Genomic DNA, 144,179 nt, shown 5'->3' with positions numbered 1-144,179 from the left:
CAGAATCTGCTCCAAAGAGTTGCGAGGACTAAGTCAATTAATATACGTAATGTCCTTAGTACAGCACCTTGTGATCAATAGATGTACATGCTCTTTTAAATACAAAACATATTTCTTTTCTACTTTAATGCATCTGACTCGAAAACTCAGAATAGAAACTATTGCACATATGAAATCACTGACTTTATTTTAAATGTATACATTACCCTTCCTTGCCTAATAGTTGGCAGGAACCAAGCAAGAATGAGTCAACTTTGAACCTCCTCTGAGGCTGTTTGCAGGTGCCCGTAACCAGGATCATACCTAATTATGTCATATGTAAGATTCAGACTTGTTCTCCATTTTAGTAACTGTGCCTCTATCTTTACTCCCCCAAAACTGAATTTGTGCCTTCATTTATGTCCAGAACATTCCTAACCCTGCAGGCCTCACGCAATGTGAACCTTATTGCTAATCAGTCCTAGTTCAGCTTTAAGTTATTCTGATACTCTCTGCTTATTTCTCCTAGCATCAATTCATGGGTTCAACCACCAAATATTTATTTAGCATTTATTATGTTAAAGGGACTGGTTTAGACTCAGTGGTGTGAAAAGGAAGAAGCCAATGCATGGAGTCAAGTCTCTTCCTGGAGGGATTTGCCCTCCTAATTAGATAGCAACCAGGCACTAACCCTAGATGCTCCCAATCTGACTGGCTATCCAGAACCCAATCCTTGCTTGCTTATGTGATCTGTCTTAATCTGTCAAACTAACTTGTTGCAATTCCTCCAAGAAGTCAAAGTCCCCTTCGATGCCCTCGAAGACAGTCAATGGACTCACATGGGAAATCAACGTACACAAGGGGACAAATGTGGCTTTCTACTCTGCATCTAGACTACTCAGGCTTCCTGGAGTTTGGGACCAGGGCACTGACTGCTTAAACATGAGTGGAATCTGCCCACTGGCCTGCTGACACCAAATCACTCCAAACCTCTGAATGTATCCACTGTTCCTCCACTGCTACGAAGCACTGGGCACTGCTCGTAATGGCACCTTCACCCACCTGCATTCCCCTGAATCCCAAGCCCAATGAACCATCTTGATTCAAAGGCTATCATTATCACCTAGGATCATGGGTTCCCACAAAGATGAGTCTGATGAAGTTGAAGACCTCTGCCCTGAGCCCAACTCTTTAGAAACACAGGGATTCTTAGGAAGGGGTCCAGATAGAATGAAACACAGTAGCTTTGCCATAGTCACTCCAGGGAAGGAGCCTTTCCTTTTGGGAGCTCCTGTTGCCCAAGGCATATATAATTCAGGAAAGAAACACTGTCCATCACAGAGAGTGAGCATGTGAGAGGCAGTGTAGCATGAGGGAAAGCAGGTTTATGTGGACACATCCCAATGTGCACGGACTTGTAATTGATGTGATTCATATTAAAACTCACTTAATCCTCACAACACCTTGAATTATATAGATCAAGCCACATTTTTATTGAAGGAAGAGACTCAGAGACATAAGCAGTTTGGTCAAGGCCACGTAGATCCTGAGTAGCACAGCTGGGATTCTCTTTCCTCAATGTAAGACCACCTCCTGGGAAGAGTACAATCTCCAGAGGGCAATGTTTTATTGCAAAGATGAGCCAGCGATTAACTCCAGGGGCTGAATGAAGCCAAAGGGAGTTCGGATAGCTGCATTATAAAAATAACTTGGAGCTTCTGGGTAACAGAGACATTCCAGAGTCATTATCAGTTTTTGCCTGAGCCTGCCAATAAGCATGACCCAGACTGGTCCTATCTGATCAGTAAGAAAAGAAATAAGAGGAGCTGGTTAACAATCAGGTTCAGTTGTGCTCCTCCAAGAATGCACACAAGTCTTAGAACTGTTTCCCCTACATCCCCTGAGCAGCACTGGCCCCCAATTCATATTTCAAACATTGTACTTCTACAACTTTATTTGTGCATTGAACAATTTAACAACCAGCAGGCATTTTAAGCCATGATGGAGGCTCTTGGGCTTTAGAGATGAGATAAACAAGACTACAGCATCCCCAAAATGTTGATGTTCTAGTGATGGAAACAAGCAACTGAATAGCTAAGCAAGGTATCACTTGAGAGGTGTCACAGAAAAGGCATGAGCTATTTCTGTGGAATCAGAGAAGAGTTGGTTTGGGGAAGGCTACAGTAAAAAGTAACATCCAAGCTCTATGCTGAGGAAGAGTTGAGGCATGTGATCATTAATTTGGGTCTTCTGATAGCGTTTACAATCTCAGGGATCCAAGATAAATCCCAAGCAGGGTGGAAGTTTTCTTCAGGAACATTTTTCTTTTTTTTTTTTTTTTTAAGGAACATTTTAACATACTTCTTATCTTGAATTGAATGGAGCTGCAAGTACTCAATCCATTTTTATCCCAAACTCTACAGCACACTCACCAAACTCTAACTCCGGCTAAGGTAGCACTTGGAATATCAGCCTCAACAGCCCACACAAATTTAATCTAGGATCCAGCTTGACACACTACTCCTTAACTCCAGAGCATATTTATTTCCATAGAGTTTCCAACTTAAAAAAAATAAAAAAGAAAGAAAGGAAGAAAGGGAAAAAAAATAGTTCAGGACACTTTTATGTAACATACTCAAATAAAAATTGTCTTTTATCTTGGTTTAAAACTTTAAAACAGACTGGCAAATATTTCCTGGCTAAAAGATAAATATTTCAAGTGTTAGAACAACAAATGCAAAAGCTTTAACATTAAAACCTATCTGATTGATGCTGAGAACTTAAGAGGTTCTTGACATGGCAGCTGTAGGGTCTGTACTATCTGTAGGGCCTGGAGGTACCAGCCAGATCTCAGAGTTCTAAAGACTGAAAGATAACACTTTCAAATCACCATGGAACCTTCCTGGAAGGCAAGGTAAATTCTCCCATGAAGAGAATATATGCAGATTTAGCTGGTTTCCGAATGGAAAGATGAGCTACAGAGCTTTATACCATTGGAGGTTATATTTGCCCACTGGGAAGACCAGTTAAAGGAGAATTACAGGAGTGTAAGCTTGAAAAAAAGAAAAAAAAAAGGAAAGCAATGAATCAACACCCTTAGATTTTGAGCAGTGCTTTTAGGCTAAATGTTACAGTGCATTATTTTTCCCCCAGAGGAAAAGAAATATTTTAAATTATATCATTACTGTGATTCATAAATAAGAATAAGGCACTGGGTTATTTTAATCTGACACTGATGCTACCAGCAACTACTATTTCCCACTGCAGCAGAAGGGTGCTACTATAAGAGGTAAGAAAAGCTGCCACGAATTGTGTCAAATTATTTGTATTTTGATTGTCTTTTTTTTTTAAGATTTATTTATTTATTTTAGAGAAACAGAGTACAAGGTGGAGAGGGCAGACAGAGAAGGAGAGTCTTAAGGAGGCTCAATGCTGAGCACAGAGTCTCACGACCCTGAGATCATGACCTGAGCAAAACCAAGAGTTGGGTGTTTAACCGACTGCTCCACCCAGGTGCCCCTGATTCAGTCTGTTTTAAAAAGGAATTAATAAGAAAAAAAATAAATCTAGTCATTAAGGATCCTGATGTTCTACATAATGTTCTATGTAACTAAAGACAACAATATTAACGCTATTTGATGTATATGCTATATGGTGTATCATGTTCTCATTATCAGATTAAAAGCACCCTAGGGTCAGCATGGTCTTGATTTTATTGTTGTTGTTGGGTCTGTCTGCTTGCTTGTTGTTTCTATTCTTACTTGACTGAGTTGGTAAGGGAACAAATAAAAAAGGGAAATGATTATGGTCTTGACAAAGTTCAAAGTTAGTACCTTCAGGGTCTGACTTGACATTGGGGACAAAGGTTCTAATTAAGCCAGAAATTTCCAAGTAAAGCCAAATTCAGTTCAGTTCTTCAAGTTTTAAGGACTGCTTTTGTCCCTTTGCTTAGCATCCTAGTTGCCTGATTGTCAAGTGGGTAACCAATTTTTATAGACATTGAAGATGCTGACATAAAGCCAAAATGAACTCTTATCATCAAATCTATTCCACACGGATCAGGTAGTTTGGCTTTCAAGATTTGTGCAAAGTTAACACTACAGTATTTTTGAGTATCCTCTGTCACTACTCTGTTCAGAATCCAGAAACTTCCATATCTGGATCTCTCAATGTGCCTTTGTGGATTCTCTTTATCAATTCTCCAAAGAACTAAATGTTATCAGCTATCAATGGGTGATTCATCATCCATAATATAAATTTGATCAATGTATGAATCTTTTTCAATAATTGGAAGATTCAAAATACACAGTTCATCACTTTTCTCAGCATGAGGGATACTATTTCAAGGAAGCGGGGTGATAATGCAGGCCTGCCCATACTCACTCCTGTCAGAGTAGAATGAGAAGAGAGGAGAGTGTTCAAAGTCAGATTAGAAGAGTTTTCTCTTATGGCGATGATGACTGCTACATTGCTGATGTTGCTACATTAGAAGTAGATTATCCAGATGTACATGTGTCACCAAAAAAGCACTATCTTTGCCCAAACAGGCCCCTGCTTTAGTACTAGCCCTGGGTTTCAAGTAGTTCCTTCTTTCTGGCCCCTTCCCTTTTAACTCCACATGAGGAAAGAAATTGCAAGGACTGGATACCTACCTGAAAAAGCAGGAGAGAGAAATGTAAGGAGATAATAAACAAACAAACCAACAAATATCTCAGTAACTATCACAGCGTATCTACCTCTATCATCTCTAAACAATGCCCAAACCCATGACCACCAAAATTACCCTTCCACTTATTCAACAAGAATGAACCAAGTTCTTCCTGTGGACTCAGCATGGCTGAGGTTCCTGCTCTCAGAGACTTCACTGTCTAATGACAGCGAAACAAGTCAGTAAGAGACAGAAGACAATATAAAAGTGCTGTGATGGGAAATATATGGGGAATTCTGAGAGCCCTGGAAGGGACAGTGAAGCCCAGACATAGCGACATCTAAATAGAGTGACATCTAAAACACCCCTGGACAAAGAACCCACCACAAAAAGGAGGAAAGGAAAAGATAAGAGAGAAGGAAAGGAAATGAATAAACAAGGATTTCAGGCTTGAAAAATAGCCTGTGTGCAACAAGTTCAGAAGTAAAGAAAAAAGAAAACCAAGAAATAGCCTTTAGCCAGGTAAAACAGTTTGGGCTTCCTACTAAGAGCAATGGGAGCTCTTAAGCAAAAAGAGCATCCTAGTCATGTGTGGAGAATGCCTTGGCAGAGGCAAAAGTAGAATCAAGGAGTCCAGCATGGAGGGCAGTGACAGCTGTCCCAGAGAGGGATGATGGGGCATAAACTAAAAGAGTGACAGTGCAGATGGCAGAGAGGGGAGGGATTCAAGAGATACAGCAGAGTAAAGTGACCAAACCAGGATCCTGCAAGTTTCCACAAAGAGGTGAGGGGTTCAGATTAATCCACCCACTTAAGAAATATTTACTGAGTTGGCATGCTTGGGTGGCTCAGTCTGTTAAGTGTCCAACTCTTGATTTCACCTCAGGTCATAAGCTCAGAGTCATGAGATAGATCCCTGCATGGGGCTCTACACCAAGCGTGGAACCTGCTTAAGATTCTCGCTGTCTCTTCCTCTGCCCCTCCCCCACTCTGCTCATGTGTGTGCACGTGCTCGCTCTCTCTCTCTCTCTCTCTCTTAAAAAAATTTACTGAGCACCCACTCTATGCCAAGCACTGGTCCATGTGCCAAGAATACAAGGGTAACCAGAGTCACACTTCTAACATAAAAGTGTTAATAGAGTCACATACTAAATCTATGACCATAAATAAATGTACCATTAAAATTCATATCAAGGGGCACCTAGATGGCTCAGTCGATTGAGCATCTGCCCTCAGCTCAGGTTGTGTGGTCCTGGGGTCCTGGGATTGAGCCCCGCATTGGGCTCCCTGATTAGTAGTGAGTCTGCTTCTCCCTCTCCCTGCCCTCCATGTTTTCTCTTGCTATCTCTCTCACTCTCAAATAAATAAAATCTTTAAGAATAAATAAATAAAACTCATGTCAAGAGCTATAAAAGAAAACTAAAGAATATGGTAAGAGATCATAACAAGGAGCCAGTTTAGATTAGAGATTTGGCTGAAGGGGTAACTGTTAAGCTGAGTCCTGAAGAATTGGGCCAAGTGACAAGAAGAAGAATGCCCAAGGCAGAAGAAATAATGTGAGAGAAGCAACAGCACTGAGATTTATTCAAGAGGAGAATCAATCTACCTGGTGATAGACTGGATGTGGAAGCAAGGGAGAAGAAAGCCTAAGGGATGACTCCCAGCTTTCAGCTATGAACAGCAATCGGATGGTGATGAGCCCTCTCCACACATACTCCTTCTTCATAACGAATGCCAATCACCAGGCACTGCTTCTTCTTGAGGCCATTCTCTGCCCTATGATGCAGCCCCTTGTCTTCATAAGGTTGGCCAAACTAAGAGTCAGGGAAACATGGGTACAAGATCTTTTCATCCTCCTATGGGGAGCTCAGCCCTGTCCTGGCAGCTTTCCTCCTAAGTCTGACCATGTTACCTTCCTTAAGTCTCTACACATACAAGGACCAAGGCCTTCAACCCAGCTCTAGACACTTCCAAGCCCTATTTGGGAAGGGTCTGACTAACTGGTAACAGCCAATAAGGTATTAGTCTTCCAGGATAAATAATTTACACTTTACTGGAATAGTCTATGCCTTAACCTACTAATTTTCCCACATTTTAAACAGTAGAATCCTTTTATCAAACATACAAACTTATTCTTACAAAGACGCCCAACCTAGAGAACAGATGAAAAGGGAGGTAAAACCTGCAGTGAAACGTCCTGAGCCTCATCCACTCTGCTCTTTACCCCCCCAACACCCCCAGATCCCCCGAAGTTATACCTTTGGAACATTGAGGCTTTGCCTCCATTCAAAATTAAGTTTGAGAGTTTGTGCAAAACAGAGTTTTCCAAATCCTAACACGACAGTTAGAAAGAAATAGAAGTAAACCAATGATTTCTACGGTCCTTTTCTCATTAAGAAAATATTTTAAATTAATATTTTATTAATTTTTATTAATATTTTAAATACGCATTGTATTTTTATGTGCTAAAAGACAAAGTAGAATATCATATGTGCTAAAAGACAAAGTAGAATATCAATCCGGGTCTTGGCAAAAGGTAGATGGGATTCAGACAGGTAATCTGAGGGAAGTTTAATAAATGTGTACAAAGGTGTGAGAGACCACAAGAGATAACAGGGAATCCCATTAGAACAGGCATGAGTGCCATCCCCAGGCGGTGAGGAGGGGGCCCTCCAGGAGCAGCATCCTTAGTTGGGGAGCAGCCAGCATAGGGAGCCGCTCAGGATAAAAATACCCCCATCCCACTCAGATTCCCTTCTGCCCTTCTGTGTCCAGAAGCCAGGAGACAAGGAACCCTGAGACAGACCCTCAGAGAGGAATGAGGAAGAGTGGAAGGAAAATCTGGAACAACAAACAGGAAAAATGCAGCACAGACAGTCCACCTGATTTGTAGGCAAGTGGATATTTCAGTGCGATTTTCATCCTTGGATTACAGTAAAATATAACATCACTTAGCATGTGACATAATATAAGATGGCGATTTATATGGTGTTAAGTTCAGGAAAATGATGTAAGCCCCTAAGTGCTCCAAATAATATCTTTGACATCACAGAACAATGATTCGGGTTTTTAAATATTTCTCCCTGGGGTGTCTAGGAAAATTTTGTTTGACCTTTGGTGAAAGACTGTCTCAGGCAGACAATTGATTGTATCTGCCCTGAAAGGCGAGGAGCCTCAAGACTGTTTTGTGGCCCAATGGCTACAAAGAAGGTTCATCTTCAGGTTTTTTCCTTCAAGTAATGTGGTTAAAAATGCAGGTGACAGCAACATCGCCAAACACCTCCAAAAAATCCCCCCTCCAAACTTTGAGGGCCTGAGGACTTCAGTTGCTTTGTAAATGGTGCCAGCATGCACGCACACATGCCACATGCACACACATACGTGCCACTGCCATGCTGACCTGGCACGTAGTAGACGCAAGTAACATACAACTGATTTTTTTTCTTTCCCAACGTTCCTCTGGATTTGCTAAGTGGGGTGATCCTCCCCAGCCCAGGCTCAAAAACTCTGGGGGGCCAGGACTCTTGCTGCTCCCTCGGCCAGGAGCCAGCACCCCCACACCGGTCCTGCGGAGGCAGAGAGCAGGCGTGTGCTCCTGCACTGTCCCCCTGCTCATCTCCTCCCCACTTGCAGGGTTGAGACTGGGAATGGGGGGAACGTGGAGGGAATGGCCAGGAGGGCCTCTCCGGCTGAGAAGTGCTGCAGCAGGAAACAGACACCGAGCCCTCTGCCCCCCATAGCCTCGTGGGGCCCACTTGTCCTCCCTTGGGAGCTTCCTAGGCTTCTCAAGATAATCCCAGCCAGAGCCCTGTGACCAAGGCCCTTCTGTCCTGGCACCTGGTCTGCTTTGTGAACAGGCTCTGGCTGCTGGGGGCCCCAACCCACGGCACTCTTGGTTAGGGCCAGAGGGGCATCTGCAGGCAGCTCTTCTCCCACACACCCATGGGAGTCTTTGGGGAACCCTTCCCATGGGAGGTGGTTATCCTCCCACCTCTCTCTCTCTCTTGTTCCCTCCTCTCATTTTCTGCCCTCCTCTCTCTCTCTCTCTCTCTCTCACACACACACACACACACATACCACTGTGTTGCTTTTGCTTTCTCACATGCAAGTCCAGCACCAGACCCCAAAGTCCCATCCCCAGGAAGCTGGGCTTCTCCAGCTTACAAGAGGAGGCAGCACTGTCACAGGATGGTCACGGAGCTCTCCAAAGAGATCTAGTTGGGAACCCCATTCCCCACTGTCTCCGCCCATCCCACCAGCTCTCACTGAAGCTGAAATTCCCACGTGGAACTTGGCACTCCATTTTCAAATCTCACATCTTTTTTCTTTTTTGAAGATTTTATTTATTCATTTGTGAGAGACACAGAGAGAGAGAGGCAGAGACACAGGCAGAGGGAGAAGTAGGCTCCCCGTGGGGATCCTGATGCGGAACTCGATCCCAGGACTCTGTGATCAAAACTTGAGCAGAAGGCAGATGCTCAACCACTGAGCCCCCCAGGTGCCCCTCAAACCTCACATCTATTCTATCTTGGTGCCATGACCCAAACTTAAAGATGCATTCACACATACATCTGTGTTCCATTTTACACTCTATACTTATACAGCTTTAGGGTTTAAGTAGTTCAACTGTGGAACTCCTCAAATGACAAAAAATCACTGTCCAGTGGAGGCTTTTGTAAAGTAAATAGGAGCAAAACAGAAACCTGCCTGCCTATTTATCCACGATTTCCTACCAAAGGAATTTAAAGAAGGCTGCAAATAATGCAATAACACGTTTTTCATGGGTGAAATTAGGAGAAAGTAAGCAGGAAGTGATTTCATATAATCCTCTGAGTTTGGGTTGCATTATATTTAATGACTTGAACAGAAATAATTAAATAGGTGATTATTCTGTACCATTGGTTCTTTTGCATATAATAAGAATCACATGGAGGCCATTAAAATTAAGATTTCAGGGGATCTTTCCAAACATCTAGATTTCAATAAGGTGATTCTGTTGCATGAGTTCAAAGAACACATTTGAGAATGTCTGCTGTGTCTCTGGTGAAGGACAAAAATAGAATTGTAGGTACCTGTGGGCATGACATGTGAACACCTATGTGCTTCCATACACCTAAAAGAAGCCCTCGTACCTGCCTCAATCACTATCCTGACTCAAGAAAATCATTTAAAGCTTAAATCACAAGAATCATTTTAAAAATCTACAGTTTAATTTGAAATATGATATTTATTTCTTTACCGGTCTTTCATTATGGGTGAAGCCTCTTTTTTGAGTATGGTTCTTCCAAAGATGTTCTAAAAGACCATTCTTTCCTGAACCATATCCCTAATGCATTCTCTGCAATTCCCAGTTCTGGCTTCTTTAAAGTCAAGTCTTAATCTAAATACAAAATTAATGTAAAATCCTTCTGGATTTTTAGGATTTCCTTCCAGGACTTTATGGTTATATTGGACATGCCCACTTTCATGCCAATATGTTCCAGCCACTCACCCCACAACTCTACAAAATATTCAAGTTTGTCTTCAGGAAGACAAAATTCCAAATCCTTATTTCTTTATTGAATTCACAATAGTGGTTGATACGCACACAATTAGGTTAAATGATTGCAATAACAAGAACAGCTGGCATAAACAAGTTTGGGAAGGAAAACCACTGACGCTTGATAAGGACATAACTCACTGTAGGGGGAACGAGCACAGAGTTGGACTAGAGCAAGGTTGGCAGACCATCACTTACAGGGCTACACAGTAAGTATTTTGGACCATCTCAACTACTCAATTCTGCCTGTGGCACAAAAGTTATAAGTAAACAAGTAAGTGTGGCTGGATCTCATAAAACTTTATTCGTAAAAACAAGCAGCTGTCCCTCAGACAATAGTCTGTCAATCTCTGGACTAGAGCAGTGATTCTCAAACATTAGTGAGCTTCAAAATCAACTAGAATTTTTGATTCGGTATGAATAGCAAGGCTCCTAATGCCTAAGAGGTGGCATCTCTAACAAATCCTTAGGATATCTGGATACTTTTGATCCAAGGACCACACTTTGAGAAGCACCGTATTATAGTTGACCATAGTGGGTGTTCAGTGTGCTGGGTGTTCAGTGTGCTGTGAGCAATGGTCAGTATACTTAATGAAGGTGTTTTAGCTCAGACTCCCTTGAAATTTGAGCTCCAGAAGAAACTTATTAGCTAATACTTTGGGGAATGAAGAGGGGAACCCCATAGAGGCAAAAACAAGGGAAAAAGAGAAGTGATGGAGGAGAAGAGAGAGAGCAAAAACACAGGGATGTGTTACTGCCCTGGCCACAGCTTCACAGCAAACACAGTGCTTGCTCAATCTCTCCAGTTGTCTCCGCAGAGCCTGTGAAACTGTTCCCTGAAAGAGTCCTTGATGGAAAGGAAGGGCAAGAAATAGATCTGCTGGCTCTCTCCTCCTTCCATGTCTTACTGGTTGAAGTCCACAGTACGTCCAGTTTGTGTTGTCTTGGCCCTCTATGCAGCTGCAGAGGTAGCTATAGCCTCCCAGGTCCTCCCCTGCCACTGTTCAGGGACAGTGGACACCATTGTGATGCCTATACCAGCCTCTCAGCCTATACCTTAAAACCTCTGTCTCTCCTCACCCATTATGTGTAGCAATTCCTAAAGATTATGTACACACTTTAAATTCATTCTTTCAGTGATGCTATCCATTCTCATGACTTCAAGTAACATGGCTCCGGGACTTATTCAGATGACTGCCTATAGCCCTGATAACCTGATACTTTCCCAAGTATATTAGCCAGTGCAAGCCTCAGCATTTTGTCAGGCCCGGAGCAATTCTAAGGGAACCTGTTCTTGATGTTCAGAAGGTTATACTTTGTATCACGTGATCCTGCCACCTCTGGTCAGAGCTCATCAGACCAAAGGATGGCACCTGACCCAAAGCAATCACTCCATAGGCTGGCGGTGGCCGCTGCCTTGTCCTGATGAGAAAAGATAGGATGACCAAGCAGATTCCTCCAGGGAATGTGATTATTCAATGCCCAGAGGCTAAGCAGTGGGCGTCAGGGGTTGAAGCTGACAGGATCCAAAGAGATAAAGTCAGGATACATGAACTCAAAAGCAAGTTGAAGTGAGAAAGGGAAAAGAAATGACGAGCAGAAAGGAAACCTGATGATGCAGAGCACAGAAAAGCGGGGAGCAGTCTGGGGCCCACGGCTCCCGGTGGTTTCTGCACCTGGGACCCATGAAGGCCGGTCATACCCTAATCCACATACCCTAACCACCCCCTACGCTCCAGCAGGGCCCCATTAGAATGCATCACTCCCTTAATACAAATTGCCTCATGCTTTTGCCTACATGGTTTTCCTCTTCCACTGGCCGCTTCCACCAAAACGCAAAGGCCACCAATTAAAAGTCTCCTCACCCTGCTTACGATCCTTCCTTGTTAAACCAACATAAAGCAACTCCTGTTTCCCTCCTCTATGCTTTCAAAAAAACCCGCTCATTGGGATGCCTGGGTGGTTCAGCGGTTGAGTGTCTGCCTTCAGCTCAGGGAGTGATCTCGGGCTTCCCACAGGGAGCCTGCTTCTCCCCCTGCCTGTGTCTCTGCCTCTCTTTCTGTGTCTCTCATGAATAAATAAATAAAATCTAAAACAAAAACAAAAACAAAAAACCTGCTCTTTAGTACTCCATATGTATTATCTTACTTAGACCCCACAGTAGCCCTGTGAGGTACTATTACTGTACTACCCTCATTTTGTTGGCAAGGCAAGTGAGAGGCTAAAACTTTAAAATAACCTGCACGACATCACATGGGGCAGTGGGATTTGAGCCCAGGTTGTCAGGTATCCGAGTCTGTACCTGTGGCCCCTATGCCATCCTGCTAGGCAGGGGCTTAGGCTGCAACGATCAAAGTGTGGTCACTTGAAGATGGGCACTGATGGGAAACAAGACACGTTGGTAACAGAGAGAAGATCCACAAGGCTATATCAGATAAAATCGTTCACATTCCAGCCAGGTGCCAATAACCTGGGTGATACAAGCATGATATAGAAAGCAAAGACACAGATAATAATGGGCCCTGGGTCAAAATCCTCCCCTTCAGTATGCGGGGGCCCCACTGACCAGCTGCCCTAAAACTCAATTCATTTGGGGCTAGAGCAGTAGGAAACAATGTCTGAGCAGAGTAGATAACCCCAATGTATTTACTCTCTTTTCTTGTCAATAAAGATCAGAATATTATATCCAAATTCCCAACATCTTTGCATGTTTCCTTGGAAACAGTCCAGCCTGGGGAGGGGGGCACTCAGGAGCAGCTGCTGACAATAAATCACCTGGCACAGCATTGTATGCATGTAAATCCCTCCCACACATCCCCACAAGCACTTCATCCTGGAGGAAGGATGGATACCCACACTGTTTTGACTATGGGCTCTTGTTTCATCGCTCCAGCACCCTTCCTGTTGGAGGGGGTGGACTTACACGAGTCAAATCATGCATTTTGTGGATCTCTTATCTGGGCTAGAAGAAGCTTACTTAATACATGATAGCTTGTTATCAAGCATCTAAAATGTTCTAGCTACTTCTGCCTGTGTAAATTTGAGAAAACATGTTTAACCTCTCAAACTTAGATTATTTATCTATAAAATAGAGATAATATCCACTGCTTATGGTGTGAAAAAGCATTAAATGAAATAACATAAGTAAAACTATATTTCTTGTTAGTTGGTAGGCATAAGGTAAGGTCAACCAACCCTAAATTCTTCCAGGTATTGGTTCATAGACGAGACCTCGGTGAAATTAGTCTACTCCTACCAGTCCTTATGCAAATCCTCCAGTTTATTATGGGGGGGTGGGAAGCATTTTGAATGCGTTTTCTTATTCTTGAGAAGCCTGCCAAAACAATTATTATAATGAATGCAATAGGCTGGTTCAAAAAAATCTGTCGGTCACTAATTCTCTATAAATGTTTTGAGTCATCTTCTGAATAACTAAGTGCTACTGAAACTTTTTTAATATCAGCAAATCAAGCATTTGATTAGATATTTACTCTTATGTATTAATTTCAAACAAAGAACTTAGAACAAAAGCTTTGAGACAAAAGACACTGAACAAACAGCTAACAACCAGTGCCTTGAAAACGAAGGAGAAAAAAAAAATCAGTGTTTGCTAACCAGGCGATACATCATTCTGCACAAAACTTCAGTTTGTCCTCAGAATATAAGGAAAAGAATTATCACAGTATTAGATGTTTAGACTTTGTTCGTATTTAAACAAGCCCCATAATGCCCATTGATCTGCATTTAGACAAGTTCTGCATTTAGACAAGGGCCAGCATCTGGGCGGAAATGAAGAATCGTGAAACAGTAAATTAGATCCCCAAATTGCATAACCTCTGTTCTTTGGGGCTCCAGAGGAAGACAATGAGCAATTACATGCCTATCAGATGTTCAAGATAAAGGCAGATTACCAGAAATCAGGGAGATTGACTATTTTGTTGAGTAAGATCAGACACAGAAATTTACAAATGAAGAAGGATAAAGATCAAGGCTTCAAAAGAATAAAAGACTACCACAAAAATCCTAAGCCATTTAAAATATTTACTAATTTTTAGCTCTCTCTACAGGCACTTCAAGGTCATCTGAACAAAAAATAAAATCATGAAACCACGCTCACAATGTGAGAGCTTTCTAGTATAAAGCAGGATTTTAAAACAGCAATCCCAACACAGGAGGGTGATACATACAAACCCCATGGAAGAGACAGCAGGGAAGTTATGAGAAGAGAAAGGGGTGCTACAGGCGGGAATTAATAGCTATGCTTTTTCTCAGCCCCAAACACTCTGGTCTCAAAGCTCAATTAATTAGAAGATATAAAAATGTTTTCTTTATGTCCATAACATAGGGAGGTGAGATTAAAACCTTCCATGGCTCAGAAAAAAAAAATCCTTACAAACTCAATTTTTGGTTCAGGGTGGCCCCTGTCTTCCCAGCACAGACCCTTCTGATTCGGGACGCCTGGGTGGCTCCATGGTTGAGCGTCTACCTTTGGCTCAGGTGTGATCCTGGGGTCCCGGGATCGAGTCCCGCATCAGGCTCCCCATAGGGAGCCTGCTTCTGCCTCTGCCTATGTCTCTGCCTCCCTGTGTGTGTCTCACGAGTAAATAAATAAAATCTTTTAAAAAAACAAAAACAAACAAAAAAACAACCTCCTGACTCTGCCCAAGCCATTGGGCTCCAATTTGAATATTCCCTTCAGGTGGCTTGCTCTCCTTTTCACCTTGGCTTCTGTGTCTGAGCAGGAACTTGGTTCAAAACTCAGAGCCAATGATTATTTTGCAATAACTTGAGAAGCCAATACCTGCATTGATCAAAATGGCCTTAACTTGCCCTCAGCTTGACAAACTTCTTCCTAACTATAGGCCTCCCACATTTATTTTAGAAAACCTGTAATTGCAAATTCTTTCTCTGCCCCTTTGAAATGGAGATAAATCTTGTCCCAGCCTCTCCGGTTTCACAAACCAGGAATTTCTTTCTCAAGGACGTGGGAGCGATCCCTTTGAAATGTAATCATCAGGAAAGATAGTGCCCCAATCTCTGTGGGAGAGCAGCCTAATTTAAACAAGACAATTTGCCAATGGGAATGAACCAATTGCATTAAACAACCCCTCCAAACATCCTCCAGTACTTTGCCAGGAGCTCCCCCCAGAGCTTAAAAACCATCCCATCTTTTGTTTCTGCAGAGATCAGTTCAATTTCTCTCCTTTATTGCAATATTTTTTTTTTACTATTGCAATATTCTTGGGAAAAAAGTCTTCCTTGCCTGTTTAACTCCATCCAGTGCAATTCTCTTTGACAACATAACGATTTCTAACGAGTTGCTTTGAGGTCTTTTGCCCTGTTCAAAGATTCCATAATTGAATAAAACAAAAAAATATTTAAAAGGTATCTGCAGTAATACATTTCATACCAAAATTTTAACAGACAAAAATAACTAATATATATTGAGTAGTTTTGTAACAATCAAAGTATAAGAAATGGTTAGTTGTCTATCAAAGAACAGAAAATTGGAGGCACCTACGTGGCACAATCAGTTAAGCATCCAACTCTTGATTTTGCCTCAGGTCATGATCTCAGGTCATGGGATCGATTCCTTAACCGGCTCCACCCTCAGCATGGAGTTTGCTTGAGATTCTCTCTCCCTACCCCCAGCCCCCATTGCTTAAGCACACACACTCTCTCTCAAATAATAAATAAATAAAATCTTTTTTTAAAAACACCAAACAACAGAAAAGTGTTCTGTCTGGAAAGCCAAGAGGGTAGAGAAATTTTAGAAATGTGGAGAGATCAACAGACTGATATCCACAGAACCATCCAGTAAGATAAGGCAGAAAGTGACTGCTGGGATGACCTGTGCAAAAGCAATTCCAGTTAAATGATGCCACTGAATGGAAGACAGAGGAGGAGAGAAAGGAAAAAAAGGAATAAGCCAACTTCCTATGAAAACTACTGAATTAAGGATGGATCTAGTGTTTTTGTCCTGGGTCTGGAGTGAATGATAGCACCCAGAATATGACCCTCACATGGATAAGCATGGCCCATATTTCCAAACAAAGCAACTAATAATCAAAGTGAGATACTTTGCACTTTTCTTTCCAAGCCAGACAACAGAGGTAACAAAACAATTGGTAAAATAATTGAGTGGGATGGAACTGGACACACCCAGAAAGGAATAGAAGCTTGGGCAGATAGTGAAATTTTAACAAATAACAGAGGGAAAAAGAAACTGGTCGATTCTGTTGCTTACAATTTTTCCACAAAAGAGACTGATCTTCAGAGTGATACCACCAAACAAACACTGGTAAGACAGAAGTGAAGAGATTGTTGGAGAATAGCTGAGAGTTCTAATTCTCTCCACTGAACAACCCAACAGGGACCGAGTGCAAAAAACCATTCTTGAAAAGCCACAAAAAGGGCACCTGAGTGGCTCAGTCAGTTAAGCATATGCCTTCAGCTCAGGTTATGATCCCAGGGTCCTGGAATCAGTCCCATATAGGGACCTCTGCTCAGCAGGGAGTCTGCTTCTGCCTCACCTTCTGCCCCTCCCCCATTCACTCTTCCCTCTCTCTCTCTCAAATAAATAAATAAATGAAATCTTAAAAAAAAAAAAAAAGAAAAGAGCAGACCTCAAAATATTGCTCCATAGAATAGATTTTAAGTACAAACGAAAAGATACCTTCACAGGGACAAACCAGGTAGAAACCACCTTACCAAGAGATGAAATTAAAATCACCAATCATTAGATAAACATGCCTGTCCAGCCATGTAAGGACACGTTACCTATGCAGCATTTCTGCCAAAAATGTTTAACCAAAATCTGACCATGCGGAAATAATCAGACCAATACAAATTAAGGAACATTTTGAAGAACAATGGGATTGATCCCTTCATAAATATCCAGTGTCATGAAAGATGTAAAAGGCAGGGGAACTTCTAGACCAAAGAGGTATGACAACTTAATGCAACATACCAGGTTATTTGGATCCTATTCCAAAGAACATCACTGTGGTGATGGGTGAAATTTGAATATGAACCATATATTAAATAATATACTAATGATAAACTTCTTGAGAATAATAACCAGTGTTATATAAAAAAAAAATCTTCTTTGTGACTGTCTTCCTCATTCTCAACAGTTCTGCAAAATTATATAGATGTATTGTTTAAAAAAAAAAAAAAAAAAGAAGTAACAGGCCCAAAATGGAGTTACTTGTGCTAAGCCCCACATCAGCAAGCCAAAACTTAATATCTAATCTAATACTGTTTTGAGCCTTTCCCAGAAATGTCACTTTTAGCCAGTCAGCCAAAATATCACTACATAGAATACTTTTTAAAATATTTTATTTATTTGAGCGAGAGAGACAGCACAAGCAGGGGCACTGGCAGATGTAAAGGGAGCAGGAAGCCCAACTTGGGGCTCAACCCCTGGACCCTGGGACCATGACCTGAGCCAAAGGCAGCCGCTTAACTGACTGAGCCACCCAGGTGCCCCTATATGGAGTACTTTCTAAGTACAAATGAGCAAAGGTAGTTTTTCTGGTTAGTATTGATGAGGTAATTGACCTGATAGACCCTTGCCTTCCCCATAAGGAAGGTGACTTTGCCTAAAATAATCCTTTCTTTTGTTTATGACTTCCTTGTCTCACCCCTTTAAACACCTTCCATTTTGTGCAGCTCCTTCGAGCTCCTTTCTACTTGCTAGATAGGATGCTGCCCGACTCATGAATTATGGAATAAAGCCAATTAGAACTTCAAATTTACTCAGTTGAATTTTGTTTTTTAATGGTACATTATGCATTGTAATCTTAAGCAAAGTTCTATTTTAAAACTAGTTAGCAAGAACTTATAAGAAATCATGTTTACTAGAATCCAGCTCCATGTTTACTAAATTAAGTTAGGACTAATTTTTCAGAGCTTAGAAGACAAGATATTTCAGGGAAATGGAATAGAATTTAGTGGGTTTTTTTTTTCCAAAGGCAATTAACGTCTATCTTAATATCATGTAGACAACCTAAAGAAATATGAGTTGAATGGTCATATGACAAAGTGAATTCAATCTTATCTGCATGGACATAATTCAAAGGATTGACATTCACCTGGAGAGAGCTCCTACTATTAAGATACAGGATTCTAGCCATCAATTGGATAAGAACATGAATGGCATGGTAATAAAACCTGTTAGTGACAATGGGAAATACTCTCAGTGACACAGTTATGAATCCCAAAGATCCTGATGGGCTAAATGGGTCAAAACCAACAACATGGTATTTGAAGTCCCATTATTATCAATTAGTTGTTAATACATGCATTTTGAACATGTTCCAGAAACTGGAAATAAAAAAGTAAATGAGGGATCCCTGGGTGGCGCAGCGGTTTGGCGCCTGCCTTTGGCCCAGGGCGCGATCCTGGAGACCCGGGATCGAGTCCCACGTCGGGCTCCCGGTGCACGGAGCCTGCTTCTCCCTCTGCCTGTGTCTCTGAGCCTCTCTCTCTCTCTGTGACTATCATGAATAAATAAATAAAATCTTTAAAAAAAAAAAAAAAAAGTAAATGAAAAGGTCATAAAACTCTTAATCTTGCTTGAAAATTTACATTTAAAAAAGTTACAAGTGATGGGTACCTGGGTGGCTCAGTCAGTTAAGTGGCTCAGGTTGATCTCTGGATCCTGGGATAGAGCGCCACCTCAGGCTCCATGCTCAGCAGGGAGTCTAGTCTGCTTGAGGATTCTCTCTCTCTCCCTCTGCCCCTCCCCTTGCACATGCTATCTCGTTTTCTCTCTCAAATAAATAAATAAACAAATCTTAAAAAAAAAAAAACAGAAGTGAGATAAGTTCATGAAAATGGAAGCACGGAGCCTTGGAAGTGTGTATTAGAGAGACCTAACAGAAACAGAAACTTAATAAATCCTGCCCATTGGAGACAATGCATGCATGGAAAATCTTAGACTGCTCTGGGAATAACCAATCAAATGAGAAGGCATCACAACAGAGGGGTAGGGGAATCTGAGCTGGAAAATGAAGCATATACCAGCCTATGAGAGGGAGTACATGTGCAAAGGCCCTAAGCAGAACTGGCCCTGGCATAGTAACCAGCTGAGAGTAATCCAGTATACTTAGAGCAGAGGGAGCAAGAGGAGACAACCTCAAAGAAATATAGTATATAAGAGACGATCCTAATGGCTGCATAAGTCAAAAAGGGTTATAGATTTAACTGACTCTAATTTCAGTATGATTCAATAATGTAATGTAGTTCTTCAAAGGACACAATATCCCAGACAAGGACAATGAGGTCTTGTTCTGCTCATTGCTAATCACATCGAACTCTAAATCTGTACTTAGTTCAAATACATCCAGAGCAATCTGTATGTTGAAGCCAACTGAAATCCTGATAAAGTATTCAAGAAATTGGAAGTAGGTCATCTAAGGAGAAGAAGAGGGAAGATTCCAGGAGGCATGATAACTATCTCCAAATATCTGAAGGGCCATCGTGTGAAATAGAAATAACAGCTGGTATGTATTTACCAAGAGTTAATGAATGGGGGTCCTAACAATGCACATTTAGCTCAATCTTAGGAAGTCTCCTAATAGATCCTGGCTGAAGATGGAATGGCTGTCTGGGGAAATGCTGAATCTCCGAGGCTGACTGATAAATAGACAAGGCATTTATAGAGAGAATTCAAGTCCTTGAACTAGATAATTAATAGGCTTTCTTCCAATCCTGATAATCCATAATTCTACGACAGTACCATTTCCATTACATTGGCAACATACTAAAGAGCTATTCAGAATATTCTAGTAGGAAGAATTTGAATAGGGCCAAACTGATTAATCTGTAAGAATAAAGCTTAAAACTAACATCTGTACCACAAAGTTAAGACTGAATCTTAAGAGATGCCTGGGTGGCTCAGCCGGTTAAACATCTACCTTTGGCTCAGGTTGTGATCCCAGGTCCTGGGATCAGGCTCCCTGCTCAGCAAGGAGTCTGCTTCTCCCTCTGCCCCACTCCCTGCTAGATCTCTCTCTCTCTCTCTCTCTCTCTCTCCTATCTCTCTCTCTCTTCTCTCCTCTCCTCTTCTCTCTCTCTCTCTCTCTCTCTCTCTCTCTCTCTCAAATAAATAAAATCTTTTTAAAAAAGAGAGAGAGAGAGAGACTGCATCTTAAAAGTAACTTCAAGGCACTCCTGTGATTCAATGGTTGAGTATCTGCCTTTGGTTCAGGTCGTGGTCCTAGGATCCTGGGATCGAGTCTCACATTGGGATCCCTGCAGGGAGCCTGTTTCTCCCTCTGCCTGTGTCTCTGACTCTCTCTCTCTCTGTCTCTCATGAATAAATAAATAAAATCTTCTTTAAAAAGTAACTTCAAAAAATAAAACCTGAAAATGTAAAATAAAGGCAAACCTCATTTTTGAGATGATGGTAGCCTAACCATTAAGAACACAGACTTTAGAACAGAGTGTGGCTCTGAACAAATTTCTCAGCCTTTATGTGTCTTGGTTCTTTACCTGTGTAATGAAGATAATTTTCTAAAGTACCTGGCTTATGGGATTATTGTGGGAATTAGTGAGTTGACAAATTTAAAGTGCTCAGAACAGTCCCTGGCACATAATAAACACTATAGAATTATCTGAGATCTGTGATCAATCACAGTAGTTAGATGAGAGATTCTGGAGTCAGACAAACTGGGAGTAAATCCAAGTTCCACTGCTAACTAGTTGGGTGACCTCTCCCTCCCTATAAAATGGGGATGAAATTATCCACCAGTCAAGACAGTTCCAAATATCAGAAACTATCCTGGTCAGCATAAGCAGATGCAGACTTTGTGCGGGGAATTAGGAGGTTACAGAAGTTTCTGAGGGAAGGCTGGAGGAGCAGGACCCTGACTGAGCTTTCAGGCCAATACCACACCACTGGTCCTCTAATGGAGCTGCTGCCTCTGGCATAATTTGAGATCAAGAGAATGTGGAACCCACTGTCCCAACTGCTAAATCTATACTTCTTCTGCTAGGATCTGGAAATTCAAAACTTCTACCATGACTGTAGACTTCCAGAACATATCACCAGAAAATGGGTGCCTACACTCCACGTCTCTACAACAACCCTGTTGTCATTGTTGCAAAGCCACAGATGCTCTACCAAAGGACTCACAGAGGCAACAGAGTGTAGACTTCACTTCATGTTTGGATTCCAAACTGCATGGGGGACCATCAGTTCACACACAAGCCTGAGTTGTAAGAAAGTCTGAAAAATGCAGACTAACTTTTCTGCTATAGCAGCAACCTAACATTCTGAAAGTGGAGATGAAAGGGATGATCTGCAATATCTATCATCCTATCTCTTATCACTAGGGTAACTTGCCATCAGATATGATATAAGCGACAGCATTTAGCCCTCTGGTTGGCAGACAGGAATCATACAATCAGTTACTAATTGACTTCTAATATAAACCTGGCTGAGTAAGAATTACCTTTCCATTTCTTAACCCAAAAGTCAAAGAAAAAAAAATGAATACAACTTAAAACTCCATCTTCAGTAAAACTAAGAGAAATACACAATGCACTGACTCATAAACACTAATAAAGACTTCCAAAATTAGCAGAAATAAAACAAAAGCCACAGAGGAAGTTGGACAGACAGGAAACGTTGGGAGTGCTGACAGGGCCTAGTGACCCCAATCACATCAAGTGCTGGAAGTGAAACCTCACACCAAAGTGCAAAAGGATATACCTGGTTTGTGAAAATGGGTGCAGAAATGGAAGTGAGAAAGCTGACAAAAGGAACACTCCTTGGTTGACTTTCATTTTATTTTGAGAAACAGGGAGAAAGGCACCCCAATGATTCACTTCCAGGAGCACAGCTGCAAAAAACAGGCCCTCTCTGTGGCAGGAGAGGGCTTTTAGATTGAGAAGCCAGTAAGGCTGCCATGAACACCACACACACACACATATACACACACACACCACATGCACATGCACACATACAAGTACAGGTCTATATAAAGAGATGAGGAAAATTCAAATCATTCAATGAGTAATATAAGAAATTCCCACAGAATATGAAAATATGATAAGCAAACAATCTGGGGGGGAACCAATAAATTTTATCATTAGATGAAGAACACTTACCAAACAATGAGGAGATAAAAACAACTAAATAATAATGTGAGAAAAATTTTAAAAATAAGAATTCCATAAAGTTGTGGGCTGAATTGTGTCCTCCACCAAAATTTCTATGTTGAAGTCCTACTCCCTAGGACCTCAGGATGTGGCTGTATTTGGAGATAGGCCCTTTAAAGAGGTAAAGCTCAATGAGGTCACTGGGGTGGGCCCTAATCAGTATGACCAGTGGCCTTATGAGAAAAGGACATAAGGACACAGACACACACAAAGGAAGACCCAGGTGAAGACAAAGGAGGAAGATGACCATCTGGAAGCCAAGGAGAGAAGCCTCAGAAGAAATCAACCCTATTAACAGTTTGACCTTGGACTTCAAGCGTCCAGAACTGTGAGAAAGTGAATTTCCATTGGTTAAGCCACTCAGCCTGTGACACTTTGTTCTGACAGCCCTAGCAAACCAAAACTCCACCTCCAGGAAGAAAAATCACAAGGGAGAAACACAAAACTCAGTAAGAGACGGTGAGACAATAGAAGAAAACAAAATGTGTGCTGACAGAACTTATCAGGTAAGTAAAAGGGAGGGGAAAGGCAACCGTGGAATAACCAAAAAACAATGAACAAACAAAACCTACAGAAAACACTGTTAGGGACACATAGGACAGAAATAATAAGATGAACAAAGTTCAGAGGAAATAAGGAAAAGATTTTAAAAAGGGTGAGAGGGAAGATGATTATGAAAAGCAGCCAAGGCAAATCTAACGTGTGCATCATCAGAGGCCAAGGACCACCAAGACAATTCAACAGAATAAAGATTCAAGCACACAATTCGAGAGAAGTTTCCCGACTCTCTCTACCAAAGCGCTCACTATGTGTCTGTCAGTTCGGTTAGCAAGATACATCCCTGCGAAGTTACTGGAGTATAAAGATAAAGATAGACTCTTTGGGCAGTCAGGCAAAAAGATTAAGTTGTTCACAAAGGGAAAAGCTGCAGAGTGATCTCAGATTTCTCTACAGCAACACACAATACCAGAAGTGGGGCAGCACCAACAAATCGGAAAAAGGGTGTGAATGGAGGATTACGTGTGCATCTACTCATGGAAGCTTTGCGTACACAGCTGCAGACAAACAACGGAACATGCAAGTGTACAAGGAGTATGACACTCACAGGTTCTTCTTGGGCACTTGACCAGAAAACCAATGTCAATCAACCAAGAAATGCCTAGGAAAGAAAAAAGAAAAATAGCAGCTGGCCATGAGAACCAAATACACTTAACTGTAAATTTCAGGCTAAAATGAAAGTGAAAATTAAGGTGATAAAAGAAAATGTAAATATTACATCACCCCACAATGTAGTAATCATACAACTATTTGGAGAGAAAAAGAGGTTAAAAGGTAGAATGTATGGGAATTTCATTGTTTCACCTGCATAGTTAACAGTCAAAGGATTTCATTCAATAATGCCACTAACATGATAAAATATAAGCATGGTTAACAATACAATGTAAACACTAAGAAAATACTAATAATTAAAATTGAGTTGTAAAAAAAGAACATGGGAAAGGAAACATGACTGTACATTGAAGAAATCAATAATATTGACTAAAGAAACACAAGACTAAGACTGTTATTATATAAAGATTTAATTATAAAGATAACCACTAAAACAAAAATACAAACTTCTCTAAACTCTGTAAGAAAAAATCTTACACACATACAAACTAATAGGCCAATAGGGAACATAGTTAAGACTTTAAAAACTTACAAAACAGAAAATATTACATAAAGTAACATGACAAAACTAAGATCAAATATAACTTCTGTGTCAAATTCAGTAAAATGTAAGTTTAATTTGCATATCAGAAAGGAAAAAAATAATGATTTTTTAAAAGATTGTATTTATTTATTTGAGCTCATGCAAGAGAGACAAAGAACAAGGGAGGTGGAGGGGCAGGGGAAGAAGCAGACTCTCCAAAGGGCAGGGAGCCCGACATGGGGCTCCATCCCAGCACCCTGAGATCATGACCTGAGCCGAAGGCAGATGCTTAACTGACTAACCACTCAGGTGCCCTGAAAAAAATAACTTTTAATACTAGATCATAGGGTGCCTGAGTGGCTCTGTTGGTTAAGCATCTGCCTTTGGCTCAGGTCATGATCCTGGGACCCTGAGATCAAGCCCCACATTAGGCTCCTTGCTCAGCAGGGAGCTTGCTTTTCCCTTTGGCTGCCACTCTCCCTGCTTGTGCTCTCTCTGTCATATAAATAAATAAAAAATCTTTTAAAAATAAAAAAAACCACTAGATCACAAAAGAAACCCCAATTCCTGATTTTTATAAAAGATAAATTAAAACAAAATGAGACAGAAAGATTGAAAATGAAACAATGGGCAGAAGTATACTGGAGATGAATGTCCAGCTGCAGCAAGGTGAAGAGTTCAGCAAATATTCTTCACACACACACACAAATCATAACTGGTCAAAATCATCAAAAATAACTACTCCAGGGCTCTGGAAATAGACCTAAAGCAAACAACACATTGGAAGAGTACTTGATCTTGAAAAACTACTATAGCTTCAGGTAAGAACAGTCTACGGCCTCATTGCCTGGGGTTGGTTGCATACCCAATCCCCATTCAACAGACAAGAGAGTGATCTTACGACATTGAGGTTGCTGGAAAACCAGCCACTCTGATCTGAGAAGGGGCAATCTTTATTTGGGTTGGGGGTAAGGAGGTGAGAGTAGGGAACTCATGGCTTTCTCCCTAAAAATTATGGGCCTCAAATAGAAAGCATTAAGGAAAAAACTATCTCTTTTCTAGCTTGAGTTTGTGCTCACAGATGGAGTAAATGCTGGAAATGAGAAAGTTACAGAAGGGGTCAATAAGCTTTCCTTCCACACATCCTTGGATTGGAAGACACAAGGATGTGCAGGGGAAACCCAAGAAAGTCCAGTGGCAAACAAACACCAAAGAGATTTAAAAATGGCTGAGCTCTGCATTTCCAACCTCAGCAGAGGGTTGAAGTCTTACTGGCTCAAAGTGTTTGAGCACAGCCTTTGCTAAGTCATTGGCTTATCAATAAATTATGCAGACACAGGTGTCACCACTCTAAAGTCTGGCTAACGGGATGCCTGGGTGGCTCAGTGGTTGAGCATCTGCCTTTAGCTCAGGGTGTGATCCCGGGGTCCGGGGATTGAGTCCCACATCAGGCTCCCTGCATGGAGCCTGCTTCTTCCTGTGTCTCTGTCTCTCTCTGTGTCTCTCATGAATAAATAAATAAAATCTTACAAAATAATAAAGTCTGGCTAACAAGTGAAAAAGAGAATAAATAAGCTGACCAAAGATAAAAGTGTCTGCATGCAATGGAGGAAATAAAATTCTACAGATTAAGTTCAGGTAATTTATTTAAAGAAAAGAAAAACAAAACCAAAACCAACCAAACAAAATAAATCAGCATCCTGAGTTGCTACACAATGTTAATTAAACTGTCCAGGATTCATTCAATCAAAAATTACAAACATGAAAGAAACAAAAAAGTGTGACCCATACTGAGGGAAAAAAATCATTAAAAAAAAAAAAAGAAGAAAAATTGACTCCAGGTAGATGGAGACATTGGATTTATTAGACATTAAATTTCAAGGCATTTATTATAAACATCTTAAAGAATTTTTAAAAATATGACAACAGTAACTCAACAAATAGGAAACTTCAATAGAGAAATATAACCCATATCTTAAAAATGGAAACTCTAGCATTAGAAAGTAGAATAGCCAAGGGGCACCTGGGTGCTCAGCATGCAACTCTTGGTTTCAGCTCTGGTCAGTGATCTTGGAGTCCTGGGACCAAACCCCACATTGGGATTTGCACTCAGCATTGGGTCTGCCGGAGATTCTCTCCCTCTCCCTGCATTTCCACCCCTCCTTGGCTCTCTCTAAATAAATAATAAAATCTAAGGGGGAAAAAAAAAAAGTAGAATAGCCAAAATGGAAAATTCACTACATGGGATCAACAGCAGATTGGAGATGAGAGAATAAAGTATGAATGAACAACAAGACAATAAAAATTATCCAATCCAAAGAACAGAAAGGAAAAAACACTGAAGAAAAAATGAACAAAACCTCAGAGACCTTAGAGTCAAGATTGAGCATGCCAATTTACATGCAACGGGAATCCCAGAAAAAGGCAGATACAAGCCCAGAAAAAAAGAGACAACGGTTTCAACCTCAAATTTGCTAGAAAACATTAATCTACATATCTGAGAAGCTCTACAAAGTCCAGATAAACACAGAGATGTCCACACCTAGACACACCATAACCAAACTTGTGAAAGCCAAAGACTGGGGGGGCGGGGGGGGGGGGAATAGCAAGAAAGAAATCTTGAAAGTAGGAAGAGAAAATAACTTATCATTTAAAGGGAATATAATATGAATAATGGTGAATTTTGGCTGACTTCCCATCAGAAAGTATGGGAGCAAGAATTCAGAAGAATCACCTAATCAAAATGCTGAAGAAGAAAAACTGCCACTAAGAATTCTAACTCCAGCAAAACCAGCCTTCAAAAATGAATGTGAAATAGTGACACTCCCAGAATAAAATAAAAATAATATGAAGTCTGTTGCAAGCAGACCTGCCCTACAAGATATATTAAAAGAAACCCATCAGGCTAAAGGGAAATTACCCTAGATGGTAACTCATGTCCACAGGAAAGAATAAAGAGCACTAGAAATGGCAGATATGTGAGTAAATATAAAAGAACCACCATCCAGGAGAAACCTTAGCATACTGACTATCCTGGACTTGCATTAGCTTCTTCAGAAGCTACTCAAAACAGCCAGCAATTCAACCCAGAAATGCAAGAAAGTTAATGTCCCCAATAACATACTCCAACCAATGGAAAATCAGACCAAAAGAAGCAGGAAGATAAACTGGTCATCTGTCTACCTCACGCCCACCCTTCCTTTGCAGAGGACTGCTCTGAGAGAAGAGTTGTAAATGCCATCTGTTTCCAGCTGTGTTCTTGGGAAGCTATAGCTTCCTTAGTAGCACACCCCCTTGTAATTCTTCTGCTTTCTTCATCAGTTCACTCCCCTTTCTCCTTCATTGTCACTTCTCTAGGATGACAACGCCTTCCCAAGAAGCTCTCTTTTTTCACGAAACCAAGTTAAGACAGCTATTACCAAGAGTGGGCCTAGAACTCAACACTCAACAGATTTTGGATTCTGGAGTTAAATTAGCAACCTTTCTGGAAATAATAGGAAGTCTCTCTCCAGTGGTCAATGTGGTAGTAACAACAATTATTATTATTACTATTTTCTATTATTCTGCACAATAATAGCATGATCTTTCACTTAACAGTGTATTTTTTATATTTTCAATATTAATGTATAATGAACTTTCTCATTCTGTTTTTTTACAGTAATGTTCTTTTTTATTTAAATGCAATTAGCAATATAGAGTACATCATTAGTTTCAGATGGAAAGTTGAGTAATTCATCAGATGCATATCATATCCAGTTCTCATCACATCACCTACTCTCCTTAATGCTTGTCACCCAGTTACTCCATCCCCCTACCCACCTCCCCTCCAGCAATCCTGTTTCTTTGCCATAGTTAAGAGTCTTTCATAGTTTGTCTCCCTCTCTGATATCTTCCCATTCCATTTTCCTTCCCTTCCCCTACAATCTTCTGTGCTGTTTCTTATATTCCTCATATGAGTGAAACCATATGATAATTGTCTTTCTCTGATTAACTTATTTCACACAGCATAATACCCTCCAATTTCATCCACACAGATGTAAATGGAAAGAGTTCAGCCATTCTGATGGTTGAGTAATACTCCACTATAGATATACACACCACATCTTCTTTATCCATTCATCTGTTGGTGGAAATCTCTGCTCTTTCCATAGTTTGGCTATTGTGGACATTGCTGCTATAAATACAGGAAGAAACAGAAAACCTGAATAGACTCATAACCAGCAAGGAAATTGGAGCAGTCAGCAAAAATCTCCCAACAAACAAAAGTCCAAGACCAGAAGGCTTCCCAGGGGAATTCTACCAAACATTTAAGGAAGAACTAATACCTATTTTCCAAATCTGTTTCAAAAAATAGAAATGGAAGGACAACTTCCAAATTCATTCTATGAAGCCAGCATCACCTTGATCCCTAAGCCACACAAAGATCCCACCAAAAAGGAGAATTACAGACCAATATCTCTGATGAACACAGATGCAAAAATTCTTATCAAGATACTAGCCAATAGGATACAACATTACATTATAAGGATTATTCACCACAACCAAGTCGGATTTATTCCTGGGCTGCAAGGATGGGTCAACATTTTCAAATCAACCACTGTGATACATCACATTAATAAAAGAAAGGACAAGAACCATATGATCCTCTCAATAGACTCAGAAAAAACCTTTGACAAAATAAGCATCTTTCTTAATTAAAACTCTCCACAATGCAGGATAGAGAGAACATACCTCAATATCATAAAAGCCATATATGAAAAGCCCATAGCAAATATCATTCTCAATGGGGAAGAACTGAGAGCTTTTCCCCTAAGGTCAGGAACATGACTGGGGTGCCCATTCTAACCATTGTTGTTTACCATAGTACTAGAAGTCCTAGCCTCAGCAGTCAACACAAAGAAACAAAAGGCATTCAAATTGGCAAAGAAGAAGTCAAACTCTCACTCCTCTTAGATGACATGATACTTTACATTCAAAACCCCAGACTCCTCCCCAAAATTGCTAGAACTCATACAGGAATTCAGCAACATGGCAGGATATAAAATCATTGCACAGAAATCAGTTACGTCTCTATACACTAACAAGGAGACAGAAGAACGAGAAGTTAAGGAATCAATCCCATTTATAATTGCACCCAAAACCATAAGATACCTAGGAATGAACCTAAACAAAGAGGTAAAGGATCTGTACTCTAAAAACTAAAGAACACTCATTAAAAAAAAAAAATGGGGAAGAAATGGAAAAACATTCCATGCTCATGGGTTAGAAGAATAAATATTGTTAATATGTCTACACTACCTAGAGCAATCTACACATTCAATGCAATCCCTACCAAAATACCATCCAACATTTTTTACAGAGCTGGAACACATACTCCTAAAATTTGTATGGAACCAGAAAACACCTCAAATATCCAGGGAAATGTTGAAAAAGAAAACCTGATGGCATCACAATGCCGGACTTCAAGCTCTATTACAAAGCTTGATCATCAAGACAGTGTGGCACTGGCACAAAAACAGACACACACATCAATGGAACAGAACAGAGAACCCAGAAATGGACCCTCAACTCTATGGTCAACTAATCTTCAACAAAGCAGGAAAGAATAGTCAAAGGAAAAAAGTCTCTTCAAAAAATGGTGTTGGGAAAATTGGAGAGACACATATAGAAGAATGAAACTAGACCCTTTTCTTACACCATACACAAAGATAAACTCAAAATGGATGAAAGACCTCAGTAGAGACAGGAGTCCATCAAAATCCTGGAGGAGAACACAGGCAGCAACCTCCTTGACCTCAGCCGCAGCAACTTCCTGCTAGACACGTCTCCAAAGGCAAGGAAAACAAAAGCAGAAATGAACTATTGGGACTTCATCAAGATAAAAACCTTTTGCACAGCAAAGGAAACAGTCAACAAAACCAAGAAAGCCTACAGAACAGGAGAAGATATTTGCAAATGTCTTATCAGATAAAGGGCTAGTATCCAAGATCTATAAAGAACTGAACTCAAAAAACACCCCAAAAACAAATAATCCAGTCAAGAAATGGACAGAAGACATGAACAGACATTTCCCCAAAGAAGACATACAAGTGGCCAACAGACAGGAAAAAATGCTCCACATCACTAGGCATCAGTGAAATACAAATCAAAATCACAATGAGATACCTGTCAGAATGGCTAAAATTAGCAATTCAGGAAACAGCAAATGTTGGCAACGATGCAGAGAAAGGGGGGAACCCTCTTACACTGGTGGTGGGAATGCAAACTGGGGCAGCCACTCTGGAAAACAGTATGGAGTTTCCTCAAGAAGTTAAAACTACAGCTACCCCATGACCCAGCAATGCACTAATGGGTATTTACCCCAAAGATACAGATCTTAATCTTAAGGGGCACCTGCACCCCAATGTTCATGCTAGCCTTTGTTTCATTTTATTACAAGAGTTAGTTTCAAAGTTACCAGGATATTTATTTATTTATTTATTTATTTATTTATTTATTTATTTTTATTCATCATCCGACAAATATTTATTTATTGATTCCTTCATGCTCAACACTGGAACTACCTGAAGGGGAAACAGACAACCACCTCCTCAGGAAAAAACGTCCTTATCCCCAAGTAGCTAACAGCTTATAAGAGAGCAATGTTTAAGCAGACTCTTAGTCTGTGAAATGAAAGTGAAATGATGAAAGCAATGGTTTTGATTACTGACATGCAATGGCATCACGATGTCTAAAACTTTCACCTGTGGTTAATCGGGATGATATGCAGGTGGGAGGTGAGGCACTGGGCTACCAAGGGGCTGCTACATATAATAGGTATGGGGCTAGGATGATGACAGGGATTGTGGAGAGGGTTGTCTGCTTTTTAAGGAATTGAAACACTTGCAAAACAAACAAACAAACAAACTGATATGGTCAGCAGTGCAAATAGCATAGACAGTAAAAATAGAAGAAGTACAACATCAGAAATAAAAGTTCTTTCAACATACACACACATACACCCCACATGCACACAACGGGGTTAGCTGATTCCAACAGCAGGCAGCGTCTTAGTGCAAGGAGAGAGGAAGACTCAAATAGATCACACTTTCCACCTCAGATTCCCATAACCTGCCACGAAGGTTAGAAAAGATTATCTAAAGTATTCAGTACAAATACAGCCTGTCCTGGCCTTCCAGAACCATGCAGAAGAGATGAGGTTTTATACTGGATGGAAGTCTGGACCAACACGCACGCAAGCACGCACACATATACACTGGAAGTTCACTTGGAATTACGAGGGTGATGGTGAGTATATTACAATGTGTTCTACAACAGGTGTAGCCGTCAAAACTGTCACCAGCGATAAACAACTAGAAAGACTAAACCAGGGCTTACCAGATGAAAATGAACTTCATTCACTGCTAATGTATTTCCTGCCTCAAGTGAACTTGTGAAAAATCTCAAGGTTCCCAGTAGTTGAACCTAGAGAAACTGCCCAGTCAGAAGAAATGGGCTGAGAAGCAGGGGCAGGGACAGGAGCAGGGGAGGGGAGGGGACGGGGAGGGGGGCGGGGCTGGGGCAGGACCGACAGGGGAAGAAAGGGAAGTGCAAGGCCAGGCCTCCCTGCTCCCCGTGAGGACTGGTGGTAGCCACCCTCCTCCTCGGGTCCCTCACACTCAACAGACTGCAGCCCAGTTGCCTGCATTCCTCCCTCCTCCCCCAGCTGCTCATCTTTCCTCCTTAAGCCCCACACCTTCTAAGGGCCCTGCTTTCTCTCTGTGCTCCTTCTCTCCTTCAGCTTCATGTACCATCCGTTTTCAGGTGATGACCTCAGTCCTCACTTCACATTGGCTTCCCTCCTTCATTTCTGAGCACCTGCAGTCTTGGATAAAGAGTATTGCCTGCAGAAAGTTCCCCAGCCACATCGCCCTGGACTTGAGGATGGACTCCAGATATAAGTATGCCAATTGAATTATGAGCAGAGAAGTAAAGGACAAAATGGCTTTGGCCTAGAGCAGCAGAAAACAGATCCAGGAATTCTGCAAGGGTGGTTTTTGCACAGATTTAAGAGCTAGATTTATGTGAACCCAAAAGTTATTTCCTAAATAGTTCTACAGATCATAACAACTTCTCTAAAAAATGAAGTAGCTGTCTTATTCATAGTAGAGCTATAACTTCCCAATATGCCCTGGCTTCAGCTACTTATATATTTAACCAGGGCTCTCAATAAATATTTGTTGAATGGTGAATAAATGGGTGAATGCTTGTGGTTCTGATTAGACAGATGATAGCAGTTGGTCCTTTCGTGGAAGTTGAAAGAGATAAGAATGTCATGTGGCATTATTTTGAGACTACATCTCTGGAATTACAGACAAGGGAGGCCTCAGACCTGATGTGCCAAAAGACTCCATCAAAAAATTGGATCCTTTGGAGCTGATGACTTCTACACCAACACATCCACTCTGGGGATCACAAAATCAGAAAAGTAGCAATGTGGATGATTCCTAGCCCTACTTTAGCCTGTCACTACAATTCATATGTAAACCTTCCTCCTGGCTCCCCACACAGACACAGGCTGTCTTATTCCTCAGCCTCCTGGACTTACCATTTCTTTCTTTCTTTCTTTCTTTTTTTCAATTTTCCCTCCTCTACTCCCTATTTTAGTTATTTCCATAAAGACTGAATCTTCTCTACCTTCTCTGTCCTTTGCTCTGCCCTCCAACAAGATCTTTGCTCTGCTCTGCAACAGCCAGTCATCTGTCCATCCTAATGGGGTTTTCTTTTAACGAGGTATTAATTGCATTACTGGCCCATAGCTATGGGTTTTTGCTTAGGCCTCTGGCAGCTAGTCCTTCCCAAGGACTCCCTGGTGTGATTCTATAGTCAACAGGACCATTGGCAAGCCAGACATCCCTCTAAAACAATGCAGAGGGCAATAACTATATGGCATGTGAACCCAAATGTGGCTTCATTCTAAATGTGACAATTCTGAGGAAAACACATACATCTAACCAATAATTAAGAATGAATTATAAAGCCTCTTGTGACAGTATAAAGCTTTACTTGGTAGGAAAATATCTGTTGATTAAGTATCTGTTGACAAGAGACCCTGCCTTGGAAAACTGTCAAAAATCTACCAAAGATCTCTTTTTTTTTTTTTTTCTAGTTAACATCCAAAGTCATACAGTTACCAAAATTTTTTTTCTTATGATGAGAACTTTTTAGATCTACTCTCTTAGCAACTTTCAAATATGCAATATGGTAATATATTTTTTTAAGATTTTATTTATTTGTTCATGAGAGACACAGGCAGAGGGAGAAGAAGGCTCCCTGTGGGAAGCCTGATGTGGGACTCGATCCCAGGACCCCAGGATCACATCCTGAGCTGAAGGCAGATGCTCCACCACTGAGCCACCCAGGTGCCCCACAATACAGTATTATTAGCTATGGTCACCATGATGTACATTATATTCCCCTGACTTGTTTATTTTATAAGTGAAGTTTGTACCTTTTAACCCCCTTCACCCAGGCACACTAGGAAGATACATCTCTATATTTCCAATGTCAGAAGAGTGCTAGATTAGTACAGTGGTTAAGTGTGCAAGCTCTACACCCAGAACCTGGATTTGAGCTCCAGCTCTGTTGCTTCCTTGGTGAAGTTGCATAATTCTCTTTGCCTTAGTTTCCCTAGCCATAATAAAATGGAGATAATAGTAGCACCTACTTAAAAGTGTTTTTGTGACATGTAGATGAGTTAATACATACAGAGCACTCAGAATATAGCTTAGCACTTTTTAAAAATATGGGGATCTGATACCATCCAGCAAATATTTATTAAGTATGTACTACAAACATGGCACTGTGTGTTAGGAAATGGAAATATAATAGAAAACAAGACACAATGTCTGTTCTCCAAAAGCCTGTAGTCTAATGGCTTCACAGGAGATTATTTTCTTATATTAAAATAATATCTAAGCACCCAGCAATCTGTCACAAACACTACAACTATTTCTAGGACACTCTGACCATGAAAAAGATGAGCTATTTTTCATAAGAAATCTTGAAAGCAAATGGAAGAATTGCAGTTATTATTTTTGCCCATCAATGAAGTACAGAATATTTCATTTAGACCCAAATGCTTTTCACCTTAGTTACTTGGAGAATTTTCTGAGTCCCTACTTCCTAGGGCATGTATGAACCAAGTTCAGGAATTCAAATGCTAATTCTTTATACTGTTGCCGATTTCCCACTAAACTTAAACTTGTAAGAAACAGAATAAGATTGGTATGTCAACCCAAAATTTGTGCAGGTATTGAAAAGAAAGATAAAATTTCACATAATCCAGCTTCAATGGGAGAAATCCCTAGATTCAGACATAGAGCTCTGATTAACATAGTTATAGAAAGAAAGTTGCTAAGTTAAATTAGGGAAGATGACATGATTGAAACCTCTAAATCCAGCACTTCCCTCCTTGAAATAATAAAATTGTAATTACAAAAATGAAAATGACTAAAATCCACTTATCTTCAGGGTTTGGTTTACAGATTATTCCATAACAGGCATACCAAATGATCTCAGCAACGGAAGCTGTGACAAGGTCTTAGTAAATAGGCCTCCTACCTGAAATCTCCAAAGACGTAAGAAATGATTTCTTTCAAATATAATAATGCACAAATGTGCTAAATTGTTATAAATGTTAGTATCTGAGAACCAAGTTAAACACAGAATTTTGTTCCTCAGCAACCTTTCCCTGCCTACAGATAAACAAATTTGCTGTAAGAGATGTTATGATACCTCTTTCATGGGAACTGTCCTGTAAAAGCACAATTCTCCTGTAGGACTAAGTGTTGGGATGTTGTAACTGTGGTGCTGCCAGTTCCAACCTGCTTAAGAATTCCCTTTGGTAATTTGCTCAGCAACAGAAACAGCAAGTCTATGGCTTAAAGGGAGAGTGCGGTGGCCTTGAGAGGAGGAAGGATGGTGCACCTACCTCTCTAAGACAAAGGAGCAGGGATCAAAAGAAACACTCCAGGAGACTGGGTGTGAAAGAGGGACACTGACTTGTCACTCTCAAACTGCACACTTGGAGAAGTACAGAGGGCCTCCCAGCCCTGTCATCAGAGCAGAAAGCAGCAACAGGGTTCTTGAGCAAACTTGACATGGATACTCTGGAGTTTGGGCATATATGAGCATAGAGACTCATGGGTCTCCTTGTCTGGCAAATTTTGAAGGGACCCCTAACAACATAACAGAAAGAGAGGGCAACAGTGGGTCAGTCTGAACTGCTACTATGGAGTACAGCAAGGATGATCTTGTTTACCTTGGGTCAAGTAAGTACTTAGAAGGTAGCAGGGCGGGGCCCCCACTGTAGATATCTCATCCATGAGGGTGGGGGTGAGGAGACCTCACAGTTCGAGGTTACAGAACACATTCCAAGGGGCATAAAGCAACAGGGTTTGCAGATTAGTCAACCAGAGAGTGTGAAGCCAGTATACTGGAAGTGTGCAATGTGGTGGTCTTTGGAAGGACTTCCAAATTATCCAATGAATTACCCTGTCCATGTAGTTGCCCACAAAACAGCCTACCATACAAAAAGTCACAATTACAGAAAAGGGAAATTCTATAATTTCCTCATTATAGAAATGAGATCAGAACATTATATAATCTGCCTAAGATGTGATCAAGAGGTGAAGAACATCTTAGATGGGTTGAAAAAATAATAAAGCCATTTTCTACTAGTTGTCTAAATCTCTCTCATAATCAATCAATCAATCAGGAAGTTTTTATTGAGCACAAACAATGTGAAAGATAGCGTGCTCCCACACAAATAACTTACAGTGCCTTTACCTTATTTGGCGAAATTGGGGTAGACAGTGAATAGAGCTATACTGCCTAAAGGTAGAGCTACCCCACTAATTCTGTACCTGCATAACCCTATCCTATATAAATGAAGATCTGCTAAGCCGGAGGCACTTGCTAGACTGATATTCCTGAGGACTGTCTGCACCAGTACAGTGCCTGAAATGAATGTGCCTTCTAAAGATGGGAAACTTTAGGTCAAAATTGATGACAAATGTAGAGGGGAAAAAATAGTAACTGAGGGTAAAGGAATGAATAAGTGGATATGAAACAAGGGAGATCCAATTTTACATTGGTGGCCTGATAAAGATTCAGAGCAGGAGAATGATATTGTCTCATAGCACAATTATACCAGATGCCCAAAACAATGAAGCCATATGGTTGCCAAGACCACCCCTGCTTTTGGAATCTGACAAGGTCTAATGGCAGCCTAGAAACCTGAATGGCATCACTCTGGGAAACATTCTGCTCATACAAAATGATGATTAACTGGACAAATTATCGATGAGGTTGGAACTCCAGTAATGTGCCAATATCTTTTGACTCCCATTTTTCAGGTAACATATACTACAATTGATATCACTTGGGAAGAAATTTCCAGTCACTATGTAGTCTACAGCTTCTGGCAGACTGATCACTGTGCAACTATAAACCTTGCACATGCTTAGAAAGGCCCCTGGTCATAATGGAGGAAACAGAGCAGCTGCATGCCTGACATGCCACCATGTACTATGTAAAAGTACATATTGTTCTCATTTTTGTGGGTGAAAAACTATTAACCAAAATAGAAGAACCAATGGGTTTCTGATGAGAATTAAGCAGTAGGCTTCATGCTTTGGGTTCAAAATCCCCTGCGGAGCAGCCCAATTCTGAGATGAGGAAAGCTATGGGAAGCCATACAGCATATTCAAACTACCTCATATCTAGGCATGACTACCACTCATTTAACCCAGCATTTGAGAGACTCAAATTTTGGGGCACAAAACATGCATCCTACCAGCACTCAGGCCATCAGTACACAATGGCAACAAAAAGCGTAGTAGGTTAAACAACACTGGCCCACAAGACAGAAGTGTTTTAGAGGAGATGGGTGCCAGTCTAGACATCACAGAACAAGATGAATTCACTTTTAGTGAGGAACAATATTCAAATGAAAAAGATGAATCTACTAGAATAAGCAGATTGGAGGGTATTCTCTTCCAGGAGGAAGGTAAGGATTGGGAGCCAGCCTGAAAAGATGACAAGGATTTAGTGAAGTTAGTTAGACCAACTCAACAAATAATGCTAGATAATGCTAGGACCTGGCATTGAGAAAAGTATTCCTTGTATCCCAACCCACCAGCACTTCTTGACTATTTCTTTAAGATTTTATTTATTATTTGAGGGGAGAAGGGAAGAAGGAGAGGAGAACATCCTCAAGCAGACTCCCCAATGAACACGGGGACCAATCTGGGCCTCAGTCTCATGACCTCAAGATCAGGACTTGAATCAAAACCAGGAGTCGGATGCCCAACCAACTGAGCCAGCCAGGTGCCCCTCTTGACTATTTTAATACAGATTAGGGCTAAAGTAACTATGTGGCAATGGCCTTCCACTCTGCTACAGAGGCTTAAGAAGTGCACTGATGGGATGTTATGGATCTCCAAACCTAGGAAATTTCTCTGTGGCAATTTAATTTACACAGATGCACCTGACTGCTTTCACTTCAAGGATAGATCAGAATAAAATATAACCTGTAGTATGGCTAGCAGGAATCAGAACTATTCCAAGTAACACTTGTGTCCTCTCCACAGAAGGAAGTGGGCTTGGCTATAAAAGAGCACACAATGGACACCTCTCTTGATACAAAACTTTTTAAATGAAGGTGAGGTAACTAGCTCTGTCCCTAACTGACTTAGAACTCAGAAATAGTCAAACCATGGCCAATTTTAAGGATTCCTGTCCACAATAATATCTGCTATATGGACAAGAACCAGTTCTATTGGGAAGACATTACAAATACCAATATACTTCTAACTGACTTGTTTTGTAATAAAACTGAATTGTATCATGACTATATTCAATATAATGTAACACTGGCATTGCCAGTAAGATTCAAGCACTTTGTATCAATAAGTTATATAATAATACTCATATTAATGACCAAATGTTTCAGAAGTTAGAGATAAGGCCTCTTCAGGATATAGTACTGATGAAAAGTGACCAGCCAGAAGAACTGGATTTAGCTAACCATCAGTTAATCACTATGCTAAGTGGTACTGCATACGTTTATCACAAGGTACAAATAACAATAGATCAAGGGGGATAGCAAGTAATCAAATTAGCACAAATATATGAAAATTACATATAATGCCTTCACAGGATGGATTGGTTGTTCCTTTAAGTTCATCCCTACCCCTCACTAGATCCTTGAGGTGTTAGGTATATTCATGCTGACATGATTGCTGAGTTATGTAAACACTATACTAAATGTAGATGCTCATAAAAGTGTGATTCATTTTAGGAAGAGAGCCTAAGCCAAGGGCCAGGAGTGTAGGCTTTGTGGGAAAGAGATAACTCAGTAGGCTTGGGTTGCTCAAACCCTGCACATGCCCAAGTACCTGCCTACTTCAGGACTGGTCCTTGGCTGGCTCCTAGAAGACAAGCTTCAAGCCCTTGGAATACTCTGCCTGGTAAGAGTGTCTGTATGCCTCAAGCCTTGGGTCACCCAGTACCAGTTTGATCAGATAGCTTATGTTAACAATGTGATTTATGGTGATGCCCATTTTTGCTCTGGGATGCCGGAAGCTGAGTGGTTGGGGTCAGCTGCTTAAGTGACTAAACCCCAATAAAAACTCTGGAACACCAAGGCTCAGCCCTTCCTCTGTTAGCCACATTGCATGTGTCATCACACATGATTGCTGAGAGAATTAAGCACATCCATGGGATTCTCCTGGAAGAGGACACCTGCAAGCTTGTGTATGGTTTCTTCTGAACTTGGCCCCTTGTGCCTTTTTCTCTTTGCTTATTTTAATCTGCATCTTTTCACTGTAATAAACTGTAACCATGAGTATAAGTTTTTTCTGTTCTCCATTAAGTCTTTCTAGTCAAGCATAAAGCTTAAGAGTGATCTTGGGGCTCCCCAACCTATGGAGCAATCAGACTATGTGATCTAGTCAGTAAGATGTGACTGAGACTCGAAGGGTGGGTAGATATCCAAAGGAAAGATAGATCGTTCAAGGCAAGAGGGAGGTTAGACATGTAAAAAACAGTTCTATCCCACAACAAAGAATCTTGAAAGGGAATAAAGAATTCCACTCACCAGAAGCCGTTGGACTGCCTACTGCTTCCTGGATATCTCTTTATGACTACTTTCTAACCCTGGCAAAAATAATAATAACAAAAACTACACTTTTTTATTTTCTATATTATGTTTCCTAAGCTTAGAAGCTCATCAGGAACAATTCTCCACTTCATTCATCTTCCCTAAAGCAGAACTGAAACTTTTTTCTATTTTGAATGTTGATAAGTTGTGAATTTTATTTTTCACGGAACCTAGATCTTTTATTTTTACAGATAAAACCCACAAACACAGGCCTCCGTTGACTGTCACTTTTTTTGAGAAAATTCACAAATTGTGCCACATGATAGAACATGTACTATAAAAAGTTATTCCACGTCAGCTGTCACCAAAAACATCTGAATCCTTTTTGTTTGACCGAGGCTTTTTGCCAAGCAGCTAAAAATGTTCTATCGTGGACACTTGATTTCCTAATAAAACTTCCAGTTCATATCTATGAAAAAGCTCTATAAGTTATTTGTATGATCCAAATTTGCCTGATGTTCTAATCATGCCAAGGTCTGCACCACAAAAGTCTTCCTCTGGATATTTCTTATCATTGTTGCTAGTGGTCTTCTCTCTGACCAACTCCTAGTTTGAAGAAATTCTTTCTTGGTTCTCTAGCTCCCAAATTTTGACTTGAAGCTGTCAAAACAAACACCATCCACAGATATGTCAGAAGTTTTATTCTCTGAAACACCATGAAAACTCTGGCTAACTTCTCATAAAAGTTTTTCTCTGCATTATATCTGGAAAAGTATAAAACAGGAGTGAAGAAAGGAAGTAAATCTATAGTAGGCAGGCAACTGCAGAATATTTCTCTTGAAAAAGCATGGAGCTCAAATGATTCCTCTGATTTGCTTCCTATTTAAGACGTACCTTTCAAGAACCTAACAATTCTCTCGAGTTCATACAAATAACATGACTTACAGGAGCATAAGCCAGCTGGCTAAACAACAGATTGGAAACTCCAGGCTATTAGTTCTCATTCTTGTATTAAAATATTATAATTTGGTTCAAGTCCAATGCTCTCTTTCTGCTTTTGTATACTCAGGTGTGAGACAGTGCCAGGAGTCCTAACTTATCTCACTGGATTGCTTGAAAGATTATTAATGATGAAAATTTCAAAGAGTTTTCCTAGGATAAAGCATCATACCAATGCTAAGAAAAAAAAAAAACACATGAATGATTTTAAAATAGCATGGTGAAAAGTATGGTGTAGTAGAGACTCTAACAGCCTCTCATATTTTGTGTTTACACTGGCAAGAATAATAATGTTGGCATATAATCTTTGTGAAAATAACAATAGTCATCCAAGGGCTTGCCTTGAATCTTGAATCAAAGCGGAATGTCTTAGGTTCTTCTGAAGCTGGCACTCTCAATCCACAATCCATCCCTAAGCCCAGCAGATATATCTAACATGTGTGAATTAGTTGAAATGGAGGGCATTTTACCTGAGACTTTGCCTAGCAGTGTGATTTGTTCTGTTCCTTAGGCACCTGGCACCTGACAGATTCTAATTTCAATATTTTAAAATCATTAGTAAGATTGCACTAAGCTTTAATTTCAAATGCCTTTAATCACTTGGTAAAATCTGTCTCTATAAAATTTTTCTATTTTTAATACCTTTTGGACTATAAGGAATGAGTAAGAAGCAGCTTCTCTGCCCAACATTTATCCAGAGCATTTTTTCATGAGAAAGATAAGAAACCTGAAATTAAGCAAGCATAAACAATAACAGAAAACAACACTATTTGTGTCAAAAAAAATTTGAAAATCTAGGATCAGATCATCTCTCCACAAGTCAAATTCTCTTCTAATGCCTCCTTTAGTTTCCCAAACTTGCAAATGCAGAAAGCATTTGATTCTGAGCTCTACCTGTACAGAACATACTTACTGAGAATGAAGCTCTTTTCAATCACATGAGGATCCCTACAGTGACTCCATTACTCCAATGGCCAATTTCCAAACTGTGTCACTGAGGAACTCAGCCTTAGTAGGGAAGACTTAGTAGATTGACACACCAATAATGTAAATGTAGAAAAAGTGGCCAAGTGCACCTGCGCTCCCACAGCTCTTCCTGCAGTCCCACTTCCTCAAGCATGGGAGATGTTCTGCTCATCTATCATTTACAACTTGCTGCCGTGGTTCTGCAAAGTCAATACACACTCCTAACCCAAAGAGGAAGAAAAGGAAATTGAATTCTCTGTAATCTATACACACATATACATAGTACAAACATATTTGCTTGAACATGAATGTATATAAGCAGGAATCCCAACTTAGCAAGAGAAGCAAGTGTCTGAGCCAAAAGTTTAAGATAACTATTACATTTCTGCTGAGAGTGAGGTACAGGAAGGATCTTACAGGGACGAGAAGGGTAGCAAGAAGTAAAAGGGAAGCAATTAGTGAGAGGTCTCTGAGCTCTTCATCCTGGGTGCAGTGCACATGCCCAGAATGGTTTGATTTTACCTAAAAGCACAACTTAACACTATATTAAAGTCTTTGGCTCCAGCTTTTATATTTGACTGCTGACGGCTTTCACATTCCACCAGTCCTTCTTCTCTTTCTGCTCTACATCCGAGCAAGCTGCTAAGAAAGCCTGAGTGCACCCTGCTTTAGTGCCAGCAAGAAGTTCAAATGTGTAAACTCCAGCCCATGTGAGCAAACCTTCATCCCAGCCCCAACCCACAACCACAATAAAAGCCAAACCAATCTCCTCTCCTAGCTCTCTCATCGCATTTTCAGCTCTGCCTGGACACTTGCCCTGCTCTCTTCAGAAAGCCTCAGTGCATAATAAACCTTTACATAACCTCTTGGTGCATGTGTGGCATCAATCAGTTTCAACATCAGAACCAAATTTTGAGTGAATGGAAGAGCACAGCCTGTTTTTGTGCAGAAGACCAGAAGAGGCTCCATCTAAGCTAAGCAGCTAAGCATGGTCATTATTAATTGGATGAACTATTAATAGGGTGAACTAGGAGAAGAGTAACTTCTACTCCCACTATTCAGTCCAACATTTTTGTCAGCAGAAAAACTGGTAACAACTATTTTATAGCATTATCCATGTAAAACTAGTTGTAGCCTTTTCATCAGAAGTGACTAAGGGAATAAGTGCCCCAATCTGTCCATGGATATGTCACAAGTACTTCAAGTCTCTGCCCAGATATCTAGAGAAACTTTATTGGGCAGCCCAGAATTTTTACATCTGCATTGCAAAATACACAAAGAACAATGCATAAGATGGAAGCTTTTGGTGAAATAAAATCTAAAACTAGTATTATATCATCTCATCTCATATCACAACCTAGCATATAACATTTTCTATACTAATTATTAAATTACTTCCAAAGCATAGACAGGCCTTGATAAATATAGAGATTATCTAGAGCTATTGGCAATCAAAGAAAATGGGCTTTTATGATATCTCAATCTATTTGTATCTTAATAAAAGCAGAAATATCCAGAAAGACACAATAGGAGATACCTAAGGACACAGGGCAGCTCCTCCTGCGCCCCCATGCTAAGTGTTTACAGAAAAGGGTGAATAAAAAGGCTGAGAGAAATTTGAAAAGCTAACTCCAATACTACCCCCTTGTAGGGCTGCAGAAGTGCCCCTCTTCATTGAAAACCTGAGGCAAGAGTGGTATTGGGTACACAAATCAGAACAGTGACAAATAGCTTGCAGAGTATGAGCATCATCCAACTTTAGGTATTCAAAGTGCCTCCTGAACCTGGGCACTGCTTAATTAGAAGTTAGTTGCGACTGGGTCCATCTTTCCTACATCCAACTCAAGCTCTTAAGAAGTCGTGATAATTCAAGTCATAAAGAAAGTTTGGCTTGGTATAACTTTTTTATTACCCTTTCATTTGTCTTCTTGAATACCTTTGCATGTTTGCAACAAGCAGATGTTGTATATTTGTTAAAGAGAACTAAAAACAATAAATACAAGTTTAAAGGGGTCTATTTTGTCAAGCTATGAGAAAGGATTTTCTAATTAGAGCTGCTCTTCAAAGAAATGGGCTTTCTCAACAAAAGATCGAGCTTCTAAATCCTGGAAATGCTCAAGTAGAAGCCATCTGTCATGGGGTTGTACACAGTATTTCTGCATTGGGAAAAAGATTGGAATGCATGATCTGTAAGGCCCCCTTCCACTTCCAAAATGTGATGTGGACAGGAAAAACAAATTGTGAATCTGAGAATGATTTGGTCCTCTTAAGAAAAAAATGTCTTAATCTCTTTTTCAAAATGGTGTCCTAAGGAATGTGACATTGATGGTCTTCTAGAGGAGAGTAAAGACAACTATCTCACCCTGATTTCTCTTCTCTAAAACATAATTTCTTATTAAAAGCTGGGACTAGATCCAACCTGCCTGTCTCATTTGGTTAACACAGTTTTAAAAATTATTCATTTAGGCACTTAGGCAGGATATATACCTCTCCATTCCCCATGCCACCACTCCTCATATTATACCAGCCCAATTCACATATTTACATCAAACACCTGACATTTTTGGCAGTGGCATTTTTGAGATCCTAATCTATAATATAAAAGGTTAATAGCAACAATAACAGCATAAGTAGGTATATGGTTACTTTTAAACAAATATCACAAACAAGAAATACTACAGGGGTTTTGAAGAGGGAAAGATCAGTATGAGCTGAGTCTTCTTTAAGACTTTATGGAGAAGAATTTAAGTCATCTTTACACCCAACATGGAGCTTGAACTTACAACCTCGACATCAAGAGTCACATGCTCTAATGACTGAGCCAGCCAGTTGTCCCCTAGGAAGGAAAACTTCATCTGAGTTTTAAAGAACAGAAAGGACTTACGCAGAAAAAAGGAGAAGCCATCCCACACATGATAATGACAGGAAATCAGTCAAGAGTGAGAAAGCACAACCACAGCTGGGAAGAGGTGCTGAGAACAGTGGAAAGTAGAAGAAAAAGGTGGAGGTCAGAAGTAAGATTTGATGAAATTGTGGAAGGTTTGAAAGCCAAATCATAGTAATCAAAAATCTTGACAGAAAATGACAGAAACCCAAGCCAAAGCAGTCTATTCAAAAATAGGAATTTATTGGCTCCCCCAATTGATAAATAAATTCAGACACAGCTGGGTCCAGGCACTCAAATGATATTATCAGCATTTTCCCTCTTCTCACTCTTGCAATTACTTCTAATTTCTTCCATGTGTTCGTTGTTGTTTTTTTTTTTTTTTTCTGTCTCATTGCAGATGGGCTACCACTATGAGACCAGGGATCTTGGCCTTCAAGAGCCTCAGCTTCTCCAGCTTCATAACCCAGCAGAAAGAAAGGCCACTTTTCTCTGAATATTCATTTATGAGCTCAAGGGAAGGATTCTGAGTCCAGCATATGCTAACCACTACGGTCAGGGGAAAGTGGACTTATTAACAGTAATGATATATGTGCGCTGAGCAGTCACAATAAAGGAAGGTATCGAGATGGCTCACCCAGGTGCCTCCAGGTTATGGAGATCCACTGAAGGTTTTAAAACATGAAACTCACATCCAAATCACTGTCTTCAGTTTACATGATGAATTGGAGGAATAGGCAAAGGAATACAGCGGGCCAGTTAGAAGGTGCATCCAGAAGCCTAGGACAGAAGACATAAAGTTCAGACTAAAATGGAGAAGGATAATGAAAATTAGATGCAAGAAATATTTAGGAGGAAAAAATCAAGAGAATATGGAAACTGGATACAGGAAAGGGAGCTTTCACTGATACTTCATTCAATAAAGCATTCCTTCTGTTGCAGCTACCATTCCAGGTACTGGTGAATATGGTAGACAAGATGTCTGCATCATGGAGCTCATGCTCCTCTGGGGAATATGAAAGAGGGCACATAACTAAAAAACAAGTCACATCATTTCAGTTCCTAATAAATATTCTGAAGAAAAAAAATGTGTCCATGGCATAAAAAGTGATGAGTGGAAGGTGCTATTTAGATGAGGAAGTCTGAGAAGGCCTTTTAGAGAGGTGACACTTGAGCTAAGAACTGGACAGTAAGAAGGAATCAGCCACATGAGGCTGTAGGGAAGAAGCTGTTCAGGGAGCAGGACCTGCAAGTGAAGATTCTAAGCCAGGAACAGGCTTGGCAGAGGAGCAAGACAGAAGATCACCGGGTAGGAGGAAAGTGGACTGGGGGACAGGAGAGGAGATGAGTGCTGGACAGCGCCAGATCTGGCGGGGCTGCCAAAGTCATGGAAAGGAGATCGGATTTTATTCAACTGCCAGAAAAATTCAGTGGAGGACGCAGAGCAGGGAAGAGACATGATCTCATTTGGGCTCTCCCCAGACCACCCAGGCTTCAGTGTAGAGGATGGACCACAGACAAGAACGAAGCAAGAAGAATTATTATCAAGTCTCTACAGTGGTCCAGACGAGAGAATATGGGGCTTAGGCTAGGGTGTTAGCAGTGGAGAAGACATCAGATGGCCAAGGAAATACAAGGTTTTGTGCCAAGTGAAATATGGTTTTATCATGAAGGGAAAAACAGAAGTGGTTAAAGATTTTTCGTACTTTAAACCTGAATACATGGGATCCCTGGGTGGCGCAGCGGTTTGGCGCCTGTCTTTGGCCCAGGGCGCGATCCTGGAGACCCGGGATCGAGTCCCACATCGGGCTCCCAGTGCATGGAGCCTGCTCCTCCCTCTGCCTGTGTCTCTGCCTCTCTCTCTCTCTCTCTCTCTGTGTGACTATCGTAAATAAATAAAAAAAAAAAAAAATAAATAAACCTGAATACATCTAGTACTCAGGAGATGTCTAAACTGTTGGAGGATACTCCCTATTCAAGAGCAAAGGTCCACAAGTGCTTCCTTCCAACTATGCAGAGAGGGAGAAACATGTGAGCAGGTGCCTTAGAACTGCTTCTGACTGAAAGTTTTAACCAAGAGTGGAAAACTGTTGACAACAGCTATTTCTGACAGGAAAAGCCCTAAAGAATGCCCCCAAAGAAAAAGGAAGGACGAGAAAGGAATATAAAAAATGAATCAAAATGGAATTTTTAAAAGAAAAATTATTTCACACAGGAATTCTTGAAAACTTCACAGAAGAGAAAAAAACAAGTTCCTTTGGCCTCTGGCTTTTACGAATTTTGTACAACAAAAAACACATGATTCCCTCCCACTTCTTTGCTTTCTTCTTTCTATTGAAATGTTGGTGATTTTTCAGAACAAAAAATAGTACAGAGACATTTCTGTACATTCGTGTTTAAAGAGTTAAGTATCTACAGATTTTCTGAAGGGGGTTTGGGCAGAATGTATGAGTAAAACATATTTATATCCTTTATTTGTTCTTCCAGTTAGTTACAGAAATGTATCCTAAAGAAACTCAAATATCAAAAATATTTATTAAAGTTATTAATTACAGATATTTTAAAAGGTTTTATTTATTTATTTATTTATGAGACAGAGAGAGAGAGAGAGAGGAATAGACACAGGCAGAGGGAGAAGCAGGCTCCATGCAGGGAGCCCAATGTGGGACTCATCCCAGATCTTCAGGATCACGCCCTGGGCTGAAGGTGGCGCTAAACTGCTGAGCCACCTGGGCTGCCCCAGATTGTTGTATATATAGTCTATATATATAAGAATATACAGACTAGGGGCATCTAGGTGGCTCAGTGGTTGAGCGTCTGCCTTTGGCTCAGGTTTCTATGTTTCTCATGAATAAATAAATAAAACCTTTAAAAAATGTACATAGACTATAGAGACTATATATAGACTGCATTTGTGTGTACATGTGTGTATCAATTAAAAGTGTGAAATAATCTAAGTGAACAATACAGTACTGACATGGACACATAGATAACTTTTCTGTATCCTTTTGTGTTATATTATAAACCCACAGGAGGGAAACCTGGAGAAAACCAAGAGAAAGACCCTTCCCACATTTCACTGGGTAAGTAAACCCTTCATGTGGTACATGGTTCATGATCCTACAGTAGCACTAAGAATGTAAAATACTGGCTTTGCAAAAAAAAAAAAAAAAACAACAACAACAAAAAACTTGTATCTTTGTTATTTCAGACATCAAATTCCAGTTTGGGAAGCAAAATAACCAATAAAAAAGATAAGACAAAAAAAATAAATTAAAAAATCCTGTGAACCCTGGGTCATGATGATTTGAGGATCGAAGACAGCAGATCAGCACCTCAAGGCTAAAGATGTAGAAGCTCTGTTGCACTTTTTTCCTGGAATCATCTACGTTTCCCAATGTTGCTCTCCTCACTCATTGTTTGGCTCCATCAAATTCCTATCACTATCTTGTTCCTTTAAATGTCTAAAAATCTTTAGTATCATCTTGTTTAAAGAATGGACCCAAAAAGCCACAATGAAGAGGACACAAAGAACTAGTTGTCCCTGCCTGCTTGGGTTTCATACTGAGAGAGACAGAGAGACAGAGGAGACACAGGCATGAGAAAATGAACAAAATCATTCTGCAACTATGTCAACAACAGCACCCATCTCCTTTGACCACCTCAGAATTATTTTTCACAAATTAATGGGAGATCTGAAAAAATAAATGGCAGAAAATTTCATTGCAGGTGCTAACCCTGAATACAATACATAAGGCAGAGAAATTTGTGTGATGGCTTCATATTCTGAACCAAAAAAAGAAAGAAAACACCATGTGTTTATATTTTGACATTTTCATTTTTAATTAGGGACTTCAAAGATTTTTAACAAGACCACGTTTGGCCCCTCAAATATCATATAATTTTAATCAGCTTCCAGATTCCTCCAATAGTTTAAAGAATGTGTTCAGGGTTTATTTTGTGTTTTGAGTGACAAACATCTAAATACACTGTGACACAACCCACTTTAGAGCTTTTAAAAAGATAAATGCGTTGTAAAGTAAGAGTTACATTTTGGTGACTCTGGCTTTAGATTTATTGAGAAGATAACCACATGCCCTCGGTTATAGTGACATTTATACCACATTCATTTGGCAAAATTCTCCAGAGAGATCATTTATGTTTAAAAAAACACGCTTGGTACAATCAAGGCTGTATTTTAATGTCCTCATTTGTGGCATTGTCTCAAAACGCCAGCCTCTGCTTCGGACACACACACAAAAGAAACAAATAATCCAGATCCCACTTTTTTCTTCTGTTTCCTCTGACATTGAGCAGTTTGCCATGATTGCAAAACATGACTTTTTGTTTCTTTAGATACGATGATGCAGGCTCTGGGCCTGGAGACTTTTTACATCGGCCCGTTTCCTGCTCCAGAAACAGTGAAAGGATGCTAACGCTGCCATGGGAGTGGATTCTGGGTCCTTCTAGGTGTTTGAGGGGACATTTCCAACTTGATGACAGAAATGCATCTAATTCTTACATTAAAAGGAAGTGAGCAAGGATAAACCAAGTTCAGCAAGAAAAATAATAATCATTTAAGCTGTGTGGGCAATTCTCATCAATGTCACAGAAACACTAACGACTTCATTGGTTGAAGCAGCAATGACCCAAAGGTCACAGTGCTCCTACAGAAACAAGATAGCCAAAGAAATAAAAGCAACAGCCAGATATGATAACAGCTTGACACTGGCTAAAAAATCTGAAACCTCCCTAGTATGGCTTGAGAGTATTTATTTGAGGAAATACACTGGTGACCGACTATGGCCATTAGCTTTTTCCTTGTTGTGATCCTCCTCCCCTCACCCCTTTTGTGTGAGATTAATTTGTGACTGAGATTTATTTGCCTAAAGGAGGCTGGGGTTGATGAGATTTTGCTGATATACTGTGTAGAACACACATCAAGTCAAAGGGAAAAGATGAAAAATTGAAATGATAGAGTTGCATTGCTAGCTTGTTGCTGAGGTAATTGAAGTGGCTTGTGTTGTGCTGTGCTGTGATGGGTAGAAATAAAATGTGTACGAATTTATCTAGATCATCCTTCTGAAGAAAAGGACTACAAAATACATTCCCTCTCTATTTATGTATTGAGGAAATCTCCCAATTCTTTCTTTGACAGTGATATTGAAGCAAAACAAAAATGAAACCCATTCAGAATGAGCTCCAAAAGTGAATCCTGCTCGAAGTTATCCATGGAAATAGGCATAAGGGTTAGCATAGATAATTGAAATATGAGCATAATGTAAAAACGGCATTTTGTCTATTAGGTGAAACCACAACTCCATATAATTTCTTTTCTAAAAGAACTGAAATAGCAAAATGAATTCCATTTTTTTAACCTGCCCAAATTTCCATCTGATGGGAAGATGCTAATTACCAGTGAAATGCCTAAAAAATACATACCAAAATATTTTAAAAGGAAGTTAAAAAAGCAAGGGCCATGGCATTCATAAAGCACTGGAATGTTGGTTTCACAAGAACAGGAATCTTTACCTCATTGATGTGTCCCACGTGTCTGGAGTCGTGCTTGGCACTGGAAGGTGCCCAGTGGGCCTTTGGGAATTAACAAAGTGCATAATCAATCCTTTACCATTGAGAACTGACTGGCTGGTGTGGGGAAGGCCACGTGTATTTCTTCCTTTTGAGAATTGTCTGGCAGATAAATGCATCACATGGAAATCTGGCGCTCTATAGCAATTCACCAGAATGTGACCCTAGAGAGTGGACCACAGCCCAAGTCTAGTGGGCGTGGGTTTTCCTGGAAGGTGGTATGAATGCAGAGGAGACATTCCCCCTATGTGTACCACCTGCACGTGGCAGAGATTTCAGAGCTAGAAGACTGGCCCTCTCCCTCCGAAGCCCATGATGATATGTCAGGACTGCTCTACGCCTTGACTCCCTAGCTCTTTAGTTCACTCAAGCATGTAACATCACCCAGGTATTACAGGTCCTTCACAGAGTAGGGCAAATGAGAGTCCCGGCATTGCTGTCCTCTCCAGCCCTTTTTCAACCTACAGTAGTTCAGACACAAGTAAAATAAAGTTTAAGTCCAGGGCGCCTGGGGGGCTCAGTCAGTTAAGCATCTGACTCTTGATTTCAGCTCAGGTCATGGTCTCAGGGTCTTGAGGTCTAGCCCTGCATCAGGCTCTGCACACAGCACAGAGTCTGCTTGTCCCTCTCCCTCTGCTCCTCCCCCCCGCTCATGCTCTCTCTCTCTCTCTCTTTCTCAAATAAATAAATAAAATCTTTTTAAAAAACAAAGTTTAGGGGGTGCCTGGGTATCTCAGTTGCTTAAGCATGTGACTTCGGCTCAGTTCATGATTCCAAGGTCCTGGGATCAAGACCCACATCAAGCTCCCCACTCAGTGGGGAGTCTGCTTCTCCCTCTGTCCCTTGCCCTGCTTCTGCTCTCTCTGTCTCTCTCTCAAAGAATATCTTTAAAAATAATTTTTAAAAATAAAAATAAAGTTTAAATCAGCAGAATGCCTCAAAGTAGGGGAAGGCACAAAAGAAAACTTGAGAGTGATTTGTAAAAGCTAATGTGCTTCACTTTGGTGGGGTGGGGGTGGGAGCTATAACAACTGATTGCATATATGAGACTCCAGATTTTACCACTGGGAACCATCTCCTTCCACTTCAGACTGCCCTCCACATCACCTTGACAGCAAACCAGGAGTCTCAGTAGAGACTTGCAGCACCCTAAGGAAAATTCTGACCTTAATCCCAAGAAGAATCCACCACTGTTTTAGTACCTATTTATTATGGTTCTCCTCACAGCACCTGTGCTCCAAAGAGCATCTGGAACATGCTTCACATTTTGCACGAAGGCTCAGGCGGCATCAAGGGACCCCGTTTATGGCCCTGTTCTCTCCAGAGACAGCACCAATGAAAATAGGGAATATCCAAGACACTCTTCTGCATCAGTCTTTGGAAGGGCATCAAAGTCTCAAACTGCCACAGACTAAAGAAACTTATCACCCACAGAAGAAGGGTGAAGAGCACTCACTTATTAGCTGGGTGACCTTGGGTAACTCACCCATTGTGAGGCTTATTCTGTTCATATATTAAATGGAGATACAACCTCCAAAGGCTGTTGTGGTAATTAGTTCTGTGTAAGATATTTAGCACAAATAAAGATACAAGCTACAACTTAGATGAGCCTTGAAAATCTCTTGCAGAGTGAAAGTCACCAATCACAAAGACCATATACTCTATGATTCCATGAGTGAATGTAAATAAGTGAATTATATCTTATTATATTTAAAAGATATTTAACACAGGGTCTGTCACATAATTAATATTTGAAAAATGCCATTATCATTTATTAATTCATTCAACAGATATTTACGATATTTATGAAGTTCCTATTATAAACTGCCACTGTTCTTATTCTAATTCTTCTTATTATTTGTATACCATTTTTACGTCTTAAGTTTGAATAATGCTGGAAAACTCCCTAGTGCTATTCAACTAAAATTCCTCACTTGAAAAGATCAAACTAATTTAGGTGAATAAAATGTTTTAGGTGTAAAGTTTTTACCTGAGAAAAAGTCACTGAAACCCTGAAACCACACAGGTGTCTTGAGAATACCAACAAAAAAAGTATTCATTTATTCAAAACCAGAGTTAATTTATTTATAGTCAACTTAGAAAGTTTTCCAAATGAGAAATACATAATTTAGTGACAGCAGAGCAGAGAGCAAGATTCCATGTTTCTGTGGATTGGAGCACTTCCCTTTTAAGAAACACAGACATGAAATTCTGCATTGAATGATTTAGGCCAAATAACAACATCTAAAAGCCATATTTGAATTTCAGAAGACATTACACAATTACCCTAAGTAGCTCTACAAATGCCATCATCCCTACTACACTTTCCATGACTTTTGCAAATTCCACTTCCTCTTGCCTTTCACTCTCAATCACCTTCATTTCCATCTTCCACCAAAGATTCCAGGTAATAGGTAAAATAATAGATGTGCAAGCAAAACATTATAGAAAAGAGAAGCAAAAAGAGGACTCTCAAAATCTATATCCAAATGGGAAATTCGTTTACAAAAAACATTTGGATCTGCTTCAGCAAGTGCAGAGATTTAAATGGTGTTGGGTTATGCCAAGCCGGCCTGTGTGCCAGCTCAAAGCGGGTTGTTTTAACCATAATTGGGACGAGACACTGAGCATGAGACAGAACAAAGAAGCAAACTAAAAGACAAAGCAGCCAGCAGCCAGACTTCCCCTGTGAAACCCAACTCCTTTTTTTTTTTTATTTCAGGTCAGATAACCTGCTCGGCAGAATGCTCCCTTGACTTTCTAGTAAATTCTCAGAAACCAGGGCTGAATAGAAAAGCATTGAAGGCACCTGTTATAGCCCGTTTCTCCTAGCGATCCGTTGATACCTTGGCTGCCAGAGCTCAAATGCAGGTCAGAAAAGTTAAGTCTGCGCCGGTGAAGGATTTTTTTTTTAAGATGTTATTTATTTATTCATGAGAGACACACACAGAGAGAGAGAGAGAGAGGCAGAGACACAGGCAGAGGGAGAAGCAGGCTCCACGCAGGGAGCCCGACGTGGGACTCGATCCCAGGACTCCAGGATCACATCCTGGGCCGAAGGCAGGCGCAGAACCGCTGAGCCACCCAGGCGTCCCCGGATTTTTGTTTTATTTTTTTATTTTTATTTGTTTTCGGATTTTTGTTTTAGATAATGCTCTGCCCACTGTCCTCCCTTTCTCCATAAACGCTCCATGGGTTTGTTCATCCGCACTATGTTCTAAACCACCAAAAGCCATTGAAAAGGGAGGGAAAATTGCCCTAAAAAATCAAGTATTCTAGGAAGTATCTTTCTTCCTTCCAGGCACATTCAGAATCCCTTCCCAAGCACACATTCTGAAGCAAACCGAAGGAAAGAAATTAGAAAAACACTGAAGGAGGAAGAATATACTGAAGGTCTCTAGGCAAATTTCCATGAGGATCACACTCATTTCTCTTCTCCTTAAACACATGGCTAACTTACTTAGCCTGCTATATTAATCACACAGTGAATCTAAATCAGTCAAGAAATTTAAATTCTTCATAGAAGAGAACTGTTGGTTTTATTTTTATAGATAGTCAATATAAAGCAAAGTAGTAATAATACAGTAATAATAATCACAAATGGTTTTTTTCTTCTATTAGGACATGAATTTTTTGATGAGTTAACTTTCCTGTATTACTGATATAACTATGTCCTTGAAAACAGAATTACATTACCTGAATACAGTTATTTGTCTGGGATTCTTTTTGCTGCTGTTGTTAAAATTTTATTTATTTATTCATGAGAGACACAGAGAGAGAGGCAGAGACACAGGCAGAGGGAGAAGCTGGCTCCCTGCAGGGAACCTGATGTGGGACTCGATCCCCAGATGCCAGGATCACAACCTGAGCCAAAGGCAGATGCTCAACCACTGAGCCACCCAGGTGTCCCATTGTCCAGGAGTCTTCACAAATGCCTTCCTCCTATGTCTTTAGCTTTATGATAGCTTGTGAGCTGAACGCAAGGTTTCTTGAGGAAAGTGACTATTTCTCCTTATTGACTTATTTTTATCCTTCTTACTTCACATGGTATCTGGCGCATAGTATGGATTTAGAAATTATTTGTGAAATAAGTGAATTACCACCTGAGTTACTAATGCGTACGTGGCATCATTTCGGAGATCTATAACCAATTAAGGCAATTTTTCTCATAAAAAATCAGCCTAAACCCTTACAAATTTTTATGGAATGATGCCCAAATTATCATTGAGAAGGGAACTTCACTATGCTTCCCCTGTTGGTAGGTTTCAATAGTTGATGGGAAAGAGAAAAGTCATTCATGGTCGTCTTATTCCATTTCAGCAAAATCTTTCCTGTTACCTTTGGGATTAAGATATGATGAGAATATCCTAGCTGGTCTATTAACTTCCCCCCAAATTGCACTTGCCTGCTATTTCCCGTTTGGCTCCCAGGTCCAGAACCCCATCGTCGAGGGCAACCAGATCAGAGGAGACAGATCTGGGGACACATAGGCTCCTTGATTACAAAGCCACTGACAGCGAGCCTGGGCTGGATGGAGTGCACACCCAGGGCTTCTGACAGTTGCTGGACCCATACCCTGTCTCTCTTTTTCTTCCACATGCTTCGTTCTTCGCTTTCTGTTAAAGATATGTATTGACTTTGTGGAACCACTGCAGTGAGCTGTAAATGATGCATTTAATGAAAAATCCTTGCCTAGTGCTCTGAGAGAGAGCACAAACAATGTAGGGCAATCATTGCCGGGCAGTGACGAGTGTTGTAATATCACATTCATCTGCTTCACCGGCAAGATAGATGTACCGTTGGCAGTATTTCAACAGTATGCATATAGTAAAAAATATTAACTAATATGTTAATCATATTCATTATTTGTTGTTTCTCCTGTCCCTATCACAGTAATCCCTTATTCTTAAAGATCGGTGACTCTTTTGTCTGAACATCCCAAATCCCGTATCATGAAAAGATGCACAAAAGGATTTTGAATGATTACTTTTTTGGAGGGAGTATATTAAATTTTGATTTCTGCAGAGCTCTGTAGTTATTGCTACCATCCTTGTATTTTAATACTGAACTTCAGGTTATTGAAAAGACTATTTTTCTTCCGGTTTTTCTCTTTGTCTCTATTTCTCTCTTAAAAAAAAAAAAAAAAAAGAAAAAGAAAAAACAAACAAAATAAGCAGGATTTAACCTTTTTCAACAATGCCCAGAAGTACAATTCAAGTGACAAAGTCTAATCGAAATAGGTGCCTATGATAACAGAGAATTTCATGGCAGGGCCTGGCTTGGAGGAGACTGGAGACGCTTCCCCAAGGGCCCCATGGCTCCTGCCCTGTAGTTCACACCAACGGTAAAGAAAATGCTGTCTCTGGATTCCACATTCTCCAGGATGACCACACACAATGGCCTCATATGCTGAGTGTGCATCTCCTGTCATAGCCTGACAGGCAGCCCACCAGCTGGTGTATTAAAGGAGGCCCCACATCGCCTGGGGTGGCTGGGTCAGTTAAGCATCCGACCCTTGATTTCTATTCAGGTCATGATCTCAGGGTCATAAGATCAAGCCCTGTGTCAGGCTCCGAGCTGGGCATAGAGCCTGCTTCAGATTCTCTCTCTCCCTCTGCCACAACCCCACCTTCTCTTTCTAAAAAAAATAAAATAAAATAAAAATAAAAGGGCTCCACACTGCTGAACAGCTCTGGGACCAGAGCAACACAGCACAGCCAACAACTGCCACTGCCACAGGGTAAGCAGCCCAGGACTCTTCCAGCTAGCTTTCATCCCCATCCTGCTGACGTGGAGCTCTGTGGGCTCAAGACAGAAGAGCTGGCTTAGTGATAACAGCCGGCAGGTGCATAAGCCTGCTCATCCTGTTGGAACAGGCTGTCTAGTTGTCCCCTGCGATTACCAGAAGTCACGAAGGTACCAGTCGACTTGTGTTCACATTACCTGAGGCCCATCCTCCCGAAGACAGTATCTTCCTGTGATGCTCTATTTTTCAACTACTTATTCCTATAAGAGACAGTCTGTCCAGACTGCAGTCCAGTGCTTTTTCTTTATTGGAATTGCTATGCCCTATACTCATTACAGAACAAACTCTGTAATGGGATTGAGGTTTTTGGTTTTTGTTTGTTTTTGCTTTTTTTTTTTTTTTTTTTTTGCATAATCCCACCATTAAAGCACATGTCCAAGTGAAGATAAAAATATTCTCTATATGATAAAGAATTGGCCAATTCTAATGGGGAAAAATTAGTCAACCGTGGTCTGGGTGTCATATAAATGAAATAACTTGTTGACAGGATTTGGTTGTTGTTCTTTTGGGTTGACACAGATACAGTTTGAGTTATAGAAATGGTCACTCATTTTTTTCCATTTATGTCTAATTTTGACAGGCTTCTTGGAGTCTCCAGAATGGCTTACTGCGTCTCCAGCCATCCTAGAGCATACCTGGGTCTTCAGAGAAGCCTAATTAAAACTGTGGTTAGAAAAATCCTACTTTTAAACATATCTAATCCTAGAAATGTTGTCATGTGAAGACCATACAGGATGCCTAGGATCCTATTAATTCCAAATATTAGAGAATTCTTCATGTTTTTACTTATTAAAATGACTCCCTTAGCAGTTCCTGGGTGGCTCAATCAGTTGATGATTCCAAGGTCATGATTTCAAGATCATGAAATAGCTCAGGTCATGATTCCAAGGTCCTGGGATCCAGCTCTGTGTGGTCAGGCTCCCTGCTCAGCAGGGAGTCTGGTTCTCCCTCTCCTTCTGCCCTTCCCCTCTGCTCATTTTCTCTCATAAATAAATAAATAATCTTTTTTTAAATAAATAATCTTTTAAAAAAATAAAATACTAAAAAAAAATGAGTCCCTTAATTTCCTACCACTGAATACAGTATCAAGACAATATATTTAATTTATAAATTTATATTTTCCCCAAACTATATTTCTAGAAATATGCCATATCAATGTCTTATAAAATCCATATGTTGGTATTCCATTTTATTTAAACTATCACTTGTTTTATCTTTATTTTTCTATTTGTTTCCACCCATCTTACTAGTACTTCTGGAGTCTAATAAATCTCTCATAGTTTCCCACATTTAAGCTACACCAGGCTAAAGAGATATTAACAACTCACATCTTGTTTCCATGGTCATTCCCTTGAAAATGAACCTTCTTCCATCACTTTTGTGTGCTTCCTCTTTCCCTGATAATCTTGTCTGCTTGAGTCCAAAAATATTTTGCTGCATGATATTGGGGGAGATGAGTTGTTTCATCATTTTCCCCACCACTGCTCCTGGATGAATGGGATCTCCTTGCGAACATTACATGGGCTTTACTCAGAAGCATCACACGTGACATCCCTAATTTTGCCCTACTCTTTCGATTTTCAAAAGCTTTTGAAGGATAATTTGAATGTTCTCCCTCTAAATCCCTCTATTCCTACCTTATAAGCACAAGCCTTCTTTGACACTTCTTTGGAAAACTTTGCTGGCTTCCCTTTAAGAAATTCAGCCTTGATCTCACTGTTCCATCATCTCCCTGGTCATATCCCTCCTGCCCTCCAACTCTTCCAGCTTTTCAAACATCTGTTCTCCTGCTGATATTCCTTCCATCATGCAGGTAAAACAAAAGGCTTGCCCCCCAGTTTTCATGTCCCGCTCTCCTCACGGAGAATCATACAAAATCCAGTAACAACTCACCACTACTCACAGCCTATAGCAAAACATTTCATTAAATTTGCCCCGATTTTCCATAAGGCTCAACATAAAATTTTCAACAAACAAAATTATGTGTTCTCTAATAATGGCTTGTGAATGCCTGATTTTTTACATTTCTACATCTTTATTTTCATTTCTATTTAATTTTGCCTCTTTTAATCACTCTAAATGCCATGCCCAAACTCTTACCATCCCTGCTCACATTGGATTATCTTCAAGATTTTCCATTTTCTTACATTTTTAGAATTTTTCCCTATGTTTGAGATCACACAGTCCGTTTTTCTGGCATAATTCTTACACCTCAAATACTGACTCTTTTTTCTCTTACTACCAGTGGGACACTCTCTGCATATGTTATAATATGGGATTTACGCTACTCTACTGTTTCTTTTCTATCTTTAAAATCTACCAGCCTTAAATAACAGTTATTGCCCTAGGAAAAAAAAAATCTGAAATCCACAATATAGCAAGAGCCATGACAGCCTCATATTGCTACAGGTTTTTTTCCTCTCCACCATTGAGAATAAAGATGAATGTCTTTCACGTTTGTATAGACTCTTCATACATTACAGTAACTTGGCTGGTACCTATAATTTGAATGATCTTAGAGAAAAACTGTGTTTGCTGATCCAAATGTTGTTCTCGGTCTAAACCTAATAAAATTCCCTCCTTTGGCACCTTCCGTTGTTTTTTCCCTAAGATCAACATCAGTCATCGGTCTTCCGTCGCACAAACAAGATCTGGGGAAGTGTTCAGAAACCTGTTTAACAGTCTTTGGCTTTGGCAAGCTTCTCGTAGGCAGAATTCTCCCATAAATTCTTTAATCAGCATTCAAAATATCAATGAAATCAAGTTGCAATACCTGCCTTCTCCTTCTCTGTACTGGTCATCTCACTTCTCTTCCATGTGCCATGAAGTGTTGTGAATGTTTGGCCACTTGGCCTTCAAAAATGCAGAGAGAGTGGGTGCCTGGGTGGCTCAGTGTTTGAGCGTCTGCGTTTGGCTCAGGTCATGATCCCGGGGTCCTGGGATGGAGTCTCGCATCAGGGTCCCCGCAGGGAGCCTGCTTCTCCCTCTGCCTGTCTCTGCCTCTCTCTGTGTGTCTCTCATGAATAAATAAATAAAATCTTTATTAAAAAATGCAGAAAGAAGCCACCTAAGTTGGAAATGTTTGTTATCCCTACAAGCTTGATCACATTGCTAACATAGGGCCATAAATGATATTTCAAAAGATACTGCCAATTACATTCTTTGTAGAACTGTTTCGTTGGCAGAAAACTAATTGGCTTTCTTCAAAACACACACACACACACACACACACACACACCTTACACAATCAGACACTCTTAGGTTATTCTCTCTTGTTGATAATGCCAGTCTTCTAAGTCTGCAGTATCCGGGCGTCACGTTATGAGGTGAGCTGGGTGTGGCCAGTGAAACCAGTGGGAGACCAGGAGAATCCCGAGGAGCAGGTGCTTCATAAGCTGAGTCAGGACAAGGCCCAGCTGGCCCTCCTCTCATGGAGAATCTATTCCCTCTGGCTCTCAGAGGTTGGAGGTTTCTTTGCCATTAAACACTTTACTTCTTTGGTCTTAACTCTGTCATTTTTCCACATCCTCTAATCTCAGGATATAGCTCTTCCCACTCTGGAAACAGTTCTTAAAAGTACTTTATTATTCACATTATCTCTTTCAGCACCATTTAATCTACTGGTGCTCTATAGTTGAGCACCCATTCTGTTCTTGCAAATCAGATGGATTTGCCATTGCTTGACTTCTTTTCTATCAACTCATCCTGTATATAAAGTCTTCTGTTATTTGTTCTTTGATTCCTGTTATTCATGCTCTGATTTCTTCACTGTTTTCCTATACAAATAAGTGTCTTTCTGAACACCTTTAGTCTCATCTCTTTGTCTTGAAAGCAGCCTCTCTCTTGCTTCATTACATGTCCCAGCCCTCTGCAATGGTTTTAGATGGAATTTTGGCTTACATTTTTTAATTCAACATATTCTAAAGTGAAATTAGTCCTCTACTATGGTGGAACTAACTAAATTTTCCAGATTCTGCAAATTAATTTGATATTCCCTTAAAATTATGAGGGAAAAGCAATTTTCATTCAGATGTTAGGAAATGTTTTTCAAACAATATTTACTTAATATCTCTGTCTAGAACATACTTGTTTCGTGCTGGTCTCAGCCTCTCAATTACCAGTGTTATGGTTGGACCAGCCCTTGCGGTTCATATTATAACTGCTGGATGCTCTTCAACAATAACCACTAGGAAACTTTGAGAAAATAAAGGTTTATTACTTACAGGACCTGGAAATTACACAGCACACCTGGGGCCACACAGTCAGGTTTCGAGTAGAGAGAGAGCACAAAGGCTGGGGTCCTGCTTTTACTAGGGTTGAGGGTGGGACCTAGGGTTTCTCAGGCTCACTCTTTATTGTTGAATTTAAGACATAAGAGTGGGAATTTAAAGTGCCAAAAGGAAAAAAAAAAGCAAAAACAAACAAACAAACAGTGGCCCAATGGTCAGTTAATCAAAATCAACCAAGATCTGTAAAACAAAAATGGTGGGGGGGTAGGGGGGGTGGAGGTGGACAGGTTGGGGGGTGGAGGTGGACAGGTTGGCGTGTGCAGCTGACCTGGCTCTTTCTCTGGTCAAGTGACTGACAGTAAGTTTATTCAAGATAGCCCTCTTTGAAGTGGATGCCTTCACAATCAAAGCCTAAGTCAGGCACTTGCGTTATAAAAAGAAAAGCCAGCGCCAGGGCTTACACTACAATTCTGTGCCAGACATTTGGGATATACAGACACTTCTCTCCACACTCACAAGTTCAACATCTACCTGTGGAGCTAAGTGTGCAAAGAAACAACTGCATCTAATGAAGCACATACCACCATGAGGGTAGGTCCAAGAGGTCTCCATTGGTAGGAAGTGATCAAAGAGATTCCAAGAGAAGAGAAACGGGAAGTGTTAAAGGAGGAGCCTGTTTGCCAATTGGCAAGCCATAGAGCTAGTGGGAAAGTGGAAAGGAGAGAGCGTTGCACGCAGAAGGAAAAAATCATATTCAAGTCAAAGATTAAAGAAAAATGTATTTAGAGAACTACATATGCTAATTGCCTTAACATAGTTAAAGCCAACTATGCAACCAGCCTATCAACAACAACCTCCGTTTGTGGAAAACCTGGCAGTCCATGTTATCTCATTTAATCCTAACAATTTTGCAGTTAAGACATCATGTCCATTTTATGGATGAAGAAACTGAGGCTTTGAGATTTTGAGATTTTTTTTTAATGTACCTAACCTCAATCAGTCATTAAATGATAGAGTCAGAAATGAATTCACCTGTGTCTGATTCCATTGCCCAGACTTCTTCCACTACACCAGTATCTCTTCCAAATTTCATTCTGTAGGTGCTGGAGAACCAGAATACAGTTTTATATAAAAAGAAGAACTTGATCAGATTTGCCTTTTGGAGAAAACTGGTTTGAGAAGGGATGAACTGTAGGTAGGGAGTCCTTTATTTATTTTTTTTTTAATTTTTATTTATTTATGATAGTCACAGAGAGAGAAAGAGAGAGAGGCAGAGACATAGGCAGAGGGAGAAGCAGGCTCCATGCACCGGGAGCCCGATGTGGGATTCGATCCCGGGTCTCCAGGATCGCGCCCTGGGCCAAAGGCAGGCGCCAAACCGCTGCGCCACCCAGGGATCCCTAGGGAGTCCTTTAAAAAGACTATTTTGGGGGCAGCCCAGGTGGCTCAGCGGTTTAGCGCCACCTTCAGCCCAGGGTGTGATCCTAGAGACCTGGGATCGAGTCCCACGTCAGGCTCCCTGCATGGAGCCTGCTTCTCCCTCTGCCTGTGTCTCTGCCTCTCTCTCTCTGTGTCTCTCATGAATAAATAAATAAAACCTTAAAAAAAAAAAAAGACTATTTTGATAACCCGGGGAAGAGATGATGGGGATCTTAATTGGGATAGGGAGTGGTAAGGGTAGAAAAGAGGATGTAACTTCAAGGAACAATTAGGATTTAGAATGGACAGCCCATAATGATTGGCTGAGCCTTGAGGATGACTGAGAGGAAAGCATTTGAGCAGTGTCTCTTGGGGCTCTGACAGTACCACTTGGTGAATAGTTGTACCATTCTCAGAGGCAGAGAAGAGAAATGGGTGAGAAAATGTGAGAGATGAGCTTGGTTTCTTTCTCCAGACTGGCCATGCGTGGGACAGACTAGGGTGTCCAACAGGCAGTAAATCTCTAGCTGAGGAGCAGAGGTATAAGCACACCTGGCTCCGGGGGTCCCAAACACACAAGGTTCGGCCACTAGCCACAGCAGGATCCCAAGGCAGAGAGATGGGAGGCGGTAAAACAAGAAAGCTATTTATTTCAGTGACACCAACATGAGGAAGACAGCAGACCAGCATCTCAAAGACAACCTCCAAAATGCTAAAAGTACTTCCAGGTTTATATAAGAAAACATGGGACAAAGGTCGGTGGGTACATGCAGGTGGCAGGAGGGTCGGGTCAAACATTGTCTTGGGGTCAATCACACAGGGTCTTGCTGCCTCAGGGCAGCCCTTATGGCTTGAAGACAGTTTCAGTTCCATCAGGGGGATGCTCCCCCCAAGTCTTTGCCTGAATAAAGAGATATGCTAGAAAGAACTTCATCAGTTACAAGTACAGACTGAAGTCAAAATGGAGCTGGTCCATGTCCTCTTTCAAATCAGATGGGGGCTCAAGACTGAACTCAGAGCTGGAGATAAAAAAATTAGTAATCAGTATATGTCTGAAGTCATGGATATGTAGAATATTGAGTGGGAAGCACATAAAGTATGGCGGGGGATGGGGGAGACATAGAAGAACAGAGCAAAGAGGTGAGAAGAAAAAGGAAAGTCATTAAAGGAGCCTAAAGGCCACCATCAATGTAGGAAGAGAAGAAGAGGAGGGCGGGGTTGGAGACCCAGAAAGAGGAGTGGTTACTACGGGCATGATGATGGTGGCAGCATGATGCTCCCCAAAGACTCCCACCATGTGTAATGCTGCTCTCTCTTGAGTGTGGCCTCAATTCAGCAGCTTGCTTCTAACTAAAAGAACACAGCAAAAGTGAGGGAGGCTAGTTTATTAAAAGATCGCCACTTCCATCTGGGGCACTCATGCTGGTGGAAGGCAGCTGCCACGTTATGACGTGGTCGTAGGGAAAGAGAAACCTGCTGCCACGTCAGGAAGCCTGTGGAGAGGCCCATGTGGTGACCTAGCAAAACCTGCCGGCAGCCACTGGGAGTACACTTGCTTACAACCCCCACCCCCACCCCACTGCTGAGCCTCAGCTCCACCCTCACCTCTGGAGAGACTCTGAACCAGAGCCACCAGCTTCACTGTTTCTGTGCCCCTTGACGCACAGAAATTAAAATAACAAATATGTGTTGTTTTAAGGCACCAAGTTTGAGATAATTCGTTGTGTCGCTATTGATAACTAATATAATCCCCCAGCAAAGACAGCCCAAAGTAAGAGAGGACCAGAAGGACCCCTGCTGACTTAGCAGTCACTGCTTTGGTTTTTGTCATACATACACCTGTCAAATTTCTTTTTTAGGATTTTATTTAGTTGAAGGAGAGAGAGAGAGAGAGCAGGAGCAGGGGACGGGGAGAGGGAGAAGCAGACTCCCCGCTGAGCTGGGAGCCCGATGCAGGGCTCCATCCCAGGACCTGATCCGAAAGCAGATGTTTAACCAACTGAGCCACCCAGGCACCCGCATCTGTCAATTCTGAGGTCTCCTTCATGATTTTGGCCATACATTCTGGCCTGTAAATAGTGCATAGGTATATAGTGAAAAGCATTACGGGGTAGCGGTAAAGGGCACAGGCTCTGGAGTCAAATTCCTGTATACCTCTGATTCCTGTGTAGACTTGGGCATGTGACTTTACCTCTCTGGCTTTGGTGCCTTGATTTTTTTTTTTTTTTTTTTTTTTTAGAGAGAGATTTTATTTCATTATTTGAGAAAAAGAGAAGAGAACAAGCAGGGGGAGCAGCAGAGAGAGAGGGGGAAGCAGGCTCCCTGATGAGTGCAGAGCCTGACTCAGGGCTGGATCCCAGGACCCTGGGATCATGATCTGAGCCAAAGGCAGATGCTTAACCAACTGAGCCACCCAGGTGCCCCTGGTGCCCTGATTCTTACGAAGGATATTAAAGCCATTCCTGAAGTGTTATTAGGAGGAAGACGTGAATTAGTACTTGCCACGCTCTCAAAACAGTTCCTGAAGCGCTACAGATACTCCATCAACACTAACTACTATTAATGGGGTTGGGTGTGAGTGTGTGTGTGCATGTGCAGAGAGAGAGATCCGTCAATTTATAGTTCCATACTGACTCAACTGTCACCTCCCTTGGTCATTCTTTATTTTCAATTCCATCATGTTTTCCCCCTGAGATACAGTTCCTTATTCACTATATTTACAAACCCCACCTTCTTCTTCCTTGGCTGAAGCTCATGATCCTGTGAACTGCCCCAGACTTCCCTTCATACACCGTTAGAACAGTCCCTGACTTAATCCTGACCCTGCACCTAACCAACCCATCCCTAACCATAAACTTAATCCTATCAACAAGTGTTATAAAACCACACACCTAAATCTCTCACTATGCAGGATTCCCACTGTTGAACCCTGTGCTTATTCCACACTTTGCCAGGGGGCTGCCCACACAGGCTGCTTCCAGGAGCCGCCAACCATGAGTTACCTGCTTTACACGTTGTACAAAGGTGCAGATGACTTCCCTTAGGTCCCCAAGGCTTCCTCCGTCTTCTCCTCCTTACTCCAGGGCATATGTTATTCCTGTTTCCTTCGGGATTCGGGTCCCATCCGGTGCATATCAAGCAAGTCTACTGTCTTGGGTCTCCCCAGCTCCTGACAGCCACAGGCCCCTCCTTTCCTTTCCTCCACCGTGGCCCTGCCCTTCCTCATGTCCTTGGTGGGGCAGGAGCCCTCCTCATCACGCGGTTGCCACAGCTCATGGGGCCTACCTCTAAGGTAGGGGCAGCCTTTCAGCACCCCTGCTCCCTTTTCCTCCACCCTGCGTTTCCCCCGGGATTCTGGGGCCCCTCGCGCGATCTCACCTTCCACCTGTAGGTGGCACCCTTGCATCAATCAGGGCAGGTAGGACCGGCTGGGGCCTCTCGGGGTCACAGCTGCCCTCTGAGGCAGCGGCACCCCAGGCCCTTCTTCCTCACGAAGATGCTCTGCCACCTGCATGAAGACACGGTGGCTGGGCCCTTGTCTCCACACCTGGAAGGCTTCCACTAACGGCATATTTCCTGGAATGATTTCTTCACCTGCACCTGTAATCTGTTTGCTTTTGGGCTCCGGTAAAATCCCTTAACCTCTCAAAGCCTCACCGTGGTCATCTGTGGGGTTGATAATAATAGACCCCTTCAACTGCGGGGATGCTGTTTAAGGGACATAATATATGCAAATGCAGGCCCACAGCAAACAAGCGATACATGGGGGAGTGCTGTTGCTGTCATCAGCCTCCAGCAGCTCTGCCACTCTGTCCGGGAGGTAAAAAAAAAAAAAAAAAGAAAAGAAAAGAAAAGAAAAAAAATCTAAAATCTGGTTTAACTCCATCTTCCCTGGGGTACAACAGTTGCATATCCCCAAATAGGTCTTCTTCTTTTCCAAAAATATCACCATCCCAGAAGAAGCCCTGATTGCCTCAATCCCACTATTCTATTTCTGGAAGGAATGGTGAGCATTTTTCATCCTCAACGTGCTAAGTAAAATCACAACAAACTCCTTCTAAGGGTCCTGTCCTTCGTTCTCCTAAATGATCTCCAAAACAAATCCATTTGCTCTCCAGGCCTGAAGCTGAACATCAGACTTCTTACTGGGAAGAATCCAGTTTATGAAAGAGATTTCCCTTAGGTAGACTACCTGAACTGCTGGTCGGGGTGCCCCGCCAGGTAAGAGTCTCTTGGTGCACAGTTGCTTCCGTCTCCCATAAAAAGATTCCTCGCAGCCAATGTGCCTTCGATGGCACGTTGGTGGGGCTCCCTCCCTCTTTCACAGACTTCCAAGACGTTCTTCACTTCTCTGCTTATTTCAGTCCTAACTACCTAGGAGCTGTGTGAAAGGCAAAACAGACATCATTCGCTTCCTTTCCCCCCTTCTCAGTCTCTTGTTCTGGTGCCTTCTACATGCAACAGGCCCTTCCACGTTTTGCTGTCTCTGCCCCTTGCTAGGTCACACTGCAGTGGACTCTCATCAGGCTCACAAGTCATAACCCAAATCCTCCATCACTAAACAGGGTACTTGTGCTGATTACTGACCCCAAGAGGCTTTAAGAATCAGACCCACCCCTGGCTCTAACTGCCCTGGTTGGCCTCTTAGACCACTTTCCCAACTGAAGTCATATCAGCAACTCTTGGCTGGTTTCTCTCTCCCAGCTGACTCTGTTCTCAGCTCCTGACCACCCGGGGAGTTAGTTTGATCAGGATGTCAGTTTTATAGATGAGAAAATGCAAGCAAAAGGAATGAAGAACTTGCCTGGGGTGTATTCGATGTGTAGAAACAGGGACAAGTTCACGACCCCACTTTTCCTATAAGAAAAAAGGGGGCCCTTCCCAAATATTCTCAGTGGGATGGTTCCATGAACGCTGCCCTTGTGTGAAAAACATTTCAGTTCCCATGCTTTTGTGTCTATCCCTCTTTGTGCCCCACACTGACAAAGTTCCGCCACCCCTGGCAAAAGTGAGAATGAGACTAATTGGTTCTATAAAGTTGATTTGTTTCATGAACCCACACAAAAAGGAGAAACACCCTATGTGCGCACAGAGAGGAAAAATGCTGTGACTTTGGACAAGTCCCCTGGACTATACCTCAGTTTTTGTCAATAGTAAAATTAGAGGGCTAGATTTGGGGTGCCTGGGAGGCTCAGTGATTGAGCATCTGCCTTCAGCTCAGGTCGTGATCCCGGGGTCCTGGGATCAAGTCCCACATCAGTCCTGCTTCTCTCTCTGCCTATGTCTCTGCCTCTCTCTCTGTGTCTCTCATGAATAAATAAATAAGACTTTAAAAAAAAAAAAAAAGAGAGGAGGGGTAGATTTGACTATCTCTAAGTTCCCTTGTATTCAAAAATTTATGTAATGTTCTTATGTTAACAATGATACAAACAATATAAAGGGAAATATTTCAATCTCCTTTCTTGACAAAGAGGACATTAAAAAACATAAAAACACACGGAGATTCACAATTCTTATTAGTAATAGTGAGTTTTTTTTAATAGTAGGTAATCTTTAATGTATGCTTACTATGTGGCCATTGGTGCTGAACAATTGTCATGGATTCTCTGATTTAATCCTCCTGAGAACCCTGCGAGGTAGGTAGTAGTATTTACACCCACTTTACAGATGAGGAAATGCAGGCACACAACAGGACTAAATAATTTTCTCAAAATCACTGGGTAGTAGCAGAGCCAAGACACACAGGAGGTGAGACTCCCGAGATGCCCTCTTAGCCATCTCGCTCCCCTGCTTTTGCTTTCTGAATGCTTTTTAAAGAGAGAAAAATATGTAATTAGTGGCTATTACTTTTCCAGTATAATATAGCACTAATTTACTCATTTAAGTCATCTACAACTTCTCCTTTAATAAGTTATCAATAAGCATATTTAGAGCTGTTTCTTGCAATTATTTGTTGCATACAGATTTCAGAATAATGTCAAGAATAACAAATAGTTTTTACTTACACAGGGACTTGCAAATTGAGTTTCCATCATCTGCAAAACCTCTCCACATAAAATTAGTCATCCTATTTTATACTTTATTTTTAGGTTGCTTTATGTTCTCTTAACATTTGGTTAAACATCAAAATTCACAGCAATCTATCTGTATGTGAGGACTTACTTACCAGAGGCTCAAAAATTAATTTATAGTCCATGCTAATTTTAGGAATTAGTGTGTTTTTAAATAACACGCACCTTGCCCAGCTTTTAAAGGATTTGTTATGAATAAGAAGTGATTATTATGCATATGTGTCATGCTGAGTGTACATGCGAATTTAACAGTGAATATATTTCAAGCATTTTTTCCTGCCATTAACTCTATTCTTTGATAAAGCATCAAAACGAAAATAATAAGCCAAACCCACACATTGCTAAAACACTAAAAGTGGAGAAATTCCTACTCCAGTTACTGGCAACTTACATTTTTTATATGAAATGTAACTTAATATTATATTACTCTCATTTTTTTAAATTATTAATCATCTCACATGACATCCATAATACCAATAACAATAGCAAAAGTAAAGAAGAAATTATTTAAATGCATTCTTTCAAAGGATATGCCACTTGAAGATGAATTATAAAAATGAACATTTAAGCATGATTGTTTTGTTTCAGCAAAGCACAAACTGGGTGAGGTGAACAAGGTTATAAACACACATTGTGATTTTTGAGCATTCGTGCTGTGTTTCACAACTCTTGAGATGCTAGTGTCACATCTAGGAGCACTGTCTGAGAGACTGCATGGGAAGCTTAATTTAAAACCATCGGCCTCCTCACTGCACACAGTATGACATAATCAAAGAACATACGCTCTGACTTCACACCACTAATGCTGTCATGTAGATTATATTCAGACCAAGAATTGGAATTTCATAACAAAACATATTTCTATAGTTGAATCTAGGACATCACATAAGACATAGCTCATGGAGTCTGGGGCATGACGGACACCAATATGTGATAATAAATCCGAAATAGAGAGCATGCTGGTTATCCTTCTGGATTAGTTTTCTATTGCTGTTGTAACAAATTACTGCATCGTTAGTGGCTCAAAACAGCATCAATTAATGATCTCACGGTTCCGTAGATCAGAGGTATGGTGTGTGTCCCACTGGGATAAGGTCAGTTGACATAGTGAGCCATGCTCCCCTCAGGAGGCTCCCAGGGAGGGTGTTTCCTTGCCTTTTCCATCTTCTAGAGGCTACTCTCATTCTTGTGCTTATGGCCCCTTCCACCATCTTCAAAGCCAGCAACCGCCAGCAGAGTCCTCATGTCGTGTTACTCTGCCTCTGCCTTTTTTGCCTACCTCTTTCCATTTTTAAGGACCCTTGTGATTACATTGAGCCCCCCTTGGATGATCCAGGATAATCCCCCTAATGGAACGTCAGTTCGTTAGCACCCCGAGTTCCACTTTGCCACATAACCTAACCCAGTTATGGGTTCTGAGGATCAGAACACAAACACCTCTGAGAGACCATGGCCAGCACACCTTCTAAATGGTTAAGAGGAAACCTTGATAAAATGCCCTGAAGTTCCCATGAGTTTTTCTCAGACCTCAGAGGAGATGTGTCCTAGCCATGAGGTTTTCCAGCTGTACCCAGCAGAGGCTCTACCAGATTTTTTTCATCTTCTCAGGCATTTCTAAAATCAGAAGTCATCGTCAGCCCCAGACATGCTCTTTTTTCCAATGCCAATTAATAAGGGGCATAGAGAATTTTCATAGTTTGCCTACCAAACTCCAGGACAAGCCAGAATCAATATTTTGCAATTCCTCATTTTCTCTGACACCCCACATCAATTGTTTTTTATTCCATCCAGTAAACAATTATCTAGTGCCAACAAAATGCCTGGCACTGTGCTAGGTACTGAGACACAGAGAGAAAAATGAGAACTATGCTCTTGAGGAGCTCACTGTGTGTGTACCGCATATGTACAAACGTGTGCATGTGCGTACATGAACGTGTACACATGTATATGCATATTTGTGTATGTACGTGCATGGTGTGTGCCTGTCACATGTGCACGTGTGTGTGTGTGTGTGTGTGTGTGTGTGTGAGAGAGAGAGAGAGAGAGAGAGAGAAAAGGAAGGCTGTTGAGACAAAAAACATCCAGGACAAGCAGAAAAAAAAAAAAAAAGACCGTATTTGCATGTATTGCAGACACACCTGCCATACTGCTTTTCTGCCTCTCTCCCCCTCTCAGGTCCTGCTGCAACATCCCTGGCTCAGGCCATTTTCACATCTCGCCTCAGCTGCTGCAGGTCTCCCAGCTGGTCCCCATCCCATCAGTCTCCCACCTCCAAATGCTCCACACTCAAACATAAGCACAGGTGCACTATGGCACTCCCTGGCTCCAGAGCAACACCTTCCTCCTGGCCTAGGCTATCACATACACATTAGTCCACATGGCATCCAAGGACCTCTGGGCTCCATCTACCCTTCCAGTTCTAGCTCCTTTTAATGTCATGTGTACTTGGGTTAACCCCTCGGAATCAGCTTGTGCTTTCCCGGCCTCTCCCTCTGACCACTGACCATCAGATTCAAGGAATGTCTGGTCTTCAGAACCCGACCAGCCAACACTCCTGCCACTGAGCATCCTTCCGTCCCATTCTTCTGTCTCCACTGGGGGAAAAAAAAATCTCTCTCTAATTGGGCCTCCCATGGTACTTCATTTTTTATCCTTTGATAGAAACTACTCATTTCTGCCTTAGATCTTCTACTTTGCTAACTATCAAGGCCCTTCTGCCAGATTATAAACTCCCTGAATGCAGTCACTGGTTCTCTTTCTCTTTGAAACACCTATAACTAGCACAGCACCTTGCCCACAGCAAGGATGCTGTATTCAAGTTTGTCAGATTCAACGGAATGGATCAGCAGCGTCAACGTCCAGAATGTTGGCATGAGCACTGAATGTTTCTACGGCTAGTTCTCCTTGGAGGTGATGGTGGTAGGGTGCAGGTTCCTCCTCCCAGAGTCACAAATACAGTGACACAGACAGGAAGTGACAGGCATCAACCGTGAGGGAACTGATTTCTTCTGAGAAGACTAAACGTTACTGATCAACCTACAAATTCAAAGGACAGAATAAATATATTGTACGTTACACAAAAACAAAAGTAAAGCAACACAGAACTGCAAATGGCCTTAGTAAAACCAGTATAGAAACATCATCCGACTCGTACATCAATGCTACAGAGAAGGAGCCTGTAGAGTAAGAGGAATTGCTGGTTTTGTGAATATGTCTGCGTGTTTTTAATATAACAACAGTTCTGTAATGAATATTTAAGGGAAGACAGGCTATGAAGCCACAAAAGTGTTTTTAATGTGTCGCTGTCATCAGTTCTACTAAGTAATTATCACTACAAATCCAAAAAATATCTTGAATGGGTAATACTGATAGTCTAGATCATGGAATTGCATTGGAAGGATATTAGCTGACTCAGGAGACTCATTATGACGAAGTATTGAGCTGCTTACCACTCATCTCAATTGTAAAACCGTAAACCACACTGGATGGGCAGTGGCTGCCAATCAGGGTCAGTGTGAGGTAGCAAAAATAACACTGAAAGAGGGTCAAGAGCCCTAGCTCCGTCGTTAGCTCAGTGACCTTGGGAGCTCTTAATAAAGATCATCCCATAGGAAAAAAGCAGATCCCTTCCTTAGAGAAATACAGCTATCCTGGCAGCTGAAGCTGCTCATTCTCAGAAAGCACCCTTAAATTGCAGAAAGATTACACACACACACACACACACACACACCCTACACACATTCACTCACCTTTCCCAGACTAATACCTTCTTGCTTAATGGGCCAGTTTAGTACTACTATTAACCAGATGATTATAATTTGAGCAAGTGTTATCCATCCATGTCCTAAATAACAGTAGCTGACATAAAAATGATCAAACTGCTTTCTCACCCATAGAATGTATCAGCCAGAGGTCAAGGCCAAAGTTACTATATTTATTTCTGAATCTACTTTTGAACAATAATAATATTACTACATGGTATTTTTAAATTTCCAAAGCACCTGCCAACTATTTCATCTAATCCTAATAGCCCAGGAAAGTCAATGAGACACATTTTCTGCAGTGTGCGGAACTGGTGTTGGTGGGCTCTCCGAGTGCCTCTCGCTAAGCTGAACTTGGGGATACGAAAGCGATTAAGACAAGGTTCTTGATCTCAGGTTGCTCTTGGTTAGTGGTAGAGACAACACATTGTGTTCTAATTATTTCTCTGTGCATCCTAGACGTCCTAGGGGAGTACAAAGAAGAGGATTGTATTTCTATTGGAGAAAGAGAAGTGTGTGGGGTGGGGGGAGTCTGCACATAGAAAGATGTAAGAGATGGCTTCCCTGAGAAGGTGACTTTGTCACTGGATCCAAGTCCCCATTCTGTTTCTAGGAGAAGCTCAGAGTGATACTGAATCTCTGTGAGCGTGATAGTCCTTGTCAATTAAATATGGGTAACAACGCTGAATTCACAAGGATGGAATTACTAGGAGGATGGAATGAGACAGCATATGGGGAAGCAATTTGTAAACAGCAAAGCACCCCGTAAATACAGTATTATTATTTCTGCTTTGCAGAAGTACTAACTTGGTTGGCTTGAAAGGTGAATGGTTTGCCCAAGATTGCCCCACATTCCAAGCCACTGTTCCACCTCATACTCTGGTGGTCCTCCCCAGCACTGCCCACTGAAATTCTGGGGGACATTTGGAAAGCATTCATCCTGAAAACATTTTATGGCCCTAAAATCATGTTAACATTTTCATATAAACAAACGTTCCAACATCTGAAGACTTTTCTACTATACGTTTCCTCTAAATCCTAAGAGGATACTCTCCATAAAAGCAAGATCCAACAGAGTATTGTAAGGGAAGAATCATGATGGGGAAAATCTTAAATATTTAATACAGGGATAAAACAGTATATACTTTTTTTTTTCAAAGGATTTTAAACTACCCAAAGTCTCAGAGAATAAAATATGGCAGACCTTCAACTGTTTTAAGTGATTTGACTGTGAACTTCAATAGAAAATGTTTGAATAGAAATGTGCCTTGCATCTCATAGGTACCCAACAACTGTTGAATTCAGAGATTTAGCCCCATCATTTTTACTCCTAATATTGTAATATTTAAATTTCTCCCCTCATATATCTATAAACCTTGCTTTAAGCAAACCTATTATAGCCCATTGTTGAATTCTTCAAAGGCAATATTTTTATTTAAATCTGATGAAGTCTCATCCATATAAATAGCTATATATACAATTGTTCCTCCCTTCTTAATAATGGGTCTAGAAAAGCTTAAGTTAAAAAATGTATATTTATTGTATACTACACAGTATGTATTGGTAAATGGAAATATTCAGACATTCATGGGAAATTCACAAATAGTAGTATTTACTGAAGGCATCCAACTCTATTAGTCAGAGTTCCCCAAAGAAATGGAACCAGTAGGTGACAGATAAATAATAAAGAATTGACTCATGCAATTATGGAGGCTGGCAAATTCCAAACCTGCAGAGCTGGTGTCCATCACAGGCAGGAGAATTCTCTTATTCAGAGAGCCAGCCTTTTTTATTTTTTATCCTATTCAGGACTTCCACTGATTGAATGGGGGCCCTTCCACAGTGGGAAGAGCAATCTGCTTTATTTAATCTACCAATTTAAATGTTCATCTCATCCAAAACACCCTCACAGAAACACCCACAACAACACTGACCAAATATTCAGGCACCCTGTGGCCCCATCAAGGTAACACACTAAACTACCATGGCCGCCCCCCACCTGCCACCCTGCCACCAAAACAAAAACAAAAACAAAAAAAACCCTGTTTTGTTTTTTCTCTAAGTTATGGTAGGGAATTAATCACCAAGGAGAAATCGCTTCAACAACACATGAAGATAACGGTTCTCTTTTTAGATACAAGGCAGTATAAACTCCTGGGGACCTAAAGACTCTAGCATATGGATTCGGCTGCTCTGAATCAAAGTTCATCTTCCCCATCGTCCCCCATTATATATTCTGGGTACCTGTCTGGGCCACACCTTCCTCGTCCATTAAAATGGGAAAATAATAGTGCCTACTGAGCAGAGTAGTTGGAAAGATGAAATGAGATGACTCCGGTAATGTATGCCTGCCACATAACAAGTTCTCAATAAACGCTGGCTGCTGTAATAAGAGTTACTGTTGTAACTGTGAGTTCTAATCCTAGGCCTTGCCAAAACCTATGAAAATATGGCATAACTGCCTTCACCAGGATATTTCTTTCTATGGCGCACATTTGGGAATTGTATCAGTTACTGATGCGCACATACTTTTATCAGTTGTTGTTAATACATGTAGATCATTTGGCCACAAGTACAAGTAAAACGTTTAGTAACCAATCAATTCAATCAAAATATCTTTCCGTATTTAGAAAATCAATGGTGGGGGTGGAGGGGAGAAATGCTAGAAGTGTTTTCCCCCCCGGAAGGACTGTAAAAAGAGAGAGATGTGGATGCGGAGCTGGGCTGAGGTTCCCCCTCTACTCACGGGCTAAACCTAAGTTGTAGTCAATAAATAACCTGCGAAGAACTTGGCATTCAAGGGTAGGAGGCAGGACAAAGGAGAGGCTTGTCTCTCCTGTCGACCTTGTCTGACCCCACAACCGAAAAGCCTGGACTAGAGTCAGAAACTGCCCTCTGGACCGGCCTTGTCACGGTGACTGTGTGATTCAAGAAGGCTCTCTTCACCCGAGGGTAGTCCCAGCTCCCTCCTCTGAAACTGCTGACCTTTCAGGTAACTCGGGCCCCATCTCTACTTCGCACAAAGGTTTAAAACCCTACGGGGCTGCTGAGGACAAAGGGGGAAAATGGGAGCATTGGGAGAAATTCCTCCAAGTAAATGATAGAGCTTTTCCTCTCCGTCTGCCATCTCGCCCCACTTCTCCTCCTGGAAATTCCGTCTGTGGCATCCTCAAGGTCAAGGTTAAACCCAGGTTCCTGTTCCTCTCCTTCCCCATCCTGTTTGCCTGTCTCTTCCAGTTCTCAGGAACTGCCTCTTCCAGAATCCAGGATCTATGCAGAATAGGTCACTTCAACTTCAGGGGGCGTTGGGGGGTGGGGGGTGTAGATGCACCCCCAGCCCACCCCAGGACGACCTACCTCCCTTCCTCTTGCTCCCCCTCAACATTTCCCTACTCTCTCAGCCAATAGAGGAGTTTAAACATTTAAATGTGGTGTCTCAACTGCATTTAAAGGATTAACCCCTTTTGCCCCTCACTGCTCTAAAGCGCTGGGTGCCGACCGGACCCTGGTTGCCTTCGTCTGGTGGGGTTCCAGACCGCTCCTCTCAAGGAAGGAGCGCACATTCCTGGCACCAATTGGCTAATTCAATTTACTTCCACGGCATTAGCCTCTGTCGGAATATTCATGAGCAGGGGAATGAGGACCCGCGGCGCAGGCGGGCGGCAGCCACTCGGGCCGGGGACGGCGCGCGGCGGGGGCGGCGGACGGCGCGCCGCGCTCGGGGGACGGTGACCGCGACCCGGCGGCTCTGGTCCCCGGCGGGAGGCCGCGGGGGCGCGCGGGGCGCGGGGGGCGCGGGGGGCGCGGGGGCGGGGCGGCGGCCGCGGGGTGGGCGCGCCGGGCACTGCCGCCCAACTCTCGGCGGCCGCGCGGACACTTTGCCAAAGACCCGAAGGCGGAAGAGCCGGGACTCCGTGGAGAGAGGGGGTCGGGGGGTGGGGGGCGGGGGCGCAGGGACCCCGCGGGACGCCGGCCGCCGGCGGGGCTGGCAGCGATGTGAGCCGGACGCCCGCCCCGAAGGAGTCTGCACCCGACGTCCCCGGAGAGTCGCCGGCCGAACCAGGTACAGGGGGGCGCTCGGGCGGGGCGCGGGGCGCGGGGTGCGGGGTCCGCTCGCTCCGGCAGCCGCCCCCCGGCGCTGCGCGCGGTCCCTCGCCGTCCCCGCAGGGAGCAGCCGCCGCGGCGAGTTGGACTTGCTCGGACTTCGGGGGAACGGGGCGTGAAGGGGCTGCCCCGGGCTGGGGAGCTGCTCTCCGGGGCCCGGGAGCTGCGCCCGGGGTGGGGGTGCGCCGGGCCGCGGGGGTGCGCCCGGGGCCGGGGCAGACGGAGGACGCTGCGCCTGGGGAGGGGGGGATGCGCCCGGGGCCGGGAGCTGCGCCCGGGGGTGGGGGTGCGCCCGGGGTCGGGGGTGCGCCCGGGGCCGGGAGATGCTCCTGGGGTCGGGGGTGCGCCCGGGGCCGGGAGCTGCGCCCGGGGTCGGGGGTGCGCCCGGGACCAGGAGATGCGCCCGGGGTCGGGGGTGCGCCCGGGGTCGGAGGTGCGCCCGGGGTCGGGAGATGCGCCCGGGGTCGGGGGTGCGCCCGGGGTCGGGAGCTGCGCCGGGGGTCGGGAGCTGCGCCGGGGGTCGGGGGTGCGCCCGGGGACCGGGGGTGCCCCCGGGGGTGGGGGGTGCGCCTGGGGGTGGGGGCTTGGGGACCGAGGACCCGAGAGCGCCGAGGACCCCGGTGTGCCCCGAGGGCGGCGGCGCCTCCCTCCGGCTGCGGACGGGCGACGGCTGCCTGCGTCCCCAACTCGGGGATGCGCGCCGGGCAGGGGGCCCCGGGACCGAGGCTTCGGGGAGGCCCGGGCGCCTGCGGGTCCGGTCGCAGCCCGCGCCCCTCGCCGCGTCCCCGCTCGAGCTCAGCCGTGGGAGGAGAATGTGGTGGACACTCGGGGCCCCGCCACCTGCCGGACATCGCCAACTCCCCGGATTTCCTGTCTCCGGGCCCGGACCCTCCGGGGAAAGCTCCGAATTGCGCGCGGGGTGTTTGGGCTTTGCTCGCTGTGCTCGCCGCGGGTGGGAGCTGGGGCGCGGAGGCTGCGAGCGGGGCGGATAGGGGGAAAGTTGCAGATTTGTGAAAGAAACGCTACCTCGGAGTCCCAGGTAGTCCCAGCCCCTTGGCAGCAGGAGAGACTGTGGGCTGGACTTAGGCTGAAGCAGGAGGCTCAGCAGGGCTACCCACCTTGGGGGCGGGGGTGGGGGTTGGAACCTGGAGGGCAGCCTGGAGGCAGCGCCAGAGCCAGTTTGTGCGCTGAGACCGGCCAGAGTGAGAGGGCTGGCAGCAGGACACCTGGGCCGGGGGCGGGGGGGCGGTTCGCCTGGTAGATTCAGGCTTTACTGCGCTTTAGTGTTGCCATTGTCGTTACTATTACTATTGCTGCTGCTGTTGTTATTGGCGCAACCGCCAGGAAGTATTTTGTCTTCTGACTGTTAATAGGTCGCCTGGAAACTGAGTCTGCCCCTCCCCAAATAAAATGTCCCCTGATCCCTTCTAGTCTCTGATGTCCTCCCACCAAAGGAAATTAGAGCTGTCGCGGCATCAGGGACACGGCTAAGGAATTAGATCTACTTAAAAAAAAAAAAAAAAAAGACAAAAACAAGTAGGCGCAACTGTGTTACTGTGATTGCACCAATGCTAGAGACGGATAGTGTACTTGGATCATCAGCTCACCTTCCTCGGCCTCATTTGGCTGGAGTGCAGTGGGGTCATTGCCAACTGGGAACCCCATAAATGACCCGGCTCTTTCATGTATTTATATGATCTGTAAATGAATTGTTATGTTCGGGTGACCCTCGCAGCCCCACCGGGCATGGGACCTGGCAGGGGCAGGCTTCGGTTGCCAACACTGGAGGCGGCTACAAGGGCACCTGCGGTTGCCTCCTCTTGGCTTGGCCCCTGGTGAGTGGCCAGCTGATGACGGAGAAAACAGGGCAAGAGTGTGGGAGAACAGCGTGTCAGAGCGAAGCCAAGTACAGGAGATGAGGTCAAGCCTCCGCACTGGCCACATCCTTTCCTGCCAGGGCAAAAAGAGAGACAAATGAGGAGCAAGTGGGAAGTAGTATAAATTGGAAAACCAAGCACTCAGAGTCTACTTAAGGCTGCCGCCACTGACTTTGGTGTGACCTTTCCTTTCCAGGGCTTCTGATTTTCCCCTATTTGCCAATGCACGAGTAGCCATGCCTTTCTAACAGGACAGTTGTCGTAAGATGATCTAATTCTGTATCTAAAAAATGCTTGGAGCATCCTGGGAAAGGACAGTCTATAAAACACGGGGTTTTCAATGTTTTGTGAAAAGTTTGCTACACTGCAGGTTACGGAGATACATTTTTAGCATGTGTGCCATGTGGCGGTGTAAAATTAAAATGGAAAAGGAAAGTGCAAACATAAAAATGACTTAGCATTCTTGACATTCTTGTGCATACTTGTAGAAAAATTATCTTTCATTTGGGGAGAGTTGCCCGGGAATTTAATCAGTGTTTATACTACTGAACCGCCCCTTTCTACCTTTCTCCCCTGTAAAATTTTATGACCCAGTTCTCACAGGAAAGGCAACGCGAATGAAGTGCTGGGGGCTGAGAGGCGAGATCCACGGGTTGTTAGGGGAACCAGCACATAGGGTTTGGAGACTGGAATGGGCAAAAAAGATGCCATCAGCCTCGCAGAGCAGGGAAGTGTTCTTCTGGAAAAAAACAGCTGAGCAGTGTAGGGCAGTGGACCCAGCCAGCAGTGGCTGTCGTCTGCTCTCAGATTCAGGAAGGACACTCCAGTCCTTCAGCCCAAAGAGGGCTAACCGAGTGTTTTTTTTTCCTCCTTCCTTGGGTTAAGGTATTGCCTTTCTTTTGTCTTTGCATTGGCAGTGATTTCTCTGTCCCTGACTGTACAGTGCAATAGTTTTCTCTTGCCATTTCGAAGAGACTCACACGTACTCTCTCAGCCCCTTATGTATTTGTAAATATTCCCCAAGTTCTGAAGCTTCTCAAAGACATGCAGCTGTTGGTGAATTTAAGTAAATAGTTGGAAGTAATCAAGAGAGCCACTGAAAAGTGGGTATGTTCTCCCCTGGTGGAGAAGTTATTGAATGCCTTTTGAGCAAGAAAATGAGCAGTTTAGAAAAGCAGGAGGGATTTCCTTGACTCGCCTCTCCCCATAAACCAGTAGTTGTACTATTCCTTCCCTCATAGTAGTGAGCACTGTTTGCTTAAGCATTTTTTACAATTTTGGACTTAAAATGGGGTTTTGCCTGGTGGTGTTCTATGGAGAGAGGAAAAAATGTAAAGAGATACGGAAGGAAGAGCTGCAGTGGCTAGAACATAAATCAGTCAGAATATATGGGGGGGTGATGAGAATAGGTCTTTTCACCCTAAAAAAAAATGTCCACTTTGGAAGAAAAAGAAGTCTGATTATTGGCATCCGAGGCTGAAACCAAGGCAGCTGATGCCCAGAGGAGCCAAAGGGCAGTTCTTCTCAGTTTAGAAACAGCAAGACAGCCTCTGCCAAAGATTGCTGTAAACACGGAATAAAGATTTCATTGTGGGCTGCTGTGACTAGAATAATTAGACAGTTAATTGTTCATTCTGATCTGGTGGTGTTGGAATCAGTAGTGCAGAGCTGCAAAAATAAGAGCAAGGGAGAAAGAGAAAAGTAACACATCACTTTTATCTTCACTTGTTTCACTGCAATGGTACTCTGGAAATCCTGGTTAGTTTGCAAAAAAAAAAAAAAAAAAGAAAGAAAGCAATATTCAGATCCCCAGAACACTGGCAACACTGTATTTGTGACCCATTGCTGCCATTTTTCCCAGGTTCCACTCTGGTTATGGACAAAATATGGCATCTTCTAAGAACAGCATGAGGAATTAATGTCTCAGGTAACCCCCATGTCAGGTAGTAGATTTTAGCTAGGTGCAAACCTTAGTAGCAGTTCAATCAAAATATATGCAAATAACACCAAATTTTTGTGCTCCCCCAACACTTTTTTCACAGGCATCTTAAAGAAGTAAACATTCCATTTTTGGCAATAATTTTCTATTTTGCAACAAATTGCCTAGTGATTAATCTTTCACATTTAATTGAAGAGATAGCCTCCTCTGTATTTTCATGCTAATTTAGAGACAAAAGAAAACATATTTTAAGTGGTAAAGGTGATTTTAAACAGCTGAGCATCAGTTATTATAGGCAGTAGACTGTGACTTGTTATTTACTAAAAGGTGGCACTGTCATAAATTCCTTCTAAAATGACTTCTGCAAATAAGAAATAATAAGAAATAAGTAAGGGATTGTGGAAAGCATTAAGTACTTGGTGTTGGGGGTGGGAAGGAAGAACCGTGTATTTATTCATGAGGTTTAAACTCTCCCTGGATCCTCATATTGACATGGAATTTGAAGCAAAGTTCTCATTATCCAAATTGAAAAAAGAACATCATTACATGTCAACATCAAGTATAATTGTCCTGTGAATAAAAGCCTATGTTATGAAGTAAGCAGAGTAAATTGCATAAGGTCATCAAGTCTCATGAAAAGGAATACTTCACTTCTCCAAGATATGCATTCGGTCTCAGTTTGTTAAGGAGGTTCAGAACTACCTTTATTACCAACCTTTAGTTTCTTTGACCCATCCTGAATCAAAAGGATTGAAAAAGCAGAATACTTACCGAGTGTCAAGAAGCATAAGTGGTACAAAATTATGGAACTCTCTAGCATTCGGATGACAAAATCTCCTTTACGAAATGCACGGTCTACAGCAATTAAAAATAGAAGATCATATTGCCACGTTACATTATGGCAACAACCCATTTTAAAGAGAAATTTAGTCTTTTTTCATTTAATTGCTATTCGTGGTTTGCTAAATAGTTTTTCAGAAAAAAACTGCCAATCTCCTGCTAACCAGGACTGTCTAGTTAAGAACGTTCCTAATTACATATGGATTGACTTAATTTTAGAACCCTAAAAATAGTCAACCCAAAGCATTACTCAAGTACAATGAAAACTAGAAATGGTCCAATCCCCCTTGAGGTATATGTAATTTTTTTTTTTTTTTTTAAGTTTAAGGAATCATAAAAGAGAGAACATTTGGTATGGGAATACATCAGCTAATAACTACCATAAAAAAGTAAAGGAAGCCATAAGCTGGAATATCATTTTAAAATATGCAAAGTAAAGTTATTAACAATACCACTCATTTCTTCTTCCAAATCAGTAAGGGCCAGTCATATAAAATACCATGCAAAGTACAAATGTCAAATACATGCCCGGCACTGCCCAAAATGGGCATATTTTTGTTATTTATAAGAATGTTTAACAATCTAATTAACAGTTTGGCCTTTATTCCAACTAATGCCTTGACCATGTTGACAGCAAGGATGTATCTTGCATGGAGGAGATATTTCTTTATCATTCTATAGCTCCTAGCTGGAATCTTACACATAGTAGATTCTCAATAAACATGGGGTGATTTCATTTTTTAGAAGAAAAATAAAATATAATTGATGGAATTACCAAGTTAGATGAATTTATAACATTTTATGTGAAATACTTGGTCTCTGTTACTTTAGATTATTTCCCTAAATTAGTGAGCTATGCCTGTGACCAATAATAAATAATCATTAGCAGTGTTCAATGTGGTGTGGACCTGAGGAAGGTAAGAAAAGATTTGTTTTGGCGTGTTTTTGAGTTTTACCTAAATATTGAATATGCTTATGCATATGTAAGTTGTTAAAGATGCACAATAACTCTCCATAATAAATATGACACTTTATCCAAAGGGTTATTATTCCCAACAGGTAGTCACACAAATTCTACCCCTGAAGTACCGAGAGTATTCATCAGACCAATTATTACGAACTGGCTGCACATTCCCTCCTGTGTCAACTAATTAAAGGGTTATTAATAAAATAATCATTGCACTCCATGGCAGTGGCTACTTCTGGTTGTCACTGAAGTTTGTCTGACATATGGCCCACCATTCAAACCCAACCTGCACCTGTAACACTGTGCTCAACATCTGGCAGGATGCACTGAAATTACTTGTGGCCAATACACTTACACTTCTCTGCTCTTCCACCTGATTTATAACTAAAATAAACTAAGTGAACCTAACAGCAAATGAAAACCAGGTGCCCATGAGGAACTAAAATGTCCATTATAGGTAAATCATCAGCCTGGTTTTTTTTTTTTTTTTTTTTCCTTTTAGGTCTGACCTTAGTTGAATGAACAACGTGGTCTTAGTGTTTTCCTAGAGAACAGTACATAGTGTAATATGTTGGCATAATTGGGAGCTAGTAGTCAAGAGAAAACCAGGATAGAATTAGCATGAAGATTCAATTACCCCTTGTTCCCAGAGAGAGTTGTTTACTAGGATTCAAGTCGAGGTTGTGGTCAAAATAGCATGAAAAGATGAGCAGCGCAGCTTTCTTGTTCTCTAGCAGATATCTTTGCATGGAACCAAACTTTGGTTTCCACTTTCCACCAACAAATTACAATGCAGTTTATTAATTAAATAGTAATTGATATAAATTGTTTGAATAGACATTTTTAAGTGTGCACCTGAGCATACCTCCATGTTTTAGATGTATTTATAAAAACCTGTAGTCAAAGCTATCATATACAGGATATTTTCCTGAAGGAGTAGTGTAGATTTCCTATCATACTCTTTTTATCACTTTATTTTATAAAGTCAACATCTTTGAATCCCTTACCAAGTCCTATTATGTGGCTAATTTGTACATATCATGAATAATCAATGAACTTACCATCATTTGTTTTTAAACCAACAGAGGTAATTTCATTTAGCAATTTAATTAGAAATTGGCTAAAGGAATTCCATTTAGAAGTAATTTCTAAAGGCAACCAAATACATGTTTTTTTAATTTGAAAGATTATTAACATTCTGATATAAGTATCACAACAGATGGAAGTAAACACTCAATCTCTGTATCTAAGGTCTTTTTCCATGCAAATGTTTTGAACAGACATGTAGAGTGCACAGTATCACCTATTTGCCACCTCTCCCGGTCAAGGAGAAACCACCTGGACATTACAGCCATCTCTGTGCCCACCCACAAACAGGCCCAAAGTTGCCTAGTCTTCATTCTCTAATCCAAGAAACAATTCAAGTTCCAATCTCTCTCTTCTTCAAATCCCTCTATTCTCTGCATCCAAAACCTCATCTGGAGTATGAATTTGCAAAGGCACCATCATCCCATCACTGAAAGAACCAGCCACTTGAGACCATAGGTCTTGTCAGCTTTTTTTGGATATTAAATAAGAATCTAAATCTGTGCCCATAATTTGCACAAACTGGCAACAACTCCCAAGGATGGTCATCTTATAAGTAAATATTAAGCCACATTTTTGTGCTGTCATTAATATCACTACAAACTGTATTGAAAGCAAAAGATATCAAGCGATTGGAGTGTACATTTTCATTAAGGTCATAGTTTTGAAGTGTTAGAGTTTTATCTACCTTTACCCCTCGCCCAGACTCTCATCTCCATAACACCGGGAACATTATGTCTGTCTAAAAATGGGAGGCATACTGGTATTTGGACATAAAATCCTCAAGTATTCATTAAAAAATTAATCCATTTGGCAGTTCAGCCTCTCAGTGGAGTACTTCAGGCAGCTAAGCACAGAGGCTATCATCCGATTCACGGGCTGGTGAACATTTGGAGATCAAATTGCTGAGGGTTGTTTCTTTAAACACAGGAAAACAACAGATTTCTTCATGATATAGAAGTGCTATCCATGTCTTTGGATACATCTCTATATACAGCAGTTAGCTTGTGTCAATTAAAATGTGTAGTATTCGGAGAAAAAGCAAACCAAACAATATAATAACCACCATTTATTTAGTCCTTGCCTTGCACCAGACACTACACTGAGTGCTTCACAAGCATGACCTCATTAGTCTTCTTGCTGAGGATGCCATTGTTACCAACTTTATTTTGCATATGCACACACTTAGGTACAAAGTTAAGTGGTCCCTGAAGGCGGATTTCAAACCCAGGACTCTCCAGCTCCCAAGTTTGTAGTTCTAACCATACAGCTACACCACCTGCCCTACAGCAGGGTTGTTTGTTTAAAGATGTATTTATTTATGAGAAAGAGAGAGAGAGAGCCCCAGAGAGTGTTGGCAGGGGGGTAGGGGGGCAGAAGTGGGAGAGGATCTCAAGCAGATTCCCCACTGAGCACAGAGCCTGATGCAGGGCTCTACCTCATGACCCTGAGACCATGACCTGAGCTGAAATTAAGAGTTAGACACTTAACCCACTGAGCCACCCAGGCGCCCCTAGAGCAGGGCTTTATAACCTCCACACTGACATTTGGGGCCAGATAAGTCTTAATTGTTTATTGGATGGGTAAGAAAGGAGCTGACCTGTATGTTGTAAGATACTTAACAGCATTTCTACCTGTTAGATGCCAGTAGCTTCCTTCCTCCCCACAGTGCACACCAAAAATGTCTCCTCTCCAGACATTGTCACTTGTCTCCTGGTGAGCACAGTTACCCCAATAAGAGAACCAGCACCACAAGAGCAAAGTGCAACATCCATGCATTGCTTATCAAAGCACACAGTTTCAATTTAAGGGTACATTCCATTGCCCAAATAATAATATAGATAATTTGCACAGTTATGCTAGCCACATTATAGATGACTTCTAAAAATTCACTAGACCAACTTAGAAAAAATTACTAAGTAAACATTAGTAAGTAAATATTATTAATATCTTTTGCTATTAAACTCTTTCCTTTGGGCTCCAAACTGGGTGATCAAGACATTGCTGTAATTAGATCTTTATACCAACAAAGACTGGTACAAAGACTGAAAACATTTTAAACCACAGTGCCCCAAAATGCCAACAGATTGTCCACTAGACTCTAGTTTCAGGAGGACAGCGATGGGAACTCTCTTGTTCATCCTCACATCCCCTGCACAAAACATCATGCTTACCACATAGTCAGCACTTAATAAATACTTCTTGAATAAATAAATGAAATCATGGACAACCTAGTACAAGTTTTGAACACTCAGTTATAGACCTGTGTTGGACTTGCCATGTTTTACATTTTAATCAGTGGCACGGATGTGCACATAATAGTATGCTGATCAGATTCACAAATTTAATGAAGCCAGAAGGGAAAGATAATACGTTAGATGAAGAAATGGGATCAAAAAGGTTGAGAAGATGGATTAGATCTAAGAAGATGAATTTTTCACATGCACAAATGCCTATGCGGAAAATAAACCACATGAAGGTTGAGTGGCATGCCCAAGGCCTCTGTCAGCTGGGGAAAGGCAAAGCTGGCACTCAGACTCAAACCTCTTGATAACAGCTCTTCCCTGGCTTTATTTTGTCTTGGTCAGAGTACACCTGAGATTTCCCATTTTGTCTGCTCATCACACTCTGAGTCCTGAGTCTCTAGAATATATCCACTGGTCTATGGAGGTCCCACAAACATGGCTGTGAGATGAGAGAAATGGCTGAAGGTCTGCAAAATGGCAGACCTGACACAGAAAAGGCATAATACTCATCTTCAAGTATCTAGAATATCTTCATGTAAAATAGAAATAAGTTTATTCTGAATTGCCATGGACAACTGAACCAGGGCTCCTGATGGAAACTATAGAGAAGCAACATAATGACAAGTTTCCTAATGATGAAGTGTCCTAAGTTGGAAGGGGCTACTCCCTTGGGGAGTCATGAGCTCTTGGTCATCAGAGGGAAATATGCAGATGGCTGGCCTATGGGAGTCTGAGCCCAAACAGATGGAAAAATGTTCCTCCAGGGTGCTTTCTATCCCTCTGTGTATAGGAACTCTTTCCTTTTAGTTATTTGTTTATTTCTTTGTTTTGAGAGAGAGATTGAATGAGTGCAGGGGAGAGACAGAGGGAGAGGGAGAAAATCCCAAGCAGACTCCAGGCTGAATGCAGAGCCCAACACGGGGCTCAAGCTTAGGACCCTGGGATCATGACCCGAGCAGAAACCAGAAGTCAGCCACTTAGCCAACCAGGCCACCCAGGCGCCCCAGGAACTCCTTCTTAATAGTTTATTATTGACCTTGTAAAACTACTCTGTGTAATCCTGTTAATAAAAGCAAGATCTAGGTTTTCTCTAACCTAATAACCTAATATCTAGACTTATGGGGTAAATAAAATACCATAATCAAGAAAGAGAATTTTACCATGTATGATCATGCAGAGCTAGAGTCACCTTCTGCATGCCAAGCTTTGTGTAAAGTGTACCCCCCATCATGTCCCATCTATTCCTGATTGGAAGCCCATAAAGTAAAACCTGGTATCATCACCACTTCATAACCAAAGAAGCTAAGTCACAGAGAAGTTGAATAATTTAGATCACACAGCTACTAATTCCTGCCTTACTACGTGAAACTGAGTCAGTCCAGAGTTACAAAGTCTGTTTTATAAATATACAGCATACCACTTCATCCTTTCAACAGGGATACACTATTTTGTTTGAAATGCTGGCAATTTCTAGAGTTTGAGACATATGGCTATTTAAATGCAAATACCTAAAACATTTTCCACAGACTCAAATACAACATTTAAAAAATTATTTGCTATTTCCTATTATCTGTGATATTGCTCCCTTCAAATAGTGCAAATTGCTATGAGCTGACTTTAAGTAAACGAACAAAACAGGGTTGGGTTGTTGTTGTTGTTTTTTAATGTCTATAGAAGAAAAACTTGGTAATAGCATTTCAGATACCATTCTGTAAATTAGAGTTAGAATCCAGGCCTCCAGGCTAGAAGCACTAGTGTGAAAACAGGATTGGTAACTTTGATTTACACAAATTCAGGATATTTCATGGTCAAGCTTTTTAGACAGTTATACCATTAGAGATTGTGTTCTCTTCCGATCCTAATTATCTTGTTGGATTATCTTCTGTTTCATGATTATCTTTTTGGCTATTTTGTTAAACCAAACTGATTTTTAAAACTGCTTCGTATGCCTTATCATTTCACTGCCAAAAAGATGCTGAGAAGCTCTAAACTCTTCTGCAGGACAGCACTAGATTCAGCCTACCTGTAGCTCTGATTTCCTGAGGATAACCTCAACTTTGCAAATCCCGTCTGGCAAGGTCCTCTTCTCAGGGACTGCTGCTCCCTGCCCACCATCCCAGACAAGAATCAGCCCAAGACTTCACACCCAGTTCAGCATTCTCTTTTTAAGCTGATTGCGGCCCTGGTGCTTATATGCATCTCAGCATGCGATGAAGTCCATAATTCGAAGTGTACCATTTTTGCAAAGCATAAAGGCAGTTGTAGGAAGGGGCCCAAGCACTCATCCTAAGACTGAAGATGGCATCGAATCCAGCTCTCCCCTGGCAGCACTCTTGCCAAAAAAGCAGAAGGCTTCGCTAGGCCCTGTGGCTCACAGAGTTTTCTTCCTCTGTCGATGATGGTGGTCATCTGTTGCTAGTGATGCTAGTGATGTATGTTCACAGCCCACCCAGCACATGTCTATAATAACTGCCTTGTTGAACTTCATCCTATGACATTTACTCATTGGGGTACCATTCTGCAATGTCAAACTGTGGCTTGATGAATGTTTTTAAGGCTTTGTGAAGTGGAACGGACATTAGTTAGCACACTGATGTTTTATTCACAGATTTTTTCCCTAGGTTTTTATGTTATTCCACAGGGGGAAACTTATAAAAAGAGCATTCTCAATGTACTTCATGGTGGGAAATATTCTAAATCAAGAACTAAGATGCCTCCTAAATGAACATGAGTCACAGGAAACATCTCTACAACTCAAAGCAGTGTAGAGCATAGTGTACGAAACCATGAAAGCACATCTCCAATCACACATGAGCTGCCCAGAATGTAGGATCCCATAGGTTATTCAGGGGATTCAGACAGAATAAATCAGGAATTGACCTGAGAGAGAAATGTCCTATGAATGTTGAGGAACGTACCTGGCAAGTGCTGCTGCTAATACCTTGACCCCAGACCTCCCCAGCTTCTTGAGTCAATGTATGTCAAAAGCCATGTGGCATCAATCTCTACCCTCATTCATAGTTCTAAGGTCATTGCCCTTATGTCATGACACCGTTAGAAGTCACTAGCTAAGGAATCTGAATAACTAGGTCAGGAGTAAGTAATGTGGAGAGGAGAAAAAGAATGACCACTAAGGCATGGCTTTATTTATCATCAGGGTAGAAAGGAAATGTGCCATTAGTAGGAGTTTCATTATGATATGCAGCCTTTAAGTTAAAGAGATCTGTTACCTTCTCCTTCCCCCAACCCCACCATTATTAATGTCCAATAGAAGATACCAAAGGGAACTCTTGCCTATTTGAGATAAAAAGAAACCTTTCATACACTTGGTGCTAGGAAAAAGAAATATTTAAACCAAATTGAAGGCATCAAAAATAAGTAACTGCATTGAAAAGTCACAGCCATATTGAACAATAAACAATTTATGGAAGGAGCCCAGAAAAAAATTGTTTTTTAAAAAATTGAAAAGCGTAGCTTCTGACAAGTATTCTTTATTTATGAGTGTAAGTAGAATTTTCCAAGGAACACAAAAATACTAAAATAAAATGCCAAGTTTGACACACACATTTTTCTTTGAGGGTTGCCCCAAAAGGGGACTCTAGATAGATAAGAAGTTAATTGAAGAGTTTAATTCATCATTATCTATACTAGTTGAGAGAATAGACATCAGGATTATGTGAAACTATAAATGGTCCAAAATCATTTACAGTTGACTAAGTAAGTGTTTTGGGCCTTTGACCTGACTACAGGAATGCCCTGCTATCTAGCAATTCAGTTTTTAGAAGACAAGTCTAATAAGTGAAGTCCAGATGCTCAAGCCTGAAAACTTCTCTTGATCCTCCTCCTCTCTTAGCTCAGCTCCTCCCTACTTGTCCTGGGGTGATGGTGGGCCATACTCCCCAGATTAGTTCTGGGCTTACTTTCTGCTGGGTATGCCAGGTAACCCAACGGCCCATTGGTTGTGTTATTGCTCTTGTTCTCTGTTAGAGACCTTAGACCTCCAGTGATTGTATAAATGTATGAGTCAGAGGGCAAGGAAAGAGAGGGGATACTGAGAAGGTTAATCTAGGAAGTTTCTGCCCCAGTAACACAACTCCAGATCTAACATCCCAGACTGTTTACCACTATCAGATATGCAAAGACAAAACACTGTCTCTCTTAACAATTCCCTGGTTTCGAAGCAAATTGAAATATGAATTGTTTCAAAAGGATTCTATGCATGCAAAGTGAATAGCTGTCAACAAAGCTATAATTAAGGAGATGAGATGCTGTCAATACACTTGAAATAATGATTTCCCTTGGAGCAGACACACTGTGTCTTATCTGTTCTCAACCCTCTTCTCATATGGCCTCCCTCCAGGATCATCTAGTTTTCTCAATATAATTTAGGAGGAGGAACTCCCTATGTAGCTCTTTAGAGACTTTGAGAAATTCATAGACAACACTCTTCTTCCTGTTCAGATGGACATGTTCCTTTGTTTTCTTAAAATTCAAACTGTATGTTGGACCAATTATTATCAATTGTCCTACCTCCAGTGTTCCATTCATTTAAAGAACCCAATATAGTTTCATTGGTCAATGACTAGAGCAATAAAGATTACCTGCTGGGTGAATGAATAGAGCCTTGTCTTTGCAAATTAGTTTCACATGTGCTATTTCATGTTTTTAGCACCATCTGCCAACCACCCTTCTCCTAGCTGCAATTGATTTCATACTATTTTGGTCTACTTGGGTCATTTTAGATCTCAACACATGTTTTTAAATGGAAGTATGGACTTTCCCTGCCAATTAAGTCACTTTCCTTACTCTTCCACTCTTAGGAGCTGTTTCTACCACAGTCTTGCTCATATCACTCCCACTTCTTAAGGAAACCACATTTCTTTGGAACTATCTCTGATCCTTTTCCCCAAAAGATGACTCAAACCATCTCTTCCTGGATGAGACCTCAAACAATTAGCTATAGATTTCTCTGCCCACCTCCAAGCTTCTGTTGTTCTTCTTATACTAACTGATGTTTGTGCACCATGTTTGATGGTGTTTCTACCAGTGATGGTGGTTGGCTCATGAATGTATTTTCTTAAGTGAGTCATAACTTCTTGAAAGCAGAGAGGGGATGTGCTCCTTTCCTATGACACAGAGTTCCCCACTCTCATGGGAAGTAGGAGAGAGCTCATTGATGCCAATGGCCTGGGGCTTTACCCCTGAAGCATTCCTCTGTGTCAGCTCCATGCTAGGACTAAGTTCGTTCTCCTGCCAGGTGGTTGTCTGACCTATGCAGCCACAGAACGATGAGAACACCATATTGTCACTGCGATTCCAGGAAAGGAAGAACTGCAAAGGTTGAAGGAGAGGGGCACAAGAGCATAACCAGAGCCAAGAAAGGAATAAGGGAAGTGAGGAAAGGTGTTGGGAGGGAGATGTAAAGCGTAATTGTGAGGAAAAGGGGGAAACTTTTCAGCTTTTTAAAAATATGAATAATTACATTTTGTTTGCTTCTTGGGATCTAGGTGTGGCTTTGTGATGTGTTGGGGAAAGTAAGTTATTTTTAAAGCACATGTGGGCTGTGCTTTACAAGTTGGAGATGGCAGGAGTTGAAATGTACTCTTTAGGAGTGGCTGTGAGAAACGCAGGAATTACCAGAACAACTAAACATGACTGCTTTTTATGAATTCCAGGTCCCAGGTAGTATTTTGGCAAATCTGTTCTCTGTGCCCTACCTGCTGAAGAATCTTCTGTTTGGCTTTCACCATCTGCCTCCTAGCAAATCCAGCCTAAATCCAAAACAAATGGGTAGAATGAGGTCCCAGAGATGGGCACTTTCCCAGGGAAGGTTAGAGCAGTTCATTAACTATTAGCAGTTTGAAAATACTCATTTGCGAGTTGAACCTAAAACACTGTCATTCCCTGAATATGTCTTCCCAGGTTGAGATGCATGAATATGAGCTATCCAGGAAATAGGCTAATTTAGAAGGAATTTAAGTTCTTAATGAATGTTTCCTACAGATTCCATAATGACTCCATTCTGTTTTCACCGTGTAAAGAAGTATGCCCTTTTCACTATTGTTAGCACACACGTCTTAGAAACTCACTCCTACACAGAACAATGGCAATTATTTTTCCATGGATATCTATAGATTCAGCATCTAGAGGCTCTGCACTGAGAATGAGAGCATGTTCATTCAAGCCATATCTCTCCAAACCAAGCTGAAAAACCAAATGCAGCAACATCCCAAATTAGGCCAAAGTACTCCATAGACTCCTAAATTGCCACGTGCATATGATAAAAGAAAAGGAAGCGGAGAGTAAACAATATTAAAATTGGATGTTTTGATCAATCTCACATTGTAGCTTGCCACGACGTAATTTGGCACCTATCTCCCTAAACTAACAACAGCTGAAATTTGAAATGAATAACTAGAGGATCAGAACCAAAGGTGGCGTATCAAGTCTATAGGGGTTCCAGGACAAAACAGCACAGACAGGGTGGCTGAAACAACCGAAATTTACTTTCTCACAGTTCTGGAAGCTGGAAGTACTAGATCAAGCTGCCGGGAGAGTTGGTGTTTGGGGGACTCTCCCCTGGGACCCAGACGGCCACCTTCTTACGGTGTGCTCACATGACCTCCTCTTTGTGCACGTGTAGATGGGGGACAGAGAGAGATCTGCTGTCTCTTCTCATAAGAACATTGATCCTGTTGGATCAGGGCTCCATCCTGTGACCTCATTTAACCTTAATGATTCTTTATTCTAAATATAGCCACACTGGGAGGGTTAGGGCTTCCATGTATGAATTCAAGGCAGATACACACATTTGAGCCATAACAGTGATGCTTCAACCATGAAACCTATTCATGTATTTGTCACATTTAGATTGACTCAGGCACTAAGGAATCCCTGAATACTGTTTGAATCCACTGGGGATCTACTTGGCCACAAAGTAGTTACCCAAACTGAAACTGGATTCTAGGGCCCATGCCATTGGTCATCCCAGCACGATACAGTGCTCCACCTCACCTGCCACCTGCCACCGTGCCTTAGGTGGCCACTGCATTTCATGGTGTTTGGTAATGTCCACTGCTGCCCAGTCTTAAGAAATACCGAAAGAATCCAGGGCTTTCTCTCTATTCTACTGGCTTTGTGTTCTAGCCCTTGTCATTTTTCTTTATGTTTCTAGCATGAAATTATCGCTGGTCTCCAAACCTTCAGTTTCTTCCAGCAGGACCCTTAACTTTCTGAAAAGACTGAATTCTCTTCCATGATCTCCTTGGTTCTAGGACTAGATTCCCAGGGTCTCCAGTTGATGTGTCAAGGCAGTTATGCAAATAGAGGGTGAATCCAAGCAAGAGTCCTTCCGCAGTCAAAAGGAACCATAAGTAGATGACTGAACTCGTGTGTTGGAAAGAGAAAGGGTGAAGCATTTACTATCAGCAATACTTTGAGTAATACCTGCTAGCAAGTAGAATAAAAGCACCAAATGTCAGTGCTTTAACATGCTGGTAGTCTGTGCCTTGCTCACATCACAGTTCAACTTCCTATCACGCAGTCCTTCTGAGTGCTTTTCCTCCAAGAAATGACTCAGAAATTTATCGATTCCATCACCTAAGGAACAGAAATCTTTGCCTGAAGTCAGCAGAGGAGGAGAGGCAGAAGGTGTGGTGGGTCTCTCAGGATGTTTTATAGTTAGTCATGAAAATGGTGTAGATTGCTTCCAACTGCCTTTCACCGACCAGAACCCTGCCACTGGTCCCCAAGCTAACAGCAGGGGGACTGGGAAATGTACTCTTCCTATGTGCCCAGGAAGAAGGAATGGGATTCTTCCGCATGGGAACACAGCTCCCACCCTTTTCTTTTACTACTGGGAAGGATCTTGATGCTTAGATGAACTCATCAAATTTGAGGGCACTGCGGATGGGGACTTGGGGGAATGGGGAGTGGGAGAACTGACAAATAATTGTCAGTGATTCCACTTTATCTGTAACAACATGAATTGCAAACTCCTTAACACGTCTCGGAAGACACAACATGGCAGTACTATATCATGGTTAAGTGCATTATCTCTGGAACCAGACAACCTGAGTACAGCTGCTGCTGGTTCCACATCATAACCTACCCCACTTTCTGTGGGTGTGGATGTGGGTATCACTCTCGCCATCTGACAATTAGCTCCTGGAGCATGGGATGGGGGTTTAACCAACAGACCTTGGAGTCCGGTTGGCTTTAGATCACTGTTCCTGACTCTTTCTGAGCTTGTTACTTACATTCCTGAACATTACATAACATTACTTCATCTCTCCGAGCAAGTTCACTCACTTGAGAAGTGGAAGTAATAGTGCCAACCTCAAAGGAATTATATTTGATTATCTATATAAAGCACCGTGCACCTTCCCTAACACAGAAAACACACAATAAATGGTAACTGCAAATACTATCAGAAGATGGGACCACATGCCTCTTTACTACCTCTAGCCAATAAAAATAACTGCAAAATCAAATTTTTTTTAAAAAACATTTTTTTTTTTTTTTTGGTGGTATGGGATAGTTTAAAAAGCAGCAGGTTTGGAATTCTTAAATCTATGTATAACCTGTGTGACTTTGGGCTAAGTACCTTAACATCTCTTTCTTTAAAAATCTACTCCTACTACCCATGTCATGAGGTTGACGTCATGACTACATGCCATGACATAACACACAGAAGCATCTAGCACAATTCCTGTGACATAGTTGGGTACCAGATGCATAGTTAGGCACCAGAAGTGGAGTATGGGTTACCAAGTTCCTCTCAAATGGTTCTCCATCAGAAAGTAACATTTCAAACAGTGAGGGTGAGAAAATACCATCTTAGAAAGACATGTTTGGAGAGAATAAATGATTAGTTTAGTTTTCAAGCAGATGCTTATTATGGTGATTTTTTGATCTTTGACCTTTATCACCCCCCCACCCCCATCTGAGAACAGTGTCTTGATGCCTCTATTCAAATGATAATCACTGTGCAAAAACTCAATGTCTCTCCATTCAGGAGCTTACAGTACACATCTTAATAAACCATAATGAACTGAAGAAGTGAAGAATCACTGGATAAACAGGCCTCTCTCTCCAGCTGTCATGTCTGTTTGTGACAGCGACTGGTATTTCATTGTAAAAGATGCTAATTTCAATCTAAGCTGTGGCAGTGTTGAGAAGAGCATAAAAGGAATTCTTGATTATCTATATCAGTAACTGTGGTCCCCAGGGATATGCTCGGAAACTTCAGATCACATATGGCAAGAGTGCTGTGATAAAATATGCATCAATGAGGCTTCATGATTTATGATAATAAAGAAATGGAAAGTTTTGCCCTCTATGATAACTGTTTGTGGCTGGTATGTCTCTCTTTCTTCCATTTCTGGAGGCTTTATAAATGACATTTGTTGTACTAATTATTATATCATTCTGTACCTGGACCACCATCCCATTTCTGTAACTGTTGCGTCAAATTCCTGAGGGCTATTCATAATACTGTTTCAACAGTGATGATTTTTTTCCCAACTTAAATTTAAGAAATAATAACTACATTGGCTGCTGGACCACATTAGCTGCCTATCGGAGTTAAACAAATGCTAATTATTATTTCAACTTAAATATCACTGCTTATTAGCACCGGCCAGGCTATAGGGAGGCCAAAGTTTTCAGAGATGCAAAGCATACATGATAGGCAGAGACGAGTGGGGGGCCAAATCAGGGTGGCCACTGTCTTTCCTTGGGAATGGGCCATTCTTTATTTTTAAATGATACTCTTCCTCATTGAGGAGCAGGGAGTGATGATCTTTCTTCCCTTAAACCGTATGAATATGAGATGATAATGTTTGGGGAAAGTTAATATTCTCACTTAGCAAAATTAAGAGTTATCAACTGCAACCCCTCTATTGCTGTATTTTGACCAGTCCTTGAAATTTCAAAATCTGGAAACCAGTTGGGATGCTTCCCTATAATCCCACCACAAAATCTTCAGGTGGCTGAGGCTTAGTAACCATTTTACAAGGTATCTGGTTCTATTCATAGAAGCTTTCATGATAAGAAACTTGATTGATCTCAAAATCTGCCTTTGTGTATTTGCAACCATCAGTCCTCTAGTGTTACATGGAATAATCCTCATCCCTTTTGTTAGAATAACTCTTCAAATGGATAATAAAGCCAGTGTGGTCTCCCAATTAGCTTCTAATCTGGTCAGCACATCTGTTGTTCATGGTTTCTACTTCATGATGACCTTAGTAACAGCTCTCCCTCACTTCCAGGCACCTCCATCATCTGTGCCCCTACAAAAGAAGGGCCTGATTCATCAACTTCCAACCTAGAAATATTTAATTGTCCAGAGAACAAAGCCTGAAGGTTTTTAGAGCAGCACTGACTTCTTTACCACAAACTCCCTCCCCCCACCTTCCCCTGGTGCAATCCAATACACACCTAGTACACATCCATCTCTCTGCTCCTATCCTTTCCTGACACTGGGCCTTTTCTCCTCTAAATGCTGATATCTATTGCTCCAAGCGTGACTTATCCTTCAAAGCCCAGCTTTTCCACAAAACCTTCTCAAACCCATAGGTTGGTATTCACTTCTCCATACCCTAGATTCCCATAAAAGGGACTTTATATTGCAATACCAGCACTAATGATTCATTTACTTGTGTTCCTGTTGGTTTCAATAGGACATTATAAGATCTATAATTGCACAGACAGCCTCACTTGCCTTTGAATACCCTATAGTGTCTACCACAGTGCTTTGCACTTGGTTTAACGTTCATTAAAATTCTGTTCCATTGAATTAAATGGTCCCTTGCATGCACACAACCTATCAAATACCCTTCAACTGCCATTCCTCAGTTTGCCAACCCCAGACCCCACTGAGATCTCTCTTGATCTCAACCTGTGCTGTCCAGTACTGTAGTCACGAGCCACATGTGGCTATTTAATTTTAAACTCACATTAATGAAAGTTAAACAAAATTAAACGTTCCATTGCTCAGTCTTACTAGCTACATCTCCAATGCTCTCTGTAGCCACATGTGGCAAGGAACTGCCATACTGGATGGCACAGATATGGAACATTTCCATCACAACAGACAGTTCTATTGCAGAGTGTGGATCCAGACACTATTCCAACAATAGAAGCACTACCTTCCTTGCTGTGTGATTAGCCACATCACACTCTTGCCAAACAGCATGCAAGCCTCTGGCTAATTAAAATCCCCAGGTCTTTCTTGAATGAAACAGCTTTTAAGCTCATCTCCCTTCATATTGTACTTAGACAATTACTTCTGGGGATCTAAAGATAATTTCCTCTCCACCACATCCCATTAACATTTTATCTCTTCTATTTTATCTGTCTAGCTTATCAATATCTTTGGTTTTTAATTCTGGTATGCTTTAGGCTATCCTACCCTAGGTTGGAGTCACCTAAACATTTTAAGTACTTCTGACTTCACATTAGTTGTTGATAAAAATGCTGCCTGTAAATAGGGGGACTATATGATTTGTCATCCAAACCAGGACACTTTTCAGAGTGAAATGGAGTGCTATACTGGGACTCTCTAAGACACACCAGGGAGGATGGAACTTTGCCCATGAAAGATCACATTTAGACCATCACTAGAGAGTCCTCAGATTGAGACTGAACTAATATTTAAAAATCTGTTAATATGCTGGCTAAATTTTATCTATTTTCAGGCCATAATACTCCATTTAATTCATGAAGCTATCATGAGAAATAAAAGACCTTAAGCTCAAATCATCTTACTCTTCTCAACCTTCCAATAATGCACCAAAATGACTTTTTTTTTTTTTTTCAGAAAAAGAAGAAAACATAATGTAAATGGAAAAAAAATGTAGGTATACATCAGAAAAATGTGAATGGAATAAATACACTTATAAAAGGTGGATATAGTATCTTCCTTGTTGCTCTATAAGGACTCTAGAGGTCCACAAAAACCTGCTTTGTACATGATAGGTCAACAGTGACTTGAAGCTAGATTTTCAAACAAAAAGAAAGAATGGCAAAATCGTATATTACAATTTTTTCTGAAAGTGTCAATTTAGAGAAAGCCTATAGCTCATGGTGGTCACTCACTAGTACTTGTCATTCATCTATGGCAATTGGGCCAACAAAGTCCTGGTAAAATCCTAACAGAATCTGACGCCCAGATTTTGTAAAACAGCAAAGACAAAGACAAGTGTGGATGCTTAAAACATGAAAAAATGGAAGTCACACTGCCAACCTCCCAGAAAGGAAGATAAAATAAAGATTTATGTGTAAGTCTGTTTTAGCGGATTTTATGTACAGGACTATGAATATATTTGGACCCAAAATTGGACAGAACATCTCATAAATTAAAGTAGCTAAAAGTCACATAAAGGTCACTGAGTAAGACTGAAGGAGAGAAAAGAATAATACTGGGATGCCCCGGGGCAGGCAGGATGAGTGACCCCCACCTCTCAAGGTCCCCAAGGACAGCCTTGAACCCAAGTTCTCCAGCTTAAAAATCCTGCAATGCTACATGTAGATGTCAAAGGCAATACTTAGGGCTCCTCGTACCCATTGAAAACATAGCTTTCATTTATAATTAAAAGGAACACGTTTTAGAATTGTCATTTATTTCTTGGATCTCCACAACATATAGTGAGTATCTACAATCCATCTTTCCTACTTTGAAGACATTTTTAGGGCACTCTAGAGAATTATTCCACCCATGTCTTTTACTTATTTTTCAATGTTTTTCTCATATAGATTACATTTCCTTAAACTTGAAATCAAATATTTGTAATTCGGCGTAAATAAGTAAAATATTATTTCAACAAAATCTTACTTCTATCCAGCTAGAATACCAAAATGAAGATTATGTTATCTCTTAGGAAAATATTTATTTTCCTCTGCAGCCTAGATAGGGAAAAAGAACTTTCTAATCATTAGTTTGTGGGTTGAGTGTATGTTATCCTTTTATTTGGGTTCTTATTTTAATTCCCAAGCTAATAGCAATTCACAGGCAGTTAAGAAACCCAATTTGATCAATTTTGTAAGTCCCTTGTTTTTCATTAAGGACAATCCTTAAGGCTGGTGGCCTTCAATTAGTTTGGTGGACAGCTCTAGCTAATGTTTTAATGATCCTTAGCAAGGGAAACAAAAAGAGAGAGAGAGAGAGAGAAATAAGGTGGAGGGAGATTTACAATGGTGAGGATAAGCTCGATCAGGCAGGGAGACAGAGTACATAACCACTAATTAACTGTCGTCATTTCAACATCTGGAAGCTAAAAGGAGACACCCAAGTATCCCTGCACTGCTGACAAGTCAGTCCTTGAAGTGTGCACTACAAAGAGTAGCCCCTAATCCTATATTCCCAGACACTAGGAACTTGTCAAACAGCCTAGCTAATAATACTATTACAACATCTAATTTTTGAAGGCGTAACTACACCAGAATACTTGTAAAACCAATGGAAAGAACAACATAATCTCTTGCAGCAGCCTTCTCACTGTTCCCTCTGCTTCCATCTTGCCTCTCTGCTGTCTGATTTATACCCAGCAGACAAAATACTCTCTAAGAACAAACTAGATGGTATCATTCTTCTGCTTAAAACCCTCTAAAGATTTTCTGTTGCAATTAGAATAAAGTGTAAAGCTCTTTACTGGGGCAATAAACCCCACATGATGTAGCCCCTGACCACTTACACTTTTAGCTTCATGACTTAGGAACCCAGTTATAATCGCTTAAACACTAGCACTTAAATGAGCAAGAGATGTAAGCACTTTACCCTGATCCAAGTTTAAGAGGTTTATCTTTTTCTCATGTTAACAGAAAGTCTAGAGATTGGCAGTGCAGGGCTGGTATAGCTGCTCAACAAAATCAGTAAGGAACCAAATTTCTCTCTGTCTTCCTGCTCTGCCATCCTTAATATATGCCATTTGTCCCATATGGTTGCAAAACGGCTGCTCTACCTCCAGGCATTGTGTCTATATTCCAGGGAGGAAGGAAGAGGAACAAAGGATGAAAGTACTGCATGCCAGCTGAGTTTGTGCCTTTCAGTCAGAAAAACAATCATTTTTTTTAGGATCCCTACCCAGTAGTCATCATCTCCTTGCTCAAGACAATATCACAAGGCCACTGCAACATAAGGAAATCACAACGCTGTGTGGTTTTTTTTTTTTTTTTTTTTTTACTACACTTCCTAATCTCTTCCCTCCATTCTCCATGCTCCAGCCATCCTAGCCTCTCTGTCCCTCAAAAACTTCCTCCTTCCTCTCTCTTGATCTTAGCGCTTGTGCTTCCTTTTGCCAAACTTCTTTTCTCCAAATGACTGCATGGGTCATGCCTTCACATCATTCAAGCCTCTGCATGAATGTCAACTCCTGCAGGGTGCTCTATCTGAGTCTCTAGCAAACACACTCCACCCCATCTCCAGTTCCTCCTCATCTCATTTTGTTTCATGTTTCTTGGGGTGGTTTATTTTCTTCATAGCATGTCTTGATATTTGAAAGATTTTGTAGTGTTTGTTTATGTGCTTATCGTCTGCCCCCATGACAATATAACCTCTTAACAATGAGGTTTTTCCCTCTTTTCTCTCTGCTACATTTTAGTGTCTTCAATGGCGCCTGGCACCGGACAGGTGCTGAGTTAAGAGCCTGCTTCTGACTTAATGAATGGATCAGTGGATTTCTTGACCTGTTTCAAATTTTCGACCCTTTCCTTCACTGCATTAGCCACTTATCTTTGACTCTGAAATGAGTAACAGCATAATGGTGTTTGATTCTATTTGAATTTTTAAATTACATTTCATGTTTTCTTAAATTTCCATATCACTTAGCTGGCTTTTGTAAGCATGATTTTCTTGGTCATCAAATGTGTTTGAGGAAATGATTTCCAATTGTTTGGTATATGCATTGGATTCCCCTATCATTTAGAAGCCTCTGCTTTTAATTATTCTAAATATCTGGGCCATGAACAACTTATTCACATTTTCTAAGTGACTTTATGTGTTCTAGGGACCATTATTCAAAGCTGATCCTGCACCTTTTTCTTTCTTAAAGTCCAACAGCATATATTAAACAATTCTCACAAACATCTCTAGATGCCTTATGAAGTAAACAATCAAAACATTCCATTTCACATTCTATCAGACAAATCTCTAAATCTTTGACTATGAGTATTTTTGACTGATTTTTGTTCCTGCTTCAAACTTGGTAAATGACTTTAATGTGACTTTCCTGTTCCATCTCTTTTTGCATCCCCTAGAATACATTTTGCAGAGCATTACAGAGGGACACAATTTTCCTTATCCTGAAGATTTAACATTTATTATGCTCAGAGCTTCTAAAGATTTTTTTGACGTAGATTTTTCCTTTATATTCATTTGTCCTGCTGCAGGGACAAAAAGCTAGGAGAGCAGGAAAAAAAAAAGAAAAGAAAAAGAAGGAAAGAAAAAAGAAAAAAAATGTGCCAAGCTTAGAAATCTTTTTCCCTTTCCCTCATGGGCATAAATGAGAACCTTTTCATGACCAATCTTCTAAGAACTCATTTTTCTTTTCACTGTAGCTTCACTGAATAAGGGTGGGGAGCATGGATTATCTGAGTAAAGTAAAAGTAAAAATAGTGCTAAAACTATGTTCTTGAGAAGCCCAAGGCATGATACATTAAAAAAGAAAACCATCAAACTGTCCCATCCAGGGTTTGTTTGTTTTTTTTGTTTTTTTTTGTTTTTTTTTTTTTCTAAAGAGACAAGAGCATTTGGATACACTGAGCAGGAGAATTAAATGTGTATGAAAACGAAACCTGGGCCCTTCAAATAAACCAAAATTGATCTTTCTGGCCTTGGGTCTTGGTCCCTGATGATCATGCATCATCTGTCATCACAACCATTCCTCCAGAAACCCTGACTCTACAGTAAGGGCTGGGCTGCCCTGTCGATAGCCTGGGTCTAACATCAGGCCCTGGCTCCGTCCCTGTGCAGAGTGACAACAGACAAGGCAGCTATCCCTGGAGCAAGGTAAACTCTTTCAAGAGATTACAGAATAATTGTTAGTAACATCCACACAGAAAGAGTGTTCAAATTTTAGGGTGTGCCAGAGTCACTGGAAGGCTTGTTGAAAATGCGATCACTTTTTCTCTTCACTCTACTTTTGCTTTTTTTCAAATTGATTTACTTATTTTAGGTAAGGGCAGAGGGAGAGGGAGAGGAACCCAAGCAGACTCCACACTGAGCGCAGAGCCGAAGGCGGGGCTTGATCTCATGACCTTGAGATCACAACCTGAGCTGAAACCAAGAGTCCTGCGCTCAACTGACTGTGCCACCCAGGCACCCTGCTCTTCATTCTACTTTCACTGAATAAGGGTAGGAACATGGAACTAACTGGAAGTAAAAACAGTGCTAAACAAGGACTCCATATTTTATAGGTGGGGGGGTGCAATCTGGAAACCTGCACTTAACAAGTTCACCAGGTGATCTTGATGTAGATAACCCAGAGGCAATACTTTGAGAAAAGACACCCCAAATTGTTTAATGGGTAAAAGGGGGGACATAGCTCAGGTCCTGACAATGAAGCCTGTTCTCCAAAACTGATGAAGATAGACATTAGATTATTGAACAGAAGAAACAAACAAAAACCAGCATGGAGGTATGAATGAACGAATGAAAGCCCTTATTCACTAACATTTATGGAGGGAATACAAAATGAAATAAAGACTCCATTCCCTGGAAGTACTCGGTGTCTTGACCGGAGCACCAGCAGCCATCATCGCCAGTGGTAAGTGTACAGTGGAGGAGAGCTGGGCAAGGGCTGTGGACAGTGGAGCACTCAGGTTTACTGAGCAGCTAGGCTGTGCCAAGCCCTGTGGAGACTGGGGCCCTACATCCTCTGCCCAATAGTATTGAGTCAGGCCTCAGAGCGGAGATGACACTTGAAGAAGGAATAGGATTTACCTGGTAACTAAGGGGGAACATTCAGGGAGAAGGAGCTGAGTGCCAAAGTATAGCCAGGCAAAAGGATCCAACACCTTTCCAATTCTGCTTGCACCAGGGGCTGGGTACAGAGAGAGAAATGGTGGAAGATCATGTCCTTAAGTTGCCATCAAAGCCACAAATGTGTTTTCTATGCTCAAAACTTTCTCTTATGCGTCAGTTGCAATTTGTGGAAATCACACCGTATTTGCCACACTCATGTTAGCAATGTAGAAGCCACCATAATTTATGCCTCAGAATTTTCCAGCGTGCATGATAAATCTCAGTCTGTGTCCTTGGCACTGTATCAGTAAGGTGGACAATTAATTTATCATTCAGACAGACTCTTTCTTTCTCAGAAAGTCTCTAACAAGTCCTGTGTGGTGACTACAAGTATTTCAATTAGTTTGCAAAAGCAAGTTCCACTCATTTATTTTTTTCCCGTTGCTTCATGGTTACCTTTCCCCTCTGCTAGCAGCATGCTGCAAGGTAGTAACAGAAGCTTGGAGAAGATGCTAAGGAAAAGGAGGTAAATGCATGCACTCAAGGACACCCCCACACCAGATTGAACAGGTTCCAGCATTGTCAGTGCCGTACACTTGAATGAAATTTTAAAACGAGAGGGAAAATTCTCTCCCTAGAAGATTGCACAGTGCTTTTTTGTTGTTGTTCCTACCCATGCTTTTTTTTATTAGTTCAATTTATATAATTTTTGCTTATGAATTTTATCATCTCTATAGGTCAGTTAACCTCTTGAGACATTACATATAAAAGAAAATCTAACAATCGTTGAGTTATGAACAGAAAATAATAATTTTTTAAAAAACACACCTCTCTGATCAGTCTCTCGTTGATGACAGTAATCAAACCAGAAGAATCATTAGAGGCCAGCGAGGTGTCAGCTGGTGCTGCTCCATAACCAGCAAAGTACAGAAATTGGGAGTAAGTGTTCACAAGTTTTTATAGCAATTGGACAAAGAAATATTTTTTTCTATTAAATCTAAAAATAAATTTTAAATTTGGGCTTGTATATTGTTTTTTTTTTTCATTTCATTGTTCTATCAAGTCACTTTTATTGTGCTTTATAGATGCCCTCAGAATATAACAGATTAAAAGATAAAACCAGTCAGCCTATCAGAACAGATGGTCTGAGATGCACTCATCTAAGATTATCCTCAGACCTATAATAATAATAATTATAATATTAATTTACAGTTACACAGAGCTATCTGTTTTTCAAACATTCCCTTGGTAGCATTCACTCGATAGCAACCTTGCTAATTATTAATTTCCATTTCACAGTAGAAGAAATTTGTCTCGAGAGAGGTTAAATGAATCACCAAAGGTCACACAGCAAGTCTGAGGTAGACCTAGGACTGTGACCTGTGGCCCCTTATTTTAAGAAACTTTTTTTTCTCCTACTGTAACTCAAAACCATCACTTAAAGAAGGATATTTTAGAAAATTTAAGAAAATCTACCAACATTAGGAAGTAACGTTTTATAATTTTGCTAGGGTGTGGTTCAATATACTGTTTAAAAATGCTTTTCTGTTTATGGAGGATTTTAATGATGGCAGAGACATTAAGGACACATGACTTAACATGCCTCCCCTCATATTATACAGATGGGAAAAAAGCAACCTAAAAACAGAAGTGCTACTTATTGACAGAGCCAGGGGAAAGAGATGGTACATCTCCTGGCTCAATGTCCTTTCCACTCGGAAGCACAGCCTCTGTCATTGATTTATTCAATCCTGATGTATTCAGCGCCTACTGTGCACGAAGGCCTAGCCAAGTGCAAAAGATACAAACGAACAAAAATCCAGGCCCTTTTACAGCTTACATTCTAGTGGGGACAGACAGGTGACAAACATTCAAAATAAGTAAAGTCATCATGCTAGCAGTAAGTATTACACAGGTAAAAAAAAAAAAAAAAAAAGGACGAAAGGAGCCTTGAGAGCAAGGGAGGCAGGAATTTTAAGTAATCAAGGGATATAGAATAGTCTTTGCTCAAATATACATATTTTTATTTTATATGTGTATATATATATACACATATATATATAATATTTATTCAGAGTTTCTCAAAAATGCCATTGCTTTTAGCCAATGACAGAAGTGCATTTAGAGCAAAATCATAGTTCACTAACCTTCACAGAAGGTAAAGCCTTTGAAACAAAAGACTTTGAAGATTTAAATGCCCCCAAGAAGTGTTATGTCTTATTCTTGCATCTTCATGATCCAAGGGACAGAAATGAAAGAGAACAGATGCATCTTTTATGATTAATTAACAAATGTTTATCCTGCTCCCCTAACATGCTTGGATCTGTGCTTGAATTGTGGAGAAAACAGAAAGAAGATATTTGGTCCTGTCTTTGGGGAGTTTACAATCTAGCTTGGGTGATTAAAAAAAAAAAAAAAAGAGCACACTTAAAATATCCCAGAGCCACTTGGGTTGAAAGCAAGAGTAGCTATAAGATGGAGCAGGGATGCAGGGAACATTGAGGAAGCTGATCACAGAAGCCCTGGGTGGGAATCTCTACCGGGCAGTAAAAAGTTTTACAGTCCTCCAAGTTCTCCTACCAAGGAACTCTACGGGTCTATCAAACAATAATGTAACAAGCATGCGCTAATATCATCTTTTCCTTTGTAGCTAATTCATGGAGAGGCAGAAGTCTTCCTCGAGGATAATATAACTAAGACCAGGGGACACCTGGGTGGCTCAGCTGGTTGGGCATCTGCCTTTAGCTGAGGTCATGATGTCAAGGTCCTGGGATGGAGCCCCGTGTCAGGCTCCCTGCTCAGCAGAGTCTGTTTCTCCCTCTGCCTCTGCTGACCCCCCAGCTCATGCATGCTCTCTCTGAAATAAATAAATAAAATCCTAAAAAAAAAAAAAAAAAAAAAAAAAGGCACCTTGGTGATGCAGTTAAAGCATCTGCCTTCAGCTGAGGTCATGATCTCAAGAGTCTTGGGATCCAGCCTCTGCATCAGGCTCCCTGCTCAACAGGGAGTCAGCTTCTCCCTCAGCTCCTCCCTCTGCTCATACTTGTGCTTTCCCTCTCTTTGAAATAAATAAAATCATTTTTAAAAAGTAAAATTAAAATTATAAAAAAGAACTGAGACCAAGAAGAGTAAGAGACATCAGGAAACTAAAACTACAGCATTCCTTTAATGCATTTAGTATTATATTATTTTTTAAGATTATCTATTTATTTGAGAGATAGAGAGAGAGAGCACAAAAGTGGGGGGGGGGGAGTAGCCAAGGGGGAGAGGAAAAAAAATCTCAGTAGACTCTATGCTGAGCGCTGGAGCGCAATCTCACCACCACCCATGAGATCCTGATCTGAGCCAAAACCAAGAGTCAGATGCTTAACTGGATGAGCCACCCAGGCACCCCACATTTAGTATTATTTTAATTATGTAAAAATCCATGCTTCAATACACTTGAACTATTTTTATTCTTTTGGCTGAAAGAGTGTAAATCTTTAATATCCATGTGTCTTAACGTGATGCTTATTTTCTGGACTTGTGCTACATGTCACAGAGAGAATAATGACTTATTGTGGATTTATGAAGGAGGTCTATAAAATTTTATTTTATCTTACTTAAAACAAGAGTCAGGGAATTCATCCCACTGGATGGTAGTAACAGCTTTTTATTACATCAAAGCTGGTAGTAGCTTACAGAGGAAAAAAATTGGCCTTCAATGGTGTCTAACTTCATGACCTAAATGAAATGAGATAGATAGTCCTCCCCTGGCTGATTCTTTATATTGTTTGAAAAAAAAAAAAAAAAAAGGGTAAAGAATGAGAGAGAGACAGAGACAGCGAAAAGAAAGTACTACTAGTAAAGCTCATCTTCATACAGCACAGTGCTGTTGAGACCACACAGTTAGGGCCAAAGTGACGTAGCATTGGGGATGATTTAGAACAAGTGCACCTCTACTACAATTCCCATGGCCATCTCTATCATTAGTTTAAGTAAATTATAATTCCTTAAACTTAGTGAACTATTAGGCAAAAACAAAACAAGGCCAAAAACATGAAATATGAAATATGTGGGAAATAAGTCATTCTTAATCACTAAGCTAGAGTTACACCATACATCTTTAATCTCTAAGCATCTACACTATTTTTCTTATTTTAATTTGAATAGAAATCCCATTTTCTTACCTAAGGAATGCATGTACCTCCATAGCATTTTGTCTTCACTTTCAGGGCAATTAACATACCACCTACAGATAACTTCTTTTCACATCCATCTGCCATCCCAGAAGACCGAAGGCACAATCCCCAGGAAGAGGGAGTGTGTTTCATTCACCTTTTGCACAGAGTAGATGATCACTAACCTTTGTGGAATGAGTCAGCAGTGCCCTTACTATGACTAGAGCAGTGCCTTCAAAGATTCTTTCCAAGAAAAGTCAGACGTCATGGTGAATAACCATTATTGAGCGGACTGTAAAATATTCCCTCAGGTCTTACTCCAGACTGCAGGACTGTTTGCCTCTATATTAATCAGTCCCAGACACTGGGTGAGGGGGGTGGATATTCCTATTCCATATTTCAGAGTTCTGGTTACTTCTAATCTCCTGGGACACCAGACCAAGATACTTTTTTCAGGTGCCTTGGCATAGTAATGGATTTCCAGTGACCATCGCAGGAGTAAAAAGTGAGTTTCACTAGTGAGTGAAAATATGAGTTGTAATGAAGAATTTTGTGAACTCTCTTCTAACAACTCAGAACTTCCCCTCCCACCTCATTTTTAAACTGATATTTTGGTTCTCAAATATGTATCAGGAGGCTGGTGATTGCATAGTTGAGATGTTATATTTTCCAAACCTAAAAACTCTTGTAGGTATACAGATTCCTGGAAATTGAGTCTCTTCAGAGGTAAAGGTTTCCTTGGAACTCACAGATTCTACAACCTTATGAGCTACTGAAATAGTAAAAGTCATATTTCAACATGATACAATATGGGGCCACACACTAGACATTACACATCTTCAGTCTTCTTACAAAACAGAATGGAGTTGAGGTTTTTGTTAATATTTATAAAGTATTTAAAACTCCTTAGATATAAAATTTTTGGTTGAATATTGGAGTTTTATTATTTCATTTATAATTCTAAAAAACAAACTACTTGTAACAATGCCCATTTTAAAACCTCTTATGGTTTTCACATACATTATCTAACGTGATCCTCATGCTGACCACTCATAAATATAGGCTGGTGTGAGATCTTTATCAGCTAATCTGCAATACTAAATTCTCAAATTTCATTTGGTTCTAAAACTGGCCTCCTGAATTCTCTTATCCTAGATATTATTCATTTCTTGTGTAAATGTCAGGGGCCAGAGAAAAACAAACTCACATTCTGCCATTTGGTATGAAGCAAGGAATCTAAACCAACATCATTAGTGTACTAAGTATCAGTGGTTAAGCACTGCAAATACTGGAGATGCGTTTTAAAGTTAGAAGGAAGGCTTCTCCTCCCCTCAAGGCTTTCTTCCGACCATTTCAAATTTCCTTAGACTTTATTAATGTACATCACTATGTTGTTCAGAAAATTTAATGTTTGTAATATGAATGTGGCATTATTTCTCTAAGATAAGCACTGAAGAACTGGACATGTCCATAAATAAATAGGTTTTTATTATAGGTATCTGATATTTCTTAAAAGAACAGCAGCTGGTATAACTGACAAAAATAATGGGATTTGTATTTCTTAATTTTTAATGTGATATTAGTCTATAGTGAGTAACCAGCATCTCTGATTTAGGCATGCCTTAATTATAATTTTAAAGCATTTGTTATACAGCTCATTCTAGACAAATCTGAATGTTACTTGGAGATTTATAATGTTGCCACACACACAGACACACACACACAATTTTTCATAATTTTCTAATTTCATTTCCAACAGTGAAACAGAGTGTGTAAAAAAAAATCTCTTCTTCCATAGCTGTATTTTACCTCCAGATTATCTATTAGATGTTACTTTACATAATGCTAAATTACTGTGAAAACTGTGGAATTACAGAGGATGCTTGTGGGGATACAAAATGAATATATTAGGACTCAAACAGGTAAAGTCAATTCCTAATTCTTAGTATACTATGGCCATCCGTGGTGTGACTTAAGAAGTACATCCAGGATTATAAAGTAATTTCAGAGAAGAAGAGAAGAATAAAAAAAAAATGGATCTATTGTATGTCTTACTATAAAGGGCTTCTCCGGCCTTTTTAGAAAAGGTACACGTTTTTTAAAACATTTCCTGTTATGTAGAGCAAGGGAATATCCTAAAAGAGTTTGCAATTCTTAAGAAAGGGAGAAGAAAAGCATGACAAGTTCCTTTAAAAATGTTTTACATGTTCTCTAAAATAGCAGACAGGGAAAAATGAGCCCCAAAGCTTTGAACCCATAAGAGATAAAACCAGAACAAAAAGAAGCCAAGCAGAATCCTAAGGAAATGAGATTTCATACCTAAGAGAAATTAAACTCACTGTATAGGGTTTCTATAGTTGCTGTAACAAATTACTATAGTTGACTCTTGAACAATGAGGTGGTGGGGCTGGGGCGCCAACCCCAGCACAATCAAAACTCCACAAATTACTTTTGATCCCCCCCCCCAAAAAAACTTAACTACTATTTGCAGACCAGATGCCTTACTGAATAACATAAACAGTTGATTAATACATATTTTGTATGTTACATATATTATATGCTGTTATTCTTATAATAAAGCAATCTAGACAAGGGAAAATGCTATGAAGAAAAATCATAAGGCAGAGAAATGCATTTACAGCACCAGACTGTTTACCCCCCAAAATCCACATATAAATGGACCCATACAGCTCAAACCCTTGTTGTTCAAGGTCAACGGTATTTAATGGCTTAAACCTATCCACATTTATTGTCTTACAGGTCTGGAGTTCAAAAGTCCAAAATGGGTCTCACCATGCAACTTTTTTTTTTTTTTTTTAAAGATTGATTGATTGATTGATGATAGACATAGAAAGAGAGAGAGAGGCAGAGACACAGGAGGAGGGAGAAGCAGGCTCCATGCCGGGATCCACTCCGGGATCGCGCCCCGGGCCAAAGACAGGCACTAAACCGCTGAGCCACCCAGGGATCCCCAACCGCTGAGCCACCCAGGGATCCCCTCACCACGCAACTTTTGATCTTGGGGTTGTGAGTTCAAGCCCCACACTGGGTGAGGGCTTACTAAAATCAATCAATCATTGTTTGGGGCACCTGGCTGGCTCAGTTAGTGGAACATGTGACTCTTGATTTCGGAGTTATAAGTTTGAGACCCACCTGAGGTGTAGAGATTACTTAAAAATAAGGTTTTTAAAAAACAAACAAAACAAAGCAAAACAAAATGGGTCTCACTGGCCCAAAGTCCAGGAGTCAGCAGAGCCACATTCATTCCTTGCTGGAGGCTGTATGGGAGCAGCTTTTCCTTGCCTCTTCTAGCTTCTCGATGCTGCCTACATTCTTGGTTCAGGTCACTGCCATCTTCAAGGTCATCGAGGCAGGTCAAGTCTCGCTCAACTAGGACTCTATATGACTCTCCTGCCTCTCTCTTCCACATTTAAAGGACCTGCTTTAGCTTGCTAGGGCTGCCACAATGTCTCCTCCCTGCGAGGAGCCTGCCTATGTCTCTGCCTCTCTCAGTCTGTCTCTCTCAGAAATAAATAAATAAATCTTAAAAAAAAAAAAAAAAAAGAAAGAAAGAAATGTATTGTCTCACAGTCCTGGAGTCTGGATGTCCACGTAAGGTGCTGGCAGAGTCTCTTCCTTCTGAGGGCCGTGAGGGCGAGATCTGCTCCAGGCCTCCCTCTCTGGCTAGTAGACGGCGCCTTCTCCCAGAGTCTTCACACGGTCTTCCCTCAATACCCGTCTGTGTCCAAATGTCCTCTTCTTATAAGGGCACAGTCGAGTAGGCCTCACTTTAACAAACTTATTTTAACCTGATTACCTCTGCAGAGGTCCTATTTCCAAATAAAGTCACATTCTGAGATAATGGGAGTTAGGATTTCAACATTTGAATTGGGTGAGGGTGCTCAACTCAACCCATAACACGACCCTTGTGATTACACTGGGCCCACATGGATAATCCAGGACAAACTCCTCTTTTAAGGTCCCCTAATTAACACCCTTCACTCCACCTGCTTCCTTAATTTCCCCTTTGCCATATAAAATAACATTTTCATAAATTCGAGGGAGAAAGATATGGATGCCTTTGGGGGGGGCATTATTCTATTGACCACACTCACTTTATATTTTTTATTTAATGGCAAGTTTTGTTTGCTAAGAAATCTGGTATATTTGCTATGTGTTGATGCCTGGGTATTTTAGACAATAAGTGCTATTAGGAAAAAAATGCTATTTCAGCTATACAACTGATAAACATACATAGAGCTACATACATTTTAGAGTTAAACAGAGAATTCTAGAAATCATAAATACAGATGTAAAATATGTAGTATTTTTTTAAATAATTAAAAATTTAAATATGTGTGGACATAGCCAAAAATCCTAGAAATGACTTTACGTTTTATTTTGACAGTATATCCAAAAACCAGATAATACCTAAAAATTTTTATTATGTCAGTGTTACATACCTTATCTCTTAAAAACAAATTAGTAGCAATTGCATTTAAAGGACAACTATACCATCTAATAAACTTCTAAAAACATTGTTGTGGGGAAGAAAACAAACTTTTTTTTTTCAAATGTCAACAAGGAGTCAAAATTTATAACCAAGATGCAGAATTCACATAAAGACATCCTGGAAAAAAAGAAAGTAGGAACTAGTCCTTTTTCAAAAAGAAAATAAGTTCCAAATTAGCTAGGGGTTCTATAAATCACATTTACCCATTCTACCAGTCCCAGAGAAAAGCTAGGCCTGACATTTAGTAATATAAAAGCCTAATTTCTAATAAATAATAATTTTACTGAAAACAAATCATGAAACACAAATAGTTCCTGGGACCTGAAAATGTTCTGTAAAAATTATAATGTGGAATTTGGATTCAAACAAAAGAGCAAAAGGAAAAAGTAGCAGTACAACTTACTATATAGGTTTACTGTGCATGAGATAGATACATACATTTCAAAGAATGAACCTACAGGGTAGGTAGGTAAGTAGTATTTTAAAATGTGGAAACAGGGCAGCCCCAATGGCTCAGTGGTTTAGTGCAGCCTTCAGCCCATGGTGTGATCCTGGAGATCTGGGATCAAGTCCCACGTTGGGCTCCCTGCATGGAGCCTGCTTCTCCCTCTGCCTGTGTCTCTGTCTGTGTGTGTGTGTGTGTGTGTCTCATAAATAAGATCTTTATTTTATTTATTTATTTTTAGATCTTTAAAATAAAATAAAATGTGGAAACAGGGGCACTTGGGTGGCTCAGTTGGTTAAACGTCCAACTCTTGATTTCAGCCCAGGTCATGATATTAGGGTCATGAGACTGAGCTCCTCTGAGCACGGAGAGGACTCCCTCTTATTCTTTTCCTCCCCCCGCCCCCCCGCTCATGCTCTTTTTGCCTCTAAATAAATAAATACATAAGTTAAAATAATAAATAAAATGTGGAAACAGGCTCACAGAAGTTTTATGATTTATCCAAACTCAAACAACTTGTAGGGGCAGAACTGAAATGTGAACTCAATTTTGTCTGACTTGCAAAACTAACTTTCTGCTCTATGCAAAGGAAATATGCTATACGGATTTCTAATCTCTGTTTAGTTACAAGATATACTTTTAATAGGGATATGTAAGCTTACCTATGATATATATTCAAGTTAAGTATTCTCTTTAAAAAATATATCCAGCTCAAATGTTAATGGTTATGGGCTGAACCTAGCAGTATTAGGTAATATATTTTAAACCCTATGGTTAAATTTTCATTTCCAAGAGTTGTCTCTTAATTGTGAATTTTTATAACTAAGAATTTCTGCTCTCATCAGGACAGTTAAAACTTTATGGGGTGCTCATTCTGTTGTTTTGTTCATTTGATTTCCTTAGTAAGCACTTTGTGTTACGGCAGTAAAACGAGGGATACTTGGGTGGCAGAGCAGTTGAGAGTCTGCCTTCAGCTCAGGGCATGATCCCAGGGTCCTGGGATCGAGTCTCACATCAGGCTCCCTGCGAGGAACCTGCTTCTCCCTCTGCCTGTGTCTCTGCCTTTTCTCTGTGTCTCTCATGAATAAATAAAATCTTTAAAAAAAAGGCAATGAAATGACATAAGGTCTCTCATCCTGAGCACAACATTGTTGTTATCAGGATGTTCTAAGGTGGATGGGATGTTTGCTGCCTGACATATCCTCTTTTAAATGGGATGCCACATGTTAATTGATTTTGTAATTCAAATCATTTAAGAATGGGTATATCTATACTTTCAGTCCAGGTAAGTCTAGTAGTACCTACTGAATGTAGGATAGTTTTAATAACTGATGTTATGCCATCACAGTATTACTTTTCCAGTATTACTTTTATTACTTTTCCAGACTTTTCTTGGCAATACTGGATTCCCCAATAGTGTATTACTTTGTATCTACTTTGTATCTACTTTGAGGTTTGGATTCAAACAAAAGAGCAATGACAGATCAATTTTTAACTTGAAAATCATAATCAGGACATTCTTCCAAAATTAACAGTGGAATTTTTCTCCAGCTAGAAAAATATTAGATGAGGCAGGGAGCTCCAGCAATAATTATTGTTGGATAACAAAATCTACCAAATGACAAAAGTATCCTTTTAATCCAAGTCTTTATTGATAGGGTCATGATCTCCAAAATGATCTTCTGAATTATGAATTAATTTTAAGAGCAAGAAATATTCATTAAAAGGAGAGATCCAGGGCAGCCCTAGTGGCTCAGCGGTTTAGCGCCTGCCTTCAGCCCAGGGCCTCCTCCTGGAGACCTGGGATCAAATCCCACGTCAGGCTTCCTGCATGGAGCCTGCTTCTCCCTCTGTCTGTATCTCTGCCTCTCTCTCTCTCTCTCTCTCTCTCTCTGTGTCTCATGAATAAATAAATATTTTTTAAAAATAAAAAAATAATAAAAAGAGAGATCCGAGAGAGAGAGAGAGAGAGAAAGAGATTGTATTGCCTTGTTCCGTGTTTCCTAAGTTTGAAAAAATATGGGGATTAGTAACCTGCAATTAACCTGCTGTATTTGTGCGCTTCTCATTAATCAAAGTGCTTTCCATTGTAACCAATGAGACAGAGCAGTGGGGCAATATTTCTTCATTAGTGCTGGTTGGCTTGTTTTGGGTTTTTGTTTCCTACTGAAAAAAAAATTAACTGGTGATAATGAAATGGTGTCTGTCTTGTTACAGGTGTTGTATAGTGAATCACCACAACCTTCTTTGGGATTGCTATCCATATTATTGGAACATGACATTTACTAAATCGAGAAGGCTAGACTCAAGGAAATGAGGTCACACATATTTTGTAATCCATTTATATGCATGGATATAAAATATACATTTCCTTGGATATAAGGAGAAAAAACTTCTTTTCAACAGAACTAAAGAGAAAAATGAGGTATTTTCTTTCCAAAAATACCCATGCCCTATGTGTCATTACACAATAATGATTGACAGCTGCCCAGAGGGCTTAGTCTCAGGAAAGGCTAATAAATGACCAAAAGAAAATAGCTCATTAGGAGCTAGAAAGCAATGACTTTTTATATCCTACAGCTAAATTTGTGACAAACATGATTATTGGCCTTACATTTTCCAAATGGTCTCCCTTCTTTCATTACAGTACAGAAATACACACTACTGCAAGTCAGCATGTCTTCTAGATGATTCCAGTAGAGGAATACTACCTGTAAACAGCTTGGTTACTCAGAAATGTACTGACTTTAAGAACAGTATTTCAATCCCAGTCATTCTCTCCTCATACTTGAAGGTCATGTTCTTAAAAATCCCTGTGGGAGTAAAACTGCAAGTTAAAAACTCTCACTGTAGACAAGATAAGGCTGGAAGTCACAGTCAGGAAAGAATCTATAGGAGTCCTTATACTTTCATTCACTAGATATTTGTGTGTGTGTGTGAATATGTGTGTACAAAGAGTGCACAGTAAATGTAATTAATTAACAAAGATGTTTCACTGGTTTTAAAATTTAAAATAATAGCTATTATACTATTAATTTTCATTTGCCTCTCCTAGCTCCCCAGAAATTTCTCAGAATCTTTTTTTAAATTTTATTTAATTCTAATTAATTTAGATTTTAAAAAAATATATTTTATTCATTTGAGAGAGATAGAGAAAAGCAGATTCCCCACTGAGCAGAGAGCTGTGATCCCAGGACACTGGGATCATGACCTGAGCCCAAGGCAGACGCTTAACCAACTGAGCCACCCGGGAGCCCCTCTCTGGATCTGTTTTCCCTATAACTTCAATGTCCTAGGTTTTGTTTTGCTTTGTTGCATAGAATACTCATGCTAAAAGATTTTCTGCATCTGCTGATCCATTCAAATGTTCCACTCATCTCTAGTTTGATAATGCCTTATAAGTAAAAGAAAAATATTTTATGATAAAATAGCATATATTTAAACATGTAAATGCTCTAGAAAGACTTCAACTAGAAAACAAAAAATGCCTCCAAAGTTTCCCAGATGTTCCCTCAGGGACAGTATCTGCCCCATCAAGCACCTTTAATTTGGGCCAGAAGTTAGCAAACTATGGCCCACTGCTTATTTTTTTATATTTGTCTATATAATACTTTATTTTATTACAATCAAAGTTTTACTCTAAGTCTTCTCATCTAAGGTCTGAAGATTTACTGTTTTGTCCATTAGCAATCATATGTAAAATTATACTAATTTTATGCTTTTTATTTTATTATTGTTTAAATTTTAATTTCAATGTAGTTAACGTACAGTGTTATATTAGTTGCAGGTGTACAATACAGTGAGTCAGCACTTCCAACTGGTGCTCATCATGACAAGCTCACTCCTTAATCCCCATCACCTATTTCCCCACTTCCCCTCTGTGGACCATCAATGTGTTCTCTGTAGTTGCAAGTCTGTTTCTTGGTCTCTCTTTTTCTCTGTTTTTCCCTTTGCTCATCTATTTCATTTCAAATTCCACATACGAGTGAAATGGTATGGTATTTGTCTTTCTCTGACTGATTTTTACTGCTTATTTTTTATACAGCCTGCAGCTTAAAATTATTTTTACATTTATAAAGTGTTGGGAAAAAAATCAAAGGAATACTATCTGTGACATTAAAAGTTACATGAAATTCTAGTTTCAGTGTCCATAAATAGAATTTTATTGGCACACAGCTATACTCATTTGCTGATGGCTCATCTATGGCTACTTCTGTGCCACAACTACAGAGCTGAGTTGCTGTGGTGCATTGGCTGGCCCACAAAGCCTGATGCCCTTAGTATCTGCCCTTTTACAGAAAAAGTTGGCCAACCCTTGATTTACACTGCAACATCCCCCAATACATCAAGGTACATATTCTCAGCCCTGTCCATGATGATCCCATGAACAAATCTACATCATCAATCCACCCCTCTTCAGTGATACAATGTAATTCAAAGGCAGGATTTTACTTTGTCTTTTCTTCTTTTGTCCTACCACAACTCAGTTTGTCTAACTCTTCTGCTTTGGGGTTTGGTTATTTGGGGACTGAGGTGTGGGTTTTTTTTTTTTTGTATTTTTGCTGTTATTTTGTATTAATTCCCTCTAATAAGAATGGCTTTTATTGTACATAAAACCCATATATTCCTGACCCCAGTAGGTCATATTTATTTTATATCTAATTACTACTGTGTGAAATTCCTCTACCCAAATACCAGAAATTTGCCCCCATCAGATTCTCCTACCATTTCTCAGGCTGCTCCGTTAATTTAAGAGCTCCCTAGTAGATTCCATGGGGACTTCCGTCCCACCACAAGGAGTGCCATTCTGCTGACCAGAATGGCCACTACTGCCACCATGACTGAGTTGTTGACTGATCTCTTGGATTCTCTTGGCTGCTCTTTCCAAAGCATGGGACAGACCCTGATTCCCTGCAGTGCTTATGAAACCAAGCCTTTAATAAAGGCATAGGGATGATGGAAGAAAGTATAACAAAGAACATAACTGACAACTGCTACTAAAGTGGCTGCTTTTTTATTTTTTTATTTTTTATGATAGTCACAGAGAGAGAGAGAAAGAGGCAGAGACACAGGCAGAGGGAGAAGCAGGCTCCATGCACCGGGAGCCCGATGTGGGACTCGATCCCGGGTCTCCAGGATCGCGCCCTGGGCCAAAGGCAGGCGCCAAACCACTGCGCCACCCAGGGATCCCTAAAGTGGCTGCTTTTAAAGCCTAGGGCCCTAAACTTGCTGGACTAGAATCACCCATTTCCAAAAAGTCACCACCTACCACCTTGCCTTGGTATCTGGGACCAATTGAGCCCCCATCAGACATGGAGAACGTTGCCCTTCTAAATCCAAGGCCCATTTCATGTCTTACTCCATGTCTGAAGACATTAACCTTCCCCCAGACATTCATTCTTCTCAAGGGAAACCATGTTGTCAAAGACTAGGAGACTAATTTGGCACCGTGGCCCAGACAATAAAAGTCCAAGTCTGTCAGTACAGTTTTCCCAAAAATTCTGAATTATCTTCCGCTCTCTGCTATAATCTTTTCTCTAAGATGAAGTGACAAGAAAATCAGATGTGTCTTTCTCTCTGAGTCCTGGCTTAACTTGAAATCCTATCTAGCTCAAATTATAATTTTCAAGCATAGAGCATCTGTATTTAAATTTAGAATGTGCGTGTTGGGGGCAGGGGTATTCATCAACTTTACTCCATAAAACCATAAATAATACAGCAAATCTCCATTATTTAACACAACTCTTAACACTTCAGTGTAAAGCATTTTTATTGAATTGCCTAAGGGTTGGTATTTGCTTTATTTTCGCATAACTAATAATATCCACCACAGTTGAATATTCCATGATTGTATATTATATATTCCTCCAAGAATAAAAGGATGGTCTGTTCCAAATGGGGGGAAATTCCTACAACTCTTTAAAAGGTAATTTTTCAATCTAAAAAATAAAACCATAAAACTTTAGGTTTTAGTTTGAACAGAAACTGTGACCAAAAATATTACTATTTTCAAAAAGAAAATATTGATGTATATTTTCATCAAACAGAAAATATTGATGTGTATTGATGTAATATCCACTGATATATATTACAATTTCAAAAAATTGAACACGTCTTTGGTAAGAAACATTTTTATATTCTGCTTACATCTGTTTTTCAAAACACTAAGAAGAGATCAATTAGCATTTTACAGAAAATTATCTACCCCCCCCTTTTTAAACTCATGAAAAATTTTGTTTAAATCATTTCTAAATACTTTCAGAGTTTTTAGATTCTCCTGTACTTGAAGATCTGAGCCGCCAGTTATCTACTGAAGGCAGATTTAGGTCAGTAGTGATCTGTCTACACGAAGCAAGTACAAGTGAAAGACATGGGTCTTACACATTTTGTAGATGTGTTCCTTTCCTGGCCTACCCACTCTGGTCTTATTGTTATCATTAATAATAAGCCATCTTATTTTACTATTTATCAGTTTTATCCACTCCATTTAGGTGTCTTTAGCAATAATAATAATAAATAATAAATATTAATAATATTAATGTAAGCCTTAATAAAGACAATAAAAACATTAGGTTACTTAAGAATGACTAAACCTATAGTGTAGGATATATATTGCATAATTTATTAACAAATATTTATAAATATATATAAATCAAGTAATATATAAATCAGTCATAAACCAATAAATACTGTCTGTAACTCTGTAACCTCTCAGTGGGGAAGCAGTCTAGCCTTAAACCACATCCAGGGGGAACAGGAAAGAGTTACCTCTTGACTTAAGAAAAGTATCTGCTGAAAATATGATTCACTTGATCATAAAATACATATTAACATATTATTGGCCAGATATCAACCGTTACCCCATTGATAGAATATATTCTTTAATATAATGAAGTTCTGGCTTACAAATATTTTTTAAAAATAAATTTAATTTAATAAGAGCACACTAACATGTGCTCTCTATCCCTACAATAGAGTAGAGCCACCAAGATTTTCTGTGGGCCAATTATGAGGTGTGAAATCAGCTCATCTCCAAGTCAATTCCAGCAGATCCTGTTCACAGGTCAAAAGAATGCATAGATCTACACATATCAGTTGGTTCCTTATCCTGATTTTCCTATCAAATGTATAAAAGATACAAGGCAACAGTACTCAATTCTCTATAGGCAGCATTTTTAGGAAAACCAATGAATTTTTACATATATATTTGTATGGGTTTTGGTTTATATTTGGTTATAAAATATCCTCATGCATCTATTATTTTTCCATCAGAAAGTCACTTTCCATCAAACTACTAGTAGTATTTTTGTTATTATCTAAGAGAGATTTCTAGCATTAATATAAATATGTTATAAGAAGCACAGCTTCTTAGGTGTTGATGCTCTTGAAAACTGAAGTTTTCCAATCTGACCTTTCCTTTTAAAAAAGACATTGCCTCTTACTGAATCTGTGATTAGCTGTTCTAATCTAATTATTAAAATATACACAGAGTGAGTGTATGTGTGAAGGAGTCAGAAAAACGGACACAAAGACAGACAGAAGGAGAATGAGAAAATAAATATGCTAAAAAGCTTAAGCTTTCAACTTCCACTTTCCAGGCAGTTTCTTTATGAGTAAAATAAGTTTAGTATATATACATCCTTTTGGAGGTGTAGCTTCCACTTACTTACAAGATTTTCTGTGTAACATATGAGCTATTTCAGGGCACAACAGCCCCCAAAAGATCAGCAATCAGGGTGACCGTGGTGAGGAACAGGTGTGAATGCAGGCATAGAGTTAAGTTATTGATAGAGAAGTATCAGGTAAGCCTAGAGATTCTGCTAAGTAAGGTTTCATTAAGCTAATTAAGTATTAGCAAGGCTGAATAAAGATTAGCTGATATAACAACAACAAAAACACAGACTGGAAGTTTATTTCTCTTTTATACAGAACATGAGGCAACACCGCTCCCTGAGGCCACTCACAGACATGCATTCCTTTCAACTTGGAACCCTTAGAATTGACACAAAGTTGAGTTCACCCCCACATCCCTTTTCCAGTCTATGGCTCTCACAGGAAAAGTGGGAAAAAAAAGAAGTTTGGAACAAGTAATATCTTTCTAGACAATCACTTGCAGAAGTTGTACTTGCACATCTATTTACATTTCACTGGAGAGAATGGGGGAGAGAACGGAGTCTCATGGCCACATCCAGCTGCAAGGGAATCTGGGAAATGCAATCTCTAACAGGGCAATCATGTACCCAGATAAACTCTATTACAATGGAACAAGGGACAGCCAGCAGGTCCTTATCTGGGCCCTTTACCTTGGGTTCCCCAGTACTGCCATTTATTTGTTTTTAGACCATTGGGTCTAAATCTTGGGGGATGAAACTATATATTGGATCTGTGTTACTCTTCCCCTCAGAAACCTATGCATATTTGACATCCCTGCCTTTCTTGCAGATCCCCAAGGGCCAAAAGGGCTCTGTTACATCAGAAAAGACTACAATGCTAAACAGTAGATTGCTCACCTACTAGATTGGTTCATTCTATCAAGATGAGATTATATACTTCTGTGAATATTAAAAATTAAATCTTAACACAATAGTCTTATGAAATAGCTTCATTTTCAACATTATGTTGACTTTGGTTAGCTGATGTAGTAGACACAGTTCTCCAGAGAAAAGAACCAAAACAGTACAGGTATATATTATAAGAAATTGGCTTACATGACTATGGAGGCTGTGTAAGTCCTGAGATCTGCACTTGGCAAAATGGAGGCCCGGGAAAACCAAGGGTATAAATTCTAGTCTGAGTTCCTGAAGGCAGGAGAAGACCAATGTCTCAGCTCCGAGACACTCCGAAAGAGTAAGCTCTTTCTTACTCAGCCTTTTTGGTTCTGTTCGGGCCCTGGGTGGATTGGAGGCCAACTCACATTGGGAAGAGATACTTGCTTTACTCCATCTACTGATTCAAATGTTAATCTCATCTAGAAACATCCTCATAGACATACCCACTTAACCAAATATTTGGACACCTGGTGGCCCAGTCAAGTTAACACACAAAGTTAACCACCAAGGATGATGACCGTCCTTATACTCTTTAGTAACAGCTCTGAGTTAGATCAAATATGACCAAAATAATCAGGTGGGTATGAGAAAAACAGTTCGGTGTTGTTGTTGTTGTAGTTGTTTTAGTTTCTAAAGGCCTGGCATTTGGCACTTGAGCTTAAGTGTGACTTGGGATGTATTTTAAGGAAACAACCACACTCCAGGCAGAATTAATATGAGACACTCAGGGCTACTTACCAAGAATAGAATATATACTGCAAATAGTCTAAGAGAGAACATGTAGCAATTTAAGTAGATCTTGTGATAAATTTGGATGGTGGCCTTTTTTTCTCCCCCTCAGTAGTTTTCCCATAGTATTAAAGACTTTCTGAGATGCCTAAATATGATATAAAATGAAAATTTAAGAATAACATCCACAATTAGGTTTTTTCCTTTATAAAAAAACTAATTTGCAAGCTTTTAGGCTGTCTGTATCTCTTGAAATGATGTATAAAAATGATAATGACTCAGAAAGTGTGACACAGACAATCAGTTCAGATAATTACGGCACAAAAGTGGATTTCTTTTATTCCAATTGGCTATTTTAATTGATCAGATAAGCCTAATAATCAAGCAATTTCTACTTAATTTGTGCTAGGCACATATAATTTCAGCAGCTTTGAAGCATCACTACACTCCCTCAAAATTTTTGTTAAGGCTCTTTGCAAAACTGTAATGTCGAATTTTAATGGCTTTATAGAGGATAACAAACCTTAAAACATGAATAGAAAAAAATCTCTTCATAGTCTCACATTGATTTCCCTGGTTTTGAGACCTGGAATACACAAACTTAGCAACTCTTCTCTTTCTATTCTTTAGGCTCACAGCGTTAAGCTTAATAAGAGTGAAGAAAAACCGACAAAATCTTCTTGAGGACCAAAGAGACAGAATGTCTATTATTAGTTGATATTTGTCAGTACCGTTAGATAGTTCCCACTATGAATCCCTAAGATATCAAAGTTTTAGAGCGCTCTGAGTAGCAAAGAAAACATCAGAGGAGAGCCTCAACTTGTAAAACTGTAGACCTGAGATTTACATTTTCTCTCTTGTCTAGTGTCTTTGGTACACATCAAATGGTTATTGGGGTTCTAACGTGATTTGTTGACCAACTCTAAGGGTTTTGTGTAAATGAGGTAACCATTGCCACCGAGAAGGCTGCCAGGAGGGAGAAAGTGGTGGTGGAGGGGGGAGGAGTCCTTTGATGATTTAATTTGGATTGTAACGTCATGAGCCCTTCGCAGACCTTCTCTGTGCCCTCCTCTGCTACTGGACCAACACAATGAGCAGAGCGCTTCTAAGGACAACTGACTCATGGCTGATATGGGCAAAGCATCCATGTCAGGATTAGTCATGCAGGCGGACAAGAGGATGTTTATTTTAGATCATTCGTTCTGACAAGACTGTCGATTTGGAGTTGCTGCAACCATGGGTTAAGGGAAGTACTGAAAGTGGCTACAGGCAGAGAAAACTTCCAAAAGGGGGCTTCTGGGGAAGAGCGTCAATATCCTGATGAAAAGTCTTAAATTTATCCATGGTTAGCTGTAAGCTTGCAAAGTCAAAGTGTACTTCCAGGACTTGCTGCAATAATGTAGTACCTAGTACCTTCCTGCACTGTACGGAGCCCAGGAGCCGGAGGGGGGGGGGGTGTCTCAGACTGAACGGGGTATATAAACACTTTGGCAAACACATTTTCTCAAAACGAAAGGAGAAAAACATTGGAAAAAGTGAAGCATGTGAAGAAGAGATGACAAGGTACCGGATGCTTTCCTTGGTTCACACGTTAGAAACTGAAGTTAATTCACATTTTCCTGTTTGAGTTTCTGCAGTTTTTGTCATGAGAATTAACCAGACTGGGGCTCGGGAAGAATCAGCACAGAATCAGCACACAAGGGTCCTCTTGGCCGGGCCATGGCACGTATCGCTGAATTTAAGATAAATGGGCTCTGATTTCGAAAAGCAATTATTCCACTGAAAGGATACAGCCATCCCTCCCCTTAGTGCAACGAACAATGTGTTTACTATAAAATGCTAATTAGCTCTTAAAGTTATTAATGTAATTACTGTTCATCTAAGGACATAAATCTGACAGCCCCTGAGGACAGAGGCATTGCTCATTTTGAAGAAGCAGGCAGGAAGCCCTTTTTGCTTACCTATTTGCTTATTTTAAACTAAATCACTCTTAAAGACAAAAATAAAATATTATCAAGTTGCCAGCTATTCGAAGAAGATAAAGATGTGGAGAGCTGAAATAAGCAGTTATAAGACACACTGACATTTGTGTTCATAAGTAAGGCACCACTTTTTAAGCCTAATAAGAGCAGATCATGGATTTAAGGGTATGTGTTATGAATGCCTCATTTAATCTCTAATAGGGCAGCTTACTTGAGTACTATCTGGAAGAATCATTTGGGCAGGGAAAATGAAAAATAGTGTTTCTCTATTCACTAAGTATAGAAGATTTTAGAGGGGACCTATTTATATTTCTCACAGAACTTCGAAGTTACATGTCTCTAGGGCAATATAGCTATCTTGTCCTCATTGCCTTCTTCAAATAGAGAGGTATTCCTCTAGTTGTCTGGAGTAAATAAAAGTTCCTTGCTACAAAGATAAAAAGCATATTAGAATTTTACCAATCATGTTCAACACTATTTTTTTTTCAACACTATTTAACTGAAAATGAGGTCAGTCCTCCTCATTAGGGCAGAAAGAACAGGCCTCATTGCTCAAATTCCCAATGCTTTTACTATAAAAATTGTTCATACTGCATGTAACAGAAAACCTAGCCCAACATGGCTTAAGCAAAAATAGAGAATGGCTTTTCTTTTATAACTGGACACCCTGCAGTATAGCCAGCTTCAGCTACAGTTTGATCCAGAAATCTACCATAAACTCAAGGCTCCCACTATATTTTGCATTCCCTACTCTTGTGTTATTGTCTTTTTCCTCAGGTGCACTCCCTTCGGAGTAGCTGCAGCAGTTTTAGATATCAGAGCCGCATTATCACATCATCCATAGAAAAAGAGTGTTTATAGGTCTCTTAGAAGAGCACGGAAGTTCTTGCAGGAAGGATGCCTCTGCAAAGTTCTACTTGTGTCTACTAAATCATAGACCCAGTGCAACAGACTATATGTTGCCTATCCAATAGCTGGTATCCCCTTCCTCCTTGATAGCAGAACCTTGATTTTGTTCAAGTATAGAGCAGCAGTCAGCTCAGGGAAGTGAGCCACTCCCTCAGTCTTAAGGGATAAACCATAGTTGGACTAAGTCAATCATAATAGTACCACTGCTTTTTCCAATGACTGCTTTAGGGCTTGGGCAATTCTGCTCAATAGAACCTTTAGAGAAGTCTACTTAAGACCTCTGGAAAAGATTTTCCTCTTAAAGAGAAATGTAAGTAGACATCTACTCTGTCTACCCTTTTTTGGATGCTGTTACAGAAGGAAGTGATATTTGAGACTGTGGCAGCTATCTTGTGACAATGAAAATCTTAGGCTGATCTAGAGATTGACTTTATTGAATCATGGAAAAAGCCTTGGAGCTGCCTTCTTCCAGAAATCTTCTTGGGAGAATAATCTCCTAGTTCTTATGACACTTTTACTCAGATACCGTGTTATTTGCAACTCAAAGCATCTCAACTGATAAAACCAACCCTCAGGAGTCAGGAGAGGGATGTGGTAATGAGCTCAAATGCTAAAGGCCTGCCTACTGAGTAGAGGGTATATCAATCCCATTCAAAGAGCTTGGCTGAGAATGAAAAAAGAGGAGTTCTCTAGAAGCAGATCTGAGTGATTTTAAGAAAGCCCAAAGGGAAAAAGAATGCTGGAGAAGCAATCCAAAAATGTTTGATACACATGACAATCCACCTTCATCAAAAACACCAACCTGCTCATCAGGAACCTGTAGAATCCCCATTAACTATGACGATAATCAGAAAATAGGCCCTTTTTGTCAGATTTCAGCTGAGCACTTCTTTCTGGGCATCCTACAAGTTCATCACACTTCAATGTTTAAAATAAAACTCCCATCCATTCCCCCTTAAAAGTCATTCCATCTGTTATATTCCACATCTCAGGGCATAAAATCTCTTTCACCAATTCAAATAAATCAGAAATTTAAAAATCATTCCCGACACTTCCTTCATCACCACTTCCCAATAAGGTAAAAACTTCTGTTCATTCCATATCCAAAATGTCTCTTGGTTCATCTCTTGCTGGTCGTTCCCATTTCCTCACCCTCATCCGTGTCCCATGCCCCATAGCAACAATGCCTGGTTGGACCTCCAGAGTGTAGACACATTTCACTCCAATGTTTCATATCTATTGGGATCACAAACATGACTGAATGATGTTTAAAACAACCCTTCAAAAATCTCTTATACTGTTTCTAATATAAAGCCTCAGACCACTTTGTGCTCTAAGTCCACACTTCAAAGCATGTGTCTAAATGCACTGTAGTAATTAAGCTAACAACAAGCAAGGTCATTTCAATCGAAATAATGTTTGTAAAGAAAACAGAGTAATACTTAGGGCAAAAGGGTAGAATGAGAAGCCAGGGCTTTGGAGTCAGCAAGTCCTGCACCTGAGTTTTAGCTTATTAGCTGAGTAAAAACTGGTTAAGTCTCTTAACCTCTCAGAGACCTCCTTCCTTCTTCTGTGAATATGGGGAGCATGATCCCCACTTTAGGAGCTGGCAAGGATTTGACATAAGGAAACAGAGGTTAAGTATGTAGTACAGCACGACAGTAGATACTCAACAAATAACTATTAGTGTTGTTTTTATTACTTGGCACTTACAAAATGCTGGGGTTCCTTCCTTATCCAGAACCAAGACTTGCAGAGATTAAAAACAAAATCCACAGATTCCATGTACTGTTGCTCATACAATTTTCGCATAAGAGAGCAGCAAGTGGTGACAATATGCAATTCTAATCAGCTTTTTTTATGCTGATTTCCCAAGTCCAAATCCAAGGAGTAGCAGCAAATTAAAAGGCAGAAAGGATGAAAACAACTAGTAGATGGCAGCAGGGAAGCTTAAGGAGACACCTTCACATACAGATGTAACAACACAAAATGCACAAGAGCAGAGCCAACAGCCTTCACTAGCTCAAAGGGACCCACCACGAGAGGGGCAGAGAAGAGCAGCACATGGTGGCTAACGACACAGATTCAGAACCCCGCTGCAAATGTCTGAACCCCAGCTCTTCTATAGGCTACTTTACAGTCTCAGACAAGTTTCTCAACCTCTCTGTGCTTCAGTTTCCTCTCTGTGAAATGAAGACAAACACTGTACCTATGTCACAGGGTTGTATGGAAATAAACGTGGAAGTAAATTACTTGAAGCTGCAGGGGACTTAAAACGGTACCTGACCCATAGTGAGAGACCAGAGAAGCACTCACTTCTATTGTTACAACATGGTATCAGCCAGAGTCTTATCTGAAAGACTGAATCATCAAATATTATGCTCTGTAGCGTCTACTTTTAAAGACAAGTGGCAATACCTTTGATAGTGAGTCTGGTGCTTATGGTAGGAAAATTTTAGGAATCTGAAATATTTACGTGTCTGTAATCTCACCAAGACTACCAGAAAAATGAGATACTACATTGAGATGCAGCACTTTTAAGTGGATGTTATTTTCAGTACATTAAAAGAAGTCTTTTCTTTCCCCCATACCTGTGGAACTGCAAAGAGACAGGGAGAAAGACAGGTTCTTAATAAAAGGAGTTCCTGAGCATGGCCATGGGAGGACCCAGCCTCAGTGGATATTCCCCAATGGGAAAGAGCTGGACTCCATCCAAAAGTTTCTTTCTTTCTTTTTATTTTTTTTTTAAGATTTTATTTATTTATTCATGAAAGATACAGAGAGAGACAGAGACACAGGCAGAGGGACTCCCTGCAGGGAGCCCAATGCAGGACTGGATCCCAGGACCCCAGGATCACACCCTGAGCTGAAGGCAGCTGATCAACCACTGAGCCACCCAGGTGCCTCTCCATCCAAAAGTTTCCAAGTGATATAAAGATCCCAGCCTTGTGGTTTGTGAGAATGCCACATCTCAGAACAAGGCTTCCCTACCTTGTCTTCTCTTTGCAGAAAAAGAAACCACATAAGACATTTATTTATTCCTATTCCCTTAACTGACAGAAGCCAAGAGCAGCGGTTCTTGCATTTTTCATAAAAAATGGGTGAAAATCGCTTACCAGATTTTTGTCAGTATGTTGTGTCAGGCTAGTAGGTATGTTCACTTTAGAGATGCTTCTAAATAGTAAATCACTCAGAAAATGCTGCACTCAGTTTTCAGTCCAACAGGAGATTAAAGCCATTTATCATCATCATTCTTAAATTGTTCATTGTATCTCATCAGGAGAAAGAAAACAGAAGTTCTAATTCAATCTAATTTTGACAGTAAGTTCATATAGTCTTCAATATTGCAATCCTTGGAACAAATCTTCTGAAAGTGGAAGTGCCAGCCTTCTGCCATGAAAACATAAAGTAGGGGTCTGTGCACCCCTCACAGTGTGCCATCTTTTCTCATGTAATTATTCCCATAACTTAGAAAACCTAAACAAAAGTATGAGTAGGCCGTTGTGGCCAAGATGACTGCCTAACAATATTTTTCAACTGCAGCTGTGAGCAGTAAGTAAATAACCAATACATCGATCAATAAAGTACCGATTTTATTTTCTTATAGAATCTTCAGGATTCTCTTAGCATTTAGGGATTAACTACAACTGATCAATTAAGTTAGTAATTTGCAGCTGAAGGACTATTAAAAGCTCCACATTAATATTTACTCTGAAAAAATAATTAGAAGCAAATCAAATTTGAGAACATAATAAAAATAACATCCCAATGCAGCCAAGTACTTTACTGCATCAATGTAACAATCTATTAGTAGACAAGTGATAAATCTGATACGATTTGCTCAAGAGATACAAAAAAATTGTTTCAAGGGCACCTGGGTGGTGCACTCAATTGAGCCTGTCCGACTCTTGGTTTCGGTTCAGGTCATGATCTCATGGGTTGTGAGACTGAGCCCCATCCATGTTTAGCATGGGCCTGTTTGGGTTTCTCTCCCTCCTTCCTCCTCTTCACCTCCCCCTGTTCTCTCTCTTTTTCTCTAAAATGAATAAATAAGTCTTTTTAAAAAAAAAAAGTTTCACAGAATTCCTACATTTTCCTAACAGAAGTAAAAATAATAGCTATTGGATCAAACACCTCGTGTGTGTCAGACCCTACGTTACAGTTTAGACCTCCTTTCACCATCTCGTCACCATATCCAGAAGATGGCATCACAGAACTCTATGTAAAAATGAAGGTCTAGAAATGTAGAGGAATTTGTCTAACACCTTATTTCCAAACCTAGGTTTTAACTCCTCATAATATACTACTTATACACATCGAAGAAAAAAACAAAAAAAAAGACTATTGTCTTAATGTGATAATTTATATATACTTAAACTAAACTAACAACCAATAACATATTTATGACAATCAAGAAATCAATGACTAAGAACATTAAGACCCCACATAAAAGATGTTAACAATTTATATAGAAGACAAAAGTAGACAAATATATGAAAAAAATGTAAATAGTATAATTTCTTAATGTAAGAAATCTTTTGTGTTTATCAAAAAGAGCAAACATTTCACATATAACACTCAGCTTAAGAATGTACTAGAACAATTACTCGTGGAAGGGCAAACATCTATAACTTCTTGGATAGATATTTGTCAGTAAATACTCTTAGACAATTTATTACCTTTTGTTCCAATAATCCCTATGTTACATATTTGCCCTAAGGAAATAATTAGAAATTTATGCAATTTATAATAGAGAACATTCTTTGAAATGTTATATCTAACACAGAAAACTGGAAACAGCCTGACTATGGAATAATAGAGGAAGGGTCAGGTTAATTTAGTTCATCCTGATGACAAAATATTAAGCCAATTTCTAAATGTTATTTGAGTATTCACCCAACTTAAAAGTATTTTGTATCAAAACATAGCCAGCTATGTTAAATGAAAAACAGGATAGCATTTTTATATCTAATACTATCCTAATTGTGTACCTATGTATTAACTGAAAAAAAAAAAAAACCTGAATAAATACATGATAGTGTTGGCAGTAGTTATTTATGTGTGGTGAATGTATGGTTGATTTTGATTTATATCTTCACACATTTCTGCATTTTACAAAATCTCTACAAGGAACTCAGATAAATGTTATATTATTTTAAAATGTTATAAAAAAAAACAAGAGGGTCTCAACTAATGGTATCCTGTAGGTAGAAAGTCTGAGACTATTTCCATTTTTTTCAGCAAGAAGCTCCAGTAGTAGTGATCTATCTTCACCTATACTTGCACTCAGCTTTCACAGGTTAGACAGGCCCCCGTCACACTGTTGATGTTCATTAGAGTAAATGAAGACCAATGACCATCAGTGTGGTCCCTATGGCAAATACACCTTTCTCACTGTTCCAGAGCCTGGCTTTCTTAACCTCAGCAATCAGTTCTGCCAAAAGAAGCAGGGAATGGAGGAGTGAGGAGCCTGAGGTAAACAATTGTCAGGATGTGTGCTCAAAGTGTTAACAATTCGTTCTTAAGTGTAATGATAAAATGGTCACTGAGTCATGGTTCTTGTCCCAGTCACCCTCAGACCATTAACTGTGAGAACCTACAGGAAGATGCAGTCCCCCTTTGGGATACATGTCCAATTGTCCAATTACTCAGTTCAATGAAGAGCAGTTCTCATTTGGCAAAAAGGTTGGAATTCATGCAACTCTGCTAAATTTCTTGATGAGATTTCCAGAGTCAAGGGCCTTCACACAATACTTTCTAGACTTTCTAGAGTGCTTTCTAGACAAGCTCGTCCATCCTCTGAGCAAATTCCCCTCTGCATTCTAAATAGACACAGAATAATGTACACAGTCATAGAACAGATGTAAATATATGTTTGCCAGGTGGCTACATTGGACATCCAGAGTCAGACAAGATAGACTTATTGTCTTCTACTGCCTTCTAGCACCAACAACACCTACCCAACTAAAGTCAATATCTATTTGTCCGTGGTGGGGGACTATCAGAAAAAATTATTTCAGATCCTAAACATTGGTTATATTAGGGCAATGGATCAATGGAATTATTCTTTTCATTGCAACTTTCTGTAATTTTTCCAAATTTTCTCTCCTTAAATATATAGTACCTTTATAGTAGGGGGAAAAACCAACTTTAAAATGCTTAATGTGGGGCACCTGGGTGGCTCAGTGGTTGAGCGTCTTTTGGCTCAGGTGGTGATCCTCGGGCCCTGGGATCATGTCCCCCATCAGCCTTCCCACAGGGAGTCTGCTTCTCCCTCTACCTATATCTCTGTCTCTCTCTCTTTTGTCTCTCATGAATGAATAAATAACATCTTTAAAAAATTAAAGTGCTTAATGTTCTCTGCCCTGGCAGAAATTAAAACCCAGCAAGGAGGACAAAGTTTTACAAGTGGCTATTTGATGGTATAAAGAGTGCTACCTACACAGTGCCAAGGTTTGGGAGTCCCCAGGGAAAGGAAAGTAATTCTGTCCAAGTAGAAAGAGAAGCCATGATGTTGAGTGAGCTTCAGAGAGAAAGCAGCTTCTGAAATGGGCTTTGAAGGATGAGTAATATCTTTGTGTGATTGAGAAAACACTCCAAAGTAGAGGTCAGCATGAGAAAGCTCAGACATGAAAGTCCAAAATACTCTAGGGCATTTAATCTGGGGTGACAGTCCTTATTTATGTGGCCACCCAAACTGTCAACTATTCCAACCCAATAATTAATCTTGATTAACTTGTAAGTCTTGTATATGCATTTGGGTTAAAATTGATTTTTTATTTCTATGTTTTTACACTAAATGAAACTATGTGCTTCATCTGCCTCAATATGAAAATCAGTTTCAGTTTAAAACATGAAACTGATTTCAAAATTAAACAGATTTCAATGTTCAGTCAATTCATTTAATTTGCATTTTAGAGATTTCTGTTGAGAAATTATAATGGTTCCTCACAACTCATTATTTCTTAGCTATTTGATTAAAGGTTTTGTAACTTAGCTAAATCAGGTGTAGAACAACATTTAGGAAAACATATTTAAGTGGTTATATGACATATGTGAGGATGTGAACTGTATTATAAGCATACAGTAATAGTTTCTGGTGGAAATCCTCTCAGTTAGTTTAACCAGAGACTCCGCTGAATCAGCATAAAGCCAGTGGGGGAAATCATCTGATAGTGACAAAAAAGACTGCTGGAACAAGGAACAGAGGACTGGGGCTTTGGCCACAGTTCCTCCATTTACCAGTCATAAGATTATGGCAAATGACAAGCTCTGACTCTCAGTTTCCAAATCCATAAAAGATATAATAATACTATGTATTCCTTACTTTTTAGGATTATTGAAAATCACGTAAGAATGTACATTCATCACTTATGCAAATGTTAAAGACCTTAGAGATAACTTTATTAGGTTTCTAGATTTTGCTTCATCTGGGGATCCCTAACAAGATGCAGGAAGAGTGGAAACAGGATGAAGGACATTGCTGCGAATAAATAGAGTCCACTCTCTAACATCCTCATTTTCAGCTGAGCAGCCTGAGACTATCTGCATTACATTTTGAGCTCCAGAAGTTTCCATTTGAAAAAAATGCCCAATGGTTTAAAAGGATTGAAAACTAGAGATTTATTCCAATTTCCTCATATTACAATGAAAAAAGTAAAACCCAGAGAAGCTAAGTAATTTCTCCAAGATTAAGTAACTAACTATAAAGCAGCTAGGCAACTAAGAAAATCCAATTGAGCCACCCATCCCAAAGCTCAATGCCTTGTCTGGTAACCACATGGAAGAGTCAAATAAACATGACGTACTGACACAGAAGTGTACATGGGAGCTGGGACATCACCTGTACAGTATGAAAATTCTGTTCGGCAATTATAGTTCATTCACTAATCTGAATATTTATTCAATAAATACTAAATGTCAGATGTGTGCCAGACATTGTTCTAAGCACTGGTCTAAACACTAAATACAATTCCGTTTCAAATGAAGCTATGACATCTCAGCTTAAAACTGGAATACAACATCCATTTTGGCTGAAATTGATGAATGACAGGCAAAGTATTATAAATTTAATTACTGTCTATCCAAAAGCACCTGTAATTCCAGTAATGAAATAAACATTAATCTACTTGTTTCTGGGGCCACCCTCCCTGAATTTCCTCTTATAATTTCTTTCCTTCTATCAAAAGCTAACACTCCATGTGAGAAGTACATTTCCTGTACTCTTACCTTCAAGGAATTGGAACCTGCAGGCACTTCCTTTCTCCTCTATTTATTTTTTTCCTATTTAGAGATCATTCAGCAGCAGATAAATATGTTCCAATGTCTTCCATATTAAAAGCAAGACAAAAACCTTTCCCTTCATGCAACTCGGTTTCCTTTCTTAATTTCAAAGCAGTTGCTTCTGGGAAGAGTTGCCTTCAGCTACCATAGCCTTTCCAACCTTACCACTCCCATCCCACATCTATGGTAGAAGACAAGTTCCTCTGTTGCTCTCCTCAAGAACATGAGAAAGGAGATCCTGTCACTATTGCATCCCCAGCACTAAAACACCAGCTATCATATGCCAAATTCAGTAAATATTGTTGTATGAATAAATCATATAGAACCATACAGTGATTTAGTGAATTATATACCATACAGCTTGCCAATTTCTCATGTATTTCTGAAGGAGGGTCACAACATATGCTTAACTTTTGACTTGCTCCAAAATTAAAACACTTCAATCAGTATTTGAAAAAAAATTTATAATGACCCATAATGCTAGAGCAAAAGTAATCTACAAATGCAGTTCAATCCGTACCAAAACCATAATAGGATATTTTTGTAACTTGGAAAAATAATTCTAAAATCCATTTTAAAAGAATAAATATTTTTAAATAACTAGGAAATTTTGACAAAGAAGAATAATGCAAGCAATTGCACTACCAGATATAAAAATTGCATTGCAAAATAACAGTAATTAAAACAGTGTGAATCTGGCACAGGATAAGGGATCAGAAACAGAATACAGAGTTCAGAATTGAGCTCAAATATATCCGAAAGTTTTGTAAATAAAAAAGATAGCACTTCAAATCAGGGAGGGAAAGAGTGGCTATTCAATAGAAGGTCTTGGGACAACTGACTAGCTACTTGCTAAACAAGTAACCCTTCCTTACTCCTCATACCAAATTCCAACCAAATTCATAATAGAAAATAAGGACTGGAAAATAATTTTACAGCCTTGGAGTGAGGAATGCCTTTTGAGTATATTAACAAAGCTATCATCATAAAGAAAAGCGCTGACTGATGACAGACCTAAGTACTTAAAAGTGAAAAAATATATATGGTAAAAACAAAACAAAATGAACTAGGAAATTCTGTCAGTGAGATTAAAAGGCAAACAAAAAACCAGCAAACATTTTTGCATCATATATATAAAAAATGTTACAGAAGAGTGATGCTAAGTCAACAGGGAGAAGAATATCCTGATAGATAAATGGGCAAAGGAAATTAAAAGTAACCCACCAAAGAATAAATATAAATGGTCAGTCAGTAAACATGTGAGAATATAGTCAGTGTCATCAGGAATCAAAAGGATGCATGTTAAGATATTAAATTTCCTTTAACTACTATCTTAGCCAGCTAAAATAAAAAAATATTGACAATATACTGGGTTGGCAAATGGAAAGCAGAATTCTTAAACTTTTATTATGAGCAAATAAACTGACAAAGTTTCTGGGAGTTCGTTTGGCATCAAATGTAAAATATCCATTAAGGGAATAACCAGACAATTAATACATAAAGGGTATTCTTTGCAGAGTCATTTATAATTGAAAAAAAAAGTCTATCAATAGGATATTATTGAATATGTCATTATTGATCCACATGAACTACTATGGAAACCTAATTAGGTGAGCCTACATTTTTGAAATGTAGAAAGATAATCCACAATACGTCAAGTGAAAAAGGAGATTAAAAAACTATTCCACCAATAAAAAAAAAAAAAAAAAAAAACTATTCCACCTCCTAAATATTTCTTAAATGAGTCCTCTTCTTTCATCTCCATTGCCACTCTGGTGCAAGCTAATATCCTCTTCTCTTTCCTGCTCCAGTCTGCTTCCTGCAACATCTCCCAAGGCAGCTCTGAGACTGTTTTCCAGTGCTAAGACTTGCTTATCTCACTGCTCACTGAAAAAGTGTCCTACCCCTTGGCCATCTGGTTCCTGCCTACTCCTCCAGCTTTCTTGCCTCTCTCCTGCTGGTACCCCAGCCTCAGTGGCCTTCTTTTAGTTCTTCTGTTACACCTGGCCTACTCCAATCTTGGTCCCTTGCAGTTGTTCTGGAACCTTCTCACCCACCGTACAGCTATCTCTATCTCATGATATGCCTGTCAATGCCCCTGCCTTTTCAGAACTCAGCATAGACACCATTACTTCAGGAAAGTCTTCCCTTTCCATACACTATAGGTCAGCGTTCTCTTTATATACTCTCATAGCTCTCTTACCTTTTCTTTGATCACCTTATCACAGTTCACAATTTTTTATTTGTAGATTATATCATTACTATCCATTTCCCTCCAAAGGTCAAGGCAAAGACCATGTCCATTTGCTTTATCATTATATATCACTGACATGTATTAAACACAATTTAGAGACTGCCATGTATCATGCACTGAAGTATCTCATAAGTGAAGGAAGGAAAGGAAGGTGAGAAGAGACGAATGAGGATAGTGCTGTTACTTGAAAATCAATAGAAAGAGCTAAAACCACTTCTTGACTATCATAATTAAAAATGTACACATTCATCATAGATTTTGAACCATGAAAGTAGTACACAGACACCTCACCTAAGAAGATATATAGATGGCAAATAAGGTTTTTTTTTTAAGATTTTATTTATTTATTCATGAGAGAAAGAGAGAGAGAGGCAGAGACACAGGCAGAGGCAGAAGCAGGCTCCATGCAGAGAAGCCTGACGTGGAACTCAATCCGGGGTCTCCAGGATCACACCCTGGGATGAAGGCGGCACTAAACCGCTGAGCCACCTGGGCTGCCCTTTTTTTTTTTTTTAATATTTTATTTATTTATTCATGAGAGATGCAGAGAGACAGAGACAGAGACACAGGCAAAGGGAGAAGCAGATGGCAAATAAGTTTATGAGATGTTCTGTATCATAGGTCATCAGGCAAATACAAATTAAAACAATGAAATACCACCACCGCATACCTATTGGAATGGCCCAAATCCATGATACTGACACCACCAAATGCTGACAAGGACACGAAGCACTAGGAACTCTCATTCATTGCTGGCAAGAATGCAAAAATGGTACAGCTAGTTTGAAGGTCAGTCTAGTGGTTTCTTACAAAATTAAGTATACTCCTATCATACAATTTAGCAATTCCACTCCTTGGTATTTACCCAAAGAATTTGCAAACTTAGGTCTGCACAAAAACCTACACAGAGATGTTTACAGCAGCTTTACTCATAATTGTCAGAACTTGGAAGCAACCACAGTGGTCCTTCCATAGGTGAAGAGATAAACTGTGGTACTTCCAGACCATGAAATATTCAGGGATAAAAAGAAGTGAGCTATCAAGCCATGAAAAGATACAAAGGAGACTTTAAATGCATTTTACTAAGTGAAAGAAGCCAATTTGAAAAGGCTACACACTGTATGACTCCAACCAAATGACATTCTGGAAAAGGCTAAAACTATGGAAACAGTAAAAATATCAGTCGTTGTCAAGAGTTGAGGGGAGAGATATATGAAGAAGTGGAGCACACAGATTTTTAGAGCAGTGAAAATACTCTGTATGGTACTACAATTGTGGGCACATGTCATTATTCATTCGTCTACACAACACCAAAAGTGAACAGTAAGGAAACTATGGACTTTGGATCATAATGATGTGTGTGTGTCAACGTAGGTTCATCAATTATAACAAATGTGCCACTCCAGTGGGGAATGCTAATAGAGGGAAGCTGTGCATATGTGGGGGCAGGGGTGATATGGGAACTCTCTACTTGCACTCAATTGTGCTATCAACTGAAAACTGCCCTAAAAATAGGCTCTTTTAAAAAAGTACTAAAGGGTTTTTTTCCCGTATTTATCCTTCCCAAATCAGAGGCTCAATGATGCATTGCCTGGTTATGGTTCCTCACTGCCACAAATGAGATGGCAAATTCATCTCTAGTGCCTGGATCACTGTCTGGGTCAACTTTATGGGACTTTAAGCATTCCAATGCCAAGAATCAGACCCATCTGTAACCCAGGGACCTGATGTCTTAAATGCTGTCAATAACAAAGCCAATCCTACCTTCCATTTGCATAAAATAAATCAGAAATTCTATTTTGAATCAATGATTCCAGATTTCCACTTCTCACCCCCTCTTGCCCTAAGATCGTTCCTAAGATAATTTCACTTTCTTAGGGAAATTTCACTATATATCCAAAAGGGTAAGATCAATTTCCTCTTCATCTTCTCTTTTTTCTTACGCTTTCTACACCATACACCACAACACCTACCAAATCCTAACCACCTTTAAACTCAGGGCAGACATTTTGCTCCCATGGTTATCAAGTTCTAGTCCATGGATCCCAGCTCCACATTGTATTTTTCAATATTGCAATTGCATTGGCAATAATCAATGTTTATCTGTTGGTGCAAAAAGAGTCCAGGTCTAAGTGCAGAGCCTAGCTCATTTCTCCTAGCTCATTCTGACCTCAATTAGGAAAGATGAATGCTATGAAGGGAGCAGAAGACCATAGTGATTCAAGGTGGTTAGTGATTTTATTTTTAAAGGATTCAAGAAACTTACTGTGCATTTTGGCATCAAATATATATGATATAAACTGTGTATAACTGTAGGCAGATTGGCACCTGTGGATAGTGGGAGGCTGAAGATTTACAGTCAATATTTAGTCAACAGCTCAGTCACTTTGCTCTGGATATAAATGTCTCTGACTTCTTTCAAACATTATTTTTCACTGTGTTTACAAGCTCATGTAATCTTTTTCCTGACCAGTTATATAAAAATAATTTTTTAAGTAATACATTTCAAAGACATCTGACATACTAGAAAATGGGTCTGCAAGTGTGCTTATATACATGGTGTAATTGAAAGATTACGGTAGGGAAGACCTTCAGGAGGTCGTTTGACATTTTCGGAAATGAGATCCCTTACCTGTATAATCAAAAATAAGCCAAATCAGCTGCAAGACTTCACCTCCCTTCTCAAATCATCTTTTAATTTATGTAAGTAACAATCTGCTCCTATCTCACATAGCATTTATCAGATTCTACTCCTGTTTTCGTTATCTGAGTTTTTCATACTCCACTGGCTCCTTCTACCACCACCAACTCCAGGTCCCTGAAGCCAGGGATGTTGTTTCAGTCTATCAGTATATTCCCTGTTATACCTAGTAAAGTGTCTTGAATGCTCAGGTACTCAGAATGAATACTGAATGAATTGGAGTGTCCAGAAGTGAGCAATGTCCCTGACACCCACTATTCTGGCTTGAATTGTGTCCCCCCAAAATTCATATGTGGAAGTCCTAATCCCTGGTACCTCAGAATATGACTGTATTTGGAACTAGGGCTGTTGCATAGAATCAGTTAAAATGAACAGGGTGGGCCCCAATCCAAAATGACTGGTATCCTTATAAAAAGGGGAAATTTGGACATAGACACAAGCACAGAGAACAGCATGCAAAGATGAAGGTAGGGATCTCAGGGATGCTTTTACATGTCAAGAAACACCAAAGATTCTCAGCAAACTACCAGAAATTAGGAGAGGGGCATGGAGCAGATTCCTCCTCAGAGTCCCCAGAATGAACCAACGTGGCCAACACTGTGATCTTGAACTTCCAGCACCCAGAGCTACAGACAAGTAATTTCTGTTGCTTAAGCCATCAGGTTTGTGGTTCTTTGTTACATCAGCCCGAGCAAAGTATACCCACTGCATTACCAATAGCTGCCTCTCTTGTAGTTATAAAGGGAACCCCTGAGGCCACAACAGCTGCTAGAAACCCAAGCCCACTTGGCCAGTATCATCAAATCCCCATCTGTACCTGGTCTGTACACCTGACCACGCCCCTTCCCCTGCCTACCTATCCACCTTCCCACTGGGCCTGGGAGACTTCCCATATGCTTTACCTTTTCAGAGAATGCTCCTTCCACTTCCTTGCCTTAATGGAAAACTCTGCTCCCCCCAGAGGAACTGCTGTCTGGAACCTGCCACTTTCTTAAATGGAGGCTGGTTTGTCATTAGTGCCTCTCACTCCGCCAAGCCAAGAATTTGAGTTGCCCAAGACTACCACTTCCTTTTCCCTTTGCAAACTTTCCTGCTTAAGTTGCACACTATACCCAGTGGCTCCCTGTTACCTGCCATGTTACCTTCCCATTCACCGACAGACCAAGGTGGTTAAGAATGTAGGCGCTAGAGCCAGACTGCCCAAGTCTGAGAACCAGTTATGAGACTCGCCAGCAATGTCACTTGGGCAAGTCCATCAACTCTTGTGAGCCTCAGTTTCCTTGTCTATAAAATGGGGGCAATGATAATATATAAAGCTTGTGAGCCTCAGTTTCCTTGTCTATAAAATGGGGCAATGATAATATATAAAGCTCTTAGAACAGTGCACTGCACCTAATAAACGCTGAAGGAGTATTAGCTACTGTTAGAACCGTTTCTAGGTCTGAGTTGTCTTCTTTATCTCTACCTTGCTGATTGTCTTCTTTCTTGGTGCCTTCCACATTCATGTGGATGACCCCTGCCAACTCTGGCTTTCAATTCCTTGATCTCCTTACTTCCAGTGACCTTCTCCTTCACACTATCTGAGCCACTGAAGCCCTTGATCACATTCCAGCCTCATCAATTCCAAAATCCATACCATCTAGAACTTCTGACACTAAAAAAACCCTATTCTCTGATCATAACCTCCAATCTTTCTGTTTACTTGTGCAAGTGCCCTCACTATAAACAATCTACCACCTCCCATGACAACCCAAAAATGCCATTCTCAGTACTTACCAGTCTCCTCCATCTTCATCTGCCTCCAGCAGTCTTCCTCTCTATTCTGGTACTCAACCAGGTGAATACTGCTAAAGAAAATTATAAAATAATTTAAACTGGTACAGTGGCCTTGGCATTTTAAAATATTTCCCTCCCTTCCATTAGTTATCCATACAACAGCAAGGTTGTTCCTTTTAAATATGCTGATAGGCCTGACTCTGTTGACTCTCACACAACTGGATGCATGAGCTGTCTCTGGCTGCTGGTTCCCAGTTCAACCCTTGTCATGCTCATTAATCTTGATAATGGATGGCTGTTTCAAGAGGCAAATGGGAACCCTCCAAGCCTAACTTCCACTCCTAGGTTCTCTCCTGAGACTCCCACTCCCCCAAACAACCTATTTATGGCTTTACTACTAGGTGTGGGATCTAGTTAGGAGAATAGTCTATGAAAAAGTGTTCATTTCTTTTTATAAAAGGAAAGCAAAACTTTTTCAGAAGAAGAACAGGTACTTTCCCAATAGACCAAGAAACCATCCATCCCCCTCTGAGATTGTGCACCAGCCTTGTAGTGAAGCCAGATTCCCAACTCTCTCCCCAGGCGGAGTATCTCCATCCATGACTGTGTGTGTGTGCATGTGTGCATACATGCTTGCATACGTGTGTATACACAAGTGCATGCATCATCAGCAAATTAGGAGCAAACACCACTGAGGGGGTATTGAATTCACTTTTTTTTTTTTAAGATTCTATTTATTTATTCATGAGAGACACAGAGAGCGAGAGAGGCAGAGATACAGGCAGAGGGAGAAGCAGGCTCCATGCAGGAGCCTGATGCGGGACTCGATCCTGGGACTCCAGGATCACGCCCTGGGCCAAAGGCAGGCGCTAAACTGCTGAGCCACCCAGGGATCCCCCTTGAATTCATTTTTACCTTGATGGCCATTTCTCAGACTAAAGAACAGTATTCTGACTTTAGCGGGTACTGCTAAAAGACCAACTATTCTTTAGAATAACTATTTTAGAAAAATCACAGTCCAAGTTAGAAGCCATAAAAATCATTTTCAGAATTCACCTTTTCTAGGTATTCTTCGTGAAACCAGTAATTTAAATTACTAAAAATGTTCTTAAAATTTTAAAACTCTGAGTACCTTGACATTGTCTTTCTTCCAAAGACCCCCTTTTAATCTGCCCAGAGGGTTTAAAACATTCTCTGGTGTTTTCTCAAGCTCCACCTTATGACAGACCACAGTTATTTCCAAAACCTGCAGTGATTTCTGAGTTGACCTCCTCTCTGACAGTTCTCCCACAGTTTACACTCGGTGCCTCCAAGCGACTTGGCTTTAATTCTAGGGTTTGTAATCAACCCACAGTGTGAATATCTGCTCCAGGTGAATTTTTACCAAACCTGGAAGATGCCTCTATGTGAAGCAAGTCAGAGCCTAACTCCACAAACTCAGACGTGTAAGAGATCAGCTTTATTTTTCCATTATTCCACTTCTGTTCTGAATCTCCATTCTGTGGGGGTACCTGGGAGTTCATCCCTGGCATTCAGCAACCCCTCCTTTTCCTGGGATCAGTCTAACTTTCTGGGGAGAAGAGAGAGCTTTCATAGTAGTAAGATACTGTTGAAGGCATTTGCCATTCATCTACATGAAGTCTCTCGAGATATCCCTAATGACTGTGTACATGATTACTTCAGCCCTGGCTGTTCTCTCCACTGTGTTCCTGGGAACTTGGGAACTGTTTTAGCTTATTTGCCATGCTGGGACACCAGAGCCTCTCTGATGATATACATGACCCCATTTGCCTGGCTCTAAGATACTGCCGGTCCCTCTGGTTGAGAAAGGGATTGAAGTTTCCATGGACATCAATCCAGGACATACGAACAGATCACCACAGCTCTCAGCATCTTTGAGTTTCTTGGTGGTTGGCCAAACCCCTGAGACTTTCTGGGACCCACCTATCTTTCTGTCCTCCTTACTTCCTCTCCATATACTTCCCCATCCCTGTCTAAACTCTCCATATTCCAAGAAATATTCTCATCTAAGCAAATAGTTTTCTCTGTTTGTTGTCTGTGTCCCCTCTGGACTGAAAGTTCCAGGAGAGAAGAGACTTGGTATTAGGAGCATGAGCGCATGGACTTTGGACCCAGCCTGTCTGGATCCTAATCTCAGCTCTGTGCTTACTAGCTATGTGACCTTAAACAAGTTACTCAACCTCTCTGTGACTCAGATTCCTTTTGTGTAAAACAAGGGAAACATACCTTATAAAGTTGTTAGACAATTAAGTGAGTCAATACCTGGCACACAGTACGTGCTATCACGTATTTATTAGACAAAGTACCTAACACTTGATATAATGCCTAAGTCCTATGGGATGCTCAAAACATATTTATTGAATGTAGAAATAAAAGAAAAAAAGAATGAATGAATACCACAAGGCCAAACATTATCTATAACTCACTTGTTCTGTGAGCTAAACCACAGTGCAACAAGATCAAGGTCATTTGCTTGAATCCTGAAAAGGGCAGCAAAATTTATTGTTGCGTAGCGACTGAGTACATCTCTAAACCTGTGTAGCTGTCCAGCAATTGAATAATGCTGTCTTCAGCTAGAATGAATAAGAAAGTCTGAACGGGTCAATGTTTGCTTGTCACAGTTGGCATCCAAATCATACACAGGACATGTCCTATTCACTGCAGCTTCACACTTTCACCTGCTTTATAAATGCTACCTCTTGTTTTTAATCATCCTGTGAGGGCAGCCCGGGTGGTTCAGTGGTTTATGCCACCTTCAGTCCAGGGCCTGATCCTGGAGACTTAGGATCAAGTCCCGTGTTGGGCTCCCTGCATGGAGCCTGCTTCTCCCTCTGCCTGTGTCTCTGCCTCTCTCTGTGTCTGTGTCTCTCAGGAATAAATAAATAAAATCTTTTAAAAAAAAAAAAGAAAGATAAAGAAAAAGAAAAAAAATAATCATCCTGTGAAAACTGTTATTTTACCAACAATAATCCTAGAACCTGGAAAGAAAAGAGTAATAGCAACTTAATTCTGGTCTCCTTAGGATTATTTGCACATGTATAAAGTTAATATATCTATAGTGTACATATTTAACTCTATATCTGGCTATGTAATCAACATTTGAGTCTTGGTATACCAAAACTTGGGTCTTTCAGATACCATGCAAATATCTGAAAACCCTCCTACCAATCCCCATGTTGATATTTTTTTCAATGTCCAAAACAAAACAAACAAGGAGAGGAAAAGCATGTATCTTCTTAGAAGATACAAAAAAAAAAAATGCTCCTTAAAGATGGGCCATTATTATGAATTTAAGATTATCTCCATATCCAGAAAGTGCAAGTGTTCCTGTTTTATTTCCTTTGTGGGCTTTAAGGCTTTTGCATAAGTACTTTTCCCTTTGCTTTCCCACTGTCCATTCCAGGTCATTATAAAGAAATCATTGGTATAAGAGTTGGTCTAGCACTGCCCAGTCAGAAAGAGAATTCTCATATCAGAAAGTAGAAGGGAGTTAGAAGTCTATGCTTACTATGACAAGATCCAGCCTACATAAGTACGTCCTGGGTAACTAGCACTCTTTGTCCAAGGAGAACAGGATAGCTCCCTTGACTGTCTGACTAGGGGAAAAATTACTATTTCCCCAGACGCAATCCATTATCAGTTCTTGAGAGCAGAGCCATAATGGATAAAGGAGAGTCCCTCAATCTGTTTGTTTATGCAGTACACTTGAAATTTAGTCAAGCACACAACTTTTATCCACACAACTAATGGAATAAAGATATAAGATAGACACATTTCATTATGACGGATTCTGACCCTAGAATCATTCGGTATTCACCGCTAATTCATGTTGAATCCTCAGCTGTATTCACAGAGCACTGGCAGTGGTATGAAACTCTACTAAGTGGAACATCTGAGACGTTTTCTGTGATTAATGTGCCTAACAGCAAAATTTTCTATATTCTACCGCTAATTCCATGATGTACTCAAGTAGCCTAACTTATAACACATATGTCTCTTTTCTGCTTTCCTTGGGTCTCATGCCCCAATTTTAAAATCTCTATGGCTATCAGACCATATATAGAAATGCTATCTCCCGGTTACACTTGATTTTGTGCCAATACCATGATTCATTTTATACAGGTAGCTCAATCTAGCGTTTCCTCTCCAGCCTAAAATCTCATCGTGTTTTGTTCAGCTCACTGGATCAAAAATATATTGCCATATCATTTTCTCCACTGGAAAACACTCTTACTATCATTAATTTTTTTTCATAGAAATCAGGCTTTATCCTTTGCGCACTGTTCCTCCTCTTCCCTACCAACAGCTCTCTCCATTCCTGCCTAAAATTGTTCACCATTCCAATAAAGTGATATACTGGAATGGAAAAAAATTTGGTTTCAGTCTTGGGGATCAATTTATGATAATCTTAAATAAGCCTCTTTTTAATTGATGAGTCTATTGCAAATTGCATACTTCGGTTTACCCTGTAAGGAATACAATTAAACTAAGGCAAAGCTGGTTATGACTCATGTATAATGAAATGAAAACAGTATCATCATTAAACACCAAATAAAGCCATTGATTCCGTGTATTATTCTGTCAGTTTTAATTGAATTGCATTTTCCCCCTTTCAGTTCTTAATTATGCAGTTCATGCTGAATCTTTATTTTTATGCACAGAATGGGATAATGTTCTCTTCCTCCTTACCTTAGCGTCTAAAAATATAAGCCTATTGAGAACAGAAAAGTCTTTGTTGGTCTTAATTAAAGCAAAACACCTGCTTTTATCCTGGGAGCTGAATGTGTTGCTGTACTGCGAGACTGTTACCAAGTGAGAGGACAATAGGGCTGCTTCCTGTTGCATGTCCCTCTCCCCGACCTCTAGTCTCAACCTCTTTCCAAATTCTATCGCAAGAGGGGTAACCGTGACATCATACTGCCCAGCAAAGCAGATCCAGGACCTCTCCAGCCTGCTAATGAGCACTAACTCTGTCTAGACTGTCAGGTCTAGACAGTACAGAGTAAAGCATATACTGTTTAACATGGGGGTGGATACAGTTAGTGAGATAATCATCTAAAAATTCATTCTCCTCTTTAGCTCACTTGTGAAAGATTTTTAAGGCAAAAGCTGGACTCTCTTCTCCGATATATACCACATAACTGAGATTATATGGAATTAAAACCGAACAGAGGAAGATGGAGTAAGTGTAGAACCTAGATCTGAAGGAGATCTTGCTACTGTGATGTAAAGCCTATAATTCAGAAGAAGCAGAAGGAAGACACCCTCTTCTCTCTTCCCTCAAGGGTGTTGCCTATTTCTTAAGTGCTTCTACCAGATTCAAGTACACACATCACTCTAATATCAACACAATTTTATTTCTAAGGTTCAATTCATGGGGGCCAGATGTTCTTGTCTAGAAGTATCAACTGATAACAAGTAACGAGCAAGTTATTTTTTGTAGAGCATATAGACAAAGGCAAAATTGTGTGTTTTCAGCTAGCACAGTGTCCCAACAGAAACCTAGTTTGGTGAATAAATCTAGGAATTGAGGGATGCCTGGGTAGCTCAGCGGTTGAACATCTGCCTTCAGCTCAGGGTGTGATTCCGGTCTGGAGATCGAGTCTTCCATCAGGCTCCTTGCGAGGAGCCTCCTTCTTCCTTTGTCTATGTCTCTGTGTCTCTCATAAATAAATAAATAAATCTTAAAAAAAAAATTTAAGTTTTATTTCTTTATTTTATGATAGAGAGAGAGAAAGAGAGAGAGAGAGAGAGAGGCAGAGACACAGGAGGAGGGAGAAGCAGGCTCCATGCCGGGAGCCCAACGCGGGTCTCGATCCCGGAACTCCAGGATCGCGCCCTGGGCCAAAGGCAGGCGCCAAACCGCTGAGCCACCCAGGGATCCCCTAAACAATTTTTTAAAAATAAACCTCAGAATTGAGAATCCAGGGATCACCTAAGATCAGTCTTTGATGTCCCAATGGCATCCCATATGAACTGAGTAAATAAAGATTGAACAATTATTATCATAGCTTGGAAGCCCAGATGACCTGGGCCTGAGTCATGGATAGAGGAAGTGGTTGCCATGCGGATGTATCCCCAGAGTCGACGGACTGGCCTTCTTGGGCTGAGAACATCTGATGGGTGGTGAGGAGCTGGCTCTCCCTAGAATATCTCCTAGCTCTGGCATATCAGACTCTGCCACCCGTGCAGCTGCATCTCCAGTATTCATGCTAATAGAGAAAGCTGTCTTGGAATGAGAAGAGGCACTAATCATTCTTGTACTCATTTTACCCATGTTGAAACTCATCTGCCAATATTTCCCTGTATGATGCACTGCTAAGCATTCTAATAAGCTTATTCCAATTCCATCCTTTTTATTCCCAACTTACCCTTTGATAGAAGAGAGGAGAGAAAGGAAATGCCTAAGAAATGAGAAGGGCGATGTAGAGTAGGCTCTGGGAACTCAAATGTATCAAATTCCCTTTATGTCATAGGCATATTTGATTTTTTTTTTTAATCAGTGACCAGACTTGGGATTTTTTTTTTTTTAACATCACTGGTAAGTTTTTCTTAATATCAGTTTGTATGTAGGATTAACAGGGAAATAAGTTAATGCTCTTTCGGTACTTAACAGCCAAGGGTTAAATGTAAATGTGAGACATGGATCTCCACATTTTATAATATTCCTGACTCAGATTCTACAGTAGTAGGTCATTGGTAAGTCTATAAATAATGTTGATTTTCTATGTTCATTGTTTCTAATGTTGCAAACTAATGCTTATGCCATGGTACCATCTATTTCAAATCGATTTCCTGCAAATGCCTTTCACAACTATATTGCTTATATTAATAAATTAAAACACGGCATATTTGGACAATGTTATTTTTCTTGTTCCACACAACTATGCAGAGATCCAAAAAGATTATGCAGGAGATAAAATTGTTTACAGAAACTCT

At 40.5% G+C, this 144,179-nt stretch overlaps 1 long non-coding RNA gene across 1 annotated transcript; it reads right to left on the bottom strand.

Moving 5' to 3' along the window:
• Window positions 1–76,475: 76,475 nt before the first annotated feature.
• Window positions 76,476–137,289, bottom strand: LOC119870715. Its single transcript, XR_005353430.1, has 3 exons — window positions 137,220–137,289; window positions 79,591–79,674; window positions 76,476–76,953 (listed from the first exon to the last, which is right to left on the bottom strand). It is a non-coding gene; the product is annotated as an uncharacterized LOC119870715 (long non-coding RNA).
• Window positions 137,290–144,179: the final 6,890 nt, after the last annotated feature.

This window comes from Canis lupus, chromosome 1 (assembly GCF_011100685.1).
Source record: "Canis lupus familiaris isolate Mischka breed German Shepherd chromosome 1, alternate assembly UU_Cfam_GSD_1.0, whole genome shotgun sequence".
NCBI classification, from domain to species: Eukaryota; Metazoa; Chordata; class Mammalia; order Carnivora; family Canidae; genus Canis; species Canis lupus.
Note: the sequence above shows the minus strand (reverse complement) of the source record. Positions and strands in the feature narration are given on the sequence as shown.